Source organism: Camellia sinensis, chromosome 4 (genome assembly GCF_055761805.1).
Source record: "Camellia sinensis isolate YWXY chromosome 4, ASM5576180v1, whole genome shotgun sequence".
Classification (NCBI taxonomy): domain Eukaryota; kingdom Viridiplantae; phylum Streptophyta; class Magnoliopsida; order Ericales; family Theaceae; genus Camellia; species Camellia sinensis.
In genome coordinates this window covers 47173678-47317856 of record NC_138964.1, presented here as the reverse complement: position 1 = coordinate 47317856, position 144179 = coordinate 47173678, and the positions used below count along the sequence as shown (strand labels likewise).

The window sequence follows — 144179 nt, the reverse complement described above, 5'->3', positions numbered from 1 at the left end:
CGAATGTTCCGGGGCCAGAACACGCAGTTCGGGGTCCCGAAAATGGGCTGTTAAGCACCGAAAGTGGCATTCAGCCACGAAGTGGGTTTCTCAGACCCCAGTGTCCCTCAAAAGGGATGAAATAAGATGTATGCCAAAAATCAGAGCAATAGGAGACGGTTAAGAGGTCCCGAACCGAGGCACACGGCTTGACGGCTCCGAAAACCGGGAACCTGACTCCGAAATGGGAAAAATGGCCTACGGCCACCAAATGTAGCCTACTGACATTGAGAGATGGTCTACGGGACCTCTCCCTCTCCTCAGGAAAAGAAACAGAGAAAACCGAGTCTGGTTCGCAAACCAAGACAAGGCACAGAAAAGGGTTCGGGAGTCCGGAGGCAGGGCTTACGGCCGCAACTCCGAAACTTCTGAACAAGCACAACATGCAATATCACCGAGTGCTCAACTGGTGATGTCTGAGTCTTAAGGTCGGTCAAAAATGGGGTGTCTACAGTTGCATTAGGCATTTCTGTATACTTAGGATTCATGCATGATTTCTAATAAGTGTCTATTTTGGCTTGGAGTACTCGGTGAGTTTTTATGCTTTAGCATCCTTGCATGCGTGTGAGTGAATGCCATGATAGCATGCTTACCATGAGGCTATGTGCTTATCTGATATAACTGCCTGAATGCCTGTGGGTGAAGGTTGGGTTACTTGGATTAGAATAAATCATCAATTGTTTGTTTCAAGCCCACTAGATAGTGGCAAAACCATCTTTTCTAAGCCCACCTACGGGTGGCAAAATTTGCGTTTTAAGCCTACTTGCGAGTAGCAACCATCTTTCAAAAACAAACATGAAATGTTTTGTTCTAATTCAGGCGATCTAGTCTATACTTGTATGCTGTGAGCATCACATAGTAACCTAGGCTAATAACCGGAATAAGAATATACAATGTTTTCAAAAATTGGTATCATGGTTAGTAGAGGCCGGTCTATGACCGGGCGAGCGGGGGTGCTCACGAAGTGACCTTCCCCAATCGTACCCAAGTTCCCGAGCCGAGTCAACTTTGGTGATGACGGACACGTGGCCTTTGGCAACGAGTCAGGGTTTCCTAAATTTCCCAAAATAAAATATTTAGGTGGCGACTCTGTATCTGGCAAAGCAGTCCATGTTTGGCACTTCTTTCAAAAATCAGTTTTCTCAAAACGATTTGCCGGATTTGGACTCTTTGGTTCAGATTAAGAACCGTGACTACAAAAAGTCGAGTCCGAGCTGTAGCAAGGTCCCCCCGCGGGCTTGTCTACAGTTACAAACTCTTTAGGCTTGCAGTTTCTTAGACTAGTTTCTAAGATACTAGACAGTTGCATTGGTTGCCAGAGCGAAGAAATGAGCGCTCAAGCGAAGTCATAGTTTCTTAAGTGGTTCATGTGTTGAAAGTTTGTTACTATTGCTTATCTTGATACATCACTCGAGCAGTCAACTCGAACTCAATTTGTAGTAATTGTTCCAACTCTTCAGATCTAGATCTAACTATTTTGAATTTCTCTATGAAAGCTCCTCAAACAGAGAATGAGATATAGGATTGAGTTCTTCGAGTTTTTCCTTGATAATTGAGCGATGTATCTCATACTTCTCAAGTGATTGATTTTCAGTTCAAAGGAGAGTCATTCATGATCATTCTTCAATGTTATTTTGGTGGAATCCGAGCTTTGTTCGAGGTTGTAGAATCAACTTAATAAGCTTCAAATTCTAAAAGCAAATTGGTTTGAAGATGGGATTGAATCTCTGGATCAACTAGATATGGATTCACTAGGAGGTAGATTGCGTGAGCTTTGTCATAGTGGATTTTCTTAGCCTCTTTGGCTTGTATTTTTTTTTACCAATTGCATTTGGTGGACTCCAGTTGGAATTGTTTTTTCCTCGTTAAATCCCTTGTGTTCCATCTATTGATTTCTGAGTTCAAAGCTAAATGAATTTTATTGAAAATGAGCATTAACTTAGATTTGACTTAGTGTGTTGAGAATTGTAGTATCCATGATTTTGATTTGTGTATCAGATTGGAGATAATCATAAATCACATATCTAGAGTTTAGGTTTTCCAAGTGTGCACTGGGTAATCAACGAATCCAAAGCCTAATCTAATGATTGTTGTTTAACTGTGTTATGCACAAATGAAACCAGATCTCAAATACCTTTAGATTTAAACCACCAAGTAGAAGAGGAGAAATAGGAAATATAAATTATAGATAGAAAACAAAAAGTTCCATCTCCAAATGGCAACCTTTTCCATCTTTGTGTTGGGATGGGTTATTCCATAGATTCAAAAGTTACTACTTTCGATTTAAACTCAAAAGTTACACCACTTGGTTTAAACTCACAACTCATGTCTCTTTATTAATTCATAAAATAAAATATATATATATATATATATATATATATATATTTAAATATAAATTATTCAACAGGAGTTAGGATGGGATTGAAGGTCCTGTTTGGCACTAGAGTAGATTTAGTTTAAAATCGCTTTTATAGTCCTTCAAAAGCTTTAAGGTTAATGCATCTTTAAAACACTTTCATGTTTAAGCACATACCAATTAAACAATAACTATTGTGAAAGTCCATTAAGTGCAACAATCAACAGTGCCAAATCTTTTTACAACATAAGAATTGGTATCTCTCGTGGTTAATGTCAAAATATATGCAAATTACACTTAGGTTCCCTTTATTTTGACGTAAAATATTTTTGTCAAAAATATTTTATTCATTTTCATTGTTTTGTTGAACAGAAAGTAAACAAAATATTTTTTAAAGAAAATATTTTTGCATCATTTTTTTAAAAATGACTTACTTTTAAAAAATTATGTAAGTCAATTTTTACAAAGTTGACTCTCACTCACTCCATTCTCAACACATTTATCCTTTGCAAATAAGTATCTTAACTCACTAAAAGAATCATAAATGACACTATATTGAATCAAAATTTCTCTTTTAGGAAATAAAATATTTTTGTTTCCAGTGTCAACCAAATGCCGAAACACAAAAACAAAAACATTTTGTGTAAAATTAATTTACAAGAAAAGTATTTTTTATGTAAAATATTTTACGTCAAAACAAATAAAGCCTTAGTAACCTACTTTATACTCTGTCTCACTTTATCTCTTAACCTTTTAATTGTGATACTAAACCGTTCAAACTTTTCATCAAGTTCCAATCTAAGTCCAATGATTAACCCATTTTAGAGAAACAAACGAAAAATCCCGGCATGACTGTCAGGTGATATTATTGAAAGGGTATATAAAAACATAAATTCACAATCCTTTTCTACCCAAACCACACATGTACTGCCAACTGCACTTTAAAAAGCTTATATACATGTATATTTATTCACTTTGTAATTTTCATTCAAATTTATTTCCCTTTGGTCCTGTACTTTTTAATCGTAGCAAATAAGTTCTCAAACTTCAAATCTTGTCTTTATGTAATTTTTTCCTCACTCATTATTAAAAATTTGATAGAAAGTGTTAGAGAAATAAATGACTTTCCACAAATGTAAATCAATCGAAAGGAATAAAAATAATGCTAAAAAACAAATCAACAACGACAAAAGAATTTTTACGTAGTTCCCTCAATGTAAGGTACGTCCACGGGACCGTAGTCCGATTTTACTATCAACCAAGAGTTTTCAAATGATTACAAACAAAATACAAAAGTTTCACAACTACCCTTAAATAAATTCTAAATAATTAAGAGTAGAGATCTCACCAAATAGACCAACAAATTATATTCAAACAAGCTATTGAAAAACCAAGATAATAGATCCAAATTAGTCTCCACTGAAGCAGCCAAATAAGCACCCAAACAGTAATCCGATGCAGCCAGAAACTGAAAATAGAGAAGACTTCGAAGCACCAGCCAAAGGCAACAACAAAAAGAGCACTAAAGTTTTAAAAACATCACTATTGTAATGCCCAAATTTAATTACTCGAATATTATTGTTTAATCTCTAATTATAGTCCATTTCCATAATAATAATAAAAGCAAAAGCAAGAATAAATAGTTAAACAATAAATGTTCTCTCTCGTATGTACGGTGATAAACTGTTCAACTACAATAATTTATAACATGTGCCCTTAGGCTTACACAGAAGAAAATAAAACAAAACAAATAAATAAAAAGGGATCAACCCTTATTACACTGTAGGAATTTTTGGCATTAGCGACGTTTAAAAAATGCCACTATAAGCCTTAGAAACGCCGTTAAAGGATACAGTGACGTTTATAATGTGCGTAGAGGATACGGCCACAGTCTTAGGTATATGACGTTTATTAAACGTCACTAATGACTTTAGCCGGCGCTTTTTAAAACGCCGTAAATTTCAAACATCCGTTATGTAAAAACCGTTATAGTTAAACGCTAACGTAATATGACGACATTTAGTGACGTTTTTGAAGAAACGCCTTTTCCGTTACAGGTAGACACTGACATCATATGACGACATTTAATGACGTTTTTTCAAAAACGCCATCTTTTCTCCTTATTTTAAAAAAAAATAACACTGCAATTTATAGAAAGAAAAAATATAAATAAATTTCATTTGAACTCACTAAATCTGTAAAATAATGCTTCAAAAAAAAAAAAAGAAAAAAAGCAGCAAAGTAAGGATTCAATTGTCAAATTGCACTACTAGCTAAATAAGGTCAAATCTAAAAGTCAAGGATTCTATACAAAAACACATAAATTAAAAATAAACCAAACAAGTTTAATTCCTCTTCCATCCTCTTCCAGATTGCTAAAATTTTACATTTGACAAACAATAGAAGGAAAATTGTAATATTTCCTACCTATTTATATTTAACCACAAACCATACCCCAAAAAATGTTACAAAACCATCAAAATATTGGATAACTCATTCATGGGCCAATGCTTATTTCAAGGAACAAGCTGGCCAATGCTCCTATAAAAATAAAAAAAAAATAAAAAAAAACACTGGAATCAGTCATAAAAAAAAAATAAAGAAGCTAACCCAAGAAAAAATTAAAAAAAAATATAAAGTTAGCAAATTATAATCATTGTCAATAATAAAGGTAGCACATCAATCGCAAGCCAGATTCAAAACTCTCACCTTCACTTGCAAGCACCACATTCAAACTTCACGTTCATCACATAAATACAGATAGTTCAACACACTATCCACATGTTACCTATGTAATGAAACCATTATAATTCCAAAGCAATGACCATAATAGAACCATATCACCAAATCCAATCAAACCAGAAGGCTTCTGAGCCAACCTTTTATGACAGATTTCTATAGAAGAATAAAAAGAAAAAGGATGAACACAATAATACATATTCCAGCTCTGCTTCTTCCTCCCAATATTCAAATTTCAAAGTATGGCCTCAGGCAGAGAAATAATAATCCCAGGTAATCCTATAAGGTGTTGCAAAAACATACAGATCCATACAGGTCCATTTGTTACTGCCTCCCAAAAGAGTTTCACCTACATTTGTATATGCTTTCCAAAGCCTGTGAAGGCTTGTTAAAACAAAACACATCCAGATAATGGCTAGATTTGTTGCAAGAGTGCTTGGTTTAGCTCAAGTCAGTAGGCATGACTAGCATTCTCATCAATAAGTTTTATTTTATGTTCTGGTCCAATTATATAACTTTATGCTCAGAGAGAGAGAAAGGGAGAGAGAGAAAGAGAGACTTACTGTTCCAACAATAGATTTTGAAGATATGAAAGTGTTTGCTTTGAATCTGGACAACCCAAAATCACATACCTGAGCATAATGTATAAGATAAAGCTTGAGTTTGTTGTTTGACTAGCAATAGGGAAAAGATTATAACATTCATAGATGTACCTTCACCGTCTAATTTTTATCAACCAACAGATTTGGAGATTTAAGATCCTAGTGAACTACCGGAGGGCTAAGACAATGAAGATAGTTAATACCCTTGGCCTGCATCGAGTGCAATAGCGTAAATTAATAATACAACAACAAGTGTTAACAATAGAAAAGGTTCATAACAGTAAAGCCCACTACAAACCACATCCAGAGCCATGCGTAAGCGCCTCCTTTGGTCCAAAACTTCACCAGCATCTGCCCTATGGATGAGGCGGTATAGACTACCCCTGTTCCACAAAATCAGGATTTGTGCAAAGTTAGCCTTCCATCACTTGCTTTAGATAGAAGTAGTTCAAATAATAAAATAATTCAGGAAGCAAATTGCTAAATTCACAACAATTTTGACTGCGTCCAGCAACCCCTCTCTCGTTGCAGTACCAACCCATGTGAGAAGGATGGCAGTGGCACAGCCATCAAGACTGCGGGACAATGAATTAGGAACTCAAAAATGTCTTTACCTTGGTAGATATTCTGTCACGATTGACAAATGTGGCCGTTGTGTAACCGCACCCATGAAGAGCACAGCATTAGGATGACGAACACGCTTCATTATCGCAACCTAAAAAAAGTCAACTACAACTTAAGCTACAGATAAACAAGAAAGGCACTGAACACTTGCGTTTTGGAAATAAATGGATTCAATTCATGGCTCAAAAAATATGTTGATACATGAAACCACATGCACAAATCTAGCAATTCAGATGGAAGTTCTAATTCAATCAACACCTATCTAATAACAGAGCAGATACTCTTAATAGTGTCTACTAAATACATACCTCCCTCAAGAATTCCTTCAACTGATCATCACAAAAATCTTGGACTGTTAGAACCTTGACTGCAACATCCTGTAGCATGCAATATATTTTTCTTAAGGAAGAGTGAATACGGTGCAACAATCAAGACCAATACCAAATTTGGACAGAATTTCTGTCTGGAGTTTCTCAATAGGACTCAATAATATCCATTACTCACTTTTATTGTACCTGATAAATTACTAAACCATAAACAACAGAGAGTCAATTTGATTTTGTATGCAACAGTTCCATCACACTATTAATCGCTTTCTCATTGTGCCAATCAGACAAACTCCTAATGTCGATGCCCTTATTGCACACATTCATACTGAATTTCTAGGTGCCTGGGATCCTTACACCTCTCAAGCCAGAGAAGGATATCTTAACATGAAACGTTGTTCTTTCAAGAGGAAAGATGTAGAAATGCATTAAGAGCGCATGTCTAAACGCTTCTACGCCCTCAATAGCATTGATGATGTCAATTTGAACCAAGCCTGGTTACGACAAATTGGGCACTCACATTTTATCCAATCTGATCCCTGCGCTTGAAGGAATTTCCAAACCAAAAAAAATCAAATACCATATGAACACCAAATCAATAATCAAATTTTATTCCTATCCAAAAACTCAAATACAAAATAATAATCAAATCTCACTCCAACCAAACACCAAATAAATAAACAATCTCAAAACTAAAACACCAAATACAAAGTCAACAATCAAAAGCTCATTTAAAACTTAAAACTATGCACCGATGTTGGAGCATGATTGATTATTTCTTTTTTTTTATTTATTAGAAGTGATATATTGAGGGATGTAGTATTTTTTTAGAGAGAGGAGAATGAGAAATGTGAATTTTTCTTTTATATGACCCATTCCATATCAATGGGGGTGAATTGAAGCGTGCTCAATTAGAGGCTCTCAAAATGAGAGTGATATGTTGGGAGATGTAATACCACTCTAAAAATTAGTAGGTACTAAAAAGTCATATATATATATATATATATTTATAATTTTGAAAAAAAAAAGTCAAAATTTCTTTTAATTTAGTATATATTTTTTCATAAAAAGTCAAAATCATTTTAAAACACTTTATATATTTCCACTTCATAATTTAGTCAAAAAATTACTAAAAAAAATCACTTTCCAAAAGAATCCTAAGTTTGTTTTTTCTCATTATGGGCTATTTTCTCTCTTTTATGTTGGTAGTTGATATTGATTGCTAAGCTGAGAAATTTGTGTTGGTTATTATTTGTACGGTTTGATGAAATCTTCCTCAATTGAAAATAAAAAGTAAGTAAAAAGAGAGAAACACCTAATACATTATCCTTGTCATGTAAGTAATGTGGGATGTTATTTTGGTATGATGTTCCAAAGGCTATTTTAAAATCTTTTCTTAACCAATGTGGGATTATAACATATGTACCTACAAAATTAGAAATTTCCTTATTGTCTTTCAAGAAGTGTTTCGTGAAAGCTTGAACTCTCTTGTTATTGTCTGGTGAGCACTGACCAGAAGCCCTTAAATGAGAATGATTATCACATTCCCTTTCCCATATGCATCGTATTCTAATCATTTTTATTCTATTGTACCAAACAGAACCATTTTTATTCTATCATATCAAACAGTCTTAAATCATGTATAAAAAAATATATAGAATTAATTTTATGATTAATTCTTTCTTTTCCCAACTTTACCCAATAAATAAAGTCACAGTTATTGAACTAATCAAACCACAAAGAGAAACAATAATATCTAATCATGAATCTCATGATTCTTATAATATTCTCACTTAGCCAGAAAACAAATAAGAAAAGCCAAAAAGATGAGGATCAGATGAGTCCGGCAAGTTGAAGCCTCAAACAACAAGATGCTGGAAACACACACAAATCAACCACATAAACTCATGCAAAATCAACCAAAGCCCAATCATGGAATTAATAACCAAATTCAAAATATATATATATATATATATATACTTTAATAAAAATCAAGAGAAAGCTATGCAATCAAGTGCATAAAAAGAAAACAGAGCGAAATCATACCTTCCCAATAGTAGATGCTGATGCTTGAAGCAGCCCATTTCTCTCCTCTAAGCTCTTTTGCAATCTATACATCTCCTCCTCTATCTTCTTAGCTTTCGCCTCTGCCTAGGAAAAAAAAAAAAAAAACCAAAAATACACAAAATTAGAGAAGGTCCCACAAAGAACATCACTTTACAGAGAAGAACAAAAAGGTGAAATGAAATGATTTTATTTCCAAAGTACACACAGATGCAAACAAATATACATAGAAACATATAAACAAATATACAAATTCACATGCCTGCCTTGTTAGGGTTTGGAGAGCAAATGACTGCTCCTGTGAAGCGAGATGACTTCAGACCTCCTTGAGCTCCACCGCCAGCGACACCACGTTCCGCCGGAAGCTCTGCTTCTTCTCACTCAGATCCTTCTGTAGACACCCCATTTTTGACCGTCCTCAAGACTTGGACGTCACCGTTTGAACACTCGGTGATCATCCATATTCGTGTTCGTTTTGAGTTTTCGGAGGTCTCGGCTACGCGCCTTGCCTCAGGATCTCTCGACTTGCTTGTTTTGTGTTTGGTTTTGCACCAAACACTTGTTGTTTTTGTTCTAAGGGCAGGGAATGGCTTTTTGGCCATCCCCACACCTCACCGGCCATGGCTTGAGGCCACCGGCCTTGTTTTGTTGCTACCAGCCATTGGTGATGGCCGGTCGGCACTCTTTATGGTCGGCCGACCATTGTTTTGGTCAATTTGTCATATTTGGCTGGCCGACCATTGTTCATCTGCTTTTGGAAGATATTTTATGCCAGCTGTCATAGCTGGCATCCACAATGCCCCCCTCCATACACGTGTATGGAGGGATTTCCCTTTTGCTTAGCTTGTTTTGTAAGCTTTGCAAGATTGGAATTCCTATAAAGGGAGGGCTTCTCCTCCCTCCTCAGGGGTTCCCAAAAAGGTCCAAAGGTCTGAGATTAGGGTTAGAGAATCCTATATCTATCTATCTCTATATCTCCCTCTCCTTTTGATTTGTGTGTGCTAAAAGGTGTTTTGTTCTTAGTTTTGCACTAAGACACATAGTATTACACCATACCTTGGTTGCTGAGGTGCCAAAGGGTTGTTCTTGAAGTTTTTGAGCTGGTTTTGACCCAAGGAAGGTGCTAGAGTGGTCTTCTTGAAGATGGTCTACAAGGGTGAGAACTATTCCCTTTATTCCCCATTTTTGCATATGCTTTTAACCTATCTTCCATCCGTTTTTAAGCTTAGCTACAAACTAAGAAAAGTTCTGTTTTTACCTGTTTTTAAACTTTGTTTGAGGTTTCTTTGAGGTTTGGGGTTGTTTCCCCCCTCTAAGGCCTTGTTAGGCCTTGTTTAAGGCCATACCTTTTGGCCATACCTTTTGGCCATTATTTTGAGCTTTGCATGACCTCTCTACCACTAAAACCCAGACGATTTTTAGTGGTGGAGAGGTGGTTTTGAGGTCCTAAATAGGAGAGGGTCATCCCCTCTCCACGTTGTCTTTGATGCTTGCATAAGTGGCTTGTGTTGTAGCATGTGTGCCTAGCTTGCTTTAGCTCCATTTCAATGCATATTAGGCTTTGTTTTTCCATGATATAGCATTGTTTTAAGTTGGTTTAGACATGCCTTGTATGCTCTATACACTTGTCTTGTAATCCCATGTTTTGACCTTAACATGCATCATGTTGTAACATGTGTTTTTAGCATGATTTTGGCTTAGCTTTGTGAAGCTTTTATGCATGTTTTGGTGTGCTTGAGGTCTGATTTTGGTTGTTTGGGTCATCCATGACTTGCTTTGTATAGCTACCATGCAATCTAGCTTGTAGGCTTTGAGTATTGGATTCTCTAGCATGCTCTACTTGCATCATTTCAGTGGTTTGGCATCACTTATAATGATATTTCAGTCCATATAGCATGCTCAACTACTTGCATTTATCACCTATTCCGTGCTTTGGATAGTTTGTGTTTTATGCTCCATGTTTGGACCTTTGTGTACGCTTCCATGCTTAGACCATTTAGATGCCATCTAAGTGTGTCTTTGGCCTTATTTTGGTCTGCCTCGGGACTGTTTTGAGTCCTTTTGGCCCTTTGAGGCTTGGTTGACATGGTCATGGCTTGAGCCCCTTGGCTAGCCTTGAGTTTTGGACCTTGTTGCATGCCTTATTTGCATGGTTTGGTTGGTTTGGCACCATCCTTAACATGATTTCAGAGTTTATCAATGCTTGTCATATATCCATGTTCATCCCTTTTAAATGTACTTAAAGTTGCTTTATGCTTAAGTATTGGACCATGTATGCATGCATGTTTGTATGTAAATTTACCTTCATGTTCTTAGCATTTTGGCCAATAATTTGGGCTTATTTGAGGGCTGCCCATATTAGTTTAAGACCATCCTGGCATGTTGTTGCATGCTTGCCTAGTATGTTGCCACATACTTGTTGCATGTTTAGTGAATTTCATGTTGTAGCATGCTAGTTCAATTGTGCCTCGTTGTGTACTTAATCCATGACATGTTGTTGCATGCTTAGGTTGTAATGTATTTGGCATGCATTCTCTCTTTTAGTCACTTAACATGTTGTTACATGTTTGTATGTTGTCACATGCTTGCATGTTTGCATGCTTGTTCACATCTTCATGGTGCATACTTAACTTCCATGCTTAGGTTGCATAGTATCATCGCATGCATCTCTTGCCTCTTGAATCAATCATGATAGAGGTTGGGACCCCTTTGTGTGTTCTATGCATTGCATTCCATAGTGAAATTGCACAACTTGGCATCTTGGGCCATCATGCATTGAAATACGTGATTGGTGGCCCGAGGGTCGAGTACCACACTCCTTTGAGTCTCAAACATGATGAGAAGGGTGGTGGTGCAAACATTGCTTTGAAATGCATTGCCATGTCTTGTCTGTCCTCTACTGCTGTCAAACAGGGTTCTGCAGGAAGAGATGGCCGACCGACCACATTCAGTGCCGGCCGGCCATGAATTGTTGGTCGATATCCCCATAACTGGTCGATGACCACTTTTCCATGGCCGGTGATCATTCCTCTTGGTCAGTGACCTCCTAAAGTGATCAGGGAGTGGTTCAAAAATATCCTGGAGACTTGTACAGTCCTCAGAGGTGCAGAGCAGTGTAAACAGAGGCAACATGTGACATGGTGGTGGGTTTCTGAGCAGAGCCGAGCGTGCCTGCATTCATCCCTCTTCCCGAGGCTGTTTTACTGCTTTCAGTAATTTAATTAATTTGTTTAATTAATTAAGGGTCTGTAATATTTAATTAGCTTATTAGTTAATTAATTTGTATCATTCATTCGGACCCTCCGAGAGAGGGCAATTTTGTAATAAGCGTGCGCGTGTGTGATGCATGTCTTCCAACCACAATTTCTTTCTCCCTTCTACTTAACCGCTTATGATGGTTAGTTCTAGGGCATGTTTCAATTAGCATCCTTATGCTATGCATGTTTGCATCATTCATTTGTATTGCATGCACCGGGCTCGGCGCATCATACTAACTACATAGTATTTCAAATTCCAAGTTGAATACGTATATCGAGTTATTGCATTTCACATGCGGATGTCGAGCCTATTCTAGTTGCATTTTGTATGCGATGCATTAGCCATCTTAACATGGACTTAGATCATACATTTGATTACTAACATGTTCCTTGTTTTGGCTCGGAGTACTAGGTGAGTATTTATGCTTTAGCATCTTGCATGTGTGTAAGTGTTAACATGACAGCATGCTTATCATGAGGCTATGTGCTTATATGATATAACTGCCTGAATGCCTGTGGGTGAAGGTTAGATTACTTGAATTGGATCAATTCATTGAAATCTGTGTTTTAGCCTGCTCGAGAGTAGCAAACCCCAAACCATTTTCCAAACAAAACGGATGTGCGATGCTTTGTTCCAAATCAGGCGATCTAGTCTATACTTGTTTTGCTGCACGCATCACATAGTAATTCTAGCTAATTAATCGGAATAGGAACGCATATGTTTTCAAAAACGAGATATCATGTTTAGTAGTGGCCGATCTTTGATCGGGCGAGCGGGGGTGCTCATAGCTGACCTTCCCCAATCGTACCCAAGTTCCCGAGCCGAGGCAACTTTGGTGATGACAGATATGTGGCCTTAGGCAACGAGTCAGGGTTTCCTAAATTTTCCAAAAAATAAAAAAATATTTAAGTGGCGACTCTGTATCTGGCAAATCAGTCCATGTCTGGCACTTCTTTCTAAAAATCTGTTTTTCAAAACGATTTGTCAGATTTGGACTCTTTGGTGATTTATCAATCTCACATTGCACATTGTGAGATCAGATTAAGAACTGTGACATTGAGTCCTGAACTGTAGTGAGCCCCAAATGAACGAGACGGGATCCCCTCCCAGGACGTTCGGGGACGTCTACACCTTCAAATCGATATTTCTCGGCGCGCAGAACGCTTCGCTCCATGCAATCACCTCATTGTCCATGCGATTGAAGCTTCTCTCCATCGCAATCTTCCACTCCTTTGTACTCGAATCCTTCTTCTCTATCTCTTCCTTTACAAGTTCATGTAACTGATCTCTACACTTCTTCGCCACCTGCAAAGAAATCAAACACCGATTTTGTTAATGAAAAACAAAATAAAAACGACTTCCTTTTTCAATTTCGGATCTGCAATTTGTGAGAGAGAGATCAGATCTAACAAAATGCAAAAGAGATCAGATCAGATCGAGTTCGGATTTTGATCAGATTAGATCGACTTTCTTTTTCGATTTCGGATCTGCGATTTGTGTGAGAGAGAGAGATCGAGTTCGATGAACAGCTAGGGTGAGAGAGATCGATATTAATCGTGAGAGAGAGAGATTGTGTATTACTTTTGTAATTGGAATGGGGTTAAGTGTCTGTTAAGTTAAACAGACTTGGCTCATTGAGACCATCAACAAGCATCACGCCTTGAAAAACGTGTTGACTATTGAGGTATACCACAACATTTTTTAAAATGTCTTGATTCAAGCGCCGTTATAGACCACTTTTTTTGTAGTGTTACAATAAGATGGCATTCCGCCTACAAGTAATAGACCCCATGGCCAACAAATAAGGAGACTCCATGGTCTTGAACTATATTCCAAACTTCTCACTTGAAAAATGGTTAACAACGTGGGATGAACACTAATATCCAGTAGCGATCCTAATGATTCTAAACAATAGTATATTATAGATATATAAGATCATGAATGCTCCAGCTCAATAAATATATATATATAGTGTTGTTTTTAATATCCAAAATATACGTACATACATACGTATACTTTTTCTCAAAAGAATCCTTTTTTATCATTTCAAGAAAATCTATTTTCAGACCTTTGTAACTCATCATTTTCAATTCAAAAAGATTTTCAAAACTAAATCACATCTCGAATATCATATACACATTAACCATTTCGGCAACTCCACAACTCATCTTTTCCAATCCAAATGATTTCATCACTTTGTTTATTTTCAAAATCTGTAGCAATCTAGAACTTTTCCTTCGCTCGAGCGGGGGAGTTGACGCTCGAGCGGACTTGTGAGACTTCCAATACTTTTGTAGTCTGTCCGAGATTCTGAGAGTTGTGAATTCCCGCTCGAGCATAGGAGCGGTCGCTCGAGCGGCTGGCTTTGTTGGTCTGCGCGCTTGAGCGCAAGTTTGGACGCTCGAGCGGTCTGCCTGGTTGAGTTTGAATTTCTTCAAGCCTTCTTCATTTTTTGGTCGATTCATGAGTTTGAATTCCTTCACAAATCCGAAAGGAATCTCATCAAAGCTTGCTCTTTTGCTCGATTCTTGAGGTAGGGGTCCTAGTTCTTCTTCAATACTTACATTTATAGATAGATTTGTAGTATTTTGATTATATACATACAAAATCTACATTTTTGAGCATGTAGTATTAAATCATGAAATTTGGGGGTTTACGGTTTGAAGTGTTGGAGTTTAATTGTTGGGTTAAGATTGTGGATTATGAATCTTAGGTGTATAATCAATGGGAAATTTGGGATAAAAAGTGGTGGTGTGAGAAGTTTTAATTATTTCTTGAAAACCTTAATTTTTCTTGAAAACCCGAAGTCGATTCATGATGATAATTAATGATTTTGCCCAAATTGAAAGTAGAATCACGAAATTGAGAGGTTAAATTGTATATATACAAGTTTAATTGAATTTTGGAAATGTTTGAAAATTATGTTAAAAATTAGCGATTGAACCTTTATTATGGATATTGTAAATCATGCTATAATATGAAATGAAATTTGGGGAAAAGAATTTGTTAATGATGTGGATGGCATGAAACTTGGGATGAAAAGATGAAATGGGGATTTAGGAGTTCACCTTGAATTATGTTGAATTACATTTAGTAGTGTTGAATTGAATCATGTTGAATAGTGTTGATTATATTGAATTGTGTTGACTATGTTGAATTGTGTTGAATCAAGTTGAGTTGTGTCGAGTTTGGGTTGATATTTGGAAGAAGGGGAGTTTTTCCCTAATTGGATCAAACCGTTATTTTGTATAAAAAAATTAAAATTGTCATTGTAAATATGAAATCAGAGGATTATTAATGATGATGGTGGAGTTTGATATGCATTATCACTCCTATATGAGATTTTGGAAAAGCATATCTTTAAAGGAATTTATGTATCGGTTTAGATGTATTTGTTTTGATCTATCAGTGGAGGATAGCTGTGATTGGTGTTGAAATTGCATGTTAACTAGGCAAACCGGACTATTTTTTTAATCATGCATATCATAGAGAATGCAATGGATTTTGAGGATTTAAACTGTATGTTTTGAAAAGAGATTTTGGAAATTCTTGTGTTATGTTTTAAGTGTACTTGTTTCATTTTGAAAATCATATTTTGGATCACATGTATTGTGCTAGTGAAAAAGAGTAAATAATATGATAAGTCTAAAAAATGGTTGTCATTGAATATGACTGTGTGTTTTAATACATTGTATATGTATGATTGTTTGGGAGGAGAAATGGGATGTACTCCATGTGTGATTATGTGATTAAATACATTGTATATGTATGTTTGTTTGGGAGGAGAAAGGGGATGGACTCCACTGTTTGGGAGGAGAAAGGGGATCGACTCCATCATAACTAAGTTGGCCGGAGTGTCCTGGGTGAAAGTCCCAAAATTTATACATGGGTGCTGATCTCGCGAACAAAATTTCCGTAAAATGGCAATTTGAAATGTTTATGTGTATTTTGTATGATTGGAAAACCATTGAGTTGTAGTCTCAGTTTGGTTGTTGTGAAATAATGAAATTGACTCATGAATTGAGAAGAATAAATGAATTGAAAATGAACTGAAGGAAAATGGACTAAGGATTGAAATTGGCATCATGTGGGTAATTGGATTAGGGGCTAGTGATGATGAACTCAATGGATTGCTTGTGACAAAAGGGAAGATTATGAGTTTTATTTTGTAAATAATTGGAAAATTGAATTAAAAAGGGGTTTGTAATTCTCGTGTTATGTTGAACCCTAATTCTTTGGATTTTGATGTTATGGAGTATGGTACTTGGAAATGGAAATGAAATGTGTAATATTAGAATGGAAATGAAATGTGGAATATTAAAATGGAAATGAAATGAGGAATAATTTGGAATCGGGTTGATAAATTTAAGATGATGTTCTTCTTTAAGTGTACTTGTTTTCAAAGAGAATTTATGCCCTCCAAATGATGAGAGACTACATTTATGGCAGGAAGTTTTCTTAAATGTTCAAGTGAAATTTTAAGAAAAAATACTTTCCGTGTAATATTTTGAATTTACAAAATGTCACTTTACTATATGGTATCACCCTGCATGCATGATCATTTCTATCTGTGTGTTAGTTATTCATTGAGAACTATGAGATCCCTACTAGGCATTAGTGCTCACCCCGTGGTTGTTTCATCTTTTTACAGGAAGAAAGTTTGGATTATTTGATTGAAGATTTATGGAGTTCTTGAGTCCCTTTGTATAACCTTGTAGTAGATGTAAATGAAATGGATCTTGTACTTGTATTTATTTATTTGTAACACAGTAGGGGACTGGCATGTATTGTTGTCATTGTAATATTCATTGAGAGAGAGAACATGTTTCATTGTATTTCTATTACTCAAGTGTAATAGATATTTGTATACGAAAAAAAAAATGGACCTAATTTAAAGGCTTTGATAATGTTTTCGAGTAATTAAAATTTGGGGTGTGACAAAATCAATCCACAATTAATCCTTTGTAATCTTGTGCTACTCATTTACATCAAACAACACTCACATTATTACCGAATTCAATATCCACCTCATAACACAACTTCAACTATATTCTCAATACATATTTTCGTCAACAGTAATCTCTTCAAATATACACACATTAGCAATAAAACCTTATAATAATATAAACAACTTATGGTTTCACCAAGCTCCACGTTACCATCCTGGTCTCGCCAAGACCCATGTCTGCCTACTTTACCAATTGCTAGCCGGAAGGAACGCATTACCTCTATATAGCACAACCTGCTTTACCAGGTGCAAACTGGAAGGAACGCATTACCTCTATATAGCACATTAGCCCGCTTTATCGGTTGCTAGTCGGAAGGATCGTGTTACCTCTATATAGCACAATCACATTCCATAACACGTGCATCTCAATTTCCTTTCATTCATTCTCACATAATTATGTAATTATGTAGTTAATCAACAACACATAAGGTTTCATATCAACCTATTTCACATCCATTCCACAACAAATAATATCATTCTCCACCAATGGTCAACGACAAAACCTCTAAGCATTTAATAGTAATAATATAAATTATTAGAAACAAGTTAGTGCGATTCTCATAACATTTCCATACCTCAATATTACTAATATTGTCTAGAGTTAGATTAATAATTATATCATTTCGTAATGTTCACAATTGATTCCCCTATTTTCAATCACCAATATTTACAATGTAGGCCAATTTCATGATAATCATTTACTTCATTCTCTCTCTACTTTTCATTTCTAGTTCACAATGATTATTACAATAATCTATTAATTACTTTTTAACTATCACATTTTTCAATTTTCCAATAACAATACCTAGCTCAACTATTCATAAACACTAACTCTTTTTCGTACTACATAACCATGAAATAAAAATTAAGCTTTTTCATTTTAAACTTCACAACTAACTTTTAATAACATCAGTTCATCATATTTTCACATCACAAGATCAACCATTGAAATTTCCTTCTCTTCCCGTTTCACATTTCTTATTCACAAAAAAATCAACATGACTCAATGTTTATATAAGAAAAAAATCATCTTCTCTTTTCATTCTCATAAACATTAAATTAAAAAATTAGGACTTTTTATTTCAACCATAATAAACATGTTCTCTTAGCTTAAAATTTTCACAATCAACAACAAAATGTAAGATTAAACTATTTGATGCAAGACCCAAAATCTCATCTAAATGTATTTCGAAAATCACTTATAAACTCTTCTTTTTTTTTTATGCAATAGAAAGTACCACATATCCATCTATAGTGATATATTGAAAAGAATCAAAGAAATTCTTACCTCAAAATATGAAGAAAAACAAATCTGAAAATGCAAAGCTTGCTGGATCAAGAATCAAAGACTGTTGTTATGAAAAGTATGACGAGCTCTCCAACTTCCCTTTACAAAGATTATGCAAAATCTCACTCTAAGGACTCCCACTCTAAGCTCAAAACTTGAGCAACAATGGTGGAAATTTGAAAAAGAGAGAGACAAACAACTCTCTAAGAAAGGGCCAAAAAAATAAAAAGAAAGGGGAAGTAAATTACACTCACCTCCCCTGAGGTTTCTGTGATGTCCCGGGTCTTGGACTTGATTAGTATTGACTAGTAAGTTTGTGTGCATTACTTTCGGCGTTTTATCTATCGTGTTGGATTGTTGAAATTTCTTTCCTAACCTTACTTAACCTCTCGTAACTTTTCCGGGTTGAAAATTTTGAGTTTTGGGCATTGGAACTTGTCTTGGGTTGCAAAATAAAATTCTAAGTTTCTGGGCAAACCGCTCGTGTTGTAACAACCCACATTTTATGTCCTAGTCATGCTTGCATGCATTTGTATGTTTTACCATGTTAAGATGCGGTAACGACCCATATTCATGTCCTAGTCATATTCATGTTCATTTACATAACTTGTCTTGATAAGTTTACATTCATGAATCTTGACTTGTTTTGCCTATGTAAGGTCCATGCCTTGTTTTGTGTTTATGAGATTTGCCTGAGTATTGTGTACATGCTTTGTCCCTTCCTTGATGTTAAGCCTAGGTTATGTTAAGCCTAAGTCATGCCAAGCCTAGGTTATGTTGAGCCTAGGTCATGCCAAGCCTGAGTTATGTTACGCCTAGATCATCCCAAGCCAAGGTCATCTTCAGTCTAGAAGTATCTTGGAACCCCTTTGTTTGACCTCCACCTTTGCTTTGACATATTGGCCGAGATGTCATTATCTAGGCCGAGGTGTTAATCACCAAGGCCGAGATGTGTATTATCTAGGCCGAGATGTTACCTTTGCACCCAAGCGATCTTGTCCTGGAGTGGTATGACCTAGACCGAGGTGTGGCACATCTAGGCCAAGGTGTGGCATAGCTTGGTCAAGTGTTGTCCTTCCTAGCCGAGGTCATTGTCACCACTTACCGGGGTGCCTTACCGAGTAGCTTGTTAGATACACTTTGTCATAGTCTTGTCTTGTCAATCTATCACCTTTTTGAAGAGAACCAACCAGCCGTTGCCACGTGTCCGAGCTGAGAGTTAAGTCAGCCGGCAGAGAGAGAAACCCATGATTTGTTTCTATACTTGTTTTGAAGAGTAAAGAGAGAAGCTCTAGAAGAGGGAGAGGAGTTCTTGAGGGAGAGAAGATTTCCAAGCTTGATCCCTAGAGATCGAACCGATAGATCCGTGTTCTAAGGTTAGATTCTTGATCTGCTCATGTTGTTCTTTATGTTCATGTTATTGCATTGCATGATTAAATATGATTTGTAAGCCATCCATTGCTTTGAAGTTCGGTTTTAGAAAGAGAAATAGCATTCATGTGTTCTTCAAGAAAAGTCATGTTTTGATCCGAAAGTTCATGCCTAGATCCATGTTTTGTGTTTGCTTTCACATGATTTTCGAGTATGGGTACCCAGGTCCATGTTTTCGAACTCATAGCATGAAATCCCAGATTTTTGTAATAAAGAAGTTATGATTTTGGCATCCATGTTCTTCATGATCTTCATGTTCATGTTCTTTCTGTTCTTCACGGGTGGAAACCCAGATCTCCAGACCTCATTTCCCGAGGTGTAGTCGCCGAGATCACTCTTACCTAGACCTCACACTTAGGCCAAGCATTGTATCTCACCTTGGCCTACCTTGCATGATCACTTACACCTTAGTTTGTCTTGTGCACACCTCAGCATGCAGCCGCATGCTGAAGCGTAGGTAGCCACACCTCGGCCAAGAGGTGTGGGATCTCAGCAAAGACCTGGTTGGTACCCAGCATGTCTCCCTGACATGTAAAACAGTGTTTTGACTTCCAGCATGTTTTCCCTAGATGTTTCCCAGCATGTTTTTCCGAGATCATTTGCATGCATGTAAGACTTGTTTTGAGAAGTATGTTCAGTAGATTTTGCCATGTGTTTGTAGGACTTGGACCTTTGCCTTGACCCCGACGTCCCAAGAACTAATGTGAGTGGTATTCTTAATAAAGTTATGTTCTTAAGGTTTTGATAAAGCTTTGCCTTGTTTTGATAAAAGTATTTGTTAAGCATGAATGATATCCCTATTTTATGTATCAAGTATAAGCTTTGTTTTGAATGGCATCGTATCAAGTAAGCTTTGTTTTGACGACATTCTCGGAAAGTCCCTCGTGCTGGAGGACTCTAAACTTTCGCAGCACCCTTGATTAGTACTCTAGTGTTAAAGGGCTACGGGCCTTTGTAACATAGGTCCCTCGTGCTGGAGGACTCTAAACTTTCGCAGCACCCTCGTTTGAGATATCTCCCTTGCCACTGACTGCCTTGTGCGGGTGGGTTTGTCTAATCGATCCCGGGTTGATTATTCCCTTGTTTTAGAAGTCCCTCGTGCTGGAGGACTCTAAACTTTCGCAGCACATCTTGTTTTGGAAGTCCCTTGTGTTGGAGGACTCTAAACTTTCGCAACACATCTTGTTTTGAGGGTCCTTTCGTGCTAGGGGACTTTAAGCCTAAGCAGCACCGTCCTTTCGTGCTAGGGGACGTTAAGCCTAAGTAGCACCCTTGTTAAGATATCGGCCACCTACGGACTATGAACAGGTGTGCTCGATGCCGAGGTTATGCTTTTGTTTTGAAGGACCAAGGTTATGCCGAGGTTATGTTTTAAGATTTGACGTATGTTAAGTAAGTAAGTTTTGAAAGACCAAGTTCGATTAATGTTTTATTTCAAGCCAAGCTAAGCTATGTTATGTATGGTTTTGACAAGGATATACTATGTATTGTTTTGAAAAGATCTCGGGTATCATTCATTTAACCTCTTTATTACTTATACCATTCACTGAGTATTCAAGCTCACCCTCCCTATGTATGTATGTAGGTCACAAGCAAGAAGTCGGCTACGCCGAGATGTGTGTTTTGCAAGATGTTTTGGATGCAAGTTATGTCGGCAACATTTATGTCTGCAATCCTGAAAATTATGTTTCATGATTTGTAGCTCAAGTGTTTTTGTTTATGTAGGCAATTTTGATGCTTATGTATTTCGAACATGTCGGCTTGTAAAGCCCTTTTGTTAAGATGTAATATGTATTTTTGTACTTCATTTTATTCGTATTCAAGTTTTAAAGCTATGTAAAGATGTATGCCATTCCATTTGACTTATGCACTGCTCTTATGGACCACTTGTATTTTAAATTATTGCTTCCGCACTTGTGAGCCCCATATATTTATACTCTGATCGTGTGTGAATTTTGAAAGTTGGCCTTCGGTAATCTCGGATTACTGGCCATCACGGCACCAAACTACTAGGGGCGGTTTGAGGTCGTGACACGTGTAGATTTGGAAACCGCTCTAATGGATCCTCACAGAGTTTTTCAAGTTTTTTAGAGTTTTCTGGGCAGAAAATTGCTCAAGCGGATTTTGGTGGATTTTCTAGGCAGCTCTCTGGAGCAAACCGCCTGTGGAGGCAAAAAGTCTTCTCGTGCAGATTTTGGCACGTCTGTCTCAAATTTTGTGTACTTTTCCTCAAAACTGATGCCCAAAAACGTGTTTTGGGCACTTTTTCACTCCTCTCTCTCTCTATATTCATCTTTTCTCTCCCTTCTCTCTACAAACACACCCAAATCCAAACTTCTCTCTAAGATTTAGCTCAAATCTTCAACAGTTTGAGGAGGCTTTTTACACCAAATCTAAGAGGGCGACAAGGGCTACATTTATAACTGATTGGATCGAGTTTTCACCAACTTTGAGTTCTAGGGTTTTCTTCCCCTTCATCTCCCAAGCTTGAGGTAAAGATAATCATTGAGTTATATATATATTTTTGCAAGATTATGTTTGTTTGAAGTATTTCTTATATAGCGATCCAGGTTTTGACCCGACCTTCATAGTATTCTGGACTCGGGTTTTGTGGTTTAATATTGTATCCATATCTCGTTTTCCTCATTTGACTCTTTGCATTTGAGCTTGAGGGTATGTTGGGCATGTTTGGAACAGGTTGGTGGTTAGGTGGTCCAAATTGTTCTTGCCCAAATTTTGGTCTCTTCGCTCGAGCGAGGCTTATTGCGCTCAAGCGAGCCTTGTGTAATTTGCTTCTTCGCTCGAGCGACGTTTCTTGCGCTCGAGCGAGGTCTGAGGGTTTTCAGGTTTCCTTCCCAGACGCAGGATTTCTGGAGAAGATGGAGTTCTTCGCTCGAGCGAGGCTTCTTGCGCTCGAGCGAGCGTTGTGTTATTTGTTCTTTCGCTCGAATGAGGCTTCTTGCGCTTGAACGAGAATGTGCGTCTGTGAAATACCTGAAGGTATGTATTCTACACTCGAGCGAAACTCCTTACGCTCAAGCGAGCATGTGCATCTGTGAAACTTCTGAAGATTTGTATTCTACACTCGAGCGAGGCTTCTTGCGCTTGAGCGAGGTCACTTGTTGTGTCTGGTCGCTCAAGCAACAACTCCTTTGCTTGAGCGAAGACCGCGCATATTAGTTCAGAGCAGAGGAGTTTTACATCACTTTTTGAATCTCTTTTTGCTAAAAACCCTAGATCGGCTGTCTCTTTCTCTCTCTAAAATACTCTCTCTCTCTCCACAAATACTCCATGATCTAAGGGTCTCTCCACCCTACTCCCTTTAATAAAGAGTTAGAGCATCTTGTGGGCTTCCTCTTGATCCGAGCAAAATCGAGTTTGGGCACCTTTGAGTTTCTTCTTCATCTCCTTTGAGCTTCTACACTTGAGGTAGAGATATTCTACACCTTGTGATGGTTTTTAACCTAGGTATTTGTCATTTTGTATAAATGGTGGGATTTGGGGAGGTTTTAGTGAAGTTAGGGTTTGAAATCAAAAACTAAAGAGGGGTTTTCCATGTGGATCTCTAAAGTGACTTAGACCTTGTATATGATGTTTCTTTAGTGCTAAATGGTGGAATCTAGTCATTTGATTGAATTTGAGAAAAGGGGGAGATTTGCCCTAATTTGAGTTAAATAAATTATTTTGTATAAATAATGGAATTGATGTGGGAAATATGAAATTGGGATGGTGTATGAATGAATGGTGTAGTTAGATTTGTCATATCACTCACCTATGAAGATTTGATAAATTATTTGTTTAAAAGATTGTATATCCATTTAGAAATATCTGTTTTGGGCTATCGGTGGAGGATAGCTATGATTATTGTAGACAATGCATGTGGATTAGGTGAACTGGAACCATCGTTAAATTTATGTCATTGAATATGACGGTATGTTTGAGATATTGAATATGTGTCGTGGTTAGTCATTGTATATGACGGTGCTTTTAATGCATTGTATATGTATTTTGTTTGGAAGGAAATAGGGGATGTACTCCATTGTTTGGGAGGAGATAGGGGATGGACTCCATTTAAAATTAAGTTGGCCGGAGTGTCCAGAGTGAAAGTCCCGAAATCTTATATTTTTGGGTGCCAATTCCCTCGGATGTGAATCCCGTAAAATGGCAAGAATGTTTAAGTGTTTTGAATAAGAAAGGTTGTTGAATTGTGAACCAATGAATTGTAGTTTCATTTGGTCTGTTTCAATGAAAATGAACTTGACCCATAAGTTGGTTGAAAAGAAAAAGGATGGAAATGAATTGAGATACGATAATCTACGTTAAATGGTCTTGGAGAGAATATAAGTTGGTTATGTAAATTGAACATTTACTTGATACTCATTCTTTAGTTAAACTGCATATATTGTGTTAGTTTATCTCTACTGGGCTTTTTGGCTCACCCTACTTGGGAAATCATTTTCAGGTACAGGTGATATGCCACCTCCAAGGACATAGCTTGGGAGGACCAGGGCTGAAGGCTCTGTTTTTGTTATATTTATGCTTTAATGTTTATTCAAGCCGAGGGCTTTATATGTAAAAGAGTTAGGACTCTTTCTTTTGTTGTAACCAAGTGATAACTTGGATAGATGTAAGCCCATAGGGCATTTATTTTGTTGTTGTTATCTTAATATTACATCCTATAGATTCAGGATAAACATTTATGAATGTATAATGCATGTGATATCTCTTTTGTAATATAAACTCTGATGAATAAAGTATACCACTTTATTATGTTCATGGACCTTATGAATGGTTTATTGGTGTTATATTTTGGGGGCGTTATATCTTACATGTTTGAGTTATGGTTTGGCTTGATGAACCCTAGATGATGTTAGAAAATGATTTTTTTTTTTTTTTTCTATTTGTCTCAAAACTTTTGAGAATATGAACTATGTTCTAAGGTGTGGGTGTTGTTTTGAAAAAATCTTTTCAAAAATGGAACAAAAGCCTTGTTTTGGTGGAAAACTTAAAATTTGGGAATTTTAGGAAAATATTGAGACATTGTAAAATTTATGCTTAATAAATTGTTACGTGAAGAAATGATGAAGAAATTTCTATAATTGTATTAAAGAATGAAATTCATGGAGAAAATGAAAATTGTTGACTTTGAAGCTTATTGTTGATTTGTCTTGGAAAACCAATGTTTAGAAAACGATTTTTAACATGTGGAGAATACATGTATGTTGATGTTGTTACATTATCTCTTGGAAATATATTATGATGTTATATTGATAAGAGATATGAAAATTTGATCGCAATGGAGGATTGTGTGATGGAATTGAAAATTGGACTATATTAATGCATTGTTTTATTATTGCATTGCCATTCCATTTTATTATTGTTGCAATTAATTTTGAATCTTGCATTGGAAAAGTATTGTTTGAGAAAGGAAATTGTTTGTGAAACAAGATCTTTTTGGATTTATTTTGGGATAAATATGTTAGTAAGTTCGGATAGAAGATGTAGTTGGTATTGGTTAAGTTGGGTTGAGTGTCCATTGTGAAAGACTGAAAACACGCACGGAGGAGGTACCACGTGCCTTCCGGTTAGCAACCGGTAAAGTAGGGATTAATAATGCTTGTTCTGCCTACTTGCAGACACCAACTTAGGGATTACCTAAGTCTTATTTACCGCCCCTTTTGAACTACATTGAAATCATTGAATTGTTAAATTGTCAAATTACATTGTGCACAAAGTTTTCAAAAGATATATATATATATATATATATATGTATATGTTTTTGAATATGGCATGGCATATACATTCATCTCAGGAAATTGTATAAAATGTATATACTTTGTTAAGATTTTCCTACTGGACTTTATGCTCACCCTATGGGATTTTGTACAGGAAAGGATGTGGTGTGCCCGCCGAGTAAAAGGCGCGGAATATATTTTGAGAGCACAAGACTCTCTTCTTTTGTTGTAATTATTTTTGACAAGCCAAGAGCTTTATATGTATAGGTTTGAAAACTACTTTTGTGTAACCGGGTTTAAACCTTGGAAAATTGTAGCCCTTGAGGGCATTGAATTGTACTTGATGTATTGTGTCACATGCTATAGATTCATATTCTAGGAATGTTGAATGTATAACTACATGTGGAACATTCTTTTATAAATCACTGGAGTTTAATGAATATCCATGTTGGAGATTTGATGACAATGTAAATGTTGAGACTTTATTCCTTATATATATATATATATATATAACATTGGAAGGGTTGATTAGTTGTAACGCCCTGAAGTAATTCAACATCAACCACCACATCAACTAATATTTACTAAATAATGACAATAATCCATCCATCTTTACTTGATTAATGAAACGAGCTTATGCAAAAGTTTCATATGCGGATATACATTCAATGATAAGAAAAGAACGCATGAATCTATAGCATGTGAAGCATCTAGGCTCAAATAATTAAAATGCCCATAAGGGCTTACATCTTCCAAGGCAATAGCCTGGTTTCACAAAATGGTCTCTCGAACCCATACATGTGTTAGCCCTTGGCTTACAAAAATTTACCACAAAATAAAGAGCAATCTACTCTTCTCAAAAGATATCCATGTCCTCAACTCGACGGGATCACCACATCTTTACCTGCACCAAAATCCCATAGGGGTGAGCATAAAGCCCAGTAGAGAAACCTTAACAAAGTATATACATTTATGCAAGATTTCCAACATTTAATGCAAATGCAAATGCCATGCAGTGCCATTTTGAAGATAATCCCATGTCATGCTTTTCTTGAAAATCACCATATTCTCAATAACATTTTGCAATCTTATCAATTTCAAACTTCCAATTTTAATCATTAGAGGCGGTAAATACGACTCTGGTAATCCCTAGGTTGGTGTCTGCAAGTAGGCTCAACAAGCACTACCAATAACCCACTTTACCAGTTGCTAACCGGAAGGAAAGTGGTACCTCCTCCGCGCGTGTTTTCGGTCTTTCACCCCAGACACCCAGGCCAACTTATCAAATTCATCTATACTTCCTAACCGGACTTACCAACGTATTTACCCCATAACATTTCAATAGTTCTCATTCACAATATTATTTTCTCAATGTAATGTTCTCAACTCAATTTAAGATGCAATACAATCAATTGAAAGAACATATAATGCAAATGATGCTCAGAATTTCATAACATCCTTCTGTTTTTAAGTATCCCATCAATGCTACAATGTCAACTACATATCCCATTTTCCTCCTTTTAATAGAAGTCAACAAAATACTACTGGTTCAATTAAGTGCAACATCACATGACAACCTTCACATTTTGTACCATCCTCAATACCTTAGCCATTTCAAGGCCTTATGCAATATCCTTGAACATTAAAGATTTCAATGTTCATAGTTCATGTGACTCAACAAATAGATCAACTCATCACTATGCATGTATAAGCATTTGTTAACAAATTCAAATATAGTCCCCAATTTCTCATACTTCAAGGGGTCATCATACTTAAAAGCAATCAATATAGAATACTCACTTTTTTCAAAGAAAACCCCTAATTTCTAGGTTTTCACAAAAACCCTAATATTTTCCATTTCTTATGTAAAACCTCACTATACACCCCAATCTTCAACCCATGTGTCCAATATTTCAAGAAAGATCATTAAAAGAATAAAGGATGAGCTTCTTCTACAACATCCCCAATTTCTTAAATCAAAAACCCATTTTCGAAATCAATCAAGGAAAAGTTCAAAAAAAGTCAATCAAAAGCTTGCAAAATGTATATATAACTCAAAGGAGACCTACCTCAAATCTTGATGAAGATATTAATGAAACTGTAACGCCCTCGAAATAAACCCATAAATCATACAATCTTGACATGCTTAGGCATAAGAGAATAAAGCATAATTTCATTAATCAGAGTATTCATTACAAAAGTATTACATGTTGACATCAAAAGTAAATGCCCTACGGACTTACAACTTTCCAAGTCGACACTTGGTTACAAAAAAGAGAGTACTAACTCAAAACACAAAATAAACCCTTGGTTTGATTTACATGTAATACACAAAAATAAACAAGAGCCTTTAACTCCCACAGCCATCCAAGCTAAGGCCTCGGAGGCGGCATAATACCTGAACCTGAAAAATGATGTCCCATATAGGGTGAGCTAACGCCCAGTAGAGATATGCTAAACATAATATGAGCAATAACTAAAACATTAGCATTCGATGAATGTTTAACTCATATATACCAACTTATAACACATTTCAACTTCATGACAAATATGTCCATGTTTCATTCCATTTTCCATTACTTATCCAGTTCTCAATTTATGAATAAGGCTCAGAACCTGGCCAATAATTAAATGAGACTATAGCTCATATCAAAACACTTCTATACTCTCATAAATGATACACAGATTCGCTATATCAATAACACATTAAAACACTTCCATACTTCATAAATGATACACAGATTTGTTGTATCAATGGAGTTCATCCCATATCTCCTCCCAAATAAAATCCGGTTTAGGAGTCCATCCCCTATCCTCCCCTAAACTGTGGAGTGCATCCCCTATCTCCTTCCACACAACGCAATGTATATAAACACATATCATATACATGAGCATTCAATACATAAATTTGATGTATTATTCCAACCATCATATTCGATGACATAATCAATTGATTAGTTTTAATTCGCCTAATCATCATGCATTGTCTACAACAATCAAGACTATCCTCCACCGATAGCCCAAAGCAATTTATTTCTAAACAGATAATAAATGTATCAACAGATAATTTGACAACAATTTCATAAGTGAGCGATTAATAAATCCAACTCCACCTTTCCCTCTTATAATGAGCCAACTTCATTATTTCCAACTTAATTTCATATTTCCATAACATTCCCAAATTAATTATATAAATTAATTCATACAACAATTTAGGGCTTTCTCCCCCTTTTTCTCTACAATGACCCAAAGGTCCCATCTATCATCAACAACATCAAGACCATCATTTTAAGACCCAAGATACACATTTATAAGTCAAAATAACCAAACCCCTCTTTATTCATTTTGAAACCCTAACACCCAAAATTACCCAACTTCAACATTACATCAAAATGACCAATAATTTATGTCAAAGACCATAAAAATAAGTAGTTATCCCTACCTCAAATTCGGAGCTCAAAGAAGAAGATGAAGAAATTTGAAAGTGCTCTAAACCCCAATATTTTCAGATCAAAATGTAGCCCTCAACAAGCTCCACACTTTTTACAAAGGCCCAAGGATAGAAGATCACTCCTACTAGATCAAACCCTAGAGAGAAGTTGGAGTTTTAGAGTGAGGTGCTCTCCAATGGAGGTTTTGAAAAAGAAGGAGAGAGAAAGAAAGTCAAAAAGTGATCCAAAATGTCACTTTTTGGACTGATATAAAAGTCGCCCCGCTCGAGCGTGGAACTCCCCGCTCGAGCGTCAGACACAAACTCACGCTCAAGCGTGAAAAGCGCCACTCGAGCGTCGATTGCACACTTCCAGAAGTTTTGCAGACCATGGTTCCCGCTCGAGCGTCAGACTCCCTGCTCGAGCGGAGGAACAAAATCGAAAGGGCCCACTCGAGCGTCAAAACTCCCGCTCGAGCATACAATGACCTGCAGAGAAAATACTGGGAGATGAATATTCACACTCGAGCGTCAAAACGCCCGCTCGAGCGAATAAGCAACAACAAAGGGCCCGCTCCAGCGTCAAAAGCCCCGCTCCAGCGTGAAAGCCAAAATCTGGGCATTAACTTTTGATTTCTAAACACAACCAACCTGTTCCAAACCTGCCCAACACAACCCAAGACTCAAGTACAAAGAGTAAAGGATGAAAATGAGAATAAGACAACAACATAACCACGGAACCAAGTCCGGAATACAGTAAACAAAGGAAGGAAAAATTGGGATCGTTATAGAAACCCTAGGATCAAGGATGAGAGAGCTTTGATTTCTACCACACCAAGTGAAACTCTAGCTTTTGATCTCCAAAGCTTGAGAGGGAGAGATGATGATGATGATAATGATGATGAATAATCTAGATCCAAGGGGTTGCAAAATCAAAGAGTTTTAGTGTTTGAAGAGGTTTTCCAAAGAGAATGAGGAGAAAAATAGGGTTTAGAATGAGAGGGAAATGCCTAAAATGTGATACACACACGGCCAAAAAGAGAGAAAAAAATAGAGATTCGGACTGCCCAGAGTGCCGCACGTACGGCGCCCAACCCCGCACGTGCAGAGCGTCTTTCCCCGCACGTGTGGCCCTCAACCCCGCACGTGCGGTGGTCCCCCGCACCTCAGTCCGCACCTGCCTTTTAGGCAGTGTGCAACCCTCTGCAGTCCAACCCTCACCGCACGTGCGGCCTCACTCCCCGCACATGGGGCCCCACCCTGCACGTGTGGCCTAAGGACACCGCACGTGTGGCCCTGGCCCAGCAACCCAGAATTTTCTGGTTCGGTCCCCGGGCACTCCGGACTCGACCGTGCACCCACCGAAACAAAAGAAAAGCCGACCCGAAATAAACAAGGGTGAGAGTCAGAGAAGAGACATCCGGACACAGAATTTCAAAGAAAACAAAAATGAAGAGACGTGTAGCAAAACCGATCATCACAATTTGGAATCAAGTTAATGTAATTGGAAGTTAATGAGTACTTATTGTGTTATTTATTCGGAGCGTTACAATTTCTGACAATTATAGGAACCTCTTCTGTAGTTTCAATAATTATAGAAACTACCCTTAAGCCAAACTTCGTTAACTTGGCTATGCAAATGACTATAATACCCTTTACACTTAATACTTTTTAATTGTAATTTACCTATATATTAAATTATCATTTTATCTCTCACAATTATTATTATTATTATTTATTATTTATTTTTATTTTTTTGTATTTCCATGACTTTGTATTTTTTTTTTCCCACTATAAGCTTTGAACATAAGTTTAAAAGAAAAAAAAAAAAAATCAATCATTAATCAAATTAAGAAAGAATATCCATGTTTCTTATTTGAATTAATTTTGAGATTTCATTTAATAAAAATAATTTAAATGAAAGAAACAAAGAGGGAGATATAGAATTCAGATATAATAAATAACAAATTATTTGAGTATTTTATTATTTTCAAATAATTTATTTCTTCAAGTACAATTCTATTTTAATTAGATGTAAGAAATGACAAATTTAAATAGTTTATTATTCTTAAATGATTTCTTTATCTTTCATTCTCTATCATCTAATTTTAATTTATTATAACGTGATTAGATATTTTTTCACTTTTTTATTTATTTTTAAAATTTTTATTATTAAGGTGAGAAATATATATTGACTTATTTTTTTTTAATGATAATTAAAATTGAGAATAATATAGAATTGTGAAGAGATAAAATGATAATTTTTTTTAAAATATATATTTATGAGATAACATTTGGTAATTTTTATAAGTCAATTTTTTTATTATAAATATAAAATGATATTATGTTTATTTTTCTTAAAAAAAATTAATACAAAAATATGTTTACAAAACAAAAGAAAAATTCATATTTCGTAAGTTGCTATGATATTGGGTGATGCTAGCTAACATTGATGAAAGAGAAAAAAAAAATGATGAAAAAAATTGAGGAAAAAGAATAGAGAAGAGAACAAATAATAATAATAATAATAATAATAAATTATATGGTGTTGCTATTTGCTGCAGTGACATGAAAAAATGAATGAGAAAATAAATAGAAAGAAAAAGAAAGAAATAAAATAAAGAAAATGGAAAGAGAGGAATAATTTCTCCAAATATATATTTTTCATGCCGAAAAAAAAAATCAAATACCTATATGTATTTTTAAATTTTTATTCAAACTCTAATTTCTCAAAATAATTATTATAAAATTGGCAGTCTTTTTAAAAAATAAAACATCTTTTATACTTTGTTTCGTAATTTTCAAATAAAAGATTGTATTTAATCTAGTATAAGGTTTAATGATGATCAATTTGTGATGACCGGTTCCTTTTTCTCCTTTTCATTTCTTCTTCGATCCATTTTCTGTTATCCTCGTTGAATTTGAAACGTCCGGAACTGATTTTCTTGTTTGTATCTTAGTCGTTGTTGAATATCACTTTTTCGGAAGGTGTGCGAGTGAGTCTGGGGTACCCGGGAGTGAAGCTGAGATTTTGAGTGGCTGGGCCAAGGCCGCACGTGCGGAGGAGGGCCGCTCGAGCGGTGGAGCTTGACACCCAGATTTTTTGCTACTGTCTAGAGCGCACAAGTGGAGCATGAGCGGTCAAGGTGAGCCGCTCGAGCGGTGGATTTGGCCGCACGAGCGGCCAATTGGGCAGTCCGAAACTCTATTTTTTATAACATTTTGGTCCGATTTTTTTACACATTTTGCTCATTTCTCTCTCTCTCTCTCTCTCTCTCTCTCTCTCTTGAAGCTAGGGTTTCATCTCTTCTTCATCAATCATTAAGGTAGGGGTTTCTTTGATTCTTTTCAATACCTCTACTATGGATAGACATGTGGTAAGTTTGTATTGCATTAAACCATGTTGATATGGATTATTTTTCGAAATCATGATAGAGGGTATATGATATGGGTGTAGAGATTGAAATATTATGTGGTGGGTTGATGTTGGGTTAATTTGGGGTGTGATTCTTTATATTCTTGATTAGAGAGCTAAAACCCTAATTTTGTTGAAATGCCTAATGGATAAAAAGGGGTTAAAATTGTTAAATAATTGTGTGATGAATTTAAGAAATTTGATGAGTGATTTGAGAAATTGATTTATGATTAAAATGGGTTTCATAATTTGAGCTTTTATCTGTGTTGGATTGGCTATGTTTAAAACACAACGAGTTGATGAATTTATCATGTTATGAACCAAGAGATTTAATTATTGATGTGGTTATGCTTGGGAATTAAAACGAGTTTTCATGAATTTGTGTATTTGACTTGTGTTAAGTTGATTTTAGTTAAGTCCAACAATTGATAATTCGTTGATTGATAAAAAGGGATTTAATCATGAGATTAGAATTCATTGAGTTAAACCCTCGTTAAGTAGAAATGGAGTAAATTGTGATTGTCTAATCAATGTGGGAGTTTCTTGTCTAAAGTGTGAAAGTTGAGTTGTGATTGGTGTACTTTGCGTTTTGTAAATTTGAAATTTTTTTAAATTAAATATCAAAGGAAGATGAAACGATAATGTCCTCTTAATTGAGAAAAGTACATCAAGCAATAGATGAAACCTTGGAGTCGTGTTGATTGTTGGTCTAAAACCTTGGAGAATTGGTTAATGGTATTATGAGTTTAACATATGTCTTGCTTAGAGGTTTTGTCCTTGGTCATCGGCGGAAGATGACATTGTGATTGTTGTTGTGATTATATGTCTATAGTACACTTGTGTTATCCATGAATGTGGTATGAAATGATGGTTGGAAGATGTGCAATGTGCTGAGAATCAGAGGTACCATTGCCTTCCAGCTAGCGCTTGGAGAATTGGTTGCGCTGAGAATCAGAGGTATCATTCCCTTCCAGCTAGCGCCTGGAGAAATGGAGGCAGAGGTACCATTCTCTTCCATCTGGTTTCTGGTAAATTGGCATGTTATTGTGGAGAGATGTATCATTGGCCTACCGTGCTGCGGCAGGTCGAGCAGGGGGTTGTGTATCGTCGTTGTTTCATTTCGATTGTGTATCATGTATTATGATAATTTGTGATTTTGCAAGGTTTAATGGTCTCACATGTTGAGTAATTGCATACATTATAAATTTTGAGAGTGGTTGAAGGAGTTTCGCCATAAGTTATCTTATTGAAAGTATTTCTTGGATTATGAGTTTAAGTTGTGGAATGTGATGAGTCCGTTGAGACAAATCATGTTTATATTTGAGTTTGTAAACCTACGGGCAATTTATCTAATTGTACATTTATTTTGCATTCATCTTTACCCGAGCGAGAGAACTTTTACTGATGTACTCATATAAATGTAATGAGCTTCCGTATATTATCTCTGAAATGGAATTTATATTAATGGCTTTGGTAATGGATTCCGAGTAATAAAAAAGTGGGGCGTGACACAATTTATTAGCTCTTTTTTTTTTTAGATAAGGCAATGTTTGGTTATTCTACTATATATATATATATATATATACTTGTCTTAACAATTTAGAATTTTTTTATATATTGTATAGAATTTAATAATTTTGTTTAACATTATTAAAATAATGTATGAGTCTTTATTAATTTTTTGTAAAACCTCAGCGGTTGTGAGTGAAATTTACTATTTGAATATATAAGGCCAATCTTGGAATTTTTTACTCATAGTACATGGCGTCAGCATGACGTCATTAGAATTCTGTTAAATAAATTAATAGAAGATTAATGGTAGAGGAATCTTAATAATAGTTTCAAAAGTAAAGATAATTTTTGTAATTATTAAAACTATAGGAAAAATTCCTGTAATTATCAAAAATTTCAAGGGAAGTGAGTGTAATTTACCCCCCAAAAAAAAATAAGAAAGGGAAAAGAAAAGATAAAGGAAAGGGGGTGCCCACGTGGGTTGCCTCTCTATTTATTTATTTTTTATTTTTTTATATTCAAATATTGATCTATTTATATATATATACATCAATTAAAAATATTTTAATAACACTTTAATATTTTGTAATATAAAATAATATAATTTTTCTTGTCACAAAATATATTTTTTTGTTTAATAAAACACACCATAAATTTGCATTTTAAACATTTATTATAACACAGTATAATAAATAATAACTACTCTCGATGTGGAACCTTCCATTCACATAATTAAAAAGCGCCAAACAGTTGAACATGTATTATATAAACCCAAATTAGATTGATTCTAAATTATGGCTCTTGAATTAAATTTTCACTATAAACCAAACATGCCCCTAATATATATAAAACTAAACCCAATAAGTTTTACCTCAAGTCATGATTTTAACATCAAATCTCAACACAAAATTCTGCTATGAATTAAACTGAACACTGTTCAATTTGTGAATTTTCAAAAAATAAATACTCATGCATAAACACTTCATAAAATTTTCATAATGTTTGAGCTATACGACTATTTTTAAAATTTTACAAAAGTAAGATATTTAACTTAAGAGACACAAATTTCACCCTGAACTTGTGTAACAAATTAAAAACTGTGTTTCAATTATCATAAACCCATTTACAAATGATCTTTTAATATAAAAAATAAAAAAAAATCACTAATCACGTGGTGCAACAACCATTCAATTAAATTATATAATGATTTTATAAATATAAAAAAAAATCCAGTCATTACAACTATTCACCAAATGAATCCACGGAAATTGAATTGACAATCTGCAACACTACACAAACAATACAAAGTGTATTGTTGTCTCTTAGTCTCCCAAAGCACACTATCACCAATTTCCACCCATCAGATTTTGAGAAACAACATATGCTGGCTGCCAATAACTATTGAGTAAATGACTAGTGACACTCTAAAAGTCAAATGTATATACAAATAGCAACCAACACTCAACTATAGTGAATCAAATGGATCTCAAATTGTCAAATGAAAATGTCATTTTCTTTTTTTAACAAATTACCAAATTAAAATGTCATTTTTGGCCTTATTAACATGTGAGATGCAGAGAGAAGGTGCATGCATGGCCAAATATTGGCAATTGTAAATTTACGCTTCATTTTTTTGGGTGGAAAATATTTTTCTATGTTTGGTGGTGATAGTAGTGGTGGTAGAATGAAGGTAGAGGTAGAGGTGGTAGCATGGTAGTGGGGCGGCGGTGACGGTGATAGAGACGATGACAGTGGTGGTGGCCATGGTGATGATGGTGTGGTGCTGGAGGTGAGAGTGGCGGTGGTAGTATACAAACTGGCTTTTGTTTAAAAGTAAAAAACATTTCATATCTAAATAAGCTTGTTTTTGTTGATAATAAAAAAATAATAATTTCATTGACTTTCGTTCCAAACACGAGAAAATACGAACCAAGCAAAAGATTCCAATCCAAGATCTTCAATATGGGAAACAATATCTTTACTACTTAAATAGCACACAACATATTTATTTTTAAATCAAAATTAAAATTTATATTTTACAGATTTAACAAATACACTCATCAAGTAAACACACACCCACTAACATATATATATATATTAACCTTTGATATTGTATCTGCAACTTCCCAACATTGCGTAATGCATCAGCTTGACCAAAATTTGCCATGGCTCCAAAAGCTACGCCGCTTAGATCAAATTGAAATGCACCACAACTACATGACACAAATCAAAGATCGCTACAATTACTGAATTCCCTGAACATATTAGATTTGACATACATGTCACCCAAACATATTTTGAAAACCATATATATGCTTATTAGATAGCTTAAATTAATGTATGAAAACAATGGGGAAAAAAAATGAAAACAATGAAAACATTTTCGGTGTTTCTCAATTTTAATGGGAAATGATTCTCTCCCATCCACAGTTTTACTAGGGGGTGTTGTTGGGGTTTATAGGGCCACCGCATATCCTATTTTGATAATTTTTTAAAAAATAAATTAGATTCATTATATTTATAACTATATGATTTCATTATATTTGTTTAAAAAAAACAAATCACAAGTATAATTTTGAAATTGTCCATTCATTTTTTTCACAGACTAATATGAAAATATATATATGGATATAGATATGGCATTAATCTAAATTTTATTTTATGTGATCTACACAAAAAAACTTTACAAATTGTGCAATTCAGATTATCAAAATAAGACCTATAATGTATCTTACGAACCAATTATCACAGTTCTATTTCAACAGTAAATTAGATAGAACTCTTTCCCATATTAATAACAGAAAGCAAAAGCATAAAAGAGGGCTTGTTTTCTTCAAATTTTAAGAGAAACCTGTGTAATTTACTCTAAATTGTACAACCAAAAACACATTTGTTTTATTCGTTATTTGAGATGAGCGGTAGAGAGGAATATAGGTGTTTAGTTGTAAAGGGTGAGCTGTCTTGTAAGTGTGAATAAGAAAAGATAGGGTTTAGTTCTATGATTTAAATTTTCTAAATTCTTAAATTATTATTTTTACCCATTAGATTAAAATTTCAGTATTGCTAATTTGCAGATATTGTCTCCAATTAAACCATATGAATTGAAATAAGAAACAATAAATGGATGCAATGCAACTAATAATTTAGGAATGAAGTAAAAAAACGTGACTATAGTTTACCGTATAACAAAATATTAAACTACTAAAAAATTCATTGAATATAACAAAATATGAAAATGTATTGAATTTTAATATATATATATATATATATATATTTGTAATTTTTTTGTAATTGGTGAATTTTTTATTTTTTATTTCACAAATATTATATTTTTTAAGTGTATCTAAATTAGATGTATTTAAGAAATAAAAAACTTGCGTAAAATATTTTAAAAAATCACTAAAAAGGAAAACAAAACAAAAAAAAAATATTCAATTTTTTGAAAAGTGAATTAAACCAAACAAGGTAAACATATTATTTTTTCATCCATATAACTAATGTTACTGATAAAAATAAGTTGAGTGTTAACCCACTATAATTAGGAGAGGTTGATGTAAATTTACCGAACCAAGCACTCATTTTCTTATTCATTATTTGAAGTAGAAAGAACTATGGGTGTTTGGTTGTCCAAATTGTAAAATTATTTTTTTAACCATTAGATTAGATTTTTAGCATTAATGATTGGACAAATTGTCTCCAATCGGACTATATGAACTGAAATCATGAACAATAAAGACTAAATAGATGCAATTAATAATTTACAAATGAAGCAGAAAAAGTGACTATAGTTTAGAGCATAAAAGCAAATTTAAATATATATATATATATATATATATATATATTAAAAAAGTGTCCAAGTCTTGTACCTTTTTCAATTGCAGCTACTAGAGTCAATAACAAACCTTTATTTTCGCTACTCATTTATTATGTCCATGATTTTATTTTTTATTTTTTCGCATGATGATTTCCAATCAAGTGCTTTGTATAAACATCAAAGGAAATAAACTAGCTTTATTATGTATGATACAAATAACTGCTAAGAAACTAAAAATAGACTAGATAAAAACTATAACCAAGCCATAGTTTTTCATGATCAAGCAAAAGATTGCAGAAATTCATTGTAATACTTACCAAATGACACCACTTGCATTGGCTAATTTCACCTTCTTCTGTTCGTGTGAGCATGCTTTTTAAATCTCTTTCTGCTTTCATTTCGTTCACCTTCAATGATCCTCACAAGCCATTGAGGTTTTCCTCTAGAGAACATAAGATATCCCATAACAAGTCCCCACACCAGCCCACATATGTAACCCGGTAATATGACTTCCCAGTTGAATCCACTTGAAGTATTGTCTTCTTGTTGAAACATCAAGGGTGGTGGTTGTGGTGTCCTTGGATTGCATGCATTTGACAATGGAGGTCCACATAATGCCAAGTTGTCAGTGTAGGAACCATTTAAAAATGTATCAAATTGGTTGCCTTGTGGTATCGGTCCTATTAGTTGATTTTGTGAAAGGTTTAAGACTTCTAGGGATTTCAAATTCCTTAGTTGTTGAGGTATCGCCCCATTGAGTTTGTTGGAAGAGAGGTCTAACCATTCGAGCATTGTCAAATTAGCAAGAAATGTTGGTATATGACCTGTAAGCCTATTGTGTGACAAGTTGAGCCCTCGGATTGAATTTAACTTTCCAATGATCTGTGGAATCTGACCTTTGAATTTGTTTTTTGATAAATCAATTGCAGTGAAAATGGTTAGGACTTTTTCCATTTCTATGGTTGATCCTTTGATTACTATAGTCAAACGATAGTAATATCCACCAGCTGTTAAGTATTCCAATTTAAAACTGGCTTCGTCGACATTCATCATAGCATTGAAATTCTTGAAATATTTTCCCGGCAATGGACCAGTAAAATAATTGTCTGACAAATCCATAACTCGCAACTTAAGGAAGGGAAATTTGGCTTTGGAAGCTGGCATGGCTCCATTGAATTTGTTAGATCTCAGTATTAGAACTTGCAACCATTGTAGTTTTTCCAACCAATATGGAAATTTGTCGGACAACTTGTTACATCCAAGATCTAGCACTCGTAGATTTTTGCAATTGACTAAAGATTTTGGTACTATCCCCTCAAATCCATTTCCATTAAGGTTGATAGTATGAAAGTAATTTCCCTTTACAAATGTATTAGGAATGGTGCCAGAAAAATTATTCTTCCCCAGATCAAGCACAGAGAAACCTAAATTTCCTAAACATTGTGGAATAGCACCATTAAAGCTATTATTAGACAGGACAAGAATTTGAAGGGAAATTGCATGGCAGAGCATGTCTAGCTTACCACTGAAGTTATTTGATGAAAGAATGAGACTATTAAGGCTCACAAGTTTGAAGTTTGAACTTGGAAACCTACCATGTAGGTTGTTACTGCTCAAATCAACATCAACTAAATAAGTGGATTTGAACTCTTTTACATGCCCAGTCAATTTGTTATTACGGATGCTTAATTGATTCAATGCTGGTAAGCTGAAGACCCAAGATGGAATTTTACCATTGATTAAGTTATCATCTAAACTTAACAACGTTAGATTTGGAAATCCAATTATTTGTGATGGAAGAGGTCCCCATAGCTGATTATGCGACAAATCTAACTCAACCAGTGATGTTAGGTTTGAAACCAATGATGGGAATGGACCGCTGAAGTTATTTGAACCAATATGTAAAGAAAGAATACTTTTACTGTTGGGTAAAAAATCCGAAATTATACCTTCAAAATTATTACCTGAAACTTGCAAGTAGACGAGATTTCCAAGGTTTGAAAGTGAAGATGGGAGCATGCCAGTGAAATTGTTATTTTTGATGTCTAAAACAGTCGTTTCCGTAAGGTTTCCGAGAGACGTAGGGATGGATCCATAAAATTTACAATCATAGGCAGCCAACATTTTCAAGGACTTCAAATTCCCAATTGAGTCAGGTAGTTCTCCAGAGAAATTAGTTTGTGAAAGGTCCAAGTACTGGAGAGGACTGCTCGAGTTTATAAACTCGGGAAAATAACCAGTGAGAGCAAGATTATCAAATATACGCAACTCATTCAGATGTGGTAAATTGAATATTCCGTCAGGAAATTTTCCAAGCAATCCACACCAACTAAGATCGAGAAGTGTTAAAGAAGTGAGATTGAGCAAGGAATTAAAGACCACTGAAGATATGCTTACACCCGCAAGATTAAGTTCTCTTACCTTGGTTAAGTTTTGAACAAGTAATTCAAACCTCAAATCATTGTAAGAGAGATCAAGCGAGACCAATTTGCTCAGAAAGGAGACTTCTATAGGGACTTTGCCAGAAAAACTAGAGTGAGAGAGGTTGAGGTGTGTCAATCTGGTGAATCGACTAAATTCAGATGAGATTGGAGACATACCAAAGTCATTGAAAGCAAGGTTGAGGCTTTGGAGGTGAGGAAAGTAGTAGAAGATGGTGGTATTGGGGTGGATGGTGCCGTCGAGCCAGCTGCAACTGAGGTTGAGGCCAATTACTTGACTTGTGTTGTTGTCACACTCGACCCCATCCCACAAGCAACAATCAGAACCCTCCTTCCACGACTCCATCTTCGGGTAAGAAAGGATTCCGTAGTAATAATCACAGTAATATTCGGAAGCATATTTATCGAAGGATAATTGTTGCTTAAATTGGAGCAATGCAGAGCTCTGCTCTTCAGTGCACAGTTGGGCATGCAAACAAGTAATTTGGAAAAAACAAAGAAACAAAAAGAGGTGAAAGAGTTGATTGTTAGAGACCATCTTTGCTCCTAGATTCAAAAACAAAGGTTGTAATGGTTGCTGACTATTAACAGAGGAGAGGCCAAATGCTTTATGGGCAAATGTAGGTGCAATGCAAAGCCTACAAACAAGTGAGCCAATCTTCATTGATGTCTACAGAGCTGGACCCCATATCGTGTTTTTCACTCATCAAGAAAGACTCGACTTCATAAAGTTTGACACATCTACGTTATATATACTTAAAAAGACAATACATCACAATAGTATACATAACAAAATTATATAATGTTTTGTAATAAACACCACAATATGTTGTAATTTTTATCACTGAATTTTTTTGTAACATTTTTTACCATAAATAATTTGTAACATTTATACTATACCGTTCATAACATAACCATAATAATGTGTAATTTTGACTTTTAGATGTACATAAGATAGTCACCACAAATTATGTGATTTTTACTGTAGAAGTTGTAATTTTGTTATGACAAAAAGGTGGGTGCCTACTAGCATTTTCTTAAAAATTATGTGAATTACTAGCAACTTTTTTAAATAAGGATCACTGTATATCACTTGTTCCTTTTTTCATATTTTTATATCACCAACCTAGATACATGACAAGGTATCATTTGTTTATATTAATTTCTTAACAATATCTTCAAATAAAGTAACTATTAATAAGTATTTGACAATACAAAATGATAATAGATAATCTGCTGTATATAACATTTCTCTTTTTAAAAGCCATCATTTGTTTATATTAATTTCTTAATAAATATCTTCAAATAAAGTAACTATTAATAAGTATTTGACAATACAAAATGATAATAGATAATATGTAATATATAGCATTTCTCTTTTTAAATTCACTTATAGGGTAAATAGCTAGTAAGTGAGAGACCATAGATAAAATGAACTTTAAAAAAAGTTGGAGTAAGGAAAAATCCTCTCCAATCTAATTTTTGGATTAGAAGATATTGTTTAGACCTTTGGGGTCTATTACAAATCTAAGTTTAGTGATGTAAGTTATTCATTTTGTATGCTTTATTTAGTCAAAAATTTTAAAATTGGTATGATAATTGAAGCTACATCAATTTAAGAACTTTTTTTTTTTTTTTTAAGGAACATTTAAGAGTTGATTGTAAGACAACATAGTTGATTAGATCACATATTTGGAAAAATTATTTGGTACTTCATGGGTGTTGCCTGTCCATACTCCCTGCTAATCATCATACATCATATCTCTTACTATTTCCTAATTACTCAATACAAAATCATGAGTTTCACCTCTTTCTCTACACAAAATTTCAAAGACACCACATCGCCATGTACCACCAAATAACTTCTCTCATATTTGCAATGCGAAGCCTACAAAACTAAGCTAGTCTTCCCTCATGTCTATAGAGCTTAACCCTATAGCGTGTTTCACTCATCAAAGAGCACGTTGACTCCATAAATATTGATCATAATCAATTGCATAAATGCAATAGCAACCGTGCTGCATACGCCCAGTAGGGGTCGCGCCCCCAGTGACGTGGCGCGCCCCCACTGGCTAAAAACTTTTTAAAAAAAAAAAAATAGTTTTTTTTTTGGACCAATCCGGGACCGACACCTCACTGGGGGTCGACCCCCAGTGGGGGTAGGAAGCATTAATCATGCAATAGTGGGTGTTTGAAATTTGTTTATTTAGTGGCTATGTTTTTGGTTTATTTTCATTTTTATTGAATATTTTTTTAAAAAAATAATTAAAAAATTTAAATTTAACTTGATAAGACGAACTAAGAAATTTAAAAATAATTTTAAAAGTCTAGAAAAGACAAAAATAAGCGCCCCCCAAAAAAAAGAGACTTTTTGGCTTATTTTTGACTTTCTCATTATTTTGGAATTTTTTAAAAAATTTACTTTTTAGATTATACAAGATGGGGCAAAAAATGAAAAAGAAAATTGAGATAATTTTGAAAAAAAATTAGGATGAATTATACTAACAGTCCCTGTAGTTTGAGACTTGTGTCACTTTGATCCCTGACCTTTCAATTGCGATACATTTGATCATAAATTTTGAATCTCGTTTCAAATAAGGACAATTGAAGACATTTTAATTCATTTCAAGGCAAAGTCATCAATTTGATAAAACATAAACTAGTTTGACAAAAATAAAAATTATTTCTACTCACCAAAGGTAAAATATATAAAATGATAAATCTTTTATCTTTTATTTTTTTACCAAATTAATTTTTAGTATCCGTTTGGATGATGATCATGTAATGGGTGATTGTTTTTGTTGATATTTTTATATGGTTATTATATAATAGATGGTTGTATTTGTTGTTAATATATATTTTTGGATGGTTATCATGTAATAGATGGTTATTAGATTTTTAATATATAATCGATATGTTTAATATATGAAATATTTTTAATTTTTAATTTTTTTATTTAATGGATTGGTTTAATAATGGCATCAAAGTTGTCGCTATATTTGATTTTTGAAAAAATAAAACTAATTTAATGAAAATAAATATCAAAAAAAATTATTTCTACATTCTCATAGATAAAATTATATAAAAATGATGTGTTTTTAATTTTTTTCAACAATTTAATTTTTAGTTTCTTAGAAAAAAAGTTTGAAAATAGATTTTGAAAACCAAACCAAACAAAACTTTATAACTAATAAAGTTCCAACATTATTCATTAAAAAAATGCCATTATAATTCAAACAACATATAAGTTTACCAATACAAAATAAGTTGTATGATGACTTTATCCTTCAAATTGAGCAACAATGCCTTCAATTGTCCTTATTTGAAATAAGATTTAAAATTTAGGGTCAAATATATCATAATTGAAAAGTCAGGAATCAAAATAACACAACTCCAAACTATAAGAACTGTTAGTGTAATTCGTCCAAAAAGTTATAAAGACAAAAAGAAAATGGAAAAAATATGAGATTTTTTTATGACAACCCCATCCTTAAAAAGACATACACCAAGACCTGTAAAATTCTATAATACACACTCATTTTTGGGTATGTAACTTATGCCAAGTTATAATTTTTTATTTTTATTTTGATTTGTTGTGGTGTTGGTTATAACGTAATTATAACTCATTGTGGTGTTAGTCTATTATTATTTTTATTTTGGTTATTACTAAAGATTTTTTTTTTTTTTGTTTTTTTTTTTTTTTTGGTTATGCCTCAAGTGATTTTGATTATAATCTTTGGTTATAACTTATTGTGATATTAGTTATGACTTATTATGGTTATTATTTTGGTTACAATCGAAGATGTGTTTTCCTATACCTCAATTAGTGTTTGGTTATGAGTTACTATTATTTTTAATTATGACTTCAAATGATTTTGTTATGACATTTGCGATGTTGAATAATCCCGAGAGAAATTCTATAGTACACACCCATATGCATCTTGTTACGCATTTTTGTGATGTATATTACTTATTTTTGTGGTAAATGTAATGTAATTTTTTAGTAGAGTTATGACAATTTGTGATTCAAAAATGAAGTTATATATTTTATGGTAATGTTACTGGTAATGCTACACATATTTTTATCTAAACATTTTCTAACAAACAAATATGTAACATTATCACGAAAATACGTAACATTATCACGAAATTCGTAATATCATTTCTGAATTATAAACTAAAAAATTTCGTAACATGACCATAAAAATATATAACATATATAAAAAAAGCTACATAAAAATAATACGTATATTGTATATAGCATGCATTAAGTGAGCGATGACTCGTAAAAGACAAGCTCGAGAGGAAAAATCCTCTCTAGTCCATTTATTACGTTGGAAGATGTTTGCATATATATGTGAGATTTTAACGGGTCAAATTTTAGTGATTTGCATTATTTATTTTGTACGTATTAATTTAAAAAATTAAATTAATTTGATAATTGACCACATGACTTTATGATATTTATTTTCAAAAATAATTGTCATTAAAATTTATTTTATAAAAAAAAATATGATAAAATTATTGGGAGATAATTATCAATTTTTTTTTTTCATAGAGCATTTGACAACCCATAATGTGAATAATGGAGAAAGCAGAATGCCTTATACCCAATATGGAGAATGCTATGGTGTGCATACCATATACACCCTACTATAAAATGAGTAATTTTATTCTAAAATTTTGTAACATTAATTATAAAATATATAATCTCATCACAAATTAGCGTAACAAAAAATATCGTAACCAAGTCATAAACTATTGCAATATGAACCACAAAATTTTGAACATTTTATTATGTTAATTTATGACAAGATTATGCATTTTGTAATTGATATTATGAAATTTTATAATAAAATTATATATTTTTATGATAAAATACATATGGTATACACCCCTAAAACAGTACGCACATGATTTTCCACCAAAATATTAATGCAATACAAAACCGACAAGTGACTTTGACCAGCTAGTCTTCTCTGATATCTACGTCATGATTATCAAAATTCCAATTATGATACTAAATGACTTTGACTAGTTACTCTTCACCGATATATACAGTATGGTTATCAGAATTCCAATTTTACTAATAGGATTTTAAAATTCTAGGATTGGTGCAATTCAAACCGACAAGTGACTTTGACCAGCTAGTCTTCTCTGATATCTACATCATGATTATCAAAATTCCAATTATGATACTAAATGACTTTAACTAGCTAGTCTTCACCGACATATACAGTATGGTTATCAAAATTCCAATTTTACTAATAGGATTTTAAAATTCTAGGATTGGTGCAATGCAAACCGACAAGTGACTTTGACTAACTAGTCTTCACTGATGTCTACATCATGATTATCAAAATTCCAATTATGAAACTAAATGACTTTGATTAGCTAGTTTTCACCGGTGTATACAATATAGTTATCAGAATTCCAATTTTACTAGTAGGATTTTAAAATTCTATGATTGATGCAATGCAAACCGACAAGTGACTTTGACTAACTAGTCATCCCTAATGTCTACATCATGATTATCAAAATTCCAATTATGATACTAAATAACTTTGACTAGCTAGTCTTCACTGGTATATACAGTATGGTTATCGAAATTCCAATTTTACAAGTAGGATTTTAAAATTCTATGATTTATGCAATGCAAGCCGACAAGTGGCTTTAACTAGCTAGTCTTCACTAATTTCTACATCATGATTATCAAAATTCCAATTATGATACTCAATGACTTTGACTAGCTAGTCTTCACCGACATCTACAGTATGGTTATCAAAATTCCAATTTTGCTAGTAGAATTTTAAAATTTTACGATCTTAGTTCGATCAAATGATTTGAATCATACTAAGATTTTAAATACTATAGAATCTTAATGTAACGCCCCAAAATAATAACCATAATTCATCCCACAATATTAATTAAATAACAACATGTGTCGAAGTAATTGTCTTCCATTCATGTAATCTCATTGTACAAAAGGTAACACATGCAATTATACATTCGTAAGTCCTAATCCGGAATCTATAGCATGTGCCACGAGTTAATGATATGAAATACAAGTTAAACAGATATATAAATGCCCTAGTGGCTACAACTTTCCATGAAGATGCGTGGTTACAACAAAAGTGAGATTAAACTTAATATAATTAAAGCCCTAGACTTATACAAAATAGTTACAACAATAACAAAAAGCTCTCAGCTCCAAGTCCTCCCAAGCTACAGCCTTGGCGGAGGCATGTCATTAGCACCGGAAAATGGTTTTCCACATAAGGTGAGTCAAAGCCTAGTAGAGATACTCTAACATAGTGTATAAATCTTAACAAAGCTATAAGGTAAATGCATATGTAATGCTCGTGCCAAAACATTTTATATCTCTTTTCAAAACCATGCAATGCCAGGTTTATATCACAATTCATAAAAACATTTCCTTTACAATAGAAAACAGGGCAGTTGTCACACCCCAAATTTTGTTACTAGGAAACATTACCAAAACCTTTAATCCAAGTGCATTTATTCAATACATTTGTAAATACAAATAAGCATTACACTGGAGTAATAGAAATAGTGTTCTCTCTTGAAGAATTACAACAATAATACATGCCAAGGTTTACAGTCAAATACTCAAAATAGATAATTACATAGGGAGACACTCATCAACCCTAAATCAGAATATACATTTCATGTCACAATAAATATCTAATTCACAAAGAAATAAATAGACTTCTTGAATCTTCAACCGGTGTTTCTGACTTCATTCTAGAAAATAGTTAAAAATAGATGGGATGAACATGAAATCCAGTAGGAATTTTCAAAGATTCTCAACAATAATATATCTAGATATATGTGATCATGAATGCTAAAGAATGGTACTTATATAGGTAATGTGCTCTTTTCATACTCAAAATACAATACATATAGTTAATTTTTTTTTTTTTTTCATGAAAGAATCCGTGAAAACCTTTCAAAGGATACTCTTTCTATCATTTCCACACCATTCACATATAGTTTTCAGAAGTTCATGCCAAGAATCCCTTGTTAACATCACCTAGAGATCTAAGTAAAGAAACCATTCATTCTACTATAATTCACAACAAGCCATCACCCCCTTTTAATCCATATTAAATTATTCAACTCAATTGCATCTATTCAACCACACACAGTTCTATTACTCATTTCCAATTACCACAATCACACATCTAAATCCCATTATAATTATTTCACATAATCCAAATAGGAACTGGCTCCGTTACCAAGCCGCATTATCACACCACATGCTTTTCCAAGCGCTACCCTAGAAGGAGTGCAAAACCTCTATTAAGCGCCACGCTTTACCGGTCACAAGTTGAAAGGAATGTAGAACCTCAAGCTTTACCGGTCATAAGCCGAAAGGAACGCAGAACCTCCACACGTCTCAATAGACCACACGCTTTACCAGGCTCTACTCCGAAAGGAAGGCAAAACCTCTATTAAGTGCCACGCTTTACCGGTCATAAGCCGGAAGGAAACAGATCCTTATTCTAGTATCAGCATCCATCAATCATTATGTCATTCATTGTTTCCATCACACATTAATCTAGTAACATATCCACCATAAACATCAAAGTCATCAACAATTCCAAATTTTTGTATTCCACATCTCTCTTTTCTTCTCCATATTATCATTAAATTTTACTACTCAATTATACAATGCAGTAGTTATTATATATTATCCAAGATTCATTGATTTAATTACCAACATTAATTTCTCTTTATATATCAAGCCAACCACACTCAATTCCTCAAAAATAATTGTAAAAGTTCATCTTCCGAATGAGTACCAACTATACTCCACACATTCCCTATTCTTCAACATTGACATTTCTTATTCAATTATAACTTGTCACAATTTATTTCATACTCTCCTCATATCTCATTAATACAATTCCCATTATCAAATTCTCCAACATAGTTTTCTGACGCAATAAGCATTTCTACCACAATTAATAATCATGATTTTTTACTCATCTTCACAATCACAAACTTAATTTCAAGAATATAAGGTCAATTGAACATTTTTCACTTCAAAAATAAATTCCACAACTAGGGTTAGGCATAAATTAGGGCTTTTTGCCTTGAGGCACAAAATCATGTTCAAATTACTTAAAACTTCCTCAATCCATTTCTATTTTTCATTTGTTTTCCTTATGTTGAAAACCCTAACCCCTTATTCATGCTTTTTAAGAAAATATCCTCTTCAAGAGGTTTTTATGTAATACAAAAACTACCACCCATCTATCTATAAGAAAATATTGAAGAGGGGCAAAGAAAATCCCTACCTCAAGCAAGAGGGTGAAAAACCCTAAATCCCGACGTAAAAGAAAACGCGATCCGCTTGGATGGATAGAAAACTATAGCGTTTCTGGTTAGACCCTACCCATTCGATGTTTTGGATCCAGGTTTCATTGTCTTATACAGTTGTTCATGTCTTGTTTCCCCTTACTTCTCGTGGGTTTGGCTATTGGGTTGTGTTGGTGACATTTGGAACAGGTTGGTAGCTTATTTTTTTTTAATTGTTGTTGTCTAGAATTCTGCTTCTTCGCGTAGGCAGTCTTTCAGAACTTCCATTACTTTAGCAGGTCTACAGAGATATTGGAAGTTGGCATTTTATGCTCGAGCGATCTTTCTTGCGCTCGAGCTGTGTTGGCTCGAGCGGTCCTTGTTGAGCTCAAGCAATGGTCTTCTGTCTGCAAAACTTCTGGGAGTTCGTATTCTTCGGTCAAGCGGAAAGTCCTACGCTCGAGCGGTCCCATGTTTTTGTGTCTGGACGTTCGAACGACATTTCTTGCACTCGAGCAATCTGCGTGTATATCAGTTTGCATCAACTGTCGCGAGCCATAGGCTACTACTTTCCCCTCTTGCATCAAAACACAACCCAAACCTTCCCGCAAGGCATCACAATAAACTGAGTAACCCAAAACCCTCTCCGAGATAATCAAAACTGGAGCAGTGGTGAGTCTAACTTTAAGTTCCTGGAATGACTTCTCATAAGTCTCATCCCACACAAATTTGACCCCCTTCCTCATCAGCCTAGTTAAAGGTGAAGCTAGATTAGAGAAATTTTTCACAAACCTCCAGTAATATCTGGCCAACCCTAGAAAACTACGAATATCAAAGGCATTCTTAGGTTGTGCCCAATATTGCACTGCCTCAATCTTGGATGAATCTACCGTCACCCCTCCTTCGAATACCACATGGCCTAAGAACTTAACTTCTCTCAGCCAAAATTCACACTTCCCGAGTTTGGCATACAACTTATGGGCTCTAAGCAATTCAAGCACTACCCGCAAGTGTTCCTCGTGTTCCTCCTCTAAAGGTGAATAAATCAAAATGTCATCCACAAAGACGACCATGAAACAATCTAGGAACTCATAAAAAATTTGGTTCATCAAATCCATAAACACAGCTGGTGCATTGGTTAGCCTAAAAGGCATCACCAGAAACTCATAATGGCCATACCGCGTATGGAATGTTATTTTTGGGATATCCTCCCCCCTAACCCTCAATTGATGGTAACCCGACCTTAAGTCAATCTTAGAAAAACAACAAAAGACCCCTTCAACTGATCAAACAGGTCATCTATATGAGGAATTGGGTACTTATTCTTAACAGTAACCCGAGTCAATTTTTGATAATCGATACAAAGTCGCAAGGCTCTGTCTTTCTTTTTAGCGGAGAGGGTCAGCGCTCCCCAAGGTGAAGTATTAGGACGGATAAAATCTTTACCTAACAATTCTTGGAGTTGAACCTTCAATTCACTCAACTCAGCGGGTGCAAACTGATATAGTGCCATAGAAATTGGTGCCGTGCCAGGTACTAAATCAATAGAGAACTCGATCTCTCGGTGAGGTGGTAAACTAGTAAGATCCTTGGGAAAGACATCGGGGTATTCACACACCACCCTTGGCAACTCAACTCGAATTTCATCACACTCACTGTAGACGCGCCCGCGTGGGCCTCGCTACAGTTCAGACTCGATTTGTGTCACGGTTCTTAATCTGAACCGAAGAGTCCAAATCCGGCAAATCGTTTTGAGAAACAGATTTTTGAAAAGAAGTGCCAAACATGGACTGCTTTGCCAAATACAGAGTTGCCACCTAAATATTTTATAGGGGAATTTAGGAAACCCTGACTCGGTGCCAAAGGCCATGTGTCCGTCATCACCAAAGTTGCCTCGGCTCGGGAGCTTGGGTACGATTGGGGAAGGTCAGCTATGAGCACCCCCTCTCGCCCGATCTGAAGGTCGGCCTCTACTAACCGTGATATCCGTTTTTGAAAACGTTATGTGTTCTTAAACCGGTTATTAGCCTAGAATTACTATGTTATGCGCACAGCACAAAAGTATAGACTAGATTGCCTAATTTGGGAATAAGCATTGCATATCCGTTTGTTTTGGAAAAATGTTTTGGAATTTGCTACTCGCAAGTAGGCTAAAACACGGATTTCAATGAGCTATTCCAACTCAGACAATCCGACCTTCACCCACAGGCATTCAGGCAATTTATAACACATAAGCATCTAGCCACATGGTAAGCATGCTGTCATGTTAACATTCACACTCATGCGAGATGCTAAAGCATAAATACTTACATCGTACTCCGTGCCAAAACAAAGAACTCGTTAGCAATCAATGCATGATCCAAGTCCATGTTTAAATGCCTAATGCAACGCATACGGAATGTCACTAGAGTAGGCTCGGCTAGTCTATGAATGACATGTGAAAATGCACAGATAGCATGTATTCAAGTTAGACTTTGAAATACTAATGCAGTTAGCATGATGCGCCGAGCCCGGTGCATGCAATACTGATGAATGATGCACGCATGCATAGCATAAGGTATGCTAAATTAAACATGACCTATTACTAACCATCAAAGCATGTAAGTAAAAGAGAGAAAGAAGTGGGGGTTGGAAGACATGCACACACTCACCCACACTTATTACAAATTCGCCCTCGCTCGGAAGGACCAAAAGAATAATACAACTCAAATAATGAATTAACTAACCTAGCTAATTAATTATTACAGACCAACTAAATTAATTAAGCAAATTAATTAATTTAAGCAAGCAAGAAAAAGGGCCTCGGGAAGAGGGCTCAATGCACGCGTGCTCGGGTCTTGCTCGGAAGTCCACTGCCATGCGCAAGCTGCCTCTGTTTTCCCTGCTCTGCCCCTCTGAAGACTGTCAAAGTCTCAGAATTGCTTCCCTGGACATTGGGAGACACCACCGGCTGAGGAGAATGGCCACCGGCAGTAAGATGTGATCATCGGCTGTCGATAAAGCTATCGGCCCAAGATGGATTGCCGGTCGGCACTCTGTGCAGTCGATCGGCAAAAAGTTCCTGCAGAATCTGTTTGACAGCAACAGAGGACAGAGCTTTGCATGGCAATGCAATTCAAGCAATGTATGCACCAACCATATCCTTTATCATGTTTATGACTCAAAGGGACATGGTCCTTGGTTCTCGGACCATCAATCGCACATTTCGATGCGTGATGGCCCAAGGATCCAATTTATGCATGTTGATTTCAAATGTAATGCAAACCAACAAGCAAGTGAGGAGCTCAACCTCAATCATGGATAATCAAGAGGCAAAGCATGCATGCAATGCAACCTAAGCATGTTAACTAGGCATGCAACATGGTAATGCAAACAAGCATACAAGGCATGTGACAACTATGCTAGTTACTCAAGCATGCAAGTATGCAAAGCATGCAACATGTTAGGCAATTCCAACTAAGAGAAATGCATGCCAAATGCAAAGTCGCTTAGACATGCCACAACAAGTGATAGGCCAAGCATGCAATCAACACACAAGGTAAGCATGCAAAGAAGCAAAGGATGGACTTAAACATGATTAGGCAATTCTCAAACATGCCAAAATCAGTGGCCAAAGTGCTCGAATATGGGGGCTAACACATGCACACACATGCACATGTTAAACGGCCTATACTTAAGCACAAAAGAGCAACTCTCAAGCACACTTGAAAGAGGCATAACATGGACAATTAATCATGCAAATGAAGCTCTGAAAATCATGTTATAGGAGGTGCCAAACCAACTAAACAAAACAAACAAAACATGCCACAATGACCCAAGTGCTTAAGGCTCACCAAAGAGGCATTGGACTACACTTATCAAGACCAAACATGGCATGATTCAAGCAACTAAAATCAGGGTTTTAGCATGTCAAAATGAACCTCAAAAACCACTTAGATGACATCAAAATGACTTACACATGGAGGCATGCACAAATGCACTTTCAAGGAGCATGAAACACAAACTCTTGAAACATCAAAGAGCCATGAAATGCAAGTATACAAGCATGCTAAGTGGACTGAAATGACATGGAAAATAGTCCCAACTCACTAAATCAAAGCAAGTAATGCATGCTATACACTCACATACTTAAGGCCAACAAGCCAAAATGCAAAGAGGCTATACAATGCATGCCAAAATCGACCCAAGCAACTAAGGATAGACCTTAATCATGGCAAAATAAATATGAAAGCTTCACAAAGCCAAGCCTAAAACATGCTAGAACAATGGTTTACAACCTAAGGCATGTTAAGGCAACAAAATGGCATTACAAGGCATGTATGCTAAGCAAGCATGGTGTACCAAAACCAACTAAAAACAGAGGCATATTATGACATAATAAGCACAAAAATCAGCTAAGGCATGGTCAACATGAACCTAAACATGGTGCTCCCTCAAGAGGCCAAAAAATGCCTTTTTCAAGGACAACAAGGAGAGGGGGTGGCCCTCTCCTTCTTGGGACCTCAAGGCACCATCCTCACCTCTGAAATCCCTCAAGATTTCAGTGTGAGGAGGCCCAAACACCAAGGTCTCGGAGCTCACCCAAAATGGCACAAAAAGGAGCCTTACAAGGCTTAAGGGGGGGTCAAATAACCCCAAATCACAAAACACTCTAAATAAACTACTTAGAGGGCCTAAAAACAGAACTTTTTTATGTTATACACAAAGCCCAAAAACAGTTTCAAGATAGGCTAAAGTAGTGTGCAAAAATGGGGTAAACAAGAGCAAGCTTCTTACCCTTGAAGACCCTCTTCAACAAAGGAGCTCCAGCAGCTTCTTTAGGTTGAAACCAGCTTCAAAACCTCCAAAACAACCCTCAAGAGGCCTCAGCTCCAAGGGATGGTGTGATGGTGGGTGCTTGTGAGCAAAAGTAAGACAAAAACACACACACTAAGCTCAAGAGAGAGATATAGAGATGGAATAGATACAAATTCCTAACCCTAATATCAAAGCTCTCTAAAAATGTTGTCTAACCCTAATGCCAAGAGAGGAGACTCTCTCTTATAGAGCTCTCTCTTGTAAAGCTTATCAAATAAGCTTTCCAAGAGGGAAATCCCTCCATACACGTGTATGGAATGGAGCAGAGTGGGTGCCAGCTATCACAGCTGGCACAAAATATCTACCAAAAGTAGATGAACAGTGATCGGCCATTCAAAATTGCCATCTTGGCAAAATAAATGGCCAACCGCAACAAAGATTGCCGACCGGCAATATACATTGCCGATGGCACAAAATCACTGGCCGGTGGCCTCAAGCCATGGCCGGTGATGTGTGGGGATGCCTCACAAGGCATTCTCTGCCCCTCCAAGGCAAAACACAAGTGTTTGGTGCAAAACCAGACACAGAACAGTCGAGTCGAGAGGTCCTGAGGCAAGGCGCGCAACCGAGACCTCCGGGAACTCAAGACGAACACAAACAAGGGTAATCACCAAGTGTTCCAATGGTGACGTCCAAGTCTTGAGGACGGTCAAAAATGAGGTGTCTACACTCACTATTCTGAAAGCTAGCAAGAAGACAACTAAGTTCACTCCACCCACGCGAATCATATATCGGTGATAAGACTCTATCTACCCGGTCTCCCAAGAAATAAAAACAATCCTCGTTCAAGGTACATACAGTAACCTTCTGACGGTAGCAATCTATAATAGCCCGGTATGACGATAACCAGTTCATACCCAAAATAACATCAAAACCAGTCATATCAAGCAGAACAAATGCAAATGGAAGTCAATGATCGGCAACCTCTATATCACAACCCCGACACCCCTGTCTCAGAATAACCTCACCACTAATAAGTGACTCTACACAAATAGGAGATGCTAATTGTGCTAACGCCATCCCCAAAATCAATGCAAAATGAAAACGAGATAAAAGAATGGGATGCACCCGTATCAATCAACACATTAGCAACTGAATTGCAAAATAGGAAAGTACTTCTCACTACTGAAGGGGCAGGTACAAGATTTGGTGCAATAACAACATACACACACCCTGTTGGCCTCTGATCTACCTGCTCACCCTTCGAAGCATAGGCCTTCTGTACTGACTGAGCTGAAGAAGCTCCCTGATTAGCCCTCGAGGCCTGTGCTGACTGTGCTGGCTGGTGACTCTGTGTCTACCTTCAACCAGACGCACCAGATGTGCCACCCAATTGTGGGCAAGACCTCTTTAAGTGCCCTGCATGACCACACTGATAGCAAGTGGGCGGCTGTGCTCTACCCTGACTCTGGCCCTGAGAACGAGCCAAAGACGAAGCTGCTCTCTGCCCTCGTCCTCTTTACGGGCAAGCTGGACACTTGTGGCCAAACTAACCACACTTGAAACAGGTCACATCTCCTTGGCCACCTCTCCTAGAACTCGAGCTAGGCACTAGAAAGGTAAACCTCGACTGAACTCCCTGGGACTGCTGAGGATTAGAACCCCTCTGCCTCTTGCCGTCCCCCTGATTATCCTAACTCCTCCTAGAGCTCCTCAGCCTGCATGATAGTCTCAAGATGGGCCGCTGCCTCCACAAGGCACCCATAATCTCTAATCATGGATCCGGCCACTCGAAACATGAGTCTGGTCCTCAGCCTCTTCTCGAACTCCAAACAACAACGCTCCACAGTCGCCACCAACTCAGGTGGAAATCTAGAGAGGCTAGCAAAGGTGGCCTCGAACTCGGCTACAGGTGTGTTCAACTGCTTGAGGCGAGAAAACTAATCCCTCAACTTCTCCGTAATAGTGGGAGGTAAGTACTTGTCTTGGGAGGCGTCAACGAAAGCCTCCCAAGTCCCTCCAATGCTTCCCCTCGCGTACTTCCACATTGACCCACGTCTCTCTTCAACTGGAAGGACGCTGAGGTCACTCTCAATCCCCTGTCTTCAATGCCAAGCATCTTAAACGTTTTCACCATCTGTTCTAGTCATTCATCTGCCTTCAGTGGTTCTTTTAGGTCACCTAAAAACTTATCCGGATTTGACCAGAAGAACTCCCTTTTCAGAAAAGAAGGCCCTGCCTCAGCTACTTGGGCCTGGACTTGATTCTCAGATCTGAGAATGTCCATTCATTCCCTCAATGCTCCGGCCATTTCACGGGCTAAGGCGCCCATGGCCTGCTGACCTGCTGGTTCGACCACATCGGCCTGACCAACCCCTCCTCCTGCGCCGGAACCTCATCCGGTATAGGCACCTTGTGCCTCCTAGGCCTACATCCATGACCACGTCCTGACATCCTAATAAAGGTAACACAAGAAATTAGCACATTCACAAATGTGCCGAAGCAAATTCATTCGCGTCCTAATACATTGGACAATAGTAATTCACTTCACTTAAGCATGTAATCACGTAAACACATTCGAATTTCATCTTTGGATAATGACCGTTCCATGGCGTTGCTAGAGTTCCAATTAGAAATAGTAGTGATCAAGTGCCTTTCTAACATGACTCCTAGAAACCTGTAGACCCAATCAACATCCAAGAAATTCAATCCCATACCCAAATAATCACATAAGCATGTTGTCATATAAGCACATATCGTTCACACTTGAGTCTCTAGCAAGCGAGATAAATCCATTGTGGTACTAACCACCTCCTACGTACCCAAAGTATTCAAACCCGATACGCTTTGATACCAAGTTGTAATGCTCTCAAAATAATACAAATAACCCAACTCATAAGAGAAATGAATATAACATAATTGGTACACTTTCTCATAACAGAATTCGTATTACAAAAGGGATTACATGCATTATACATTCATAAATGTTCATTCTGAATCTACAGCATGTAATGCAAATTAATAACAACAAATTAAATGCCCTACGGGCTTATATCTTTCCAAGACATATCTTGGTTACAATCAAAAGTGAGCTTCGCTCATTACAACTTAAGCCTTTGGCTTCACAAAAATTTACAATCAAAATGAGAAGCCCTTACTTCCAAAAGTTTCTCCAACGCTATTGCCTTGGTGGAGGCATGCCATTATTACCTGAAAATGTTATTCCCAAGTAGGGTGAGCCACAGCCTAGTAGAAACCATCTAACATAGTATATGAAATTTAGTAAAGGTATAAGTACACTATGCATATACAACGTCAAAGATAAAGGCATCCACATTATGTATAGTCTTAACTTACCAAACTCAATCATTAAGCCATTTCCCTTCATTTCATTTAATTACATAAGCCAATTTCATCATTTCTCAATAACCCAAATGAGATTACAACTCATTAGTTCTAGAACCACATTATTAACACGTAAGCACTTCAACTTTTCTTTCACGGATATTTCGTCTGCAGGCAACCGTCAAACGAGACCCATGTATTCTTTCACGGATATTTCGTCCGCAGACAGCCGTCAAACGAGACCCATGTAAACGTAGGCTATACAAGCACTACAATTGCCATTTTATGGATATTTCGTCTGCGGGCTAGGTACCCATGTATAATTTCGGGACTTTCACCCAGGACACTCTAGCCAACTTAATTATAATGGAGTCCATCCCCTTTCTCCTCCCAAATAATCATTCATACATATGCAATGTATTTAATCACAAACTCAAACAATGGAGTACATCCTCTTTCCACTCCCAAATAACCATACATATACAATGTATATAAATATAGTCATATTCAATGACAAGCTCAAGTGATTAGTTTTAATTCACCTAATCCATATGCAATTTCTATAACAATCATAGCTATCCTCCACCGATAGCCCAATACAGTTATTTCTAAACAGATATAAAATCTCATAACATATAGTTTATTCGAAACTACCCAAGAATGGAATAACACATAACCAATCCCACCATTCATGTCAATACCCTTTCAATCTCGCATTTTTTAATGTGAATTTCCATTATTTATACAAAATAATAATTTGATTCAATTAGGGAAAATTCCCCTTTTTCCCCAAATATTAGCCAAGTGCCAAAATCATTAAATCATACACAATCCAACATCATTTTCAAACCCCTCAAGCATTTATTTCACCTTCACCCAAAATCCCCTCTTTCCATTTTATGCCCAAACCTTAGGTTTGCCTTAAACACCCCAAATCACATCATTGTTACACAAGATACAAATAACTATGGAAGTGTAGAATAGATCCCTACCTGAATTTTAGATGAGAGAGAAGAGAGAAAAACTCAAAAGTCGACGGCGACGAAACAACGATTTGCCCCGATCAAAACGAAGCCCTTGACAAGCTCTACACTTAATCTCAAAGGAGCAAGGTGAAAAAATCACTCTAGGTGAGTAGATCTAGAGATTTAAGTGAAAAAGTTTGAGTTTTAGAGAGAGAGAAGAGAACTCACGGTTTGAAAGGGAAAATGGGAGGAAAATAATGAGAGAAAAGTGGTTTGAGCCTATTTATAGAAGTAGAAAATAGCCCTAAGGTCAAATAAAATAATAGGCCCAAAAACCCCCCAAAGGTAGGGCCCATTCAAACCCCAACATTCTGAAAAAACACGCAGGGGTCGACCCTTCAGGCAGAGGTGTTGACCCTTTAGGTAGAAAAGACAATCTGGCAACAAGCAAGGGGGTCGACCCTTAGATAGGAAGGGTCGACACTAATTTCTAGCAACTAGCACACAGATTCTGCAATAAACAAGGGTCGACCCTTCCCAGACTGGTGTCGACCCTTGTGGATAGCAACAAGAGGCAGGTGTCGACACCACTAAGGCTGGTGTCAACCCTAAATTCAAGCAACACTTCCAAAAACTTCACCAACAGGTAAGGGTTGACCCTTAGGAAGGCTGGTGTCGACCCTAGAATAGAATTTCTAAGTCTCCCAGGAACTTTTGACAAGAACAAGTGAGAACAAACAAACCCAACGAGTTTAAATTGGATTATACTCCTCCAAAACCTACATACAACAACACCAAAGATTTCCAAAATAAAATAAAAGATTCAAATGCACTTCCCAAAAGCTTCGAAGAATACAGGTGCTACACGGTGTCCCTTTGATAAAAAGATAAAGAGAGCTTCGTTCTAATCAGAGCAAAGTTGGATTTCGGCTTTGTTGCAGTTTCTTCTCTCTCTCTCCTTAGTCTTCTAGCTTTGAGGTAAGGATTCTCCACACTTTCTTATGATTTTTAACTTACTTATTTGTGTTTTGAAACAATATTGTGATTTGGGGGATTTTTGTACAAATCTAGGCTTTTTGGTTAAAACTCAAAATAGGGGTTTTCTAATGGTTTCTTAAAAATGGTTGTGGGATTGGAAATAAGTTTGAGTTGTGACAAAATGTCTGGTTTTGATACGTGGAGATTTTGGAAGAAAATGGGATTTTGCCCTAATTATATCAAATGTTGATTTTATATAAATTATGGAATTAGTGTTGGAAATGTGAGATTGGATTTTGATAAGGATAATGAAGTTGGGTATATATTACCACTCACATCTTGAAATTTAGAAAGTTTATCTTTATGAAAATTATTTATCTGTTTAGAGATATTTGATATGAGCTATCGGTGAAGGATAGCTATGATTGTTGTAGAAATTGCATGAGAATTAGATGAATTGAAATTATTTTTTTGTCCATTTACATTGAGCATTGTAACATGTTTAACACATTGAAAATGTTGTTGTTTTGAAAAAGAGTGGCTAACAACTTGGTGAATCTGGGTAAGAGTGTAGTTGTGATATTAAGTTGGCCAGTGTGTCCGTGGTGAAAGTCCAGAAACCCGCGTAGTTAGATGTCGAGCCTTCCGGTTAACACCAGTAAAAATGACAATTTGGTAGTGTTTGTAGCCTACTTGCAGACACGTCCTAGAGATTCACAGTGTTGTATTCATTGCTCTATTTTCTATTGTAAAGGAAATGATATCATGTATTGAGATATGAACTTGGCATTGCATGGTTTTGGAAAGAGAAAATGAAAATGTTTTTCCATGAGCATTGCATATACATCCACCTTCATACATGTCCCTCATCACATGAATGTAGCCTTTTGTCACCTATTTCTTCTCTAACACCCACTAGATTATATCCCGAGGCATTCTATCATATGTTTTCTCAAGATCAATAAAAACTATATGATTGTCTTTTTTCATCTCTTTATACTTTTCGATTACTCTCCTCAAAAGATAGATCGCTTCCATTGTTGACCTACCAGATATAAATCCAAATTAAATCTCTGACACCTCTATTATATCTCGTAATCGACATTCCATCACTCTTTTCCACACTTTCATTATATGACACATCTGCTTGGTTTCTTTATAGTTGTTTCAATTATGGACATCTCCTTTATTATTATAGATTGGCACTAAAAGATTCTTTCTCCACTCATCTGACATTTTCCTAATTAACAAAATCTTGCTAAATAACCTAGTCAACCAAGCAACCCCATTCTTACCTAAACATTTCCAAGCTTTAATAGTGATATCAATAAGTCCTACAGCCTTATTCGATTTCATCTTCTTAAATGCAATTTCCACTTCAAAGTTTCTAATCATACCATAGAACATGTAGTCTTGTTTTTTCTTATTACTAGTTACTTCCTCTCCTTTTGACCTTCCTTTATGTTCTTCATTTAACAATTTCTCAAAATAGTTCTTCCATCTTTCCTTAATATCTTCATCCACCTTAGAGTCCTCACTCCTGATGCACTTAACCTGATTAAAATCTCTGATTTTCCTCTCTATTATCATAGCAAGTTTGTATATTCTCTTCTCTCCCTCTTTATTATCTAGTCTAGTGTATAGGTCATCATAGGCTTTCAACTTAGCATCTCTCACTACTTTTTTGACTTTCTTATTAGCCCATATGTAGCTCTTAATGTTTCCCTCACTTCTATCCTTTTGCTACTTTTTAAAGCACTATTTTTTTCGTCTTTACTACCTCTTGAACCTCCTTCCTCCACTACGAAGTTTCCATAGAGTTACGTCCCTTTCCTTTTGACTCTCCAAGAACTTCCCTTGAGATTCTCGTCATACAACTGACCATCAAGTTCCACATAGTGTTAATATCATCTTCCAAGTCTCAAGTACTTTCTTCAATCATTCTATTCTTAAATATTTCTAGTTTATCCCCTTTTAGGTATCATCATCTCATCTTATAATGCCTATTATCCTTTCTAGATTGGTATTGCCCTTTGAAGCATAAATCTAGTACCAAAATCCTATGTTAAGACGTCAGGCTCTTTCCAGGAATCACCTTATAGTCGTTGCATTTTAGACGGTCCACTTTTCTTACTAGAAAGTAATCTATTTGGCTCCTAATTGATCCACTCTTAAAGGTTATCAAATGCCCATCTCTCTTCCTATGCATAGTATTGGCTACCACTTGGTCAAACGCCAATGCAAAATCTAAAATACTTTCTCTAGTCTCATTTCCATCCCTAAAACCATACCCCCCATGCACCTTCCATGACCAAGTTTATCTATTCCTATATGGCCATTGAAATCTCCATTTATAACAAGGTTCTGTCCTATGGATATCTCCTATAATAACTCATCCATTTGGTCCCAAAATTCTCACTTTGTCTGATCATCTAATCGTACTTGGGGGGCTTATGCACTAATAACATTCACTATATTTTCTCCAATAACTAGTTTAACTAACATAATCCTATCACCTTTCCTAATGGCCGCAACTACATTTTCTACTAGACCCTTGACAACTATTATTTCTATCTCATTCCTATGTCTATCCTTATGGTTTAAACCCGGTATCCTTTATTTCTCTAGATCTCTCACCCCGTCTACTTAGTTTCTTATACGCAAGTGTAGACCGCCCGAACTCCACTCCGCGCGCTAGGGCACGAATTGGGTTCATAACTACTACAGTTAGGACTCCTGTCGCGGTTCTAAATCTAATCTCACAAAGTGCAATGTAAGACTAATAAATCACCAAAGAGTCCAAATCCGGCAAATCATTTTGAAAAATCGATTTTAATCAAGAAGTGCCAAACATGGACTGCTTTTCCAGATTTCAAAGTCGCCACCTAAATATTTTATTTTGGGAAATTTAGGAAACCCTGACTCGGGCCTAAGGCCACATGTCCGTCATCACCAAAGTTGCCTCGGTTCGGAAACTTGGGTACGAGGGGGGAAGGTCATGAAATGAGCACCCTCGCTCACCCGATCAAAGATCGGCCTCTACTAATCATGATATGTTGTTTTCATAAACACATGTGTTCTTATTCCGATTATTATCTATCTTTACTACGTGATGCGTGCAGCATACAAGTATAGACTGAATCGCTCAATTTGGAACAAAACATCTCATGTTTATTTTAGAAAATGGTTTGAAGTTGCTACTCGCAAGTAGGCTAAAGCGCGGATTTGCCACCAAACAAAGTGGGCTTAAAACATGATGATTTGCCACTTCAAGTGGGTTTAAAACTCACATTTGATGAATTATTCCAATTCAAGCAATGAATTATTCCATTTGATGATTTGCCACTTCAAGTGGGCTTAGAACTTTCATTGATTTGATCTGAAGAGACCATTATTGAGAACTATTATCTGATTTGGTTACGTTATAGGGGGCTTGTGAGTTGCTTATAATTGAATGGCAGGGCTGTGTTGCTAAGGGAATTAATCGAATGAAAAATTGAATCAATCTTGAACACTTAGGAAGAATGTGAACCGTCAATAGCTGACTATGTAATTATAAATAGCTTTTTACCATATGCCTATAACCAATTGGAAACACGCGGATGGGATTATGGGATTTGGTAACTTATGCCTGGAGAATATGGGAATATTGTATATATGACATGTGATTAATTATCCGGTATTACCGTTACTACCATAAACTTGTTGACTAAGAGAATGATTGCTTTTGTGTTACTGTACTTCAAAACTGATGGGATTTGTTGACAACGGACTAGTTTGATTGTAAACTTTGACTACCTGGGAGTATATGTAATCGGTATGTTCCGTGAATGACTGCTTCTGTATTAACACGTAGTACGATTGAATCTCTGGGAGCTGAGGCTGATGAATGGTATATGAATGATTACCTCAAAATTTCGTTTACTGCTATGGGGTCAATGTACGAAATTACCTTGTATTCCTGATAACTTTAGAATGACCTAGATTAACTGTAATAAGATTACCGGATTGAAAACCAAATCAAACAAAGACCGGATGGATGATTCGGGAGTGAGTAAATCAAGTCTCTGTGACTTAATAACGGGAAACAGTGAGAATCTATGGCGTCCCATTAGTACTTGATATAAGTAATGTGAGTAATAACTTAATAAAGTTATGTCCAACTGTATTTATTTTCTGTGTGACAGAATAAGTTTTGTTTTCTGAAATGCTATATGTTGTATGCTGAATGACTATCCAATTTATGATATGTATTCGTGACATCCTTAGCATCATGTGATATCTGTTGGCTGTTACCCGATATCGGAGGTTCCATCATAGAACTTAATCTGTCTGTACTTTGTTACCCGTACCAGAGGCTCCATCATGGGGCTCAGCGTGTGTATTCTTGTAGACGTCCCCGAACGCCCCGGGAGGACGAGTCCCCCCCGTTTTGTTCATATAGGGCTCGCTACAATTCGGACTCTCAAATTGTCACGGTTCTTAATCTGAACCAAAGAGTCCAAATCCGGCAAATCGTTTTGAGAAAACAGATTTTTAGAAAAGAAGTGCCAAACATGGATTGCTTTGCCGGATACAGAGTCGCCACCTAAATATTTTTTATAGGGGAATTTAGGAAACCCTGACTCGGTACCAAAGGCCACGTGTCCGTCATCACCAAAGTTGCCTCGGCTCGGGAGCTTGGGTACGATTGGGGAAGGTCAGCTATGAGCACCCATCTCGCCCGATCTGAAGATCGGCCTCTACTAACCGTGATATCCGTTTTTGAAAACGTTATGTGTTCTTATTCCGGTTATTAGCCTAGAACTACTATGTTATGCGCACAGCAAACAAGTATAAACCAAATTGCCTAAATTGGAACAAAACATTTCATGCTTGTTTTGAAAATGGTTTGCTACTCGCAAGTAGGCTGAAATGCTGGTTTTGCCACCCTCAAGTGGGCTTTAGAAAAGATGGTTTTGCCACTATCTAGTGGGCTTAAAACTCACAGTTTTAATGCATTATTCCAATTTAGGTAATTCGACCTCCACCCACAGGCACTCAAGCAGTTTATATCACATAAACAGCTAGCCTCATGGTAATCATGTTATTATGGCAACACTCACACGCATGCGGTGTGCTAAAGCGTAAATGCTTACCTAGTACTCCGAGCCAAAACAAAAGCTAGTTAGTAATCAATGCATGATCCTAGCTCATGTTAAAATGGCTAATGCAAAACATACAAGATGCAACTACAATAGGCTCGGCTATTCTAAGATGGCATGTGATGATGCTACAACTAACATGTATTCAACTTCGGAATTGAAATACAAATGCAGTTAATATGATGCGCCGAGCCCGGTGCATGTAAGACAAATGTATGGATGCACGCATGCTATCATACTGTATGCTAATTGAAACATGCCCTAGGCTAACCATCGAAAGCTAGGAAATAAAAGGGAAGAAAAACGTGGGGTTGGGAGACATACACCACACTCACGCACACTTATTACACAATTGTCCTCACTCGGAGGGTCCGAATAAATATTACAGTCCGAATAAATAATACTAAATTAATTATTACATAATTTCAAATTAATTAACAAATTAAATGCAGAAAGAAGGTGGCCACAGCCCCGCCTCGGGATGCGTGAATGATGCGTGCTTGACTCGTCTTGCCCGAAAATCCGTACCATGCCACTGTTGCCTCTGTTTACACTGCCTTGCCCCTCTAAGGATCACATAAATTTTCAGAACTGCTTTGAATCACTTCCTGAGTGCTCTGGAGTGTCACCGGCCAGAACAAAATGCCACCGGCCATGGGAATGGGATTATTGGCCAAATCTTATGCTCTCGGCCAAACATGTTTTGCCGGTCGGCACCCAAAACTGTCGGCCGGCCAATTCTTCCTGCTAAAACCTGCAGTTGACAGCAACAGAGGGCAAGCAGTGTATGGCATGGAATTTTCAAACAAATGTGTGCATGGCCACACTCCCTATCATGCAATGGACTCAAGGGAGCATGGCCCTCGACCCTCGGGCCATCAATTATGCATGATGGCCTAATAAGCCATGTTTGCAACTTGATGTAAAAATGCATGCAAACAAAACACATGAATGCCAACACCCTATCATGTATGATCAAGTGTGTTGGCGACTAAGGGAATTAGCTCATTTCATCACTTTGAGTATGAAATGGACTAATCCGCCTTATGTTCGATATAACGTCCGATCGAACGCCTGACACATGCAATGCCAACTCATGTTATGCTTATCTTGCCATTTTACTTAGTCAATTTTATTTACTCATTTTAGCATTACCCATCCATCCTTTAATTGATTAAGTCCAAATGAGAGTCCTTTAATGGGAAAGGGGGCCTAAGCCTCAAGTGCCTTGAGCATGAAGAAGACCTCATGCCGTTGGCTAGTAGAAACCCTCAAGAGGGTTAAAGCCATTAAGCATGAACGTCTCAAATTCATGCTTAAACCAACAAGAGGCTCAATGCTACTTTCAAAGCAATGAAAGTGAAACATGTAAGGAAATGGCATGAATGGCATGAAGTATGCTCTGAAATTATGTGCAAGACACTACTACAACATGCAAATGGTTCAAGCACTCATGCTCAAATGGACCAATCGACTAGGCATGCAAGAGCATTACACCGTAACCACACAAGGCAAGCCTTAAACAACAAAATCAACTCAAAACAGAATTATGCAGCCTCAAAACAGTAGCTAAAGTGCATGGAACAAAGGCCAAAACAAGTCAATGAAGCATGCTCACGCAAGAGGCCAATGAAGCACATAAACCATAGCTGTATGGTACGATGCATGCAGGTCTCAACCACCTCAAAACAGTGTTTCTACATGCCAAAACAGTGCTGAAAATGCTATGGACATGCACCAAAACAAAGCGATATAGTATACCAACTCATTGGGCTCTTGAAGCACATGAACTACAACTATGTAATGTAATGCATGAGAGTTGTATCCAGCTCAAAACAGAGTTTCTATATGTCAAATATGAGCTAAAAACATGCTGGTCATGCACCAAAACAAACTCGCAAAGCATGCTTTCTTTTAGGCCATTCTAAGCACTCAAACCACAACCATGCAAGGCCATACGCAAACCATCCAAACAAGTTAAAACAGAGCTTAAACATGCCGATATATGAACAATTGTAGACCAAAGTTAAGCTAGCACATGTTAGGAAGTTAGGCTAAAACAAGAAGCATGTTAGGCTAGAAAGCGAGATTGCACTACAAGTGCAAGAAATAAGCAACAAGGGCCTTATCCACCCCAAAATAGATCTGAAACATGGCAAAATAGGGCCTAAAACATGCTAGGCTTAAGCTAAAACAACCTCGAAAAAAATGCTCTTTTACAAAGCCAACAAGGCATGGCATGAGGAAACTAGGAGGGGAGGCTATCCCCTCCCATTTGGGACCTCAAAATGACTTTTCCACCACTGAAATTCCACTAGGATTTAGTGGTTTAAAGGCCAAAGAAAGGTTGTTTTAAAAGCTTTAGAACAAGGCTCAACACATAGCCAAAAAGCTACAAAAGTGGGTAGATCAACCTTAACTCAAAAAGGGCTTTAAACCATCATTTTTTATCCATAAAAACAAAGGTTTTTTAGTTGAAAACTAGGCCAAAAGAAGCATGCAAAGATGGCTATACAAGTACACCAGGAATGAGCTCAAGAGGAGAAGAGTCTTACCCTTAAAGCTCAGCGCCAAAACAGGTCCTTCTTGGACCAAAATCAGCCTTAGGAGGTCCAAATACACCTCCAAGGATCACCTCTTCAAGGTAGGCAAGTTTGATCAAGGGTGGAGGCTTAAGAAAAATGGGAAGAACACTCACTTTTGGGCACTTATATGCTTCTATACACACAATGTAGGAAGAGAGAGAGAGAGAGAGAGAGAGAGAGAGAGCTGAGAATTTTAGAGAGAGAGGAAATTTTTTTCTCCAAGTTGTATCTCTCTTTTTTTTTTTTGTTATTGTAAGAGAGCTTGATTGATATAGAAATATATCAATCTGCAGCTCCTCAGAACTCCCACGTCCAGGCATGGGCTGGGGTATGGCCTGGAATGACAGCTGCCAGCTGTCTACAGAGATATCTGTTGAAAACCACACTTGGCCGGCCGGCCATCAAAGTGGTCGACCGGCAGTCAAATTGGCCGGCCGATTGAAAATCAAGGTGGCCGGTGGGCAGGAGACTTGGTCGACAGGCCATCCCCTTCCCTCAGGAACACATCCACAAGCTCTTGGTGCAAAACCAGACACAAAGCAGTCGAGCCGAGAGATTCTGAGGCAAGGCGCGCAGCCGAGGCCTCCGGGAACTCAAGACGAACACAAACAAGGATGATCACCGAGTGTTCAAACGGTGATGTCCAAATCTTGAGGACGGTCAAAAATGGGGTGTCTACAATTCTCTATTACCCGGATCTGGAGGTTCCTTTATGGAACTGGTTATTCGTAACCTCACGTGTATACGTTCTGTTCTGTTCTGTTCTGTTCTGTTAATGCTAAGGGATGTATCACGTATGTTTAAGCAAGACTTGTGACATCTGTGTATGATCTGGACAAGAATATGAATATGAACATGTGTATGAATCTGTTTCTGATTAAAATCTGGATGTGTATAAGACTCTGTTTTGATACAGACTCTAATCTCTGTATATGATTTATGATTCCGTTTCTGGTACGAGGATAATGTCGAGATTGGGTTATAAACATGCTTATAAATATGGTTAAGCTTCTGTTTTATAAAGAGTTGAAGTTACATTGTGATGAATATCATTTCGTTTGATATAAGATAACTCAAGTTTGGAGGACCAAACTTCTTAAGGTGGGGAGACTGTAACAACCCTGATTCGTAATTAGCTACTAATCCGTAATTAAGGATGTTAATTAAGTGAATAAAATAAATTATGTGTTTATTCTGTATTTTACATGATTTTGTCTTTCTATCTGTTACCTGTAGAAATATCTGTCGGGAATTCCACTTTAATATGAAAATTGAAAGCCTTATTGGCATCCGAAACCGAAATTGACTACATCGATATGTTATTTGGAATTTTTAGAACCATATGGCAAGTTTTATTAAAAATTGATTCAGTTTGATTCGTTAAGTTGCGTTTGGCAAGCCTTATGTTCTAATTATTGTATTTTAGCCTCATAGCTAGATATATGAGCCTTAAGCTCATTTTGAGCTCATTTCTTTCATCTTCCTTATTGCACAAATCTGAGAATTCATCTTAGAGAGAGTGAGAGTGCAATTCTAGAGAGAGGGAAGAAGAGATTCAAGATAGAGTTAGGGATTTTGCTTGAGTTCATCAATTTTGTACAAGAATCTAGTTAATTCAAGACCATAGGTATGAATTCAACCCCTAAATTATGAATCTAAGTCACCAACATGAAGATTATGTGTTTAAGGGTGTGTATTGAGATTGGAAGGAAGATTTGAGTTGCAATTCATGCATGCATGTACATTTTCTCACAAATTGAGCATGAACTCTAAGAATTCTCTCATGCATGTTTGAAATTCATCTTAATTAGGGAAGATCATTGAGTTTCAAGGTGTTTCGTGGTGTTTGATCATGTTTTGAGAAGTTTGATACAAGAAAAATTCATGGATGTTGTGTTCATGAACATTCATCATGTTTTAAGTTGAAATTGTGAGTTTTTAACAAACCCTTGGGCCATGATTTTATGAAATGATCCTAAATTCTTCATGTTTTACAAGTTTACTATGTTATCTCAAGTTTTTGGGTCCAAGAGATGTGTTTTGGAAAGTTGAATTCGAGTTTTGAGCTTGGAGGTGCAATATGGAAATTTCAGAATTTACATCTACGCTCGAGCGTGGGAGTTCACGCTCGAGCGACCACTCTGAGTGCGTGCACTCCACTCGAGCAACCAAAAGTCCGCTCGAGCATGAATTGCAAGCTCCCAGAAGTTTCATATATTTTACAGATCACTCGAGCGAAAGAATGTGCGCTCGAGCGACCATTCACATTTTGCATGTCCGCTCGAGCGAGGAAAGCTACGCTCGAGCGTGGACCTTATTTTCTGAAATTTTGCCTAAGTGTTCCAAGGCATGTTTTGGCATCCTCATTGCATCTTAGGCATTCCTAAGCCTTAATTAAGCCATAGTATTGAGGTTATGTATTAGAAACACACTAAGAAAGAATGTACTAAGTTCCGAGACTGCAAGTGTGTGTGTTTTAGGCAATGTGATAAGAAAGAATAAGAACCAATGTAATGAAAGTTAAGCCTTAATGGCCACTTGAATGTATAATGGTAAGACATGCTTGTGTTATGTATTTTGTGATTGTAGGTCAAGACTCGAGGATTGATTGACCGCTTACTGGAACCACTGTGAGTAATGTTATCGTAAAGATAGGTTCATATGAATTATGTTCAAAATGAAATATGATAAGCTGTGTTTCTGAAATGATATCTGTTTTCGTGAACGAACATTCCATGTTTGAAATCTATTATGGCATCCATAGATAGTCCCAAGTTATGGGGGACGGCATGAAAATGCAGGTCCATGACATACAAGTAATTACGAGATCTCGTTAGCCACTTCATTGTGGTGATATGTGTTTAATCGGTATCCGGAACCGATTACTCTAGTCGAAAGACGTTCTGTAATGTGTTTTATGGGATGTACCGTTATTATGTTCTGATATGAGGATGATTAAGCTATGATCTGTTTTCCGCTTATGATATGTTCAGATTTCATTCACTAACCCCTTTACCTTAATGTTATTCACAGGGCTTTAGCTCACTGTTTGTATATATATGTATAGGTGAGCATTCTGGAGTTCGAGCCTGAAGGCTTTTGTCCGGATCTGTGTTCCGTTGTCAGCCAACCATTGTGCCTCACGTGGAGGTTCCCGAAGCGTCCTGTGTTTAAGTTCTGTGGTTTCTGTTTATATAAGACTTGATTTGATGTCGTTGGCTGTACTTAAAATACTGTAATGTGTGTGGGTATAATGTATGGTTGACTACCGATTATGTATATAAAGTTTTAAATATTCTGTTTCATATAAGTCAACACAGCTCATTGGACAACTATATTTACGTATTAGCTTCCGCTAGCCCCTTAATCTTGTCAATCTGTTCAGAGGCCTTCGGTAATCCAAGGATTACTGGCCGGTTATGATGCTAAACCTATAGGGACGGGTTTGGGTCGTGACACACACGCACGCCTATTACAACATTTTGCCCTCTCGACGGAGGGTCCGAATAAAAGAGAGCTAAGTAGTTACGCTAATTAAGCTAACTATTACAAACCAAACTAATTAACTAACTTGCTAATTAATTATTACAACACAAATTGAATCAACTAACTATTCTAAGTTAATTAAGTACAAACCAAATTAATTAATTAAACACTTAATTAATTAATTACAGAATAACTAGGCTAATGAACTAGTTTAGCTAAGCAATTTAAACAAATGGCCTCGAGAAGCAAGGGAGGGATATGCATGCTCGGTCGGCTCTGCTCGAAAATCCATTACCATGCCCAGAATTGCCTCTGTTTGTATTTGATTTGTTCTCTGAAAGTTGCACAAACCTCCAAATTGCTTCTGCTCCAACATGGGGACCTCTTGGTGGGCTGCTGACCAGAAAATGGGGGTGTAGACCAGATGTAGACCAGAAAAATTGGTTGTAAACCAGAAAAAGTGGTCGATCGACCACCTTTACTGGTCTGCCGACCAGAAATTTTGCTAAACTCCAGTTTTACTGCAACAGAGAATAACAAGGGCGTGGCAGTGTATTTCCAAAGGAATGTGTGCACAACCACCCTTCCTATCATTTCTCGAGCTCAAGGGAGTGTGGTACTCGGCCCTCGGGCCACCAACCATGCATCGCAATGCACGATGGCCGAGAAGCCAAGTTTGCACGAGTCAATGTCGATGAATGCACAAATAACACATAGGACCTCCACCTCTATCATGCTTGATCAAGAGGGTCGGCGACTGAGAAATGAGGCGCGTTTCATCACTTCAAGTATGAAACGCCCCTCGTTTCTCGTGTTTGGATTACATCCAATCCAAACACAATGCAACACAACAACATTCCGAACACAATGCAATGCAACAACATGCAAACAACATGAGCATGGCAAGTTAGAGTCCTTAAGCATTGAAGGACACAACACAAGGGCTATGTAATGCAATACCCAATGGACCAAACCAGCCCCAAACTGACCTCATGCATGCCAAAATAGTGGCCCAAACACTCTGAAATGGTAGCATGAAAGACAAGATGATGATGCTCATGCAATGGCTCATCAACAATGCATAAAAGCATAACTCCCAAACATAATGAAGAGTGATAAACATGGGAGTAAAACGAAGACATACACTCTGAAATTACATTCCAAATGATGCCAAATCATGCATATGTTACAAATGAGGCATGCTAGGAGACTCGAAGCTTAAGGCTAGCATAGGCACTTGCACCATAGCCATATCAAGCAAGTCCCAAAGGGCCAAGATGACTTAAAACAATCCCAAGGCAGGTTAAAACAATGCCAAAACATGCATGGAATAGAGCTAACACATGCTAGAATGGAAGGCATAAAGCATGATGCATGGAAGGCCAATGAGTATGATTACACTACAAGTGTAAAAAGCAAATGAGAGATGCTCTAACCCACCAAAAATAGAGTTGTATCATGGCAAAATAAGACCAAAAACACACTGAGATGATAGCCCAAAAGGCTTAGGCAAGCATACATGCCAATTGGCTCATGATTGAGGCACAAAGCATAACCTTCCAAAAGCATTGAAAGAGTGAAGCTTGGGAGAGTATGACCACATTTCATGCACTGAAATCATATATCAAATGATGCTAAATCATGCGAATAGCCCAAGCAATGCATGCTAGTGGACTCAAAACACAAAGCTAGTGAGCAAGATTACACTATGGCTATACAAATCAAGGCATGCATGACCAAAAACACTTAAAACAGAGCTTAAGCATGGCAAAACATGAGCAAAAGCTTGCTGGAGTGGAGCCAAAAAACATGTTAAAATGATGGTCCAAAGCATGATGCATGTTAAGGCTATAGGGAGGATTGCACTACAAGGGTATGAAGCATGCAAGAGGCAATCAAACCGACCCAAAACAGAGCTAAGGCATGCTAAAATAACACCAAAAACATGCTGAGATAGACCAAAATAGGCTAGCGTGATGGATCAAAGCATTGAGTACACAAGGCCAAATGGCAAGATTACACTACAAGTGTAAAAAGCATGCATAAGGTAACCAAACCAAGCCCAAATAGAGCTATGCCATGCTGAAATAAGGCCAAAAATAGGCTGAGAACAAGCCAACACATACTAGAAAAACAAGCTCAAACATGAGGCCATCAACACAAGCAACCAAGACACAAGGAGAGGGGATGACCCCCTCCTATTTGGGGCCTCAAAACACACTTTCCACCACTGAAATTCCTCTGGAATTCAGTGGTTAAAAGGCTAAGAGAAGGTGATCTCGAAGGCCTAAAGAGATGGCACAAAACAAAGCAAAATAAGGCACAAAAAGGGGTAAACCACCCCCAACACCAAAGAGGCCTCAAACAAACACTTTAAGCACTTGAAAATAGAACTTTTTCCAGTTGAAAGTTAAGCCAAAAGAAGCATGCAAAGATGGCTAAATAAGCAACTACAACAAAGCTTTAAAGAGGATAAAGACTCACCCTTGAAGAACAACTTTAGAACAGCAACTTCAGAAGCAAAAACCAAGCCAAAACCCCTCAAATGCAACCTCCAAGAACCTCAGCTCAAGAGTGAAAGTGTTTCACTACGTGTTTGTGTGCAAAAGTGTGAAGAAATAGCACTTTTGAGCACAAAATGGAACAACTATAGAGAGAGATGAAGAAATCAAGATAGAGATAGATATGTATAGCCCTAAGCAATTTTTCTGAACCTCTAGAAAGGGAGAGGGAGCCTCCCTCTTATCGAATTCCAAGCCTCAAGCTTGTTGAACAAGCTAGAGGCTTAGTGCAATCCCTCCATACACGTGTATGGAGGATGCATTCTGTGCTCACCAGCTGGCACAGCTAGCAAGGAAAATATCTGTAGAAAATGCAGGGAAGGCCGCCGACCAGTTAAAGTGGTCGACCGACCAGTTAAAGTGGTCGACCGACCACTCCCACTAGTCGACCGACCACAAAAGGTGGTCTACAGAGAAGAAAAGTGGTCAGCAAGGGGGAGAGAGGGTCTGCACAGAGAGTAAAAAGTGGTGGCAAGCTGCCGACTACCTTAGGTGGTCCACAGACCACCCACTCTAGCTGGCCGACCACCAAAAGTGGTCTACAAGGGAAAAAACTAGTCTACACCCCTGTTCCACTCTCCAGGCAAAGGAAAACAAGGTTTGGTTCAAAAACAAACCAAAAAGGAAGCAAGACAAGAGTCCGCAAGGCGAGGCACTCAGCCGGAAGCCGAGAAAACTAGTCTACCGGTACAAAAGGTGGCCTATGAGAGGGAAAGGTAGTCTACGGCTACAAAAGTGGCCTACAGGCTTCCATTTCCCTCTAGGCACAAGCAACAAGGCATGGTCCAAAAACCAAGCCAAGAGGAGAAAGTTAAGAGGTCCCGAGACAAGGCGCTCAGCCGAAGGCTCCGGAAACTCAAAACGAGCACAAACATGCACAATCATCGAGCGCTCAATCGATGACGTCTGAGTCTTAAGGTCGGTCAAAAAGTGGGGTGTCTACAGCAAGCCATACTAACTCTCTCCCTAATCATAACATCTACCTATTCCATAGTCATACCAGTTAAATTTCCTACATTTAATATGGCTACCCTCAACCTATAATCTTGGATTAGCTTCTTTATCCAAGCAAATAACACTAAATTGTAACCAAACATTAGAATTTTAGGGTTCGTTTAGGAAAAACTTTTTTAGCCTAGCTTTTTGGCTAATTTAGTCTAGCTAAATTAGTTATGTTTGGAAATAACTTTTTAGCTTTTTTGTAAAGAAAAAGTGAAATGATTATGATTTAGATGTGATATTTTGTCTTATTAGCTTATTTAGCCTATTTTGTCTTTTGTGTTTTTTTAGTCCCAATCTAAACCCAACTCACTTGCCAAAATAGTCACATAGATTAATAATTACAATTCTACACATCGAACAAGCCGTAGATGCTTTGATGCCTTCGTATTCTTCTGAAAATATAAAATAACCTTTATAATCATTACCAAATATCACTTTACTTCCTCATTTATGAATTCATACATTTTGATTACTTCAATTATGAAAATATATAACATTTACTTTCTTTAGACTATCTCCCAAAAAGATGTATTTATACGATATTCCAAAATTAATGAGATCAAAATATTTAAATTTGTAAATAAAAAAAGTAAAATAATATTCACTAACAATTTACTTCTAATAAAATTCCATGCCATCCAAATGATAAATGCTAACACAGCAGCCTACAATGAAAAGATGGCAATCAATGGTGGTCGATCATCATTAGAGGTGCAACTCTAGTGGCTTGAGGTGCTGCATAGGTTGAGTTCGAGTTATGTTGAAAATTGTTCAAGTCCATTCAAGCTTAATTTGTAATTTGATATCTCTACTCAAGTCTGACTTGGGCATAAGTCTGAATGGCTCGAATTGTCAGAATTTTACACAAATTTGAGTTGTTTATTATTATTATTATTATTATTATTATTATTATTATTATTATTATCAGCTAGGCTAATTAATGTATTAAAGTTAGACCTTCTTAATATTTTTTAAAATCATTGATAGTATAAAAATAAATAATTTATACGAAAAGAGATAGGGATAAGAATTGAAGAACTATTGTGTCAAAAATTTGTTTTAGAGGAGAACAAAATAAATATAGCAAAAAATAAATATATATCTTTTAGCAAAAGTGAAATTTTAACATATAATTTAAGGGAGGAAAAAAACAATATTGAGAAACCATTGAATTTATATTAATCAATAATGAAATTCATAGGATTATGTACGATTATAAAATAATTTGGTTATTTCATCTTGAAGTATCTTAAATTTGATGAAAAAGTACTCAAAAATTATCTCCAATCAGGAGAAATCCGTGTCACAACATAGATACTGTGACAACACCCACTTCATGTCCCTTTCACTCAAGCAAAACTCATCTTGTGAGAGCAGGGTGCTTACAAATGTTTAATTAATTTAAATTTATTAAGACTCTCATCGTATAATTACAAATATTTAAATGATTTAATTTTTTATATATAATATATTTGACAAATTTTATAATACAAATGATATATATTATCAAAAGGGCAGAGCTTCTCTCCAATTTATTTTCTAAACTGAACGGTACTATTAAACCCATGAGACCCATCATGAGACCTATTTTGATCATCCGAAACGTTTAATATATAGAACTCATCGAGTACTTTCACTCTACAGAAAATTATATTGATCGGATATCAGTAACTCCTTGATTAGATCATATTTTTGTCAACGATAAACATAATTTAAAAAATAAATTATTGAGAAAAATATGTGCTAATAAAGTATCTATTGATATCTGATCAGCATAATTTTTTACAGAGACGAAATACTTGATAAACCCTACCTATTAAATCATTTAAATTATTAAAATAAGACTTATAACAAATATTACAAATTCAATAATACTATTCAATTCATTTTATAAACTGAAAAAAAACCTCACCCTTGTCAAAATTAAGTCCGACATCAACCAAAAACAGTGTCCCCATGTCGCACAAAGCTCTTCCGCGGACTGCGCAAGACATTTTTCCGAATAAGGATGATAGTCATAGTCTCTTCGCCTCTCCCTGTGATATACAGCTCAGTTGTCTATTTTTTGAAGAATAATGTTGTATGTATTAATTAATGTATTAACTAGTGTATCAATTGACGATGTGGTATAATTTAAGAAATTTTTGATATATGTAATATAATTAATGAATGGGATCAATAATAATATCATAATTAGTGTTCGTATACTATATAGTACACTAATTGATACATGTAGCACCACCAATTTTTAAAGGATCTATTTTTGAAAAAAAACAATGATTTATAATGAGACCCACGAACCTCACAAGTTTTCACAAATTCTAAACTTTGGGAAAGTCTAGCCTTGTAACGTAATTGATAAGAAAGAAATTTCTAGGAGATGTCACACATCAATGATTAACTTCACAAAATATTTAAGGATCGTTTGATAACACTTACGTTTTCAATTTTCTATTTATATTTATAAAAATTTTAAAAATTCAAATAAAAACTTGTCTGATAAAATTTTTTATTTATAAATCAGTGGTCTCAGTTTATAAATTGGGTCAAAAAATAAAAACACAAAAAATGTATTTCCATTTTGAGTTTTGAGTTTTTTTTTTTTTTTACTACCCAATATTAGCCACCACCCGCCACCATTTTCCACCACCGTCTTCCGCCACCACTACCCACCACCCACCCCCCACCACCACCTGCCACCACCACTCACCACCCACCTGCCATCACCACTCACCACCCACCTGCCACCACCACCTACCACCCGCCACCACCACCCACCACCCACCCCTCGCTGTCGCCGCCACCACCACCACCACCCACCACCAACCTGTCATCCCCGCCACTACCATCCCCGCCACCTACTTGCCACCACCACTCACCATCCACCTGTCACCACCATCCACCACCTGCCACCACCAGCCACCCACCACCACCCACCACCCACCACCACCCACCACCACCACCACTACCATCACCCACCACCCACCCGCCACCCGCCACCAACCACCACCCACTCGCAACCACCTACCACCCGCCATCGTCACCCACCTACCCACCACCACCACCACCACCCGCCACCTACTCGCCACCACCCGCCATCCGCCACCCACCCGCCACCACCACCACCCACCACCTGCCACCCGCCACCGTCACCCACCGACCCACCATCACTACCCACCACCCGCCATCCGCCACCCACCTGCCACTACCACCCGCCACCACCGCCACCACCACCACCACCACCACTCACCACCAGCCACCGTCACCCACCCACCCACCCACCCACCACCACCACTCGCCACTTACCCGCCACCACCACTCGCCATCTGCCACCCACCACTCGCTACCACTACCACCACTACCCACTTGCTACCGCCCACCACCCGCCACAGTCACCCACCCATCCACCACCCACCCGCCACCACCAGCTACCCACCACCCACTGTCACCACTTTTCACCACCGTCTTCCGCCGCCACTTGCCACCACTTGCCATTTCTCACTCTTTTTTATATTTTTAAACTTTTTTAGACATTTTGTCAATTATTACCAAACGCGTTTGTAGTTTATGTTTTTCTAAAAATAAACAAAAATTAAACAAAAATCAGTTTATAAAATTTTTGTAAATATAAACTGAAAACGTAAACGTTACCAAACACACCCTTAGAGATTGATAAAAATATTTATGCTTTATAATATAAAATAACTTTCTAAACCTACAATAATGAAATTCTCTCAAACTTTTATTTATACATAATTTTAACATAAAAAATCATTATTGTAAATATAAATTATTTTTATGAATATTTTGCTTTAAATTAAAAGGTTGTCATTGACCTATATTATTTTGTATGAATTTTCTATTTATATATTATTACTCAAAAATAATAATGACAATCATTTAAGTAGATTTGTCCTTAGTTGTTTTGATTTTAAAATGATTTTAAGAGGTTGTTTTGGAAGTGACTATTTTAATTTTTTTTTATTTTAGAAAAAATCGTGCAAAAATAGGAAGAGAGTAATCTGATTGGATGTTTTAAGTTTTTAACTATTTTAACTAAAAAAATCGACATCCCCAAACAGAGCCTAAATATCGATACGTTTATGCTAGTCAAGAATATCAATCTCTCTCTTTGTCTCTTTCTTTTGTTTTCTTTTCTTTTGTTTTTATTTTTGTATTTATTATTTTATTTTTATTTTTTTGGGGGGGATACATCAGAAAAACAATTGAACAAAGGCCCCATGCCCTTTCCCTAATGATTCATTCATCATCAAGATGTCCTTCGATTATTCAGCCCCAATAACTCAGTCTCTCATCGCTGAAAAACATTCTAAAAATAGAACATTCAAAGTTGGTTGGGTGAATATTTTTTAGTAATATTTTTTTGTTGACTTTTTATTTAGTAAAATTTAAAAAATAAAAAAATAAATTAATAAACTCTCCACTTTTAAGATAGAGAAAATTTTACTTTACCCCAGTGCTTTTATGCATGTATGGATTACCTCATCTCATTTGAAAATAATTATATAATTATCTTATTATTTGTAGAATAAAATATACTGTTAACATTCCGTTTAACTTAATAATAAGTGTGACATATAACAGACATAAAAGGGGTTATATACACATTTTCAAAATTCATAGGAATAAATTACACATGGAATAAAGTACAAGGGGTTAAATTGTATTTTGTCTCCTAAACAAATGATAAAAATATTCATAGTTCACACATTTGTGTTACTTATAAATAGGGTATTATAGTCTTTTTCATTAAATTGTTAAAAAACCTAACATTGCATTTCAATCCACAAAATACAATGGAGTTATATGATCATTTCTAAATAAGAGGAAGATAATTCACACATGAGTCAACCCACAAGGGGATAAAGTGAAATTTGTACTAAGCCATATTAGATTAGATTCAGAAGACTTTAAGGTTTTTTTTTTATTTTTCTTTTTTTTTAATTATATATATTTGGGTAGAGATTTGAAAAGAGAAATAAAAAAATATGTGAAAGATAGTTATATTTCATTCACATTTTACTTATCTTCCATTTCTTTTACTATGAACCAAACAAAAACTACAAATTACAAAAATATTTTTTAATGAGCTGGTATTTTCATTAATGGTTCCATCGAAGATATTTTCCACTGCGTTGATATTGATTTGTGTCTAATTTAAAATGTGGAGAGTCAAGGCCACCACTTTATTTTTCTTGATATTTATGAGTAATTACAAGAAATTAAAGTTTTAGAAACAAAAATTTAGAGATAAAATATTTTTGTCTCCAAAATTATTATTATTTTATTTTTAGCGATAAAATTAGATATTTAATTGAAAGAAAATACTTTTTTATCGAAAAAATTTTCACTTAGAAAATAATGTTTGGTAATTTTATTTCACTATATAAAGTGATGGGCAAGACTAACATAATCATAACTTGGACACCCTATCTTTTTTTCTTTCAACAATCATACTTGGTTTGATTAAGAAAAAAAATGAGGTGGTTAGTATGCCTGTTCCACTTTCTTTTCTTTACCTTACAATGTCAACCTGCTTTCTTTTCTTCTTCTCCAACAAATCATAATTTTAGACAAATTTAGGATTTTGGTTTAAAATCAAAAAGGCGATTTTTAAATGAATGAATTGAACATGGTTATGAGTATAGATATGAGAATGTGTTGTGTTAAATTTGTTGATTTTGACACATGGGTTGGATTTGGGAGAGAATGGGGTTTTGCTCTAAAATGTTTAAAATAATTATTTTGTATAAATAATGAAATTAGTTTTGAAAATATGAAATTAGATGAATGTTTATATCAATGGTGGAGTCACGTGTGTATTATCTCTCACCTATGAAAATTTGGATATTTTATATGTCTTGAAGATCGTATATCTATTTAGAAATATCTGTTTTGGACTATCAGTGGAAGATAGCTATGATTGTTGTAGAAATTGCATGAAGATTAGGTAAATTGAAGCTAATCTCTTAACTGTTGTCATTGAATATGACCGTGTTTGAATGCATTATATATGTATGATATTTGGAAAGAGAAAGGGGATATATTCTATATTTGGGAGAAGAAAGGGGATGGACTCCATTAAATTAAGTTGGTCTGTGTGTCCAGGGTGAAAGTCCCGAAAACCGCGCATATACATGGGTGCCAATTCTCGCGAACGAAATTTCCGTAAAATGAAAAATTGAACTGTGTTAGTGTGATGGTTGTATTAATTAGATAACCATGATTTGTAGCCTCGGTTAGGTTATTTGGATAATAGTGAATCTGATTCATGAGTTGAAATAAAATGGATTGAGATATAAAACTTGGCATATTATGATCTTGTCGAATATGAATGATTTTATTACAGGTATTGTATACACATCATACTTATATCTTTGTTAAGATTCATATATTGTGTTAGATTGTTTCTACTGGATTTTGGCTCACCCTACTTGGGAAAAACATTTTCAGGTGTTGGTGATATGCCTCCGCCAAGAACATAGCTTGGGAGGACTATGGAGCTGAAGGCTCATTTTTTGTTTATTTTGTATTTACTTTTACAAGCCGAGAGCTTTATTTGTATTGAGCTTATGACTCATTTTGTTGTAACCAAGCATGATCTTAAAAAGATGTAAGCCATTAGGGAATATGACTATCTGTTTGGCTTTCATTTCTTATTACCTCTTGTAACACATGTTGTAGATTCAGGATGAACGATTTATGAATGTATATCACATGTGTCACCTTTAGTATATTAACTCTGATTTAATGAAAGCATCTGATGTTATTTATATCACACTGTACTAGTGCTTGCAATTGGTTTATTGTGTTTATTTTGGGGGCGTTACAGGATGAGTAATTAGTTTCAATTTACCTATTCCTCATGCAATTTCTACAACAATCATAGCTATCCTTCACCTGATAGCCCAAAACAGATATTTTTAAACAGATATACAATCTCCACAACAGATAAACTATATTTCCATAGGCAAGTAATAATACATATCCAACTCTACCATTTATATATACATCCATCCAATTTCACATTTTCAATACCAATTTCATTTATTTATACAAAATAAATATTTGAGACATTTTAGGGGAAACTCCATTTTCTTCCAAAATCCAACCCAAGTATCAAAATCAACTATTTTACTACAACACAACCTCATAACCACTCTCATAACCATTTTCAATACACCCATTTGAAAAACTCTCGTTTTGATTTTAAATGAAAACCCTAGGTTTGTTCAAAATCTTCCAAAAGTCACAATAATGTTTATACAAAGTCATATTGGAGTATAGAAAATCCCTACCTCAAAACTAGAAGACGAGCAAAGCAAGGAAGGAACTCGGAGGAAGCCGAAACCCAACTCTAATCGGATAAAAACATAGCCCTTGAGATGCTTTACATCTTTAACAAAGGGACACGGGTTGAGAAACTACTGAATCTAGGTAAAATGTAGAGAGATAGTAAAGTTTTAGAGAGAGAGGCTCTAGATTTAGGGTTTTGGGAGAAAAATTTATGAAAAAGTGATGTAAAATGACCTTTTTACGAACTGATATATGCGCAGTCCGCTCGAGCGCTGGAAGTGACGCTCGAGCATCAGACACAACAAGTGGTTTCGTTCGAGCACAGCATACACACTCCCAGTAGTTTTATAGACAGCAAACTAATGCTCGAGCTCAAGAAAGTCTGCTCGAGTTGAGACCGCTCGAGTGCAGAAAATAGCGCTCGAGCATAGAATACGCCCTCCTAGTAGTTTTGCAAACCTGCAAAAGTACTGAGAGTTCATAAATCCCGCTCGAGCGCAAGAAGTGACGCTCGAGCAGAGGAGTAAAATTTTAGGCAACAAGAGTTTGAAAACAAAGCTACCAACCTGTTCCAAACGTAACCAATACAACTCAATAGCCAAGCTTTAATAGGGAAAATGGGGGGGGGAAAAAACAAGAACAACAAATACAAAATCATGAAACCCGAGTCCAAAATGCAAGATGGGTCAGGTCTAAACCAGAATCGCTATACTATTGCATTTAAGCAATTGATTAAGATCAACATTTATGGAGTCAAAATGCTCCTTGACAAGTGAAACACGCTATAAGGTTAAGCTCTATAGACATGAGTGAAGACTAGCTTAGTTTTGCAGGCCTCGCATTGCAAATGTGAGAGAAGTTATTTGGTGGTACTAGCACGCCGATGTGGTGTCTTTGAAATTTTGTGTAGAGAAGAAGGTGGAACTCATGATTTTGTGTTAGGTAATTGAAAAATAGTAAGAGATATGATATATGATGATTAGTGGGGCACATGACCAGGCGACACCCATGAAGTACCAAATAATTTTTTTCAAATATGGAATCTAATCAACTATGTGTCTCATAATCAACTCTTAAATGTTCCTTAAAAAAAAAATTTTAAAAAAAAAAAAAACTTTTAAATTGATGTAGCTACAATTATCATATCAATTTTTAAAATTTTTGACTGAATAAAGCGTATAAGACGAACAACTTACATCACTGAAATTAGATTTGTAATAGACTCCAAAGGTCCAAACAATATCTTCTAATCCAAAAATTGGACTGGATAGGATTTTTCCTTGCTCCGACTTTTTTTAGAGTTTATTTTATCTATGGTCTCTCACTTACTAGCTACTGGCCCTATAAGTGAATTTAAAAAGAGAAATGTTATGTATTACAGATTATTTATTATCATTTTGTATTGCCAAATACTTATTAATAGTTACTTTATTTGAAGATAATTATTAAGAAATTAATATAAACAAATGATACCTTTTAAAAAGAGAAATGTTATATATTGCAGATTATCTATTATCATTTTGTGTTGCCAAATACTTATTAATAGTTACTTTATTTGAAGATAATTATTAAGAAATTAATATAAACAAATGATATTTTGTCATGTATCTAGGCTGGTGATATAAAAATGTGAAGGGAAAAAAAAAAAAACAAGTAATATACAGTAATCCTTATTTAAAAAAATTGCTAGTATTTCACACAATTTTTAAGAAAATGCTAGTATGCACCCACCTTTTTGTCATAACAAAATTACGATTTCTACCGTAAAAGTCACATAATTTGTGGTGAGTGTCTTATGTCATTTTGTATAAAAATTATGAATGAACAAATTTATCCGAAAGTCAAATTACATATTGTTATGATTATGTTATGAACGGTGTTGTGTAAATGTTACAAATTATTTGTGGTAAAAAATATTACGAATCAATTCAATGATAAAAGTTACAATATGTTGCGATGTTTATTACAAAACAGTATAATTATGTTATGTATACTATGTTGTGATGTATTGTCTTTCTAAGTATACACGCAGTAGATGTGTCATACTTTTATTTCGTATAGCATTTTAAGCGGTTGATTATGATCAATATTTATAAAGTCAAGTCTTCCTTGATGAGTAAAAACACGTTACATTTGCCTATAGCATTACAACCTTTGTTTTTGAATCTAGGAGCAAAGATGGTCTCTAACAATCAACTTTTTCACCTCTTTTTGTTTCTTTGTTTTTTCTAGATTACTTGTTTGCATGCCCAACTCTGCACTCAACAACAGACCTCTGCATTGCTCCAATTTAAGCAACAATTTTCCTTCAATAAATCTGCCGATGAGGACTGTGATTCTGTCGGAATCCTTTCTTACCCGAAGATGGAGTCATGGAAGGAGGGTTCTGATTGTTGCTCATGGGATGGGGTCAAGTGTGACAACAACACAAGTCAAGTAATTGGCCTCGACCTCAGTTGCAGCTGGCTCCTAGGCACCATCCAACCCAATAGCACCATCTTCTACTACTTTCCTCACCTCCAAAGGTTCAACCTTGCTTTCAATGATTTTGGCATGTCTCAAATCTCATCTGAATTTAGTCGATTCACCAGATTGACACACCTCAACCTCTCTGACTCTAGTTTTTCTGGAAAAGTCCCTATAGAAGTCTCATTTCTGAGCAAATTGGTCTCGCTTGATCTCTCTTACAATTATGATTTGAGGTTGGAAGAACCTGGATTTGAATTACTTGTTCAAAACTTAACCAAGGTAAGAGAACTTAATCTTAGAGATGTAAACATATCTTCAGTGGTTTCGAATTCCTTGCTCAATCTGACTTCTTTAACACTTCTCCATCTTTCTGAATGTGGATTGCGTGAAAAATTTCCTGACAGAATATTCCATTTACCACATCTGAATGAGCTGCGTATACCATATAATGATGCTCTCGCTGGTTATTTTCCCGAGTTTATAAACTCGAGCAGTCCTCTCCAGTACTTGGTGCTTACACGCACTAATTTCTCTGGAGAACTACCAGACTCAATTGGGAATTTGAAGTCCTTGAAAACATTGTATGCCGCTCGTTGTAAATTTTATGGAACCATCCCTACGTTGTTCGGAAACCTTACAGAAATGACTGGTTTAGGCATCGGATATAACAATTTCACCGGCATGCTCCCATCTTCACTTTCAAACCTTGGAAATCTCGTCGTCTTGAGAGTTGACAGTAATAATTTTGAAGGTAAAATCGCAGATTTTTTACCTAATGGAAAAAGTCTTCTTTATTTAATGGGCCAAGTGGGAGAATGTTGGATTTATTTTTCTAGTGTGGCCCAATAGCCTACATATTTTCTACATGTTTTAATTTATTTGGACTCCACAAATAGATAAAGCCAATATTTTGAGATCAAGTTCAGTAAATAGAATTTTAATATAATCACTCTTCTAAGATAAGAAGGAAACCTTGATGGATTAGGAATTCTTTTGATAGAGTTTATCTGGCCCTCTTCTCTCCTCTATATAAGGATGGGTAACTCCCCTTTCATATCATGAGTATCTTCAACAGCCTTTAACCAAATTTTACTTTAAGCGTTAGGGTGATGTCACTAAAGAGTCCTTTGGTCAATAACCAAGTAAAATCCCAAGAAGGTCGGAGGAGTCAATATAGCCTCCCTTCTAAGTCCAACCACCTTAGATAGCAAGCTATCATTTTGACAGATCTTAAGAGGTATTAACACAAGATCTCATAAGTAACACGGAAAAAGGCATAAACAATATACATATTAAAGCTTTGAGAATTATGATGAACTATTGATATCACATAAGTTTTTCCTTTGGGCAACACTTAGGTATATCTATTGTCCACTCGTCAAGAATCACTTATGTAGGTCTAAAGTAATTTATGCAATTTTTCAGCTAGTCATGTTACCTTTGGGTATTCAATTCTAATCTGTCAAATTACATAAGTTACATTATCCTACCCAGTTTATAATTATTTGAAAGTGACTCTCCTTTGGGCTAGTCTCAATCTCCTAATTATAACTGCAATTGAGAATATTATCGACCTTAATGTTACCCTTTTTAACAATTCTTTTATGTAGTTCTATATTCATAAGTTTTACAAATCTAGGCCACTTTGGCAGCTACTAAATTAGTAAACCCTATGAATACGGAACTAACCAACAATATTCTCTATTCATTAATTTTGAGTTATTTAATTATCATTAATTCAATCACAATTTTAATGAGATCACTATTTTTATGATTTCTAAAATTTCTTTTATGTGATTGCTATTACCAATATAATAATAATAACTCTGGATGAACAGGAATATTTATATATGTATTATAACAATCATGAATATCTAAAATAATGGTTAATAAGAATTACACCTAATATGAATTAACCACTTTAATATTTAATATTCAATGTCATAAAATTATATCATGATATCAATTTTAAATCATGAAAATATATAAATATTTAACAATAATAGACAATAAGTGTGCATAATTAAACAAAGCAAAAACATAATCCTCTAATGTGATACAATCAAATAAATATATTTATTTAATAGTCCGAACGATTTAGCAAAATTCTAAAATTACTTTTAATCTATGCACTTTATCATAACGGCAAGCAATACACTCAATTCAATAACATATTATGATGATTATAAAAATTATTATCACTAAAATTGATAATAAATCAAAACATGAATATGAACAGCATATAGAATTACATAAAAGTTTGCACCTAACATATCACAAAACAAAGTGAGTGAGGGAGTTCATGATGTGCATACTTAGTTACGATTTAGAAATCAGGAATGAAATCTTCTTTTACACAACCTTTGACTTTTAACAACACAAAAAGAGTTTCTTTGATGCATAATGAATATGAAAGAGATTAGATGTACCATTCAGACACTGCCTAATAAATATGGCATGCAGCTTACAAGGTTGAACATACAGCGTATATTCAAGATAACCAACACATGCCGAGAGTTCAAACCTTATGAACAAAAAATATGTTGTTATGAATAATTATAACTATAATAACAATATTCATAAATATATTATTATTCCAAGGTGTATTGATTGACAAACTAAAGCTCTGATACCACATGTAAGATTTAATAAGACATGTAACCATAATAATAATGCGGAATTAAATTTTACAGGATCTTGAATTCAATACAACTCAAGAATAAAACGAATATACCTTTGACAGCCATTGAATTAGAGAAGCTGAGAAAATACCCCTAATAGTTGAACCTTTAATTCTTGGCTCACCTTCTTCTCTCTGTCTCTCACTTTATTAGGATGACTATAAAATTTAGAGTGATGAAAATAATACTCATGATATGAAAGGGGAGTCACTCATCCTTATATAGAGGAGAGAAGAGGGCCAGATAAACTCTATTAGAAGAATTCCTAATCCATCAAGGTTTTCTTCTTATCTTAGAAGAGTGATTATATTAAAATTCTATTTACTGAACTTGATCTCAAAATATTGGCTTTATCTATTTGTGGAGTCCAAATAAATTAAAACATGTAGAAAATATGTAGGCTATTGGGCCACACTAGAAAAATAAATCCAACAGTCCATTCCCATCATTGGTTGCAAACCTAACATCACTTCTTGTGTTAGATTTGTCGAATAATCAGCTAACAGGACCTCTTCCATCTAGGGTCTTTAGCTTACCAGCATTGTATTACTTCAACCTCAGTAATAACAAATTGACTGGCCGTGTAAAAGAGTTCAAATCCACTGATTTAATTGTTATTGATTTGAGCAATAACAACCTATATGGTAGGTTTCCAAGTTCAACCTTCAAACTCGTGAACCTTACTAGTCTCATTCTTTCATCAAATAACTTCAGTGGTGAGCTAGACATGCTCTGTCATGCAGTTTCCCTTCGATTACTTATCCTATCTAGTAATAGCTTTAATGGTTCTATTCCACAATGTTTAGGAAACTTCAGCACATATTTCTCTGTGCTCGATCTACGGAAAAATAATTTTTCTGGCACCATTCCTAATACATTTGTAAAGGGAAATTCCTTCGAAATTATTGACCTTAATGGAAATGGATTTGAGGGTACAGTACCAAAATCTTTAGTCAATTGCAAAATGCTATGAGTGGTAGATCTTGGATGTAACAAGTTCTCTGACAAATTTCCATTTTGGTTGGAAAAACTACGCTGGCTGCAAGTTCTAAGTTTGAGATCTAACAAATTCCATGGACCTATGCCAGCTTCCAAAGCCAAATTTCCCTTCCTTAACTTGAGAGTTGTGGATTTGTCAGACAATTATTTTATTGGTCCACTGCCAAAAACATATTTCAAGAATTTCAATGCAATGATGAATGTCATAGAAGCCAATTATAAATTGCAATACATCAAGAACTCCGGTGTTGATTCTTTATATCAGTATCCATATCATTATCATGATTGTTTGACTATGGTAATCAAAGGATCAACCATAGAAATGGAAAAAGTCCCAACCATTTTCACTGTAATTGATTTATCGAAAAACAATTTCGAAGGTCAGATTCCACAGATCATTGGAAAGTTAAATTCAATCCGCGGGCTCAACTTGTCTCACAATAGCCTTACAGGTCATATACCAACATCTCTTGTTAATTTGACAATGCTCGAATGGTTAGACCTCTCTTCCAACAAACTCATTGGGGAGATCCCTCAACAACTAAAGAATTTGAAATCCCTTGAAGTCTTAAACCTTTCACAGAATCAACTAATAGGACCGATACCACAAGGCAACCAATTTGATACATTTTTAAATGATTCCTACATTGGTAACTTGGCATTATGTGGACCTCCATTGTCAAATACATGCAGCGACCCTAGCACACCACAACAAGAAGACAATACGTATTCTTCAAGTGGATTCAATTGGTATGTCATATTGCCGGGTTATGGATGTGGGCTGGTATGGGGACTTGTTATGGGATATCTTATGTTCTCTAGAGGAAAACCTCAATGACTTGTGAGGATCATTGAAGGTGAACAAAACGAAAGCAGAAAGAGATTTAAAAAGCATGTTCACAGGAACAGAGGAAGGTGAAATTAGTGAATGCAAGTGGTGTCCTTTGGTAAGTATCACAATGAATTTCTGCATTCTTTTGCTTCATCATGAAAAACTATGGCTTAGTTATGGTTGTTATCTACTCTGTTTTTAGTTTCTTAGCAGTTTATTTGTATCATACATAATAAAGCTAGTTTATTTCCTTATGTTTATACAAAGCACTTGATTGGAAATCATCATGCGAAAAATTAAAAAAATAAAATCATGGATGTAATAAATGAGCCGACAATGCTACGTAGCTCAAATTTTGTGGCTCAAAAGTGGCTCAAATGGCCAAAACGACGTCGTTTTGAGTACAGAACAACATAAAAATGGCCAAAACGATGTCGTTTTGGCCATTTGAGCCACTTTTGAGCCACAAAATTTGAACTACGAGACATTTTCCTAAATGAGCAGTGAAAATAAAGGTTTGTTATTGACTCTAATAACTGCAATTCAAAAAGGTACAAGACTTGGACACTTTTTTAATAGGTCTTTTTTTAAAAAAACAAATTTACTTTTATACCTTAAACTATAGTCATTTTTTCTACTTCATTTTTAAATTATTAATTCCATCTATTTAGTTTTTATTGTTGATGATTTCAGTTCATATGGTTGGATTGGAGACAATTAGTCCAAATCATTAATGCTAAAAATCTAAACTAATGGTTAATAAAATAATTTTACAATTTAGACAACCAAACACTCCTATTTCTCTCTACTTCAAATAATGAAAAAGAAAATGAGTGCTTGGTTAGGTAAATTTACACCGACCTCTCCTAATTACAGTGGGTTAACACTTAGCTTATTTTTATCAACAATTCATTAGTTATATGGATGAAAAAATAATATATTTACCTTGTTTGGTTTAATTCACTTTTCAAAAAATTGAGTTTTTTTTTTTATTCCTTTTTAGCGAATTTTTTTAATATTTTACGCACATTTTTTATTTCTTAAATACATCTAATTTAGATACACTTAAAAAGTATCATATTTGTGAGAAAAAAAAAATCACCAAATACCAAAAATACAAATATATATATATATAAAAATTCAATACATTTTCATATTTTGTTATACTGTAAACTATAGTCACGGTTTTTTACTTCATTCCTAAATTATTATTTGCATCCATTTATTGTTTCTTATTTGAGTTCATATGGTCTAATTAGAGACAATATTCGCAAATCAACAATAGTGAAAATTTAATCTAATGGACAAAAATAATAATTTAAGAATTTAGAAATTTTAAATTGTACAACTAAACCCCTATTTTTTTTCTTACTCACACTTACTGGACGGCTCACTCTTTACAACTAAACACCTCTATTCCTCTCTACCCCTCATCTCAAATAATGAACAAAACAAATATGTTTTTGGTTGTACAGTTTAGAGTAAATTACATAGGTCTCTCTTAAAATTTGAAGAAAACAAGCCCTCTTTTATGTTTTTGGCTTTCTATTATTAATATGGGAATGAGTTCTACCTAATTTACTGTTGAATTACAAGTGTGATAATCGGTTCATAAGATACATTATAGGTCTTATTTTGATGATTTGAATCATATAATTTGTAAAGTTTTGTTTTTTTTTTTTTTTTGCGTAGATCATTTAGGATAAAATTCAGATTAATGCCATATTTATATCCATATAATTGTTTTCATAGTGGTCTTTAAAAAAATGATGGACAATTTCAAAATTATACTTGTCATTCGTTTTTTTAAACAAATATAATGAAATCATATAGTTATGAATATAATGAATCTATTTTTTTTTTTTTCAAATTATCAAAATAGGATATGTGGTGGCTCTATGAACCTCAACAACACCCTCTAGTAAAACTGTGGACAGGAGAGAATCCTTTCCCATTAAAATTGAGAAACACCAAAAATGTTTTCATTTTTTTTTCATTGTTTTCATACATTAATTGAAGCTATCTAATAAGCATATTTATGGTTTTCAAAATATGTCTGGGTGACATGCATGTCAAATCTAATATGCTCAAGGAATTCAGTAACTGTAGCAATCTTTGATTTGTGTGATGTAGTTGCAGTGCATTTCAATTTGATCTAAGTGGCGTAGCTTTTGGGGCCATGGCGAATTTTGGTCAAGCTGATGCATTACACAATGCTGGGAAGTTGCAGATACAATATCAAAGGTTAGAATGTATATATATGCTAGAAAGTGTGTGTCCATTTGATGAGTGCTGTTAAATCGTAAAATATAAATTTTAATTTTGATTTAAAAATAAATATGTTGTGTGCTATTTAAGTAATAAAAATATTGTTTCCCATATTGAAGATCTTGGATTTAATCATTTTGCTTGGTTCGTATTTTCTCGTGTTTGGAATAATAGAAAACGAAAGTCAATGAAAAATAATTTTTATTATCAACAAAAAAAGAGCTTATTTAGATATGAAATGTTTTTCACTTTTAAAATGCAAAATATATTTTCCGAACAGTCTTATTAATGTCACTATACTACCACCGCTACTCTTACCTCCACCATCACACCATCATCACCATGGCCACCACCACCGTCATCGTCGCTATCACTGTCACCGCTGCCCCACCACCATGCTACCAGCTCTACCTCGACCTTCATTCTACCACCACCACTAACTATAAAAAAATATTTTCTACCCAAACAACAAAGTGTAAATTTACAATTGCCAATATTTGGCCATGCATGCACTTTCTATCTGCATCTCACATGTTAATAAGGCCCAAAAATGACATTTTCATTTGGCAATTTGTTTTTTAAAAAAATGACATTTTCATTTGACAAATTGAGAGCCATTTGATTCACTATAGTTTAGTGTTGAGAGCGTCACTGGTCATTTACTTAATAGTAATTGGCAGCTAGTATGTTGTTTCTCAAAACCTGATGGGTGGAAATTGGTGATAGTGTGCTTTGGGAGACTGAGGGACAACAATACACTTTGTATTGCTGTTTGTATAGTGTTGCAGATTGTCAATTCAATTTCGGTGGATTCATTTGGTGAATAGTTGTAATGACTGGATTTTTTTTTTTAATATTTATAAAATCATTGCATAATTTAATTGGATGGATGTTGCACCACGTGGTTAGTGATATATATATATATATATATATATATTTAATATTAAAAGATCATTTGTAATTGGGTTTATGATAATTAAAACACAATTTCTAATTTGTTACACAAGTTTAGGGTAAAATTTGTCTCTCGAGTTGAAGATCTTATTTTTGTAAAATTTTGAAAATAGTTGTATAGCTCAAACATTATGAAAATTTTATGAAGTGTTTATGCATGAGTCTTTATTTCTGAAAATTTACGAATTGAATAGTGTTCAGTTTAATTTATAGCAAAATTTTTGTGTTGAGATTTGATGTTAGAATCATGACTTGAGGTAAAATTTATTGAGTTCAGTTTTGCATATATTTGGAGCATGTTTGGTTCATGGGTGGAAATTTAATTCAAGAGCCATAATTTAGAATCAATCTAATTTGGGTTCATGTAACACATGTTTAACTGTTTGATTTTTTTTAATTATGTGAATGGAAAGTATCACTTTGAGAGTTATTATTATTTATTATACTATATTATAATAAATGTTTAAAATGTAAATTTATGGTGTGTTTTATTAAATGAAAAAAATATATATTTTGTAATATGAAAAATTATATTATTTTATATTACAAAATATGAAAGTGTTATTAAAATGATTTTAATTGATATATATATATATATATATATATATACCTATATAGATGTGTATATAAATAGATCAATATTTGAATAAAAATAAATAAATAGAGAGGCAACCCACGTCGGGCTGCCCCCACCCCCCTTTCCTTTATCTTTTCTTTTCCCTTTCTTCTTCATTTTTTTTTTTTTTTTGGTTATTAAATTACACTCACCTTTCTTGAGATTTTTAATAATTACAAGGACATCTCCTATAATTTCAATAATTATAAAAATATCCTTACTTTTGAAGCGATAATTAAGATTCTCATACCGTTAATCTTCTGTTAATTTATTTAACATAATATGCTAACGTCATGTTGACGTCATGTTCTATGGGGTAAAAAATTCCTAAATTGCCCTTATATATTCAAACAGTAAATTTCACATATATCTCCTGAGATTTTACAAAAAAAATTAATAAAGACCCATGCATTATTTTAATAATATTAAACAAAATTATTAAATTCTATACAATATTTAAAAAATTCTAAATTGTTAAGACAAGCATATGTGTGTGTGTGTAGAATAATCAAACATTACCTTATCAAAAAAAAAAGAGCTAATAAATTTGTAACGCCCCGAAATATATATACATTAATCCATCCACAATATCAATAAATGACAACACTGGTAAAGTGACTATCTTCCATTAAATCCAATTGAGTTTACAAAAGAGAAATATATGTAGTATACATTCATTATGTGTGGCCCTAAATCTACAGCATATGTTGCGAACAAAAGAAAAGGAATGGAAATTAAACAGATAAGAAATGCCCCAAGAGCTTATAGCTTTCCAAGATGATACTTGGTTACAACAAGAGTGGATTTAAATCCAATACATTTAAAACCCTTGGTTTATACAAAATAAATACAATAAATACACAAAAAGAAGCTCTCACTCCAAGTCCTCTCAAACTATTGTCTTGGAGAAGGCATATCATCAGCACCTGAAATGTTTTTCCCATGTAGGGTGAACCAAAGCCCAGTAGAAATAATCCAACACAGTATATGAACATTAACAAAGTTATAGGGTGAATGCATATACATTGCTCGTGCCAAAACATTTTTATACCTCTTCCAAAACTATGCAATGCCAAGTATTTATATCGATTCATAAATCATTTCTATTACAATAGAAAATGGGATAGTGAATCACACTTTGGGAGTTTCAAAATAATACAGCATTTCCCGAAAATTTTGTTCGGAGGAAACCATAAGCTAGGACCCATGTAAACGTAGATTATACAAGTACTACTATTGCCATTTCACAGAAATTTCATCCACGGGACTGACATCCATGTATATGTGCAGTTTTCGGGACTTTCACCCAAGACACACTGATCAACTTATTAGATGTAACAATAATTCTTTTCCCAAATTCACCCATTTTCTCCAAAACAGTAACATTTTCAATGTATAAATATGAGATAATGCTCAATGCAAATTAATGAAAAAATAGCTTCAATTCTCTTAATTCACATGCAATTTCTACAACACTCATAGCTATCCTCCACCAATAACCCAAAACAGATATTTCTAAACAAATAAACAATTATTAATAAAGATAAACTTTTCAAATTTCAAGAGGTGAGTGATAATACATATCCAACTCGACCATCCCCATCAATACCAATCCAATTTTATAATTTCAACATCAACTTCATTATTTATACAAAACCAACATTGGAGGCATTTAGGGCAAAATTCTTACTCTTTTCAAAATCAACCCCAAGTATCCAAAATCAATCACTTCTATCTAGCTCAACATTATTTCTAACATCAAAAAAATTTCCAAGAACCAAGAGCCCATTTGGAAAACCCTTTTTTTGATTTTTTTTCCAAAATCCTAGATTTGTTCCAAATCTTTCAAATTCGCAATAGGGTTTAGAAATGACAAATAACTAAGTTAAAACTCAAAAAGTGTGGAAAGTATCCCTATCTCAAGCTAGAACACAAGAGAGAGAAAGAGAGAGAGAGAGAGAGAGAGAGAGAGAGGGGGGGAGGGAGGGAGGGAGGGAAACCCAAAGATGCCAAAAACCAACTTTGCACCGGTTAGAACGAAGCCCACATCAAGCGCTATCTTTTTAACAAAGGCACACGGGTGAACAGATCAACGAATCTAGGTGTATTTGAGGGAAATATGTGAGTTTTAGAGAGAGAGTGAGAGGAAATAGGGTTTTGAAATGTTTAGAGAGAGAGAGAGGTGAAAAAGTGACTCAGAAAAGTGATTTTATGAACTGATATACGCACAGTTCGCTCAAGTACAAGATGTGTCGCTCGAGCGACCAGATACAATAAGTTGTTTCGCTCGAGCACAGAATACCCACTCCCAGTAGTTTTGCAGACAGAGGTCATCGCTCGAGCACAAGAAGCTTCGCTTGAGCGAAGAATACAAACTCCAAGTAGTTTTGCAGACTTGCAAAAATACTGGATGTTCACAAAGACCACTCGAGCGAAGGAACAAAAATTTAGGCAACAAAAGTTTAGAAACCAAGCTACCAACCTGTTCCAAACGCAATAAACGCAAACCAATAGCCTAACTCAAGAAGAAATAAGCCAAGAACAACTATATAATGAAAAGAAACCTGAATCCAACAGTCAAATAGGTCGGGTTTCAACCAAAAATGCTATAACCTCCCCCCTTAAGGAATTTCACCCCCGAAATTTAAACTAAACATTTAAAACCATGTTTTGACCAATTACAACATTGACAATAATTTCAAATCATCACCATGACCTATCCACCAGTCATCCATTCTCATCAACAAGATAAATATATGTTCATTATTGAATATACGATTCATATTTTCAAAACATATACAATGTTTATATTTCATTAACATAACAAAGTCTGAATATATGTTCAAACATCAATAAACAAGTCCGGATATTTCTCATGGACTTTCGCCTCACGCTCCCAAGTGGCCTCCTCAACCCCGTGGTGTCGCCACAACACTTTTACCGAAGGAATCGTCTTGCCTCGCAAGACTTGGTCTCAAGTATCTAAAACTCTAACCGGTCTCTCCTCATACGAGGCATTCTCGTTAACCTCTAACTCAATCCAATCCAACACATGTGAAGGATTCGGCTCATACTTCCTAAGCATACTGATATGGAACACATCATGCACCCCGAAAAGCTGTGGCAGTAAGGCCAAACGATAAGCTACCTCCTCAATCCACTTTAGGATCTAAAAAGGCCTAATAAACCTAGGAGACAACTTCCCGCTCTTTCCAAACCTCATCAAACCCCGTCTAGGTGATATCTTCAGGAAGATGTGATCTCCCACCTCAAAGGACAACGGTCTCCTCCTACGGTCAGCATAGCTCTTCTGATGACTCTGAGCTGTGACCAACCTCTTACGGATAAATGTAACTTTTTCCGTCATTTCCCGGACTAACTTTGGACCCAACATAGGTGCATCACCCACCTCGGCCCAACGAACAGAAAACCTACACGGTCGATCGTACAAGGCCTCAAATAGTGCCATACCAATACTCGACTGAAAGCTGTTGTTATAGGCAAACTCCACTTAGGGCAAGTGCCTCTCCTACGAACCCCTAAAGTCAAGGACACAAACTCGAAGCATATCCTCAAGGATCTGAATAATACGCTCAGACTGCCAGTCGGTCTGAGAATGATAGGCGGTACTGAAAGTCAACCTAGTGCCTAAGGCATTCTAGAGGCTCTGCCACAACCAAGCCGTAAAACGCGAATCTCTATCTGATACAATAATCAAAGGGACCCCATACAGTCAAACAATGTCCCTAATGTAAAGGTTGGCTAGAAAGTCTACCGAGTCATTCGTGCATATAGGTACAAAGTGCGCTAACTTAGTCAATCGGTCAACTACCACCCAAATGGTGTCATTACCCCGTTGAGCCCTCTAAAGACCCATAACAAAATCCATCGTGACATGCTCCTACTTCCACTCGGCTATAAGCAAGGGTTGCAACAAACCCACTGGCCTCTAATGTTCGGCCTTCACTTGTTGACAAGTAAGGCACTTCCACATGAACATGGCTACGTCTTTCTTCATCCCCTTCTACCAAAACTGACGACTAAGGTCGTGATACATCTTTGTGACTCCTAGATGCACTGCAAGGTGTGAATGGTAAAACTCTTGGAGTACTTCCCCTCGGTAAGACTCCGACACGAAAAGACGGTCAAGGTATCTAGCACTCGAGTCAAAGTACATGTTCAAGCCTCATTCTACCTTTCCACTGGAGATCTTCTCTCGAAGGGTTTCTACCTCAAGGTTACCCCTCTGCACTTCTATAACTCGGCTCACAAGTACAGGTTGTGCAATTACCAAAAACAAGGCTGCTAACTCAATGGACTCCCCAAGATGTAAGTCAAACTCACTAACAGCACCCAACATCTCCCACTCTCGGATGGCAATACTCGCTACACTGCTAAAGGACTTTCTACTTAAGGCATCAGCCACTACATTGGCTTTTCCCGAATGATAGTGCAACTCAAAGTCATAGTCTTCCATAAACTCCATCCACCTCCTCTGCCTCAAATTTAGATCTTTCTGTGAAAACAGGTACTTTAGACTCTTGTGATCCGAAAACACCTCAAACTTCTCACCATAAAAGTAATGCCTCCAAATTTTCAAAGCGAAGATCACAGCTACTAATTCTAAATCATCGGTAAGGTAATTCCTCTCATGTGTTTTCAATTGACGTGAGCCATAGGCCACTACCTTTCCCTCTCGCATCAAAACACAACCCAAACCTTCTCGTGATGCATCACAATACACATAATAGCCTAAATCCCTCTCCAGAATAATCAACCCTAGAGCAGTAGTGAGTCTAACCTTAAGCTTTTGAAAAGACTTTTCACAAGTCTCATTCCACGTAAACTTGATTACCTTTCTCGTTAGTCTAGTCAAAGGTGATGCTAACGTAGAGAAGTCCTTCACAAACCGACGATAATACCCGGCCAACCCCAAGAAACTATGGATCTCAAAGGCATTCTTGAGTTGTTCCTAATCTTGCACTGCTTCTATCTTCGAAGAGTCTACAGTCACTCCTTCCCTAAATACTACGTAGCCTAAGAACTTAACTTCTCTCAACCAGAATTAATATTTCCTGAACTTAGCATACAATTTGTGGGCTCTAAGCAACTCAAGCACAACTTGCAAGTATTCCTCGTGTTCCTCCTTGGAGGGTGGGTAAACCAGAATATCGTCAATGAAGACGACTACGAAACGATCTAAAAACTCACAGAATATTCGATTCATTAGATCCATAAACACGACTGGTGTATTGGTTAGTCCAAAAGGCATCACTAGGAACTCATAATGGCCATACTGCGTACAGAATGCCGTCATCTGGATATCTTCCGCCTTGACCCTCAACTGGTGATAACCCGATCTCAAGTCTACCTTAGAGAAACAACAAGACTCCTTTAACTGGTCAAACAAATCATCTATGCAAGGCATTGGGTACTTGTTCTTAACAGTTTCCCGGTTCAACTTCCGGTAATCTATACAAAGTCACAACTAACCATCTTTCTTTTTGGCAAAGAGAGTCGATGCTCTTCAAGGTGAAGTACTAGGGCAAATAAAACTCTTATCTAGCAATTCTTGGAGTTAAATCTTCAACTCACTCAACTCGGCGGGTGCAAATCTATAAGGTGCCATAGAAATCAATGCCATGCCGGGCATTAAGTTAATAGGGAATTCAATCTCACGATGGGGTGGCAAACTAGTGAGATCCTCAGGAAAAACATCCAGATATTCACAAACTACCCTCGGCAAATTAACTCGGATTTCGTCACACTCACTACCCAAAAAGGTCGCAAGAAGACAACTAAGCTCACTGCGACCACGTGAATCATATACCAGTGATAAAACACTATCGGCTCTGTCCCCCATGAAATAAAAACAATCACCGCTCAAGGTACATACAGTAACCCTCTGACAGTAACAATCTATGACAGCCCAGTACGATGACAATCAGTCCATACCCCATATAGCATCAAAACTCAACATGTCAATCAACACAAATGCAAAAGGCAACCAGCGACCGACAACCTCTATCTCACAACCCCGACACCCCTGTTCCAAGACAATCTCACCACCAATAGGTGACTCTACACTGAGTGGAGATGCTAACCGAGCCACTTCTAACCCCAATGCCAATGCAAATGCAAACGAAATAAAAAAATGGGATACCCCCATATCAATCAACACATTGGCAATAGAATTGCATAACAAGAAAGTACCTCTCACAATTGAAGGCGCTAACACTAGGTCTGGCGTGGTAACAGCATACACACGCCCTGTAGCTCTTTGTTCCACCTGCTCACCCCTCGGAGTATAAGTATGATGCACTGACTGAGCCGAAAAGGTTCCTTGATTGGCCCTCGAGGCCTATGCTGACTGTGCAGGCTGGTGGCTCTATGTCTGCCTCAAACCAAATGCACCGAGTGTGCTACCTAACTGAGGGTAAAACCACTTCATATGCCCTGAATGCCCACACTACTAACAAGTAGGTGGCTGCCCTCTCTCTTGACTCTGGCTTTGAGAATGAGCTGCTACCAGTGCAGACTGTTGCCCTCCTCCTCTCTACGAACAAGCTGGAGACTAGTGACCCATCTGGCCTCACTTGTAACAAGAGAAACCTTCCGGATTACCTTTACCTAAACCCGAACTCAGCACAAAGAAGGTGGATCTAGACTGTGCAGCCTAGGACTGCTGCAGGGCGAGACCTTTCTACCTCTTACTGTCTCAACTCTCCCCCTGAACCTCCTGACTCTTCTTGGAGCCCCTCATCCGCTCCTCCTCTACCTGAACTACGCCGCCTTCACAAGGTGTCCGTAGTCCCTAATCATCGACCTAGCTACTTTGAAAAAAAGCCTGGTCCTCAGTCTCTCTCAAACTTGATACAACGGCATTTCTCTATTGACATGAGTTCCAATGCAAATCTAAAAAGGCTTGTGAAAGCTGCCTCAAACTCGACTACTGGAAAACTAAGTTGCTTGAGCTTCAAAAACTGGTCTCTCAACTTCTCCCTAGCAGTGGGAGGCAAGAACTTATCCTGGAAGGCTTTGACAAAAGCCTCCTAAGTCACTCTAATGTGCCCACGCGCATACTTCCACCATTGACCTGCATTTTCCTTCAGCTGGAAAGATGCCAAGGTCACCCTCAATCAGTCGTCCTTAATGCCCAACATCTTGAACGTCTTCCCCATTTGTTCTAACCACTCGTTTGCCTTCAATGGCTCCTTCGGATCACCCAAAAACTCATCCTGATTGGACCGAACGAACTCCATCTTTAAGAAGAACGGCTCTGCTTTAGCAACCTGGGCCTGGACTTGATTCTCAGCTCTGCGAATGTCCATGGATTCCCATAAAGTATCGGCCATTTCACAGGCCAAAGCGCCCATGGTCTGTTGACCAATTGGTTCGGCTACATTGGCTTGACTAACCCCTTCTTCTTGCGCCAAAATCTCTTCCGGTAAAGGCACCTCATGCCTTCTAGGCCTACCACACCTACCACTACCACATCTACGTCCTGACATCCTAATGAAGGTAACAAAAGGGATTAGCACATTTACAAAAATATGTTGAAGCTAACTCACTCGCGTCCTAATGCAGTGGACAACAGTAATTCACTCCACATAAGCACGTAGTCACATAAACACATACGAATTTCCTTCCTAGATAATGACCATCCCGCAGCATTACTAGAATTCCAATTAGAAACAGTAGTGATGGACTTCTGGAAACCTGTAGACCCGATCAATATCTTAGAAATTAAATCTCATACCCATATAACCACATAAGTATGTTATCACATAAGCATACCATACATACATATATCTCAAACAAGCGAGACAAACCCATTGTGGTAATAACCACTTCTTACATACCCAAAGTATTCAAACCCGGTACACTCTGATACCAACTTGTAACGCCCCGAAATATATATACAATAATCCATCCATAATATCAATAAATGACAACAACGATAAAGTGACTATTTTCTATTAAATACAATTGTGTTTACAAAAGGCAAACATATGCGGTATACATTCATAATGTCTGGCCCTAAATCTATAGCATAAGTTTCGAACAAAAGAAAAGAAATGGAAGTTAAACAGATAAAAAATGCCCTAAGGGCTTACAGCTTTCCAAGATGATGTTTGGTTACAACAAAAGTGGACTTAAGTCCAATACAGTTAAAACCCTTAGCTTGTACAAAATAAATACAATAAACACACAAAAAGAAGCTTTCGCTCCAAGTCATCCTAAGCTATTGCCTTAGTGGAGGCATATCATCAGCACCTGAAATGTTTTTCCCACGTAAGGTGAACCAAAGCCTAGTAGAAATAATCCAACACAGTATATGAACCTTAACAAAGCTATAAATTGAATGCATATGCAATGCTCGTGCAAAAACAGTTTTTATACCTCTTTTCAAAACTATGCAATGCAAAGTATTTATATCGATTCATAAATCATTTCTATTACAATAGAAAATGGGGCAGTGAATCACACTCTGAGAGTTTCAAAACAATACAACATTTCCTGAAAATTTTGTCTGGAGGAAACCGTAAGCCAGGACCCATGTAAACATAGGCTATACAACCACTACTATTTCCATTTCAAGGAAATTTCATCCACGGAACCAGTACCCATGTATATGCATGGTTTTCGAGACTTTTACCCAGAACACACAGGCCAAGTTATTTGATGTAACAATAATTCCTTTCCCAGATTCACCCATTTTCTCCAAAATAGTAACATTTTCAATGTATAAGTATGAGATAATGCTCAATGCAAATGAATGAGAAAATAGTTTTAATTCTCCTAATTCACATACAATTTCTACAATACTCATAGCTATCCTCCACCGATAGCCCAAAACAGATATTTCTAAACAAATAAACAATTATCAATAAAGATAAACTTTCCAAATTTCAAGAGATGAGTGATAATACATATCCAACTCTACCATCTTCATCAATACCAATCAAATTTCATAATTTCAACATCAATTTCATTATTTATACAAAACCAACATTTGAGGCATTTAGGGCAAAATTCTTACTCTTTTCAAAATTAACCCCAAGTATCCAAAATCAATCACTTCCACACAACTCAACATTATTTCTAACATGAAAATCATTTCCAAAAACCCATTTGAATAACCCTCTTTTGATTTTTATACAAAACCCTAGATTTGTTCCAAATTTTCCAAATTCGCAATAGGGTTTAAAAATGACAAATAACTAAGTTAAAACCCATAAAAAATGTGGAAAGTATCCCTACCTTAAGCTAGAACACAAGAGAGAGAGAGAGAGAGAGAGAGAGAGAGAAACCCAAAAATGCCAAAAACCAACTTTGCTCTGGTTAGAACGAAGCCCGCGTCAAGCACTATCTTTTAAACAAAGGCAGACGGGTGAAAAGATCAACGGATCTAGGTGTATTTGAGGAAAATATGTGAGTTTTAGAGAGAGAGTAAGAGGAAATATTTGAAATGTTTAAAGAGAAATAGGTGAAAAAGTGACTTAGAAGAATGATTTTATGAACTGATATACGTACAGTTCACTCGAGCGCAAGATGTGTCGCTCAACCGACTAAACACAATAAGTTGTTCCGCTCGAGCACAAGAACCTTCGCTCGAGCGCAGAATACACACTCCTAGTAGTTTTGTAAACAAAGGTCGTCGCTCGAGCGTAAGAAGCTTTGCTCGAACGAAGAATACAAACTCCCAATAGTTTTGCAGACCTGCAAAAATACTAGATGTTCACAAAGACCACTCGAGCAGAAGAAGCTTCACTCGAGCGAAAAAATAAAAATCTAGACAACAAAAGTTTGAAAAACAAACTACCAAACGCAATCAACACAGCCCAATAGCCCAACTCAAGGATAAATAATTGGAAACAAGGCAAGAACAACTATATAATGAAAAGAAACCTAAATCCAAAAATCAAATGGGTCGAGTTTAAACCAGAAACGCTATAAAATTGATTACCATTAAACCTTATACTAGATTAAATACAATCATTTATTTGAAAATTAAAAAACAAAGTATAAAAGATGTTTTATTTTTTAAAAAGACTACCAATTTTATAAATAATTATTTTGAGAAATTAGAGTTTGAATAAAAATTAAAAAAATACATATAGGTATTTGATTTTTTTTTATTTTTTTTTTTTTTTTTTGGGTATGAAAAATGCATATTTGGAGAAATTATCCCTTTCTTTCCATTTTCTTCATTTTATTTCTTTCATTTTTCTTTCTATTTATTTTCTCATTCATTTTTCATAATGTCACTGTAGCAAATAGCAACACCACATAATTTATTATTATTATTATTATTATTGTTATTTGTTCTCTTCTCTACACTTTTTCCTTAATTTTTTTCATCATTTTTTTTTTCTTTCATCAATGTTAGCTAGCATCACCCAATACCATAGCAACTTACGAAACATGAATTTTTCTTTTGTTTTGTAAACATATTTGTGTATTAAATTTTTTTTTAAGAAAAATAAACATAATAACATTTCATATTTATAATAAAAACATTGACTTTTAAAAATTACCAAATGTTACCTCATAAATATATAAAAAAAACAAATTATCATTTTATCTTTTCACAATCCTATATTATTCTCAAATTTTAATTATCATTAAAAAAATAAGTCAATATTTCTCACCTTAATAATAAAAATTTTAAAAATAAATATAAAAGTGAAAAATATCTGATCACATTATAGTAAATTAAAATTAGATGATAGGGAATGAAATATAAAGAAATTATTTGAGAATAATAAACTATTTAAATTTGTCATTTCTTACATCTAATTAAAACAAAATTTTACTTGAAGAAATAAACTATTTAAAAATAATAAAATACTCAAATAATTTGTTATTTATTACATCTAAAATCTATATCTCCATCTATGTTTCTTTCATTTAAATTATTTTTATTACATTAAATCTCAAATTTAATTCAAATAAGAAACATGGATATTCTTTCTTAATTTCATTAATGGCTGATTTTTTTTTTTTTTTTTAACTTATGAAAGTTCAAAACTTATAGTGGGGAAAAAAATACAAAGTCAAGGAAATAAAATAAAAAATAAAAAAATTGTGAGAAATAAAATGTTAATTAAATATATAGGTAAATTACAATTAAAGGTATTATAGTCATTTGCGCAACCAAGTTAACACCATTTGGCTTAAATCAACGGGAGGGACGAATCTGGATAATGTCAAAAAAAGTAAGCGTAGTTTTTGTAATTATTGAAACTACAGAAGAGGTTTCTATAATTGTCAAAAACCTCAGAGGAGATGAGTGTAATTTACCCATTTTTTTGGCCCTTTCCCAGAGAGTTGTTCCTCTCTCTCTCTTTCTCTCTCCAATTTCCACCATTGTTGCTCAAGCTTTGAGCTTAGAGTGGGAGTCATTAGAGTGATATTTTGCATAATCTTTCTAAAGGGAAGTTGGAGAGCTCGTCATATTTTTCGCAACGGTAGTCTCGAATTCTTGATCCGGCAAGCGTTGCATTTTCATATTTGCGTTTCTTTATATTTTGAGGTAAGAATTTCTTTGATTCTTTTTAATATATCACTATAGATAGATATGTGGTGCTTTCTATTGCATAAAAAAAAAATTAAAAAAAAATGAGTTTATAAGTGATTTTCGAAATACATGTAGATGAGATTTTGGGTTTTGAATCATATAGTTTAATCGTATATTTTGTTCTTGATTATGAAAATTTTAAGCTAAGAGAACATGTTTATGATGTTTGAAATAAAAATTCCTAATTTTTAATTTAATGTTTATGAGAATGAAAAGAGAAGATGATTTTTTTCTTATATAACTATTGAGTCATGTTGATTTTTTTGTGAATAAGAAATGTGAAAGGGGAAGAGAATGAAATTTAAATGGTTGATCTTGTGATGTTAATATATGATGAATTGATGCTATTAAAAGTTAGTTGTGAAGTTTAAAACAAAAAACCTTTATTTTTATTTGTTGGTTATGAAGTACAAAAAAGCGTTAATGTTTATGAATGGTTGAGCTAGGTATTGTTATTAGTAAATTGAAATATGTGATAGTTAAAAAGTAATTAATAAATTATTGTAATAATCATTGTGAACTAGAAATGGAAAGTAGAGAGAGAATGAAATAAATGATTATCATGAAATTGGCCTACGTTGTAAATTTTGGTGATTAAAAATAGTGGAATCAATTGTGGACATTACGAGATGATATAATTGTTAATCTAACTCTAGACAATATTGGTAATATTGAGGTATGGAAATGTTATAAGAATCACACTAACTTATTTTTAAGAAATTATAATATTACTATTAAATATTTAGAGGTTTTGTCCTTGGCCATTGGTGGATGATGATATTACTTGTTGTAGAATTGATGTGAAATAGGTTGATATGAAACCTTATGTGTTGTTGATTAACTACATAATTACGTAATTATATGAGAATAAATTGAAGGAAATTGAGATGCAGGTGTTATAGAATGTGATTGTGCTATACGCGAACCTTCTTGCCAGCAACTGGTAAAGCGGGCTCTCATACTTTAAACAACACTCGCTTGAAACGACTCTCAAATAAAGAAAATCAAGAAAGAAGGGAGGTTGCAGAGATGATTATGCAAAGTATGAGCACATGTATGAAACCTATGGAAATAAAAGCTATCAACACAAATAGGTTAGTGTCTAAGACCTAAACCACCAAATCTATGAGGACTACAACACTACAAACATACTATACAAAGCATGAATGAAGTAAACACATCAAAACAGTCCTAAAACTCACAAAAATAGTGCTGGAATTAGTATGAAAAAGCTAGAAAAAGTAAGCTAAAATAAGAGAGAAATAAAGCTAGAAAGCAAGCCTAAGGAGAGGTGGCTAACCCCTCCACCTTTTGGACCTCAAAACCACATATTTTAACCTTTTAAAACTCTGAAAATCAATGACCAAAAGTTGAGAAAGAAGTGGAAAAATAGTGTAAAAATAGCAAGGAAAGATAGGGAAGAAGTGTAGAGAGGGTAGAAGTTATACCTCTTCAAGAGAGGTTACTCTTTGATTTACAAACCAACAAGTGATCACCCTCAAGAGCTAAGATTTAGACTCAAGAACCTTAGCAAGGAGAGCTAAAATATTGGTCTAGGAAGTGTTTGGGTAGTGTATGTGTGTTGCAAGATAGAGAGGGAGAGAGATTTTCAAGAATTTGAGCTTTGGTAATTTTTTCTGACCTAAAAACGTAAGGTATGGTCAAGTATATATAGAAAAATAAGTTGCTATCATGGAAATATATGTATTGAACTAGTTGGTGCAGTGCATGCACATAGGGGGACAGTTGACAACAAATATCTGTTCTGCCGGGAAACCTGGCCGGCCGACCGGCCAGGTGAGGGACGGCCAGCTACTAATTTGTGGCCAGTCGGCCACCTGTTGGCTAGCAGGCCTCTGAGTGGTCTAGCTTGGAAAAATTAGGTTTTGGTCCAAAGGTGGTGCAAGGTTCTAGGCTTTTGAAACTCAAAACCGAGGCTCCTTGCTGACAAAATTGAACGTTTGTACAACGCAACTTTTTCATCATCAAGTGATCAATCTGAGTCGCCCAAGTCTTATGGGCGGTCAAAAATAGAGTGTCTACAGTAAGTTACTTTAATCTTAAACATCTTTAGAAGATATATTATGATTATTTAAAGGAAAAAAATAAGAATAAAGGTTAAAGACATGTTGGGTCTGACTAAATCTGATTAGATCATATTAAAAACTTCATGATCACTAAAATAACAACAAATCTTGTACATATATTGGTTATTTTGGTACTTATGCTATTAATAGTTGTATTATGTCATTTTCAATAAAAAGATAGAGAAAGAAAAAGTAAAAAATATATCGGACTCGATAGCTTCAAGAATTGCATGAATTGTAAAAATGAATCAAATCGTGAATCGATTGTGAATCGTGTGATTCACTAGAGATTCACTTCTAAAATAGATTCACCCATATATTCATATTGATTTTGCAAAAATTGCGAATCGAATCGTGAATCAAATCACGAATCATCAAATTCTGATAACAGAGATCTGAAGTTTGAAACTTGAAGAACATATTGACAACAGATTAGTAAAACAGGGAAAAATTGGAGATTATCAGATTTTGTGTTCTTGGCAGCAGGGTCTAGAAGCACAAATGCGCTCAAAACCTAACAAACAAAATTATCATTGCATCGAGAAATTAACCACCCTAACCAACAAACGAGAGACATTTTTTCTCTTTGGGAAACATGCACCCATATCACAACAAGAGCTTGAACCTTACACATTTTTACTGCCAAAAGGAGATACCAATAAAGCTAACAGCTTGTCCCAACATTTGAACCCATGCCTAAACTAGTAGATAGTTAACTACATGTCTAGAATAGTATACTGAAACAGTCATGACTGAAAATAAAGAATATAGTTCTTGCCAAGGAGAGAAAGTTAATAATAAGAAAGATATTAACTATGCAGGCATAAGAATATATATATATATATATATATATGAAGAAAGAAATACATAAAAAGAAGGAAAACAGGGGAAAATGAGAAATAAAAGAATAGAACTATATATAGAATGGCAGCATGATATTTCACATCCCTGGCCAATGACTAAACCCCAAGACCATACAGACATAAAAATATATATGAAGAAAGAAATACATAAAAAGAAAGAAAATAGGGGGAAATGAGAAATAAAATAATAGAACTATATATAGAATGGCAACATGATATATATTTCTTTCATTCTTTCTTCTTTTTTTTCTTTTTTGAAAATAGTGCGTATATATTTTTAAAAAATACATGAATAAGAATGAAAAAATCCAAAACGGACCTTTGACCAAAGTTTTTACCTGTTGAATTTCAACACCATATATATGAATCTCCATTTTCTAATTTATAAAATAGGATCCATTCTAATTTTAAAAAAAGACTTAAAAGTGCTCAAATTGTGCACAGATGGTGCAGATATACACACACAGACCATATTTTTTAATTTAACAGTGGATAGATATTTGTATGCATTATTTGTGACAATTTTGGCACTGATACCAACATTGTTTACAACAGCTGCATCAGCACAGAGGGAGCAGGGTTGCTGGTCGCTAGAGATAGGTGTTCTAGTGGCGGTCTTTCCCGAGAAAGGCATTGCGCTGTTGGTGGTGGTGGTGAGTCGGGGGTGAGGGATGCTAATATAGGCATTAAAGGTTCCATATTGACGCAGACATGGTAGAAGACTAGAAAGGAAACAAATCTAAATAAGAAAATGGAGACGACACTAATGGTTTTGCAAAGAAATACCCTCAAACATAAAATGTGGTATCCTTACATGGATGGATGGATGGTGAACAATGGACAAAGTCATACATTGTCAAAATCACAAGGGGCAACTTCAAAGGAAGAAAGATGGAGCAGATTTTTGGGGCTTCCAATTGAGGACTTCATGATCGGAGCTGAAAGTGAGTCATCTAGTGCATATGAGCTTAAATGACAAGAGAGGCTTTGTTGGTAGCCGAATCAAGATTTTCTTTAGGAGGTTGTCGTCGCCAATGACCATTTCAACAGTGCTAATACTAACGTGGCATCGGCATTGACTGGTGGCAAGCGTTGGAGGAAGACATTGTGGTGTCGATGGAAGTGGTAATTCAAGGGCTAAGGCAAGATTCGTATTTTTGGCGTCTTCTTTTCAAGATCTTTAAAACAAGATCATATTGAATATGAAATTCTGAAAGAAAATTGAATAGATATCTGTCCCATTTTGAAAGAGGGCGATGAGTAGCCACAGAGGAAGAAAGGGAATGGCCTAGTGGTAGGGCAGTGGGTCTTGGGAGTGTGCTCCCTCCAAGGCTCAGGGATCGAAACCTCTTAGGTGCTAACAATTCCTTGGGGCCATCGGACTAAGGAAAAACCCTTTCATTAACTGTGGTGCACTTGTAGGAAACTCCTTGCCGAGGGCCTATGCAACCTGGGGATTAGTCAGGCTTTGATCCAGACACCCCGATGCCAATAAAAAATAAACTGGAGCAGATTTTGACAGCTTCCAAGTGCAATTTTTATAAAATTCAATTAACTATAGGTGACCTCCAGACTCCCCAAAATACAATAGTTCCCTTGTGAGTTGATGATTAGGCAACGGCAATGGGAATAGTTCATCTTGATTAAAATCATAATACATTGATGTTTCAGAGTAGCAACAAAGCCAATGGATCTTCCCATTAAAGAAGACATCATTTTCAGATACTATATTCGTTAAGTAAGCAAATGATACCCCAGAAAACATCCAAGTTCAAGTGTCCAAGGCGTATATGGAAATTCGACAATCAGGTCCACGCCATTTTTTTGAACAAACTACAAGTAATTTGTAGTGAAGAGACACAAACGGGTCAAATGTCAAGTTCAAGGAAACTAGGAAGATTTTGTCGTCCCAATTGCAAGGCCTAGGAATGATGAAAATTTCTTGGTGGCAGGGTTGAGAACATGGTAAGGAGTGTCATTCAAAGCCAGCTCAGGCCTATTTGAGGTCTAAGGCAAAAAATAAAAATGAGGCTCTTTATTATTTCTTGTACTATAATTATTATTTAAAATAGATTTTTCTCATTTTTTGAGATGCAAAATCACTAATCAAGTAATTACATTCAAGTTTTTACAACGCATCATTTTCAATTGGTATTATGGCTAATCCAACTAATGTATCTTGTGACATGATCAATCTTATATATGATTTTTATTAAATTTAAATTTGAAAAAAAAAATCGTAAAAGCAATGCATGCATTTGAAAGAGAATATAATTTTTTTATATACATCAATTAGATTGTTTTCTTCTATTCATAAAATTTCTTTAAAATATTTAATTTTGAAAACAAATCTAAACTATCAATATCAGGAAAGAAAAAAAAAAGTAAGTGTTATGTTTAGGAAGATATTAAAGAGGACAAAAATATTTTTTTTTTAAACTATCATCGTCAAAGAGATTTTAACTTTTTGAAATATAGAAGGAAAAAATTGTATATTTCGAATTGTTCAAACCTACTCTAAATTGGCTACTTTTGGTTTTTACTAATTTTATTTTGACTATTGATTTTATTTTTATGTGATACATAAACTATATAATAATAACACTATTTAAAAAAAAAAAAATGGGACCATTCTTTGTATGGGCCCCTAGGCGACCACCTAAGTTGCCTTAGGGTTGAGTGGCCACTCAGGCCATTACAGGACTGAGAAATTTCGATACCATTGGGGTCATTGACAAAATTGAGTGATCGCAAAGCATTTGAAGGCTTTTTCTTCTTTTCAAAACCATTCTTCTTGACGACAAGTATAATTAAATTTAATTGTGTTGGGGACAGGAAGTACTTGCGGAGGAAGAAAGCAAAAGCAAATTTTGAGCGCTTTCAACTAAGAAGGACATGAGGATTGGAAATAAGAATGAACCATTTTGTGCATACGAGCTTGAATCGAAAGAGAGGCTTTGCCAGTGGCCGAATCAAGTTTTGCTTGAAGAGACTATCATCGCCGATGACCTTTTCGGTAGTGACAGCTGCCAAAGGAAGGTGTTCTGGTTGAGGAAGACATGGCAGTGGTGGTGACTCGGGGTACTGCTAGGGCTAGTGATATAGGAAGAGTCAAAGGCTCCATATCGACAAACAAGTGGTAGAGAAGAGGCAGCACTTCGATTACAATTCTACTTTGTGGAAAATGGCAGTGGTATCCTCTTTTTTCTTTTTCTTTTTTGCAAAAATCGTGCATAGATCTCAAAAAAAAATACATAGAATAAAAAAGTTCATTCAAAATAAACCACTGAGCAAAGTTATTACCCGTTCAAATTTCAACCCCATATATATCAATCCCCCTTTTTTTAATTTGTAAAGTATACATATTTGTATATCCCATTTTTAATTTAAAAAAAGATTCAAAAGTGCACAAATAATGCATAGTAGTGCCAAGATAATGCACAAATTGTGCACAGATAGTGCGCACTCACACACGTATACATGTTCTTATTTTTTAATTTAATAATGGTTTCAATTTCTCCCCATTTTTTAATTTGAAAGTAGACAGACGTAATTAAATCTGATTACATTAGACGAGGGTAAAGAGCACCTACAAAGAAAGAAACTCCAAGCAAATGTTGGCAGCTTCCAATCAAGGACATAATGATCGGAGATTAGAGTGAGCCATCTCGTGCATACCAGCATGAATCAGAAGAAAGGCTTCGCCGATAGGTGTATCAAGATTGCTTCAGGAGGTTGTCATCATCGATGACCATTTCCACTTTGATACTAACGTTGTTAAACAAAAAGCTAAAGATAATTTGAACAAAAAGATTATTTAAAAAACAATACGATATTTCACAAACCACTCCACTTTGATACTAACGTTGTTAAACAAAAAGCTAAAGATAATTTGAACAAAAAGATTATTTAAAAAACGATACGATATTTCACAAACCACTTAGAATAGTTGCTCTCCGATTCAAACACATGAAAATGATGTGTAATTTTTATAAAATTCAATTAACTGTACACGACCTCCAAACTCCCCAAAATACAGTAGCTCCCTTGTAAATCGACCATGAGGCATTGAAATTGGAAAAGTCTGTGTCAACTAAAATCATAATAGATTGATGTTTCGGAGTGACAAGAAGGCCAATGGATCTTACCATTAAAGCAGACACCATTATCAACTACAATATTCCCTAAGTAAGCAAAATGATACATCATAAAACATCCAACTCCAAGTAATATCAGCTGGACACAAGTTCAAATCGCAAACCTTCCTAAAACTCCTATCCTTGAAGTTATACGATATGACTTCACGAAGGCGTGTACAAGATCAAGCATAAATCCCCTTCAATTTCTCCTCCAAGGAAGCAAAGCACGTCCACTCCATAGGTCATAGAATTGCCATCGCATGTACGAATCATTTATGGAAAAGCAAATACACCGATCTCAAGGTCAACACGGTATTTCACAAACCACTTCGAATAGTCGCTCTCCAACTCCAACACATCAAACTAAGAACCACAATTTTTGAAGATTCAATTAACTGTAAATAACCTCAAGACTCGCCAAAATACACTGGCACCATTGTGAGACTATTTGGCATTAGCATCGGCATCAACATCGGCAATAATTCATCTCAATTAAAATCATAACATATTGATGTTTCTGAGTGGCGACAAGGCCAATGGATCCTACCATTAATGAAGACACCATTTTCAACTACTAATTCCCCAAGCAAGCAACAGATACCTTAGAAAACACCTAAATTCGAGTTTTTGAGAAATATACGTCAATTTGACAATCAGGGCAGCTCCATTTTCTGGAACTAACAGCAATTATTTTGTAGTGAAGTGAAACAGCTGGGTCAAATGTCAAAATCATGGAAACTATGAAGTTTTTGTTATCCCCATTGCTAGGCCTAGGATTGCTGGAAAATTTTTGGGTGGTAAGGTTCAGAATGTAGTATCGAGTGTTCTCACAATCCAAAGTGAAGCAAGAGGAAAGAGCAAAGCAACAAGCCATTACACAACTGGGAAATTTTGGTACCATCAGGGTCACTAACGAAATTGAGTGAGCAGAAGGCATTTGTAAAATGAACAAATATATTTGTATGTCCCATTTTTAGTTTTAAAAAAATTGAAACTACACAAATAATGCACAAATTGTGCACAGATGATGCATATTTGTATATATCCTTATTTTTAATTTAACGGTGGACAGATATCTCTATTTATCCCCACAGAACTACTACTGCACACACGAATCATCTCTGAAAAAGTAGATACACCCATCTTAAGGTCAACACATCACAAACCACTTAAAATAGTCGCTCTCCAACTACAGCACATTAAACTCACAACTGCCATTTTTATAAGATACAATTAACCGTAGATGACCTCAAGACTCCCCAAAATACACTACCACATTTGTAAGACTATATGGCATCAGCAATGGCAAGAATTCATCACAATTAAAATCGTAACATATTGATGTGTCTAAGTGGCAACAAGGACAAATCTCACCATTAAAGAAGACACCATTTTCAACTACTACATTCCCAAAGTAAGCAACTGATACATTATAAAACATCCAAGTTCGAGTAATATCAGCAGGAAACAAGTTCAAATCGCAAACCTTACTATAACTCCTATCCTTGAAGTTATAGGATGACTTCACAAAGGCATGTATAAGATCAAGAATAAATCCCCATCAACTTCTCCACCAAGGAAGCAAAGCACGTCCACTCCATAGGTCATGGAACTGCTAGTGCATCTACGAACCATTTTTGGAAAAGCAGATATACCAATCTCAAGGTCAACACGGTATTCCACAAACCACTAAGAATAGTTGCTCTCTAACTCCAACACATCAAACTAACAACCCCAATTTTTATAAGACTCAATTAACCGTAGATAACCTCAAGACACCCCAAAGTACACTGGCACCATTGTGAGACTATTTGGCATCAGCAATGGCAAGAATTCATCTCAATTAAAATCATAACATATTGATGTTTCTGAGTGACAATCAGGCCAATAGATCTTACTATTAAAGAAAACACCATTTTCAACTACTACATTCCCTAAGTAAGCACCTGATACCTTACCAACATCGAGTTTTCGAGGAATATACAGCAATTTGACAATCAGGGTTGTGCCATTTTCTAGAACGGATAGCAATTATTTTGTAGTGAAGTTAAACAGACGGGTCAAATGCCAAGTTGATGGAAACTACGAAGTTTCTGTCATCCCCATTGCTAGGCCTAGGAATGGTGGAGAGTTTCTTGGTAGTATGGTTGAGAATGTAGTAACGAGTACAGTTATAATCCAAAGTGAAGCAAGAGGAAAGAGCAAAGCAACAAGCCATTGCAAGACTAAAAATTTTTGATACCAACTGTGTCATTGACAAAATTGAGCGATCACAAAACTTTCGCAAAATAGACAAATATATTTATATGTCACATTCTTAATTTAAAAAATAAATAAATAAAAGTGCACAATTAATGCACAGTAGTGTACAAGGAACACACAAATTGTGCACAGATAAAGCATATAAGTATATATCCTTACTTTTAATTTAATGGGGGACACGTATCTCTATTTATCCCCATAGCACTGCCAGTGCACGCACAAATCATCTCTGGAAAAGCATATACACCCATCTCAAGGTCAACACGGTATTTCACAAATCACTTAGAATAGTTGCTCTCCAACTCCTCTACATCAAACTAACAACTGCAATTTTTATCAGATTCAAATAACAATATATCACCTCCAGACTCCCCAAAATACACTGGCACCTTTGTGAGACTATTTGGTATTGGCAATGGCAAGAATTAATCTCAATTAAAATCATAACATAACATATAGATGTTTCTAAGAGGCAACAAGGTCAACGAATCTTACCATTAAAAAGACACCATTTTGAACTACTATGTTCTCTAAGTAAGCAAATGATACCTCAGAAAACACCCAACTTCAAGTTTACGAGGTATATACGGCAATTCAACAATCAGGGCTGCATCATTTTCTGGATAGACAGCAATTATTTTATAGTGAAGTAAAACAGCTAGATCAAATGCCAAATTGATGGAAATTATGAAGTTTTGGTCATCCCCATTGCTAGGCCTAGGAATGGTGGAAAATTTCTTAGTGGTAAGGTTGAGAACATAGTAACGAGTGTTGTCATAATCCAAAGTTAAACAAGAGGTAAGAGCAGAGCAACAAGCAATTACACGAATAGGAAATTTTGACACAATTGGGGTCATTGACGAAATTGAGCAATCACAAAACATTTGTAAAATGGATAAATATATTAGTATGTCCCATTTTTAGTTTTAAAAAAATTACAAGTGCACAAATTGTGCACATATAGTGCATATATATATATATATATATCCTTATTTTGAATTTAACAGTTAACAGATATCTCTATTTATCCCCATTTTCAATTTTAAAATGTTTTAAAAATAAGCATGTACATCTGCTTCTACTTTTTTTTCTAATTTAAGTAATTTAAAAGTACACAATCGTAATTGTCCCCAAAAAAAAAAAAAAGTACACAACGGCAGTCTTCGAAAGAAGACATCACGGTATTGGTGGAGATGGTGCGTCAAGGGTTCCATCTCCATCTCAATGTTGTATCTATGTATATGGACAGGAATGAGGATGTGGTAGAAGAGCAGCATGAATCCCCTTTAACTTCTCCTCTAAGGATGCAAAGCACGTCGAATTTGTTAGTTATACATCACCAATCTAGGTACCTACGAAACATCTCTAGTAAACTTAATACATGGAATTGGAGGTCAAAACGGTATTTCACAAATCCCTTAAAAGAGTCGCTCTCCAACTCCAACGCATCAAACTAACAACTGCAATTTTTATAAGATTCAATTTTCAACTACTACATTCCCTAAGGAAGCAACTAATACCTTAGAAAATACCCAACTTCGAGCTTCCAAGGAATATACGGTAATTTGACAATCAAGACTGCACCATTTTTTGGAATGGACAACAATTATTTTGTAGTGAAGTGAAACAACCAAGTCAAATTTCAAGTTGATGGAAACTATTAAGTGTCTATCATCCCCATCGCTAGGCCTAGGAATTGTGGAAAAATTGTTGGCAATATGGTTGAGAATGTAGAAACGAGTGTCTTTATAATCCAAAGTCAAGCAAGAGGGAAGAGCAGAGCAACAAGCCATTACGCAACTGAGATTTTGATACCATCGGGGTCATTGACAAAATTGACCAATCGCAAAACATTTGTAAAATAGACATATGTATGTCCCATTTTTAATTTTAAACAAATTAAAAGTGTAGAGATAATGCATAATAGGGCACAAATAATGCACAAATTGTGCATATATATCATTATTTTTAATTAACGGTGGACAGATATCTCTATTTATCCCCCACAGAACTGCCAATGCACGTACGAATCATCCCTAGAAAAGAATATACACCCATCTCAGGGTCAACACGGTATTTCACAAATCAGTTAGAATAATTGCTCTCCAACCCCAACATATCAAACTAACAACCGCAATTTTTATAAGATTCAATTAACCGTAGATGACCTCCAAACTCCCTAAAATACACTGGCACCTTTGTGAGACTATTTGGCATCGGCAATGGCAAGAATACAAGTCAGTTATAATCATAACATATTGATGTTTCTGAGTAGCAACAAGGCCAATGGATCTTACCATTAAAGAAGACACCATTATCAACTACTATATTTCCTAACTAAACAAATGATACCTCAAAAAACACCCAAGTTTGAGTTTCTAAGGAATATATTGCAATTCAGCAATAAGGGTTGTTCCATTTTCTGGATGGGTAGCAATTATTTTGTAGTGAAGTGAAACAGCTGGGTCAAATGCCAAGTTGATGGAAACTATGAAGTTTCTGTCATACCCATAGCTAGACCAAAGAATTGTGGAAATTTTCTTGGTGGTAAGGTTGAGAACATAGCAATGAGTGTTGTTCTAATCCAAAGTGCAGCAAGAGGAAAGAGCATAGCACCAAGCCATTACGCGACTAAAAAATTGACACCATCAGGGTCATTGACGAAATTGAGCGACCAGAAAGCATTTCTAAAATGGACAAATATATTTGTATGTTCCATTTTTAGTTTTAAAAAAATTAAAAGTGCACAGATAATGCACAGTAGTGCACAAATAATGTGCAAATTGTGCACAGATAGTGCAGATAAAAATATCATTATTTTTAATTTAATAGTGGACAGACATCTCTATTTATCCCCATAGAACTGCCAGTGCACATATAAATCATCTCTAAAAAAGCAAATACACCCATCTTAAGGTCAACATAGTATTTCACAAATCACTTAGAATAGTCGAACTGACGACCGCAATTTTTATAAGATTCAATTAACCCTAGATGATCTTCGGACTACCCAAAATACACTGGGACCTTTGCCAGATTATTTGGCATCGACAATGGCAAGAATTCAACTCGATTATAATCGTAACATATTGACATTTCTGAGTGGCAACAAGGCCAACGGATCTTACCATTAAAGAAGACACCATTTTCAACTACTATATTCCCTTAGTAAGCAACTGATACCTCAAAAAACACCCAACTTCGAGTTTCCGAGGAATATATGTCAATTCAACAATCAAGGTTGCTACATTTACTAGAACGAATAGCAATTGTTTTGTAGTGAAGTGGAACAACCAGCCAAAAGCCAAGTTGATGGAAACTATGAAGTTTCTGTGATCCCCATTGCTAGGACTAGGAATGGTGGAAAATTTCTTGGTGATATGGTTGAGAATATAGTAACGAGTGCGTTATAATCCAAAGTGAAACAGGAGGGAAGAGCAAAGTAACAAGCCATTACACGACTGGAAAATTTTGATACCATCGGGGTCATTAATGAAATTGAGCAATCACAAAACATTTGTGAAATAGACATCTATTTGTATGTCTCAATTTTAGTTTTTTTTAATAAATAATAATAATAATAATAATTCACAGTGCGGAGATAATGCACAATAGTGCACAAATTGTGCATAGATTTCGCATATACATATATATTTATATATATATATATATTCTTATTTTTAATTTAATAGTGTACCGATATCTCAATTCATCCCAAAGAACTGCCAATGCACATACGAATCTCTGAAAAATCAGATCCATTCATCTCAACGACTTAGAATAGTCACTCTGGATGTCCAACTCGATGTCCAACACATCAAACTAATGACTGCAATTTTTGTAAGATTCAATTAATAGTTGATGACCTCCAAACTCCCCAAAATACACTGGCACCTTTGTGAGACTATTTGACATCGGCAATGGCAAGAATTCAACTCGATTATAATCATAACATATTGACATTTCTGAGTGGCAACAAGGCCAATGGATCATACTGTGAAAGAAGACACCATTTTCAACTACTATATTCCCTATGTAAGCAACTAATACCTTAGATAACACCCAAGTTCGAGTTTTGGGGGAATATACGGCAATTCCATAATCAAGGCTGCGCCATTCTATGGAACATACAACAATTATTTTGTAGTGAAGTGAAACAGCCAGGTCAAATGCCAAGTTGACGGAAACTATGAAGTTTCTGTCATCCCCATTGCTAGGCCTAGGAATGGTGCAAAATTTCTTGATGGTTAGGTTGAGAACATAGTAACGAGTGTCATTATAATCCAAAGTGAAGCAAGAGGGAAGAGCAGAGCAATAAGCTATTACATGACTGGGAAATTTTGATTCCATCGGAGTCATTGACAAAATTCAACGATCACAAAACATTTGTAAAATAAACAAATATACTTGTATGTCCCATTTTTAGTTTTAAAAAAATTAAAGTGCAGATATAATGCAAAATAGAGCACAAATTGTGCACAGATAGTGCATATATATATACCCTTTTTAATTTAATAGTGGACAAATATCTCAATTTATCCATATAGAACTACCAGTGAAAATACGAATCTATGGAAGAGCATATGCACCCTTCACAAGGACAACACGGTATATCACAAGTTACTTAGAATAGTCGCTCTCCATCTCCAACACATCAAAGTAACGACCGCAATTTTTAAAAGATTCAATTAACGATATATGACCTCCAGACTACCCAAAATACACTAGCACCTTTGTGAGACTATTTGGCATTGGCAATGGCAAGAATTCAACTCAATTATAATCATAACATATTGATGTTTCTGATTGGCAACAAGGCCAATGGATCTTACCATTAAAGAAAACACCATTATCAACAACTAATACCTCAGAAAATACCCAAGTTCAAGTTTCTGAGGAATATATGGCAATTCGACAATCAGGGTTGTGCCATTTACTGGATGGACAACAATTATTTTGCAATGAAGTGAAACAGCCAGGTCAAATGCCAAGTTGATAGAAACTATGAAGTTTCTATCATCCATAGTGGAAAATTTCTTGGTGGTATGGTTGAGAATGTAGCAACAAGTACACCATTATAATCCAAAGTGAAGCAAGAGGAAAGAGCATAGCACCAAGCTATTACACGACTAAAAAATTTTGATACCATCTTGGTTATTGACGAAATTGAGCGATCACAAAACATTTGCAAAATAGATAAATATGTTCGCATGCCCCATTCTTAATTTTTTTTTTTTTTAAATTAACAGTGCACAAATAATGCATGTACTTGTATATCCTTATTTTAATTTAATAGTGGACAAATATCTCTATTTATCCCCACAAAACTACCAATGCACGCACGAATCATTTCTGGAAAAGCAGATACACCCATCTTAAGGTCAACACAGTATTACACAAACCACTTAAAATAGTTGCCTTGAACTCCAACACATCAAACTAATGACCGCAATTTTTATCATATTCAATTAACCATATACACCTCCAAACTCACCAAAATACATTGGCACCTTTGTGAGACTATTTCGCATCGGCAATGGCAAGAACTCATCTTAAATAAAATCCTAACATATTGACGTTTCTAAGTGGCAACAACACCAATGGATCTTACCATTAAAGAAGACACCATTTTCAACTACTAAATTCCCTAAGTAAGCACATGATACCTCAAAAAACACCTGACTTCAAGTTTCCGAGAAATATACGGCAATTCAACAATCAGGGCTACACCATTTTTTGGAACGGACAGCAATTATTTTGTAGTGAAGTGAACCAACCAAGTCAAATTCCAAGTTAATGGAAAGTACGAAGTTTCTGTCATCCCCATTGCTAGGCCTAGGAATGATGGAGAATTTCTTGGGGGTATGGTTGAAAACGTAGTAACGAGTGTCGTTATGATCAAAGCAACAGGTAAGAGCAAAGTAACAAGCCATTACACGACTCGGAAATTTTGATGTCATTGGGGTCATTGACGAAATTGAGCGATCACAAAACATTTGTAAAATAGACATATATATTTGTATGTCCCATTTTTAATTTAAAAAAAAATTGTAAGTGCACAAATTGTGCACAGATAATGCATATATGTATATATCCTTATTTTTAATTTTACTGTGGACAGATATCTCTATTTATCACCCATGGAATTGCAATGCACGTACGAATCATCTCTGGAAAAGAATATACACCCATCTCAAGGTCAACACGGTATTTCACAAATCACTTAAAATAGTTGCTCTCCAGCTCGAACACATCAAATTGACGACCACAATTTTTATAAGATTCAATTAACCGTAGATGACCTCCAGACTCCCCAAAATACACCAGCACCCTTGTGAGACTATTTGGCATCGACAATGGCAAGAAATCAACTCGATTACAATCATAACAAATTGATGTTTCAGAGTGGCAACAAGGCCAATGGATCTTACCATTAAAGACGACACCATTTTCTATTACTCTATTCCCTACGTAAGCAACAGATACCTCAAAAAACACCCAAGTTCGAGTTTCCAGGGAATACACAGCAATTCGATAATCAAGGCTGCGCCATTAACATACAACAATTATTTTGTAGTGAAGTGAAATAGCTGGGTCAAATGCCAAGTTTATGGAAATAATGAAGTTTATGTCATCCCCATTGCTAGGCCTGGGAATGGTGCAAAATTTCTTGGTAGTAAGGTTGAGAACATGGTAACAACCGTTGTTATAATCCAAGGTGAATCAAGAGGGATGAGCAGAGCAACAAGCCATTATACAATTGAGAAATTTTGATACAATCAAAGTCATTGACTAAATTGAGTGATTGCAAAGTATTAATAAGATAGACAAATATATTTTTGGGTCCCATTTTTAGCTTTAAAAAAAGTGTAGAGATAATGAACAGTAGTGCACAAATAATGCACAAATTGTGCACAGATAATGCATATATATATGTCTTTAAATTTTAATTTATCCCCATTTTTAATTTTAAAATGTTCCAAAAATGCACAGGTACATCTATTTCTACCTTTTTTTTAATTTAAAATAATTTAAAAGTACACAGTGGTACTCATAGGAGGGGGGGGGATTACAAAAAAATCCAAAGTTTGACCTTTTTAACAAAATAAATCCAACTTTTTGATTTTGTCAATTTAAACCCTAAACTTTTGATTTGTTTTCAATCTAAACCATTTGTTTATTTACGTTAAGTAAATCGATCAAAAAATGTGTATTTTAGTCATTAAATTCAATATTTAAAAAAAAAGAGACATTTTATGTATATTTTTTTTATTGAATTTAATGACTAAAATACACATTTTTCAATCGATTTTACTTTACGTAAATAAGCAAATGGTTTAAATTGAAAACAAATTAAAAGTTTAGGGTTTAAATTGACAACATTGGAAACCCAGGATTTATTTTCTTAAAAGGCTCAAATCCTAGATTTTGTCTTTTTTTTGTAATCATTCCCAAAAAAAAAAAAAGAACCAAAAAAAAAAAAAAAAGTAGTACACAAAGACAATCTTTGCATTACCTAGTCACTTTGGGCTGCATGTGACAGGGCTACTGAATGTCTGAGATAGGTAATAGGAGGCAATCTTACATCAACTTCTTTGTAGAGAGGTTGATTCACGTGAAGCCAAGGTTGCAACTCAAACCCGTGACACAAGGCTTGGGTTGGGTAGTACTTGCCAACATGCCATCACACCAAGTCACAACCACACTCTAATTAAGGAAGCTTTTGGATGAAGCCATAATTTAATCCAATCAACTCTTATTGCATTCTGTTTCAAACATGGGTTGGTCTAAGGTAGTTTCTGATTACTTCATATTTGACTAGAAACCAATTTCCTTTCTTCTTTTTTTCTTTTTTATTTTTTTTTCTTTTGGATGAGTAGTAATTTCTTGAAGAAGTGATAACAGGCATAAATCTATTACTAGCAAACATGATTGCTAATCAATACAAGTCGTCTCTTCCAATATGACTCATAACCAAATTCTACTATAAAGTGAATTCAACATATGAAATCAGATCTTCACTGATAGAAACCAGTTTTACCAAAATAATGGAAATCCACATTGATAGACATAAATTAGTCAGCATTTCTACTACACATTGGTTGAGTTGAGTCCTAGAACTTCTGGAAGTGTAATATACACCACGAAGGAGAATGAAATTAGAATAGTGTATACAAGTTGTTCGAGAATTATCTAAGAGCAACTTGAGATCAGAAGAGTAGCAGCTAAAAATTGTTGGGCTGCCTAGTCTATCTTAGAATCAACACATGCTCCCAAGGATTGGGTTGGCTATGCAATTGTAGGTTCTATTAGAAGAGAAACTCATCAACACGACCACCACCACTACCACAAAGGCAAATGTTGCCACTACCACCACACTCATGTTAAGCTGCACTTCCTCTGTCTCCAGTTCCACTCAACTTCAAGTTTACATTCATCGCATGAGCACAAGCGCTACTGTGACTTTCCTTTTTTGAACTGTAAATCATCGAGGTCTGAATTTTGGCAATAAATCATTTTTCCCACAAGTTATTGGATTCCATTTTATTTATTGAAGGACAAATCGAGGGACTATGGAAATCCAAATAACCAAAGTCGAACAACCCACATTTTTCCAAAATCAAACCAATTCACTAGATTTGTTGCGATCTAATTTTTATGGGGAAACTAAAAAATCTTAACTCCATGTTAATTTAAGCCATTGGTCCATCGCTACCAAAAATCTTGGTTCGGGAGTTTAGGTACGATATTTATTTCCTTATTTAATTCCACTAACTCAATTTATTTCACCTAAATCCCTTAAACTAGCCTATCATCTATGTGATTCACAATAAAGAGGTATAGCATCTATTTTGGAATGTTCCATACTTTCTCATCTTTTCTTTCCAAAAATCATATTTAGAAGGCTATACAAAGGAATGAAAAGTTTCTGAAAATAAGTATTTTTCAAAGGGGTATGGAAGAAAATATACTCTAAATCATGCAAACAACATAAATATATCACAAATAGGACATAAAGCATGCTTTTAAAGGAAAGGCAATGCAACCACAAACAATGGATGCAAAAGAAGAGAGAATGACTTACATAACTCCTCCGCACTAAATCCATGAAAACATGATTAGTATTATAATGTACATATGATCCTAAATACAAAACTAATTCAACAATTCATAATGTGAACCTAAAGGTCCGGTAATCATCTAAACATGGCATATATGCATCAAAAACGTCTTTTATATATATAAAACAACTAAGACAGTATAAATACAGCGACGAACGTGTAAGGATGATCAACTATCCAGGCCTTTATGCATGATATATATGTTATGAATCCTAAATAATCATGCAAGGTACAGGATAATGCAAAAACAACCTAAAAACTACTCTATAGGCATGGAAAATGCATGTGCTTTCGTTAACCATTATAAAAAAACATATGACATAGTAGAATTAAGTAAAAACACTGCATAAAGAGAGAGATTTACCACTGGATTGATGATCAAGCTGAAGAAAATGCAAGAAAAAGTCTAAAAGAGAGCCCGCGGATGCTCCCCTCAGGTTATGGTTCTCAATCCTCTTTTTCCTTTGCCTTTGGTAGCCTACGAACACTGTTTTGGCTGCTGGAATAGGGTTGAAATTTCAGTTAGGGTATGTGTGTGAGAATATGACTTGGGATTCTTTCAAAATTATTGTTCTTTTAAAATAAGTGAGAGAGGGGCTATGCATAGCCTTAGAAGGCTTGGGGGCAAGAATACACATTAGGTCGAAACTCCAACATGTGTATGCATAGCCGCACGACTAGCTGCCCTTCCATAGTTGGAAAGGGAAACAAAATCTTGCAAGAATCAAATTTGTGATCACTACTAAGCATCTGTGGCCGCAGGTCCCTTTGTGAGCCGCAATCCCGTGAATGCAGCCGCAGTTGCTGACCTGTGGTTTGACTAAGCATGTGCAGCAGCATGTGGTGACTAGTGGGCCCCACTATGTTTCAGTCTCTTGTTCTGAATTTTGAGTATTTTTTTACTTTATGCATTCAACTGACTCCAAATTGATATTTTTTTAATTATAAAACATACTTTCCTTTGAAAACCGACAATTTGGCATTCATTAAACGCATGGCCTGTTTCCTTTTGAAAATATTTTCAAAATATGGTTTTGGCCAAGCGAATGGTAATCCAGCAGGCCCATTAGTGATCCAAAAGCACCATTGCATTGAAAATTAACATTTTCATCATGGGGGAGCCTCCGGAATGCCTAAGGCTTAGAGTTGGACAAAATGGGGTGTCTACAACTACCATTAACAATAACAACAATACCTATGCCACTTAATGCGGGCAGTCCATCCAACAGCACCACCATCAAAGTTGGATGCCTTCTCTTCCTTTAATGAGTGACACAAGGACAGCTTAGTATATATTAAAAAGAGGAAAATAGGGCTACCGTCTATAAAGTAATGGATTCCATGATATTAGTTTGGATTGTGATGATTAAAGTCTGTCTGACAGATTTGAATGAACAGAAATTCAGCAAATAGGAAAATGAAAGAGAAAAATACCTTACTAGGGGCTGCTTGAGTTCTAACACTCAAGTCAGTAGAAGAATTCCACATTCATTCTTTAACAAGGAAAAACTTTCATTACAACTCCAAAATCATGTTACAACAAGAGGCACTTTCTATAGACATTAGAAATCTCTAAAGACATCCCAAAAAAAAAAAAAACACTTCTAAAAATTGCCCCATCCAATATACAAATCATAAAAGACTCAAAATCTAGCAAAAGATGTATTTTTTAAATAAATACGTAACTTTGATTGCAACTTATGAAACACGGACACAAGCACGAGACATGATGATTTCAAAAAAATGGAGACACGGACACAGCAAGGGACACTGCAATTTTTTTTAATTTATTTTTATATACATTTTCTATGTAGATTAATATTATATTACCAAACAATCAAAACTAATAAAAACTAACATTAATTCAATATATATATATATAAGCCACTATATTTAAACAAATTAATAGATTATTCATATTTGAACACGGGTGTCCCCGGACTGTCCCCAACAAAAAAAAATGAAAAATAAAATTAAAGGGACATGCCATTTGGTGTGTGCCAACCGTGTCCCCGTGTCCCTGCTGTGTCCCCGACATGTCCCTTCCGTGTCCCCTCCAAAAAAAAAAAATTAAATTAAATTAATGGGACAAACCATTTGGTGTGTTCCCGTGTCCGACACCACTACGGCACCTATTTTGAAGTGTCCATACTTCATAGATTGCAACCCAAGAAAGGAACCCTAACTACCAGTAAAAACAAAAAACAAAAAAAATTAATTCTTAAAAATTAGGGGCTTGTTTGGTTTGTTTTTGGGAGAGTTGTTTTAGAAATTTTTTTGGTTTGTTTGGTTGTATATTTTGAGAGAAAAAAATTTTGTGGGAGTTTGGGATGATTTGATATTTTGAAAAAATTGAGTAGATGTGTGAGAGAAAAAGTGATTGAGAAGGAAAGAGGAAAGAGGAAAGAGAAAAAGTGATTGATTGATGTGTAAGAGAGAGAAGTGATTTTGAAAATTTTTTGAGAAAAATCTCAAACCAAACAATTTTTTGAAAATTTTTTTCTAAAACTCATCTCTAAAACTCAAACCAAACAAGCCCTAAAATTTCCTACAACCACGACTTTCTAAACTCCTATTAGGTGACCTTGTGCAACTAATGAATGACTACTAGGTTTACATTGACATATTGCTACATGGCCTTGGGGGCTTAGTCATTGGTTAGGGATGTGAAATAGCATATTGTCATTCTATATATAATTCTCTTATTTTATTTCTCAATTTTTCTTCTTTCCTTCTTTCATTTTATGTCTTTCTTTCTTCATATATATATATATATATTTTTTTTTTTTTTTTTCTGCCCGCATAGTTCATGTCTTTGTTATGATCATAGATTGACTTTCTTTCCTTAACAAGAACTTTATACTTTATTTTCACTGTCATATGATTGTTGTTTGAGTATACTATTCTAGACATGTAGTTAACTATATACTTGTTTAGGCATGGTTTCAAACATTGGGACGAGCTGTTAGTTCAAAATATAAAAAATGATGACCTCTTAAAAATAAACTTACTAAGTTCGGACGGTACCAAAAGTGACCCTAAAAAAAAGACTCAAATTGCAAATTTAACGCAACAAAATAATACAAGCTCAAAATGTTGTTGAAATTGCATTTTAGGTTCACAATGGTAGTACAACAATTACTATTCATGTTAATACAATTCTACTCATATTTTATGTTTTACTAGACACTAGTATAAACCATTAAATCAAAACATGATTTAAGAGGAATTAGATTTTATATGACTTTCCGCTCCATTTTGTGTATATGAATAGGCTCACAATTCTTCGATGTAGCAGCAGAGCAAAAAAATGTAGAGAACAGTTGACAATCAACCTCAGGTATTATAAGTATAAACACATTAATTTTAATAATGTCATCATTGACAACCACCTAGAAATAAACAAACCAATTGACTTGGTCGGTTTGAAATATGACATGTCACAAAGAATAAAGACTGAAAGGAAGTGAACAAAATCAATTTTAAATTTGTAACCAACAATCTGAAATCTTAAAATAGAACCATATTCTTGAGAGAAAAACAAAATAGCAAGGAAAGAGAGATCACAAAAGAGAGAGAAAAGGTACATAGATTGGGATTCAAATAGATTACAGCAGACCGCTGGCCTTATAGGTCAAGTGGAATCTGATGGTTTGTCAACCTAGATGTTAGGGACTCGAGTTTCCTTTTTCCTTGCAACCAAAAAAATAGGGGAAAACAAACAAGGTAGAGCAAATTTGTCACCAAGAGAGCACAAAGGAGCTTTGAGCACCCACACAGCTTGAAAATTCAGTTGCTCCAGCTATCATGAATAGGAAAATAAAAGCACTGACGAGAAGATTTTGTTGCTTTGTCAAATGTACAAATGAAGTGTGTGACTGAGATTCTTAGGCTAGAAAACATAAAAAAGATAAAAAGGAAAGTCTATCAATGATTTGCTGCCTCAGGTATGCAGGATATGGATACTAAAAGTGTCATATCTCAAAAACAAGAACAGAAATTTAAACAATATTCACGATGAACATATACTAGTAGATCTTACGTTGAAATGTCGTCATTTCTGCAGTTTTATTGTGAGACTCTTCAAAAGGGAATATATCGATACTTGCAAGAAACAAAAAAGTTGTGAATTGTGGTGGTATGAAAGTATCAAAACCAAATTTCATATCAATAATAATGAATTTTATAGTACAATAAGAGAAAAAAAAGGATGGAGGATTACTTTGTGATTAGAGACGAATGGTTGCTAAAATATTGAACAATTGGATAAACAAATATATGACTTTTTTTTTACTAAACCTTGACATTCATTAATAGAAATCAAAGGTCTGAAAAAAACCATTAAAGAATTCATTAATAGTTTGACAAGCAACGAAAAACCAACTACTCAAGATCACAAAGAACCAATAATTGCCAATGCAAATTTTACTAAATCTACAAACCAAACTAATGTTCAAGGGCAATTATAAAATAACCAAAATTGAAGTCACACACAACCCTGTAACAGCCTTTAGTCATGTTTAACTTATTTAAGACAACAATTCACTTATTGAATACTTAATATTATTTCCTTTCATGAGCAAGGATAATTTTCTAACAGAAATCCATGTGCTCACTACCACTACTTCACTTAGTTGAAAGTAAACCAAAATTTTGAACAAAAGTTAAACTTAAAGATATCTGAAATACAAAAAGCAATGGACATGTGCTAAACCATATCATCGTAACATGCTTCAATTTAGAACAATTAAAATTACAATAGCTGGAAATGACATGATCTTCTTGACCAAAAAAACGAACAAAAGAAAGCAAATCTAGACAACCCTAATAACTTCAAAAAGGAATCAAGCATGAAAAAAAGGCTTCCATGCACAAATAAATAAAACCATCGGCATACTCTCCCCAAGGAGACAGTATTACAAGACCAATAGACTATCAAAGGTAAACTCCTCAGGATTGAGGATTACAAAGCATCCTAAATCCTATTATAAGTCTTCCACATGTTTAGGCTCATTAAAGACATTATTTGTTCTTTGTGATTATTGTCCAGACATGTTTGTCAATATATTCATGCACTAATCAATACTTTGGCACCCACCAATAGTAAAGATAATTTAGGTTCTTTATTGGTCAAAGCCTTTGCAAATGCAACTTCTCATCACCTTGCCAAAATTTTGAATTACATCCTTATTTTGATGTTAAAACCATTTCATTGCAATAGGCATAAATAAACTTACAACTGTCGAAACTACTACACCAAGAGAGGAAAAGAAGAACATTCTTAACTACAAGGAAGAGAAGACTAGAAAGGAAAGAAATGAAAGCATGGAAATGGAGACAACACTACCGATTTTGCAAAATACCATCAAACACGAAATATGGTCTCCGTGCATGGATGGATTGTATAAGGCCAAACACGAATCCCCTTCAACGTTTCCTCCAAGGAAGCAAAGCACATTGAATGTGCAAGACATACACACGACCGGCCAGGGTGTATACGATACTTCTCTGGAAAATCTGATACACCCAATTGAAGGTCAACATGGTATATCACAAACCACTTAAAATAGTCACTCTCCACCTCAAGTGCAATTTTTATAAAATTCAATTAACTTTAGATGACATCTAGACTCACCAAGATACAATAGCTCCTCCCTCGTAAGTCAACCACGAGGCATTGGCAATGGGAAGAGTCTATCTTGATTAAAATCATAATAGATTGATGCTTGGAAGTGACAACTAGGCCAATGGATCTTTCCATTAATGAAGAGACACCATTTTTAAATATGATACTTGTTGAGTAAGCAAATGATTCCTCAGAAAACATCCAAGTTTGAGGGTTGGATTGGAGGAATATATGGCAATTCAAAAATCAATGTCGCGCTATTGTCTGGAATGTATTAGGCAATCAATGAGAATTCGCCTTAAATATTCTTCTTTCTTATGTGCCCATTTTGTTCATTCAGTCACCAAAAAAGAGACCATAGATAGAGATGAGAGAGTACTGGTTGTACCTGCGGAGGAAGAAATAGGAAGCCGAATGGCAATGCTAGAGGAAGACATTGCGTCGGTGTCCGGGGCGACGAAGCAGAATTCAAGAAGGGGAAGGGTTCCAAAATGTATATACTCCACTACACCTGGGAAGCACACTTCTTCATTTACGATTTACTTCTTTTCCGAGTTTTTAATACGTATTTTTATATTCTAAATTAATTTTTTTAATATTTTAATCAAATTTTTTATTTTTAAATCTTTTTAATCTCAATATATTAAAAAGTAAACAAAATTATATATAAATATTTTAAAAAATCATTGAATATAATAAAATATGAAAATATATTGAATTTTTATATTTTTTGTATCTGATAAAAAAAAATTCACAAATATTACATTTTTTAAGCGTATTTATATTAAGCATATGTAAAAAATAAAAAATAAAACATATTATGTAAAATATTTTAAAAAATTACTTAATTTTTTGAAAAGTAAATTCAATTTTCTTGAACCAAACATGATGAAAGCTATTTCACATGCCCCTTTGGGTCCGTGATTTTGGAAATAAAAAAAGAAAGTGAAACGGGCATAAATTATAAAAGTTTATAAATAGCCCTCTTAAATTATTGGCATGTTTCACTTTAATCTCATTCTTTAGAGGTCCAATTTGTACTATAAATAGTTATATATGGTGATTTTATATGAAAAATTAGTGAAATATCTATTTTCAACTTTGGGTAGTAAGAAAAGTCTAATATGTTTTTTTTATTAGCTAAAGCTCCTTGATAAAATTTCTCTGTGAAATCAAATAAATTTCTGTGTGGGGATGAAATTTCTCTATGTCGAGACAAATTTTCACTGTGTCAAATTTTCTTTATGAAAATGTTGAGGGATCTCCACTACTATGAAATATTGTATAGCTTTTATCTTATAAAATCTTAATATTAGGAATCTTAAAAAAAATTCTCCATTTTATATCCTTTATATTCTCGCTATAATATTCCTTACTCTGCAATATGCTTATAAATTGTTACCAATTTTCAAAAAATAACGATTAGAGAGAGAGAGAGAGAGAGAGAGAGAGAGAGAGAGAGAGGTGTATGGCTCATTTTGGGAATGGAACTATAGAATAAGTGCACAGTACATTTTTGTAATATTTGTAAAGATCAACCTATTTGATGAATAATCTTTTTGTTATAAACAAATAGAAGCTCTTATGTATATTTTGGTATCATTATTTAAATAATTATTTTTGCGTGCACTTGGTCATTAAATTTGTTCTGTAAATGGCCTTAGGTAATGGTTACTGGCCAGTGGCGATGCCTACTCCTTAGATACCAAAAGCGGGTTGTGACAATAATAATCATCAAATTACTTCAATTTGGAAAGTAAATCAATTTTGCAATCTATACTATACATATTATCTAAAATTGCAAAACACTATATAGTCTTTGAGTTGCAAACTATTGATCCAATTTTCTCATACTTTTTTAACTTATAAAATACAAAAATACACATATCACAATATCATTTGTTCCAAAATCAATATGTTAATGTTTTCCTTTATTTTAGGTCATGAAATTTTCAAAAACATATATATAGAAACCCAAAGTCAAAATATAAATTTGACAATTTAAAATTAATGTATCATTATTAAATCTAACAATAATGATAGAGACCTCCACAACCTCCAAAATGATCTGAACCATTCATGTCACTGTCAGACATAACTCCCAAAAAAAAATTCAAACACATCAATGGTCAATATATCAATGGGAGTCAATATATCAATGGGAGTCGTGGGGTCTCAAACATTTTCCTAAATCTAAATTGTAACCTCTCTAGAACATTTAAAAATGATGAACAACTTTTAAATTTAGTATTTACATTAAGGAGACCCAGGGTAGGGTATTATAATCTTAGTGCTAGATTAGATATAGATTAAAGATTGTAATTATTTTCTAAGTTCTTTTAAATTAGTTTGTTCATCTTTAATTTTCTTTTTAATTGTAACAATGCGTTGACAATAATTGATAATTGATTGACCAGATGCAAGACATAAGAGTAATCGTAGATTAGCTAACTCTTCTTGTAAGTCAACAATATGTAGAATACTATCATTAGTTTCAAGACACAAATCAGAAATTAAAAGCATAACAAACAATACTTTATATTGAAATGAGAAACCAGCGGACTTTTTCTTGCAATTTTTATAGAATGAAAGTAACTGATCAGGATATTGTTCTAATGGAATCTTATAATTTTTCCACCATTTGGATGCGATCTGGCAAGCAAGGAAAGTAGTATTGGCAACAACGGAGAGAGTGTACTGCCATGCCATGATCCATGGAAATTTAAAATCAATGGTGAAATATAAAAATTCTGGATAAGGGGGATTAACCTCCTTTCGATAAATATGGTAAGATTCTTTGAGAGGTTCCGATAAAGCTTCAAATTGTAGTCCAAATTGATGCCACCAAGGTTCAAACCAGGTGGATATTTCTCCTATAGTGATCTCAAAATTGGGTCAAAAATGGATCCACCATGAATGTTGGAAGAATCAATTTTGGAAGTAAAAAACGTAGAACCAAGCTTGCTGGTAATCATAATAATTGTATTGGTTGGGTTTGATATTTGGATCGGTCAAAACGAAATCATGTATAACGAGTTTGATCTCTATATACCATTTTTTAAATGTGATGCTATTTAGAAGTATTGACAGAATCATTAATAACTAATGATTGTTTTGTAGGGTTCTTATTGGATAATTCTTGGAGATGGGGTTCATAAGGAAATGTCGTATCAGCCAGGAAATCATCTGTATCGGTGGGATTTTCTTCCAAAGCTAATACCCTAGATTCGAGATTTTGAATATCAATTTTAAGATTACGAATTTCATTTTGTAAATCTTGAATTGTTGGTGTGTTTAACGGAGTTAGTACTTTATTTACTCTGTCTAACACATCTCTGAAATCGTATGTATTATATTTTAACTCTTGAGTCGTATTAGTGATTTGAGCATTTTTTTTTTTTTTTTGATTTGAGTATTTAAACATGGCTTGTTGTTTTTTCTCGGGATCATCTATGTACGAGAAAGAAATAATTCTCCTCGTATAATCCTGTTGACTAAGTCCGCGCTCCTACGTACGACGTCGCTTTATCACCTGAAAACACAAACGTGAGCTAGCCGGCGGGTGTGTGCCGGAAACCTCTCCAATGCCTAAGTCAGCAAGCTTGACAAATAGACAAAGCTCAATATATTCGGAAAACAAAATTGTGTGTTGTGTTACCTCCTCCAAGGTGATGTTTGTGAGCTTCTTATAGGTTTCGAGCGGCACAATCCTAGTAGGACTTTTATTACTCCATGCAGAGTCCTCCTAGGATTCATACTCCCAAAGAATAATGCTTATCCTTTTACACCCCCCTCCCCACTGCTTAAACCAAGTGGGATGGTTTTTGCCATGGCCGAACTACCATACAACCGAGATAAACCTGGCTATGCTGAGCCACAGAGTAGGCCGAACTATCCTTAGTTCGGTTCTTCCTTTCATTACACCTTATCTCGGTTCTCCCTTGTATGAACCATGATGTGTTTAGACCGAACTAACGATTCGCGACCGGTATAATTCTAAGACCGGTATAACTCCAAGACCGGTATAACTCCAAGACCGGTCTAACTTCAAGTTGCTTCCGGACCAAAGTAACTTTTATACGTATCTTGGGCCAGAGTAATTCCATACCTCTTTTGGGCCGGAGTAACTTTTACGGCCTTTTTTACTCAGCCCTTTGTATTGTGGGCCACTATGACCATCTCATAGCTCGGCCCAATTTTTACCAAAAATTACCCTCTCAATCTATACTATCTATAAATTCGAGAATAATCTTTTCCTGTGTTGTGAGCACATTAATACCATTCATTTCTAAAATAGCTTTGTAATAATCAGTTGTTGATTGAAATGGGCAATCATGAGATTCTTCTAGATGATTTTCTGGTTCCTCATCAGAAGAAATAATAATATCATTATCAATTTCATTAAGTTGAAAATCATTATCAGAAGGATTGTCAGAAGAATATTCAGATTTAGATTGGGATTCTTTATCAAGAAGAAAAATTGATTCTAATTGGCTTTTGAGTTCATCAGAAGTATCAAGTTCATAAATTTTCTTTTTAGCGAGACATTTGTTTGCATATTGGCCAAGTTTGCCACACTTCCAACAATTAGTAGATTTCTTAGAGGAGTTTGGTTTAGACTTAGACATATTTTTGGTGTTAGGAAATTTTATCTTTTTGTAGTTTGAAGATTTGTTGTAATATTTTTTGGTGGAATATTTGCAATTTTAGGTCATAAAATTTTCAAAAACATATATATAGAAACCAAAGTCAAAATCTAAATTTGACAATTTAAAATTAATGTATCATTATTAAATCTAAATTGTAACCTCTCTAGAACATTTAAAAATGATGAACAATTTTTAAATTTAGTATTTACAATTATATTTTTCATCAAATGTAAATATTTATTTGTTAAATAAATTATCAAATTGCCCTAAAATTTTAAGAAAATATAAAAATTGGTGGATGACAACAGCAATGTTAAGAGCACATAAAATTCTCACATAACCAATCACAAATGTGAGACATAAAAATGGGATCCACACATGTGAAACGGACGTGGGACGCTGCTGCACAGCCCGCGCAGCAGCGTCTGTTGTACGGTGATTTGGGCCCATTTCGATACTCATTTTGATAATTCGAACTGTTCACATTTTAGAATACGTCAAGTGGAACATGTCTGCAAAAAATCAAGTTAATCAGATATCGTTTACTTATTCATCCACTCATATTTGTATTAATTTTACTCAAGCTAAAATACATTTGTATTTATTTTTGTAGATATAAATGTGAGTGGATGAATGCGTAAACGATATTCGATTAACTAGATTTTTTGCAGGCATGTTCTACTTGGCGTATTCTAAGATGTGAACAGCTTAGATTATCAAAATAAGTCCCAAAATGGGCTCAAATTGCCGCACAGCAGACGCTGCTGCGCGGGCTGCGCAGCAACGTCCCCATATCCCATGTGAAAATTTTCTGTGTTATTAATTTTTGGTATGAAAATTCATGGACCTTTATTGTAATTATTATAATTAAATATGTCAATTTTTAAAATCTTAGAAGATTCTTCTTTCAAAACTATATACTATAACTTTATTTATTTATTTATTTATTTTAACACAATAACATTATTCAATCAAAGAGATATGATAAGCTTGTGAAATACGAACGCATCAGTAAAACGGTCAATTTAGATAAATGATTTATGTGAATATTGAGTTATTTTGTCCATTGATTTTAATGTAAGGAGGTTGATCAATAAGTCGTATATTTTGGACTTATAATTCATATAGTTCTATAGTTTTTGTGTGATCTATTTAGTCATTTTAAATGTGTAATGACTCATTTGTCCGCCACAATGGAGTGTCACATTAGAAAAAAAGTACAATAAAGAGTTTTTATTATCACATCATACTCGTCATGTTGAAATGTCACATTGAAAAAAATACACTAAGGAGTTTTAATTTTTTTGAAGTGTCACATCATACATATCACGTTGGAGAGGCACATGTCACATTTGAAAAAAGTATACTAAGTGCTGTTTTGGGAACCAAAATAAAAAGCCACGTTTTTTTATCTTTGGTCCAAAAACGCAAGTGGCAAAAACGCAACAAAATTGGTTTGGGAAGTTATAAAAACGCAAGTGTAAAATTACAAATTGGGCCTATGACAAAAAAATAAAAAAATAAAATTCTTATGTTGGATAAGGGTATTTTAGTCATTTTAATTTGATTTGACACCATAAACAAATATTAAACTAAAAAGCCAAAAATCAGCTTTTTACTAACTTCCCAAAATACCGCTAAGAAATTTTTAATTTTTTTGAAATATCACATCATAGTTTTTAGTTTTTTTTTTTAGTGTCACATCATATCCACTATGTCAAAGTGTCACATTTTACATTTAGGAAAGTACACTAGCAGTTTAGTTGTCATATCATATCCGTCACGTTGTCATATTTGAGAAAAGTACACAAAGAAATTTTAATTTTTTTTGGAATATCACATCATACATGTCACGTTGGAGTGTCACATGTTATATTTGAGAGAAGTTCAATAAGGAGTTTTTTTTAATTTTTTAGAGTGTCACATCACACTCGCCACGTTGGAGTGTCACATTAATACTCGCCACATTAGAGTGTTATATCATACCTGCTATATTAATAAAAGGGTATAGCACCAAAATACTACTAAAATAAAAAATAGGACCACACGAAAAGAAACTATCTACTAATAGGACTTAATAGATCAATATAAAAAAAGTTGGGACTAATTAAAGTATTTGTTTGTGAGATAGAATTTATTAGTAAATATCCCTGTTGAGGTTGTAGAATATCAAGGTAAAAAATTAAATATAAATATTTATACAAACAACTTATATCTCACTTTTTGAAAAAAAATAAATCAAAATAATATCTAAGTTAATAAATTCAAATAAAAATATTAACTTAAATAGAAGGGAAAAAAAATTATTGAAAGTCCGCTCTAACAATTGTTTAAGTCATTAGGTTCAGTAAATATTTTTTTTGTGAGAGGTCCACCATTTATAAAATAGTTTGGTGAGAAGTTCTTTTATTAGTTTTAAAGGACTTTTTGCTTTCAATTTTACCCTTAATTTATCCATTGGCTTTTTTTACTATTTGTTCAAATTTATATCTATTTATTCAAATTTATATCTATCTGTCAAATTATTTTCCATATCTGTTCATTTTTTCCCTATCTGTTCAAAATCTATGGGTTTCTCTCTCTATTTGTTTAAAATCTATGGATTTCTCTCTCTATTTGTTCAAACTCGATGAACTTTTTTTATCTGTTCATTTTTTATCTCAACCTATTTGTTCATTTTCTTATCTGTTAAAAAAAATTATCTGTTCAAATTTTTTTCCTATCTATTAAAAATATATGCCAAATTTTTTTGAATCCACCATTTGTTAGAATAATTTGCTTCTAAGATCCATCAACAGCAACAACACCCACAATATCTCTCTTAACAAAGAGTTCACCAATTGGCCAAATGTGAACTACATTGATCTTTTTAGGGTTTGGATCCAAAACACACTATGCTACTGGGTTTTCTAGAAGAATGGTAACAAGTGTGCTATAAAAGTAATCAACAAAACCATATATCTATATACATTTAGGCTCCAATCCTTGCCTCTAACGTTTCGTAGAAGCGAAATTCCAGGTAGAGTCCCCCTCATTGCATCGAAACCCCGAGGCAACTCCACATTCACATTAACCAAACCCTAATCCAACAAGCTTGGTTTGAAAAATCAAAATTCAAACAGATTCAATAGACAATCAATACAGTCAAATAAATTTAAGAGCTCAAAATATCGAAATGTACACCAAAAATGAAGATGAATCTTTGGATTTGGATGATTGGGTTGAGCTTCCAGTAATGAGAGCTAGGATTTAGAACAGGAGATGATTATTAGAGGGATCTAGAGAAAGAGAGAGAGAAAAAGAGAGCATGAGGCAAGGTTCCGAATATTCTGTCATGGGAGTTGGTGAGCAAAGGAACCGTATTAGGCGTTGTGATATCCACTGATAATACGGTGAAAAGATTTGACTTCAAGGGCTTCTTCAAACTTTTTCCATCGCAATTCCTTATGTTGCTCGTCCTATACTTCGCTTGGATCGACAGATTGGCAAGAATGGTGGAGCAACAGCGTATCGGTGAAGCTCAATCAGCGCTATGGTTTTGATGCTTGACATAGTCGGTGTGGGTACGATAGAGCGTCTGAAATGATAGATCAAAGATGTAAAGCCTTGCAAATACATACAGAAACATACCAAAACAAATACTATAATGTATCTCAAGGGTCATCTTTCTCATTGAACTAGGATTTAAAAGATTACAATTCAATATTTACATTCCCAAAACACCTTGGTTTCACTTTCCAGTTCAATAAACTAGATGGCCTTACAAAAATAATAAGCCTCAAGGGTGTACAAAATAATAAAACAAATTAAAAAGTCTAGGTACAGTGCATTCTACATTAACAACAGAATATTCTCGAACCAATCTTTCCCAAATTAAACTATTGCTTGTATTTCCCCTAACTCATCAAGGATGTGGTGTATCATCAATTCTTGAAAGATAAAAATAAGGTTGAGCTATATGCCCAGGAGGAATACATTTAACCAAGTATTTAATTATTCGAATAAGCATGTGACATCATTGAGACAAAACACAATATAGAGTCTTTGTACACATGAAATTATTGTCAATCATGTAAACACTATAATAATTGAATAAGCATATTCACATCCCACATCATTCATCATCACATCGAAAGAAAATAACCCATGAGTCCCATGTAAGAGTCCCAAAACACGAGTTTCTTTTGCTTTAAAAACCATCCTCACATTTGCTGACTATTATAGGGTAGGACGTGGGCACCCAAAAATCATCTGTTTTTTCACTTTTGTCAACTACAATACAGCAGAGCAAGTGGACACCCAAAAATCATTTTCCCACATTCGTCCAACGATAAGCCTAGGCAGGGCAATTGGGCATCTTTAACTTCCTCCGCGCGGGTGGCAACATAACTCACACAACCTTAAAACGACTCTTACCCGGACTTATGCTCAATGAACAATTCATCAAATTTCCATTCAATCATCAAACACTCAACATTGTCAAACATACAACATCACATAACATGCAAAGAAAACCACTACTCAAATCACAATTCCATCTCCACAATAATATCCACATATCTTATTTCCTCATTATTCACAACATCCTAATATTTTAAAGAAATCCTCAATTAAAATACCATTCTCTACCCAAATTTGAAATTAGGGTTTTATTACATTTGGGGCTTTTTCCACCTCTTCACTTATACGTGTTTCCATTACCATAATATGCATATTTGATAATAATAAAAAAAAAACAGTTTGGGAAATTTCAATTAAAAAAGAGGAAAAAGTCTACTTTATGTAAATTAAGGGCTTATTTCAACTCAAACATCAATATTTCATCTTAAGCTACAACAATACCACAACTACTTCTTCAAAACAAAGAAATACAAGGCTAAAGATAATCCTACCTCGATGATCAAGCAAGATAGCAAAGCTTCTTGGAGAATCCTTCGTAAATCCAAATTTCAATCAGTAGAAAAGTGATATCTTCAAATCTTCTTCACTTTTTGATAGGCGATCTTGGCCAAATCTTAGCGAAATGGAAGGTTTTCTAGAGTGAGAGTGTAGGGTTTTTGGAAATGAGGAGAGATGGGGGAAGATAGAAAAGAAAAAGGTAAAGAAATTATCTAGAATGTCATTTTTAAATTGATGATATGGCGCAGACTGCTCAAATGCAACTTCCTACGCGCGAACGTAAGACACAAACTCAGAAGGCTCGCTCGAGCGACAAATCCTTCGCTTAAGTATAAAATGACAAGTCCCAGAAGTTTTTCAAAGCTACAGTAAAACAACTGGGAGCCAACATTCTCCCATCGGGCGTAACTTGCTACGATCGAGCAACCCGTCTGTAAACTTGCAAGATTTTGAGAGCTACAATTCTCCACTCAAGCGCAACTTTCTTCGCTCAAGCGAGCACTTGGACAAAATGTCACATGAGAGGATCTCAGAGAATCAGAAGGGGTGGTGGAATGGCGACGGCGAAGAGATATATAAGATGACGATAGCGAAGAGACATGCGGCGGAGGTGGTTATTCATCGATGATGACAATCAGCAGAGAGGGAGGTTGGTGTTGGACTCCAACAGCATTGCAGAGGGGTCAGATTTGTGAGTAAGGAGTGAGAAAGACAGAGAAGAAAGGTTTGGTTTGTCCCATTTTCACCATGTAATGTAAACCATATATATATGTGGCTAGTGTCGTCATTTTGCAAGAGTTTGTGTGGATTTTTGGACAGAAAAAATCAACAATTGAATTTATAAACAAAGTGTCAAAAAAAAAAAAGAATAATGGTTTAGAGCACTAAATTGTGAGCTCTAGAGCATCACTAATGATGTGGCACAGTGGCCCCCACCAAAGTGATGTGATGTTTTGGCTTGAGTTTGTTTGTTTGTTTGTTTTTTTTTTTTTTTTTTAAGCTCATTAGAGCTATTAGTGGTCCAAAAATTAGTGGGATGAATCACCACTCAAAAAAAAAACATATAATTTGCAATGTTTTAGTGAAAGGGAATTAAGGTAAACTAAAAGTCTAGTCAAAGTAATTTTTCAAATACAAAATTAATTCAAATGTTACAATTTAAAAAGGGGATTTTTAGTTTAAGAGATATAGAAGACAACGATAGCAGAGAGACATGCGACGGAGGTGATTGTTCATTAGTGATTGTAGTCGGCAGAAAGGGAGGTTAGTGTTGGACTTTGGCAGCATTGCAGAGGCGCCAGATCTATGAGTGTGTGTGTGTGTGTGAGAGAGAGAGAGAAAAAGAAGGGTTTGGTTTGTTCGGCTTTCACCATGTAAACCATATATATACGTGGCTAATGTAGTCATCATTTTGAAGCCCGGCCTAGCTCGCTTGAGGCCTAGTTTCTTTTTTAGTAGAAAATAATAAAATTTTGGTTGAAAAAATAATAAAAAACAAAAAAATTGGTTCAAGCCCGCCCAAGGCCTGAATACCCCTTGGGCCTGGGCCTAATTTTGTGGCCCGTGGCCTAGTCTGGCCCGAATTTTTGCAGGAGCCCGCGAGGCCCAACATGGGTCAGGCCGGGCTAAATTTACACCCCTAGAGGAGGGCTTACCTTTTCTACGAAATTGAACCTCGGTGGCAGCGTTTTTGGGAGGAGAATCGCATTTTTCAAATGCCTAATGATGTTAGTACTTCTAAACCTAAGTTCTATGTTCTCAACGTTTCCTTACCCTAGGTCCTCTCTCTCTCTTTCTAGATATATAGGTTTGTGCGTGGAAGAAAGTGAAATAGTGGAAAATTTTGTTTTAGTGAGCTTTGTATGGAGTAAATGTGATGTGCCATATCAATTTAGAACATCTCCAATCCTTCACCTATTTTTTCCTCAAATTTAATATTTTCATTTTTTTTTCGTCAAATTGGGGACTCATCCAATCCCTCATCAAATTCGAATCTGATTTGAAATGGCTGGCCATGCGATGTAGATTTGAGAGATTTTTCTCATTTATTTGTGTACAAACTCTTATATATATTGTAGATATTTTGAAATTTTTTTTTTTATAATATTGGGGGTATACTTTTATATGTGTAAAGAATGATTTGGGGTCAAAATGTGATTAAAATAAAATGTGAGGGCTTGGAATTAATTAGAATATCTATTTCAAGTGTAGCATTAATTAAAATAGTGTTAGGAAAAATAATTTGGTTCGAATTATCTCGCTTTGAATTAAAAGACGCATAACCGAATGAAAATGATAAAAATTGGAAACTAGGGTTTTGAGCAATTAATTTAAAATTAGAGAGTTAAATAATTAATACTAGAGTGTTATAAATGATTTCTAAGTTACCGGGATTGATTAGGCTTTGTATTGGTCCTTCTGTGATGCATTTTTGGTTCAAGGGTTAATTTCACGAATAAATAGGAATTTGAGGGCTTTTAATTATTGGGAAATTTATCACAAAGTCCTATATGGCTAAATTGTGTTCCGTTTGATCCCATTGAGTTTTTGTTTGATTGACAAGTCCATGTGAGGCGGGATTGCTTACTGATAAGTTTTTTTTAATGTAGATGGTTGTGTGTTGGACGAATATGCCCTCACATAATTTATGGAGATGTTCTGTTTTATTTTGGGTATGTGTAATCCCACGTTTTGTGGGGTGGGAGTGGTGAAAATTCGTTTATATAGTTATCCCAGTCCAACAATGTTGCAGTTAACGTGAACACCACAATATTCACGTGACCATTACAATATTCGAATAAAAGCATAACGTGAACCTAATAATCCAACATTTCTTCAGTCGATTGTAACGTGAACATTACAACATTCGAATGAAAGCACAACGTGAACCCAACAATGAACAACATTGAGATCGTCGAACCCCACACAGCATGAAACAACTAGCCTCCGATCTATACAATGCCCAACAATGAACAACATCGTGAACCCAACAGTGAACGCAATAATGAACAACAACGTGAACCCAACAATGAACAACATCGTGAAATATTCCCTCAATCTGTACAATGCCCAAATTGCAATGTTTCAATCATCGAACCCCACACAGTATGAAACAACGAGTCTCTGATTGACGGGTGAGCCAAAATCTCGATCTGCGGTGCCTATCCGATGCAAACTCTTCCTCTGCTAGAAGTCTGGCAATTGAATTCCGGTGATACAGCATCAAGATCGTTGGAGGCCCAACTGGGTTTTCTTAGAGCCCATAAAAATGACAATTCCGATGACTCTACCCCGGAAGCTATCTCGTAAGTCTGATCTCTGTTGAGTTTACACTCACTTCCGAATCTAACGAACACTAAGGATTTGGGTTTCTGTTCATCCAGCCATTCAAAAATCTTACTCCATGGGCCGTCGTGTGCAATGGTGTTTCGGGTTTTGTTTGGTTTTTCAGGCAGAACAAACCCAGTGGGAATCACCGGCTTACCGATCATCTTCCCAAACAAATCGAAGTGCTTACCTTCAATGTTCAAAGTTACCAAAAGTGGATAATCGTAACAAAACGTAGGGTTCGCGTCACCCTTCACCACTGATTCATCTTTCCAAATGAGGAATGATTGCCCATCTGTAAATATTAATGCAAAAAGCAAGTTGGATTTCTAGGTTAGTGGGTTGAGTCACGTGACAACACATCCCCCAATGTGACATAACCCTACTCACTCCATCTATTTCACATCCCACATCACACGCCTGTAACCCACACCATCCAAAAAGAGTACTATTACCTTTTTTTTGGGACGTGAATCACACACACACCCCTTTCCATAAATACACGTGGGCCTACGAACTCAAATTAACACCTCAATCGCAAAATAGTAAACAAACAACCCTAAGGACTAAACGGTTTAAAAGAAAACAATTAGGACCACATGATTTACAAGATGACAAAATGGAATTTACTAGCCAATTTCCCTTTATTATAATAATTCGAAAATGAGAGCCTGTAGACGTCCCCGAACACCCTGGGAGGGAGATCCCGTTCTGCTCATTTGGGGCTCACTACAGTTCATGACTCAAAGTCACGGTCCTGTATCTAATCTCACAGAGTGCAATGCAAGACCGATGAATCATCAAAGAGTCCAAATCCGGCAAATCGTTTTTGAAAATAGATTTTTTGAAAGAAGTGTCAAACATGGACTGCTTTGCCAGATACAGAGTCACCACCTAAATATTTTATTTTGAAAAATTTAGGAAACCCTGACTCGTTGCCTAAGGCCACGTGTCCGTCATCACCAAAGTTGCCTCGGCTCGGGAACTTAGGTACGATTGGGGAAGGTCACTTCGTGAGCACCCCCGCTTGCCCGATCAAAGATCGGCCTCTACTAACCATGATATCGAGTTTTGAAAACATTATGCGTTCTTATTTCGGTTATTAGCCTAGAATTACTATGTGATGCGCACAACATACAAGTATAGACTAGGTCGCCTGAATTGGAACAAAACATCTCATGTTTGTTTTGAAAAACGGTTTGCTACTCGCAAGTAGGCTAAAATGCAGGTTTTGCCACCCTCGGGTGGGCTTAGAAAAGATGGTTTTGCCACTATCTAGTGGGCTTAAGACTCACAGTCAATGCATTATTCCAATTCAGATAATCCAACCTTCACCCACAGGCATTCAGGCAGTTATATCACATAAGCAAATAGCCTCACGGTAAGCATGCTATCATGGCAGTCACTCACACACATGCAAGGATGCTAAAGTGTAAATACTTACCGAGTACTCCAAGCCAAAATAGAAGCTATGTTAGAAATCTATGCATGATCCTAACTATACAGAAATGCCTAATGCAACACATGCAAAAATGCAACTACAATAGGCTCGGCTATTCTAAGAATGGCATATGAGATGCTACAGCTAACACATATTCAACTTGGAATTGAAATACGATACAGTTAGTATGATGCGCCGAGCCCGGTGCATGCAAGACAGATGAATGATGCAAACATGCAAGCATAAGTATGCTAATTGAAACATTCCCTAATCTAACTATCATAAGTTGGTAAATAAAAAGGAGAAAGACGTGAGGTTGGAAGACATGCATCACACACACGCACACTTATTACAGTTGTGCCCTCGCTCGGAGGGTCCGAATAAATAATACAGTCCGAATAAATAATTACAGTCCGAATGAATAATTAAATATTACAAAACCCTAATTAATTAACAAATTAACTAGGAAAGCAATAAACTAGTATGCAAATTCATGGACCGCCTCAGCTCTGTTCCGAATGATGAAAGATGCATGCTCGAGTTGCCTTGCGCGGAAATCCATTGCGATGCCCCGATTCGCCTCTGTTTGCAATTAATTCCGGAATGCTGTGCAAGGCTTTAGGAAGTTGCTGACTTCTGATTTGCTGCAACAGAGAGCAAGAAAGGGGCATGGCAAAGTATTTTCACATATGTATGCACACCTCGATCCTCGTGCCACCAATCACGCATCCCGATGCATGATGGCCGAGGAGTCGAATTGCACGACTCAATGTGAAATAAATGCACATGACAACACAACAAGGCCTAGACTCCATCATGGGTGATCCGGAGTGTCGGCGACCGGAAATTGAGACACGTTCCATCACTTGGAGTACGAAACGTCCTTCGTTTCCCGTGCTTGGGCTAACTCCTATCCCAAACACAATGCAAATGAGATGGCATACACAATGCGACTAACATGTAACCTAGCATACACAATGCTATGGACTAAAATAGCATACATAATGCTCGTGATGTAACATGACATACACAATGCTCTAACATATAACCTAACATACGCAATGCTATGGACTGAAATGGCATACACAATGCACGATGGACTTACACCAACATGAGTGGACCTCAGCCACACTCACATCAATGGCCATATGATGGAAATGAGACAACCGAAACACATGCAAACATGGACGATGCAAAGGATCGATCCTAAGGCATCAAATGCCACTCTACCAAAGCATGGAAAAGGATGCGATATGGCACACAAATTCCAGCTCTGAAACATGATACAAAATGGTCCCGAAATATGCAAACATGGCACACAATGCAAGCTAGGGGGCCCGGGTACCGAAACTAGTGAAGTGCGTTACTCTAGAGGTACCCAGTACCCAAAACAATGCACTAATGGAAAAATCAACCCCAAACAGACCCTAGGCAGGTCTGAAACAGTGGGGAAATGGCCTAAAATGATGGCTCGGAATGCAACGAAATGGAGCTCATTCAATGGTCGGTAAATGAGGCATACAAGCCCGACTCTCAAACGCATTTAAAGAGTATAAAACATGACACTATGGCATTCAAACAAGCTCTGAAATATGATGTATAATGGGCCCAAAACAAGAAAATACCTCAGTATATGCATGTAATGGACCCCGAAACTCAAAGCTAAGCAAGTATATTGAACCACAAGCATGCAAAACAAACAGCATTCGACCATGAGACCCAAAAAAAGAGCTAAGGCAGTCCAAAATATGCCTAAGATCAGTTTAAGGCATGGCCAAAAAGTGCTAACATCAAGGGTCAACAAAACATGCAAAAAAAGCTAGTGAACCATGATTTACACCATAGCTATATAAAGCACAAGAGAGGTCACCAAACCAACCAACGATAGAAGTATTCCATGCTAAAATATGCCCAAAAATCCATGGAAACTTAGTCAACACATGTTAGAATCAGGTGCTCCTTTGAGAGGCCAATAAGAGGGTTGTTCAACACATACAAGATAGACATGCAAAATGGCAAAACCACCTCTGAAAATCAGTTATGAGGGCCCTAAAACTCACCAAAAAGGCCCTGAAATTAGCTTAGGAAACATGCAAGTGAAAGCCCATTTGAAAGGCCTTGAATAGGATTGCTCTACACATGCAAAATAGACACTTCATATGAAAAAATGGGCTCTGGACAGAGTCAAGGCAGACCTTAAAACTCACCAAATAGGGCCTGAAATATGACTTCACAACATGCAAGTAGGGGCCCCTTTGGAAGACCAACAAAGCTAGTAAAGAGAACAAGGGGTGAGAGGGTCACCCCTCTCTGATTTTAGGGCTCAAAAACATATCTAAGCCACTAAAAATCCACTAGATTTCAGTGGCTAAAAGGCCAATGCAAATGCTCAAATGCATAGTTCAAAACATGAGGAAATGAAGCATGGAAGGGGGTAGATGACCCCCAACAGAAAAATGTCCCTAATCAAACATGTTTATAAGCTCAAAATAAAACTTTTTTCAGTTTATGTCAAAACCCAAAAATGCTTGCAAATAGGGCTAAGGTATGAAGCAAAATAATGCAAAAAAAGGAGAAATAGAGGCTTACCCTTGTAGAGCCGACCCTTAGCAACTTCTGGACCAAGGTAATGAGCCTTCAACCTCTGCAAATCAGTTCCAAGGTGCTTGGATGGATGGTGGAGGTGTTGTGCTAGGAGGTGTAGTGTAATGGGTGCAAGAATAATGGGGTTTGGAGCTTGAAGAAGAGAGCTATGGAGGGAGAAGTGTATAAGC

At 35.5% G+C, this 144179-nt stretch overlaps 3 protein-coding genes and 1 long non-coding RNA gene across 6 annotated transcripts; 1 reads left to right on the top strand and 3 right to left on the bottom strand.

The window, feature by feature from the left end:
• Positions 1-4637: 4637 nt before the first annotated feature.
• Positions 4638-8861, bottom strand: LOC145823322 (serine/threonine-protein kinase CTR1-like). 2 transcript variants are annotated; one of them, XM_082922888.1, is made up of 7 exons: positions 8733-8861; positions 6669-6737; positions 6351-6451; positions 6035-6119; positions 5908-5946; positions 5698-5766; positions 4638-4936 (listed from the first exon to the last, which is right to left on the bottom strand). In XM_082922888.1, the coding sequence occupies exons 1-7, from the start codon at positions 8802-8804 to the stop codon at positions 4907-4909; spliced, it is 465 nt and encodes a 154-aa protein (XP_082779014.1). In that variant the 5' UTR covers positions 8805-8861; the 3' UTR covers positions 4638-4906. The 2 variants fall into 2 exon arrangements, with proteins under 2 accessions (XP_082779014.1, XP_082779016.1); XM_082922890.1 differs by lacking the exon at positions 4638-4936 and having other exon boundaries at positions 5720-5766; positions 5872-5946; positions 8733-8857.
• A 29019-nt stretch (positions 8862-37880) lies between these two features.
• LOC145823321 (uncharacterized) lies at positions 37881-40434 on the bottom strand. 2 transcript variants are annotated; one of them, XM_082922887.1, is made up of 2 exons: positions 40242-40434; positions 37881-40157 (listed from the first exon to the last, which is right to left on the bottom strand). In XM_082922887.1, exons 1-2 carry the CDS (start codon positions 40426-40428, stop codon positions 37987-37989), a joined length of 2358 nt encoding a protein of 785 aa, XP_082779013.1. In that variant the 5' UTR covers positions 40429-40434; the 3' UTR covers positions 37881-37986. The 2 variants fall into 2 exon arrangements, 1 of the variants encoding a protein (XP_082779013.1); XR_014365610.1 differs by having other exon boundaries at positions 40087-40171; positions 40242-40372.
• Positions 40435-82951: 42517 nt separating this feature from the next.
• On the top strand, positions 82952-106658 carry LOC145823726 (uncharacterized). The gene is made up of 6 exons (XM_082923250.1): positions 82952-83807; positions 86220-86453; positions 86544-86669; positions 86826-87486; positions 89702-89812; positions 106496-106658. The coding sequence occupies exons 1-6, from the start codon at positions 82952-82954 to the stop codon at positions 106656-106658; spliced, it is 2151 nt and encodes a 716-aa protein (XP_082779376.1).
• Positions 106659-120363: 13705 nt separating this feature from the next.
• Positions 120364-127613, bottom strand: LOC114258041 (uncharacterized). Its single transcript, XR_003627814.2, has 2 exons — positions 127478-127613; positions 120364-126980 (listed from the first exon to the last, which is right to left on the bottom strand). It is a non-coding gene; the product is annotated as an uncharacterized LOC114258041 (long non-coding RNA).
• Between the last annotated feature and the right edge of the window lie 16566 nt (positions 127614-144179).

What these genes read in the sequence shown, in the direction of transcription:
- LOC145823322 (XM_082922888.1), bottom strand. Translation starts at nt 8,804, where the DNA reads ATGTATAGATTGCAAAAGAGCTTAGAGGAGAGAAATGGGCTGCTTCAA. An exon ending in CAGCATCTACTATTGGGAAG is followed by an intron (nt 6,738 to 8,732) that starts GTATGATTTCGC and finishes TGCATGCTACAG; the next exon opens with GATGTTGCAGTCAAGGTTCT. An exon ending in TTCATTGTCTTAGCCCTCCG is followed by an intron (nt 5,767 to 5,907) that starts GTAGTTCACTAG and finishes CATTATGCTCAG; the next exon opens with GTATGTGATTTTGGGTTGTC.
- LOC145823726 (XM_082923250.1), top strand. Translation starts at nt 82,952, where the DNA reads ATGGAGTCATGGAAGGAGGGTTCTGATTGTTGCTCATGGGATGGGGTC. An exon ending in TTCATCAAATAACTTCAGTG is followed by an intron (nt 86,454 to 86,543) that starts GTGAGCTAGACA and finishes CACAATGTTTAG; the next exon opens with GAAACTTCAGCACATATTTC. An exon ending in TAATGGAAATGGATTTGAGG is followed by an intron (nt 86,670 to 86,825) that starts GTACAGTACCAA and finishes GACCTATGCCAG; the next exon opens with CTTCCAAAGCCAAATTTCCC.
- LOC145823321 (XM_082922887.1), bottom strand. Translation starts at nt 40,428, where the DNA reads ATGGAGTCGTGGAAGGAGGGTTCTGATTGTTGCTTGTGGGATGGGGTC. An exon ending in CCTTGCTTTCAATGACTTTG is followed by an intron (nt 40,158 to 40,241) that starts GTATGTCTCCAA and finishes TTTCTGGCAAAG; the next exon opens with TCCCTATAGAAGTCTCCTTT.